Source organism: Microtus pennsylvanicus, chromosome 18, assembly GCF_037038515.1.
Source record: "Microtus pennsylvanicus isolate mMicPen1 chromosome 18, mMicPen1.hap1, whole genome shotgun sequence".
In the NCBI taxonomy this organism is placed as follows: domain Eukaryota; kingdom Metazoa; phylum Chordata; class Mammalia; order Rodentia; family Cricetidae; genus Microtus; species Microtus pennsylvanicus.
In genome coordinates this window covers 34,130,001-34,250,321 of record NC_134596.1, presented here as the reverse complement: position 1 = coordinate 34,250,321, position 120,321 = coordinate 34,130,001, and the positions used below count along the sequence as shown (strand labels likewise).

Here is a 120,321-nt window from a genome sequence, read left to right as displayed (position 1 = left end):
ACCGTGGCTAGCTTGGTGATCTTTGAAATTAAAAACAAATGGAGGGATAGCTGTTTAAACGAATTTAACATTTAAGATAATTGACGTTATTTGAAGGATTTTTTTTTAATAGCCTGTGGCATAGAGAGTGGAGTAAATTTATAACTTCACAGTTCAAAGAGGAAGAATGAAGTCCACCACACAGAAGCCAGAGAGCCACAGACTGGGCTGTGTGTCAGAGAGAATTTCTCAAAAAATTGGAACTCTCTGGTAGTGGCTGCCTTTCTGTCAAGCAAAGGGTAGATACAAAGCGTGTAAAGAAAATGTGGAGATGACCAACATTGTTGACTGAGGATTAACCCAGATGCTTTATTAACTCAAATATCTAAATTGTAAATTTTTTATGCTCAAATATATGTTGAACCAACATTAAAAAAAAAAAAGCAAAGGTTTTTTTTTTTTGTTTTGTTTTTTTTTTTTTTTTGTTCTGTCACAAATGCACTGTCCTCTAGGGGAAAAGTTGGCTGCATGTCCTTAGGCCGAGAGACTGATCTGCCATTAAGTCCTAAACTAGACATGCCTTATGAGCCACTGTTGGAACAAAGTGGCTTCTGTGTTAAAAATGGAAGCGGTATCATCATTTAGGCCAGAGGTATGTGGAATCATGGGAATTATCCATCTCGTTTGGCTTAAGAAACAGTGCCTCCTCTTCAGGATTTTGTACGTGTTCTAGCAGAGGAGGATCCTCCGTCCCAGAGTCCTCCAGTAGACCAGTGCTCCATGAGGAGGACAGGAGGCCCCTGGTAGAAATCCACCCCTAAGATCTGCTCGAGGAAGTCTCCAGTGACATCTGAGAGGTTTCCTTGATTCTGGGAAAAGTGAGGTTGAAAGGGCGAAGGCTAATTTGCTTCACGTGCAAACTAACAAAACAGGCCTTTAACTGGAAAATAAACTAAAAGCAGTTTTTTGCTGACTTAAAATGTATAAAATCCTGTTTGTAAAATAGCTTGCACCCTTTGCAGTCTGACAGGTGCCTCCTCCTTAGTCTTTGCAAAAGGAAACCATTGTATGTGAATCAGTACGGGGAGAAACATACTTGAATTTGGGTGGGACTTTCTCTGACTCCGTGTATAGGAAATCTGAAGATAAAGACTGGTTAGCAGTGCTTCTTTGGCTTCATCAGGTGTATGAGTTAATTTAATTGTTGTTTTTTTAACCTTTCCCACTGGTTTGAAGCAGAATGGCAGATGTTGAGCTGTGTTCCAACAAAGTTCCTGGTCAGTGGCGACTCTAGAGGGTGATGCAGGGAGAGGTACAGAAGTGGAACACTTCTAGGTTAGCTATGCGCAGCCCTGCAATAGTAAGGTTAGTGGAGGCTGTAGGCAAAGCTTGAACAGGAGTTTTCTCATTTATGAGCTGGACCTGTTAGAAATACTCTGAAGTTAGATCAGCGACACTAAAAATATGTTGCTCAGCAAACAGGACGAACTCAAATATTAGGGTTTTTGTTTGTTTTTGTTCTGTCTTGTCTTTCCTCTACCTAGATTAGACTTGACTTTGTAAGTAGGGACAGTGACATAGTGACCTTAGTCCCAGGTACTTGGGAAGCTGAGGTGGGAGCAAAGGCCACAAAGGGAGACTCCATCGCAAGATTTTAAGAAATGGTTTGGGGCAGTCTGTGACAAAGAATTCCATCTCTACAAGGAAATCTCTGATTCACTTTGTTTCTTTACATACATCTTGAGAGACATTCAGTCTCAACAGCCGATTCCAGGGTTGTAAATTCCTTATTATCAGGAAATCTCTCTTGGAACTGAAATACCTCACAGTGCAATGCAAACCTCCTCTTGATCCCAGCCGGTTGTTATCTTTAAGGGGTCACATTCGCTGTCTATTCCTGCCCTTTGTTTATTTTTGAAAACTAAGTCATAAAAGCCTGTTAAGGTGGTTATTGTCATCCCCTTGGCGAACATCAGGGTAGTTGTTGATCAACTCTTAGTTTCTTACTCGGATCAGATTTAGATAACTATGCCGTTGCTTAGCTCTTCAATTATCCCTGCAGTTCTCCCTTTACTAGTAATGTATAATGGATGACCAAGTGAGAGTAATTCTGGCTGTGCGGCTCTTCCTTCCATCTGTAGGTAAGACTGGAATCACAGCTGGGAAGTGGTGGCGCACACCTTTAATCCCAGCACTCGTGAGGCAGAGGCAGGTGGATCTCTGTGAGTTTGAGGCCAGCCTGGTCTACAGAGCGAGTTCCAGGACAGCTAGTGCTGTTACGCAGAGAAACCCTGTCTTGAAAAACAAAACAAACAAAAAATGGAATCACAAATCCCAGTTACGTGATCTGCTTTTAGAATTTAATTCCATATATGACTTGATGAATGTGTTACCAATACTCCAAAATGTCTTTCTTCCCCTTTCTATGTGTGTGCTACATTTTGAAAGAAATATTGGGGTACTAATCTCCCAAAAGAGCAAAAATTCATATACAGAGTAAGAAAAGAATCATTTGGTTAGAATAATTCATTAGGTGGTGAATGACACATAGCTTTTGTTTAAGATTACACAGTTATGCCTGGATCACATAATAATAATAAACTTGATTAAGCCCTCTGAAAAACAGCTGCTAAGCATACTGCTTCTGGAATGTAATCATTAGGAATAAATATTCTCATGTTCTATACAATTACAGAATGTTAATGGAACTTCCTTGTAGACTACTTGACAATGAATGTCAGTTGATTTACTAAATGAAGTTTTTTAAAGTAATTTTATCCTTTAAGGATTGCTTGGGATTTTCAGGTTCCCGATATAAAAGATTTCAAATGATTGGAATGCTGGTTTCTAACTTCTACTCACTGAAGTGTCCGTCTAGACATACCAGATGGTGAGAGCTCCCTTGATGGTGTGTAAACAAGACACACCAAACTGTCTTAACTAGTGCATGAGTAAAGTTGCTATTTTCAGAAAAGAAAAAATTCTGCTAAAAATTTCAATAAAGAACTAAGAATTTGAGAAAAGAATGCCCTGTATATTATTGCACACACTTTATTGCATGACTTTTAGCATAGGGATGAAATAAAATGCAAAATATTTAATTCTGGGGAATCTCAGCAGCTAGTTAAAATAGTTACAGGAGCTGCTTTGTAAAGGCTTAGAAAATCCTTGATTTTCTCCATTTTCTTATCTCTCCATTAAAACGCAGATATTTTACATATACAGTTTCAGCAAACAGGTTGACCAGTGAATTTTATGAACTTGATTCCTAATATATGGTTACTGGTTTTATGCATAGGATCTCAATAAACTCCATATATATAAATATATCACTATATAAATCCTAATAATCTACTTTAACATAAGCATAGTTCTTGGTTTTAAATGTCAATGAGCAGATATTAATAGTACAATATATATTTTGTGTCCATGTATTATTTTTACTTAACAAAAAGGCCATTAGAAATATAAGCCACTGGTAACCCAAGTACAGTTAGTTAAATACATTGTGTAGAAAGAAGGTTTTTAAAAAAAATTCAATCCAAGTTTCAAAAAGGGGACAAAGAGGAACCAGGAACCCAACAAAACATTTTAAAGTTTAATTTTATCTATTAAAAATTCACACACTTCACACACAGTGAAGTATAAAATTCAGTGTTCTCAGTGTGCTCACTATATGTACATTGTCACTACTGTCTAAGGTCAGAATGCGTCCTTTCTGAAAAGGTTCTGTATCCCATAGCAGCCAAACCTCCTCCTCCCCCAGCATCTGGCAACAGTCTATCTGCTTTCCTTCTCTATGGACTTGCCTTGCGTATAATGTAACCATACAATGTGTGGCCTCTTGTGCCTGACTTCTGTTAAGGATTTCAAGGCTCATCTGTGTTGTAGCATAAGTCAGTATATTCTTTTTATGGCTAAGTAGTATTCCATTGTATGTATGTTTGTATATGTGTGTGTATGTGCGTGTATGTATGTGTTTATTATTTTAATTGTGAATTAATCACATTTTGGACATTTAGATTGTTTCTACTTTCTGGTTAGTATAAGTAATTCTGCTAGAACATTTATGTAATTTTTGTACATGGTCATATTGTTTCTTACAGATCTCATGCATAATTAGACTAACAAATTAAGCCATTTGTATTTATTTAAATAGAACCTCTTAAAGCCCTGCTTGGGGGATGAAAGTTACAATCTTTGTTAAATTGGTCAACTGGATCCCTGAGAAATGCCTAGCTGTCAGGTATATTTGTAAGAATCTTTCTGTGAGGGTGTCATTTTGATATGGTTATCAATTTCATGAGGACTCCTTCAGACTTTGTAAAAATTACATTGTCATCACTGAGAATTTCAAAGTGCTCAGCTTTCCTTTAAAGACAGCTGCCAATCATACTGGAGAGGGCATTCATTAAACCTTGTAGGATCAATCAATGAAGGAGCATTTGAAATGTATGGTTTCTTATTAATCAACTATCTCAACATTTGGATTTTCCTTCTTGGAAAAAAGATGATCTAATCGCCAAACTTACTGACTGTTGTAGTTTAAGTTTTTATTATTAAGAAGTAATTCATAATGAGAGTAAAAGTGTAAAAGAATGTATTTTGTGCATAAAGGATGAATGTATTTAACAACATTTTTTTATTTGTAACGAATTTTTTAAAAGCTGAATGGAGATTGATTTCCCATGTACTTGTGCATAAATAAACATTTCCTGTTGCCCCCAGTTGGAGGGTTATATGCCATGTCAATATGTTAAAACCAAATCAGCTTCAAGTACAGCTGTGTCCTTCAGTATAACAGGGGATGTGGCCTGCATGTGGGCCTCCAGGTCCTCGGAGTATTGATTCTCTACTGAAGATCTGTGACAAGTCATTGAATGTTTCATGTCTTTTTCTCCTCTATGAAAGAGCCTATAATAAGCTTTACTTTTAAAGCTCCCCTAGGTTATAACACTAAATAAGACTACTCTTGTCATATTCAGGATATGAAAATCATCCATGTTAGTTACTGGTAGTGATGAGAAAGTTCTTTGTCCTATGATGCATTAGATTGGGTAATACACTAGTAACTAGGAGTATACACTGTATTCCTGTTTCAGTGTGACATTAGGGTAATAATGTTTTTCAACCTTTAATTTTTCAATGTCAAAGCATGGGTATCTTTTTACGTTTCCTTCCAGCTAAATACGTTACATAGTTCTGAAGAGAGATCACTTAAAATGTTTCCTAGACATTTGAAAATGGGAGTATAATAATAAGTATTAATTACTAGTGAGGTATCCATACATTCCTTTATATATTTACCATTTATTGAATATGTAGTATAAGGCGAGTAGGAATCTATCTTTTGGAGTCATCCTGCCCCATACCACGACTACAGCAAGAGTCAAAGATATGTACCCTTTCACAAACGTCCTTCCATCTCCAATACTTGGCTCTCACCTTCTGCCTGGTAACATTTGCATGACAGATGCATGACTTAGATTGAATGCAACAGCTGATTAGAAGCACCCACTTGCTCTACTGTAAAGAAAAACAAAAGCAACAGGTATATAGCTGCATTTTGAGATGGGTGATGATGGACGATCACTGTAATCAGAACAGAAGCTGGAACCTTCAAAGAGTCAGAATCTTGGGACAACAGTATAGTAAGAGAAATATCCAGGCATCTGCTGCCCCTCTGGTGGGTTAAGAGAGGTAAAAAAAAAATATTTCCAATGAACTGCCAGCAAGATTGCTTACAATACTGGCTACTGCAAAGTTTTGCAAACCTTGTAGGCTTGTATAACTAGATAAACCTGAAATCTACTTAGTAGCCTTGCTTTGGAAGAGGATTTCATATCATTGTTCCAGTAAAACTACCATGAGCTGTAGTGAGGAGTCTTCTTGAAAAGGAATATCAAAACCCCTGCATATACAATTTCTGGGATGTTGCACACACATGTTCTATGGTACTAGCTCAGTGCTTAGTCTCCCTGAGAACTACACTTGGCTCAGTGAAATGACTGTGATAAAATGCCATTGAGCACTTATACTGTAGGTGGAGGAGATGATGCAAAATACAGGGGAAGGGAAAGGTCAAAAGGGAGACTCTGTTGGGCAGCGGTGGTGCTCACCTTTGATCCCATCATTTGGGAGGGAGAGGCAAGCAGATCTCTGAGTTTCAGGATAGCCTGGTCTACTTAGTGAGTTCCAGGACAGCCAGGGCTATACAGAGAAACCCTGTTTTTTTGGGGGGGGGGGAGGAGGGAAGGAGGAAGGAAGGGAGGGGATCCTCTCTGGCTTCTTGTCTTACCAAACGATGACAGTTTCCCCTTTGCGCTCTTGACATCATGATGCTATCTACAATGCTGCCTTTATAAAAGCCCTAGTCGGTATTGGTGCTATCCCTGCACCTTCAGAAAGGCGAGCTCAAGAAAGATCTCGACTTTATCAAGGGAAAAGAAAAGGATAGCGAGATCAACACACTTACCCTCTGAGATGAGAAACCATGTAGATTCAGAACTGTCAGCCACTAGTGCTGGTCTCGTACCTCTTTTCATTCAGGGCGTGGGTGTCAGTAACAAGGAGAGGGAAGTTTTGCTTCTATGGATGCACACTCACAAGGGCATGTTAAGGTAGCTAAAACAATGTCCCGCCTCTGGGCTGCTGCCCTGTCTTGTACTACACGGTCCAGTGAGAAACTTTCCTTGGGAGTGGATGTGACATACTCAGCTCACATGTCTCCACACTTCAGCTCAAAGATTTTTTTTTTTAGTATAACAATAACAAAGGTTTACTTATTAGGGGATAAACCTACAGAAATAGTAGCAATCTGAAGTCCTCTGAATGTACTGGGAACTGGAACCAAATCTAGCAGCCAAGAGAGCTGCACACGCTTTTTGTCTGTATTTTTAACGCATAAGACCATGCCCAAAGTTGGCCAGTAACTTAAAAGCTATTGGCTGAAGAAGTTCTCACAGCACCTCCCCCTTTTGTCTAAATAAGAGTTCTAAGTCTAATATAAATCTATATACAATAAGAACAGATGTCAAGTATTGTCCAAGGAAAAAGAAGAGGCAAAAACTTATATAAAAATTAGAATTACAACCAGCATGAAGAGCTTCAAACAAGAAATGTTTCAATAGTTACCCTATCCTAAGGAGACTAAGTCTTATATTAAAAATGACTTGGCAAGGTCATGAGAGGAAAGTAACTATGACTATCTATAGTCTTTAACCCCATCAAAGACCTGAGAAGGGAAATAATTGCAGGACGTGCAATCAAGCAACTTCCAAAAGGTACAAGAAACGACAGAGACAACTGGCTATCTGGGCAATCACTCAAAGTCTCATTTGCAAAGTTGAGGCAATCAACTTTAGCTAAAGCAAAACAAAAGCAAAAAAACAAAACAAAAGCTCTTATCTCACAGACCATTTTTAGAGGCAAGAAAATTTTAAAAACATCTTACCCTGTCTTGGGAAGGTTTGGAAGTCTTTTTGCTTGTATCTTGCTTGTCCAGTCTGGATATCATGCATTTTGTCAGTAGTCGAGGCAGAAACAGTTCTTTGCCCAAAGACCAGTTTTGCCAAAGAGAAAACAATCAACATTGTCTCAGGAATAGATCAGTGCTGCCAGGAGCAATCGTGTCTCACGTGAACAGAATCCTAAAGGTTATTTAAATACCATATTCTATAATTCTTTGAAGTGTTTGAAAAACTAATTAAAAAAAGTAGAAATAGCTGGTCATAGTGGCACACCCTTTAATCTCAGCCCTAAAAAGCCAAAGGCAGATGGAGCTCTGAGTTTGAGGTCAGCATGGTTTACATAAGTGCGTCCCATATCAGCTCGGGCCCCATAGTCAGAGCCTGTTTCAAAAGAAGAAAAAAGTGGAAACAAAGAATCTAGAGAGAATTCACGGGCTTTGGCGTATGGTTAAATGTTAAACACCTGTATTGTCAGGATACTCAGGAGATTAAGCACATAGAAAACTTATAAATGATGGTGGGCGTGGTGGTACACACCTGTAATCCCTGTACTTTTTTTTTTTAAATACTTATTTATTATGTATACAATATTCTGTCTGTGTGTATGCCTGCAAGCCAGAAGAGGGCACCAGACCCCATTACAGATGGTTGTGAGCCACCATGTGGTTGCTGGGAATTGAACTCAGGACCTTTGGAAGAGCAGGCAATGCTCTTAACCTCTGAGCCATCTCTCCAGCCCGTAATCCCTGTACTTGAAAAATTAAAGACCATGAGTTTGAGGCCAGACTGGTCTACATAACAGACCCGTTTCAAGAAACAAAACAAAATAAAGTTAAACAGCAAACATATTTAAGGAAATAATAGCAGAAAATTCTCTATTCTTGAGAATGACTCAGGCACCCAAAATTAAGAGGCTTTTCTGTAAATGTAACTCCAAGTACAAACAGCCAGAAATGATCTTCCCCATAGCATGCTGTTACCAAACTTGTCAAATCACAGCTCGACATGTAAAATCTGCAAGAGAAAAGTCCCAGGTTACACTTAAGGGCAACTCCAACAGAGTCTACTTGATCCTTTAGCAGAAACTTCTACCAGACAAGAAGGCAACAGGATGATAGGAAACAAGTCCCAAAGAAAGTAACAGCCATCTAAAGTTGTCGTAGCCAGCAAAGCTACAGTGGTGGTTTGAAAGAAAATGGCCCCCATAAGGGAGTGGCACTATTAGCAGGTGTGGCTTTGTTGAAGGAAGTGTGTCACTGTGGGGGTGAGCTTTGAGGTCACCTGTGCTCACACCATGCTCAGTGTAACACATTCACTTCCTGTTGCCTGTAGATCAAGATGTAGAACCCCTAGCTTCTTCGCCAGCACCATGTCTGCCTGCATGTCCCACTGTGATAATGGACTAGACATCTGAAACTGTAAGCTAGCCCCAATTAAATGTTTTTCTTTAGAAGAGTTATCGTGGTCATGGTGTTTCTTCACAGCAATAGAAACCTTAAGCAAGACAGCTACCCCTCAAAAATTAAAGTGAAAGAAAGACCTTCAAAGTCAAGGGAATCTGAGGAAATTCATGACCACTCAACATATCAAAACTTAAAAAGGACATAACAAAACATTTACTAAGAAAGTACTTTATAGCAATGGGTACCTACATTAAAAAACAAGATTTCAAATAAAAAAGCCCAATGATGGGGTTGGGTATTTAGCTCAGCAAGCACAAGGCCCTGGGTTCTGTCCTCAGCTCTGAAATCAAAAAGAAAAGTCCAACAAGTCAAAGACTTAGAAAATCATAAATACGTTAACCCCAAACTTTGTACAATAAATAAAGTTCGAAAAAAAGTAGAATAAAGCTGGTTGCACCGGGTGCTTTTGTGGTCCCTGTTTCAGTTCCTGCCTTCACTTCCCTTGATGCACTGGGATGTGAAAGTGTAAGCAAAATAAACCTCTTCCCTCTCCAAGTTGCTTTTGATCATGGCCTTACCATGAGGACATACACACATAAAAGACCAATGGCTGAAATTGAATCCAGGCAATACAATTAGGTGCTACTGGATTGTATTCTTCTTCTCTTTTGCTTGTATATGTCAAAATGAAGAGTTTGGGAAGGAGACACAGTAAACTGTAGGAGGCATTATTTGGTTCAAGATAAAAAAGAAATAGACACAATGAATTCATAGCCCAAAGAGAAAGATTACTACTATGATTCTATGCATTGTTTTATAAAAGAAAACTGTGGAGTGAGAGGTACAGACCTAGAAAACTGAACAGATGTCAACGTGGCAAGCTGAGAGTTGTATCAACTACTTTTCTATTACTGTGATGCGTCATCAATGACAAAGACAACTTCAAGAAGGGTTTGCTTGGGCTTAGGGTTCCAAAGGGCTAACAGTCCATCACCCTCACAGGGAGGAGGCACGGCAGCAGGCAGGTGCGGGGAGCTAAAGCTTACATTGTGAAGTGCAAGGCCGAATTAGACAGCAAATCATGGCAGAGGTGTTTTAATCTCACAGGCTTCTCCCCGGAGACACATTTCCTCTAGGAAGGCCATACTTCCCCAAACAGCACTGCTAACTGGGGACCAAGTGTTCAAATGCCCAAAGCTATGGGAGACATCCCATTGAAACAACCACAAGAGTGATCTGAATATTACATACAAAACGAGGGAAAGAGAATAGCTGTCTGCTGCTGACATAGGGTGGATAAAGATATGGAATAGCTCCAGCATGGAATGGCAAAGGGAAGTGACTAGGAGATTGCAAGACTTGACAAGTCTTGACAGACAGCTGAGGCACTGACTCGCCTGGGAACTGCTCTTCTTTTTGGCTATTAACACTCTAAGTTTCTCTCCTGCCAAGAACATACCAGATGTGGACTGTTTGATTATATATATCAAAAAGGCACAGTTTCTAAACAATGGGTCGCAAACCCATTTAGGGTCATGCAATTTAATATTGGAAGTAAAAAAAATCCTTTGGTAGCAATAAAAGGTTTTTGGGAAACATATAACATGCACTCTGAGCTATGCATGTTACGACACGCAGTGCCAAAGTGTTGTATGTTGTGAACTGCAGTGTTTTCACTGCATATGGTTTTCTGCTCTTACAGTTTACTTGTGAAAAACAAAGAATAATATTTTCTACGATCATTCCTAGATATGTAAATGACAAATTCATGTATATTTAGACTCACAGAATGTCTGTAGAATGTTTGATTTTAAAAACTGTGAAGACTTGACTTTTTATTTTTTGAGAAGATTTACATGTGTTTGCTGTGCAACTCTGTGTATGCACGTGCACATGTGTAAGTTCCCATGCCTGTGGTGGGCACAAAGGCTAGCCAGGGGCTGTAGTTATGGGTGTTGCAAGAAACCTGGCTTGTTAAGTGGGTGATGAGATCTGAATTCTGATCCTCATAACTGTGCAGCAAGTGATACCAGCTACTGTCCCATCTCTCCAGTGCCTTGAGTGTCTTCAAGATTTGTAAAATGATTTTTAGCTTGGAGTAAGCATAAAATTTCCAGCCATCTCTGAATGATCCTAAAAATACTTCTGTCATTTTGTACTACCCATTTATGCAAAGCTTCACTCTCACCAGTGACAATTCTAAGGTCAGAATAGTAATCAACTGTGAAAACCATTTAAGATGCCCTTTGTATTGAAATACAAAGATTCAGTCAGGTTTTAGCCTTCATGTAAAAGAAACACGTCAATGCCACTGCACGTCCTGTATAGTATTGATGCTGCCTTAGTCAATGGAATAAAATGCATTGAGATTAGTGACCTTAACTAGCCGTGTGTTACAACCTCAGTCCAGGAGTTATGTTCTTACCTTAGCTAAAAGTTAATAAAAGATATTTTGGTTTGCAAAAGTTTTATTTCTAGATGTCTCTATTTTAACAAATACTTTTAAATACAAAATCAACAGATTAGTCAATAAAAGATAAAGTGCTCAGTTATCTAAATCATAGTATTCTGGAGAAAACAGCTGCGGAAAGGAAAGCTTGAAAGGTCCAACAGCACTCAGTGCAGTCCATTCTCCATTAATGATTTTCCGTTAAGTGTTCAAAATACAAGGGTTGTTTTCTGTGTCAGGGAAAGCAAAAATTTTCAAGCAGATTTGCCTCTGTTTAAAATCTCTGGGAATTGGGTTCAAATGACTTTATATGAAAATAATTTTGGTGACCAAGCTCTTTTTGTTTCAGACACTAAAAGTGGCAATGTTTGAAGAAGACAACATTTGACTTCTGAAAAAACATCCCCAAATGGACTTTTCCTGTTTTCAGCCTATTTATAATTGTGCGTAGTTAGGACACTTCTGTTTTTGCAACCGTTGCTGTAAACATATTCTTTACTTTTAATTTTAAACATGCTGGTTTTATGTGCAACTTTTATCAGTTTCTTTCTTGGTAACTCTTTTTGGTCAGCAAGGCATTTTCTTAAACACATGGCTTTGAATCCAAGAGTATCTGAAAGAAATACTTTTTGGGTGGTAGGGGGGACCCATTCATCCACATCACTTTCAGGGCCCTCAGCAGTAGGGCAGTGGTTGATCTCCGGTTGTGTCAAACCAGATACAACAGGACTTTTAGATTTCTGGCTAGGTGTTTTTACATTCTTTGGGAAGGTTGAGGTGGCTTGCTGTTTGTCATTTTCAGGAGAAATTTTTGTTTTCTTATAGTTAGCATCAAGATTTGAATATAACGAAGGCAATATTCTGAAAGTTCCACGTAAGCCATGAATTCTCTGGTGGAAGCCTGCAACTGGAGTTGACTGTGAACATGGAACAAAGTCTTGGCTTTCTGAGAAGTCAGATTCTGAGTCTGACTGAGAACTTGCTCTTGGATACCTTGATGTTGATATGTTCTGCAAGGGTAGTTTTTGTGAAGGCTGGCTGCAGTTTTCACCTACAACACAGTTTTCAGAGCAAGATGCTTCCCAGGGTAACAAAACATCCTGTGACATTTTGGTAATTTCTGTTCCAATGTCCTTATTTTTAGCAACATCATCAAAAAGATCAGCAGAAGCATTGTAGCTACCTTCATGATCAGCAGAGAAACTTTGTGTTAAGTTACTACTGATAGGCCTGTGAGGTATTTCTTTTGCAGTAATTGTATTTCCTGGACTACTGCAAAGAGTCTCTAAAGGATATGTAAGTTTCCGGCATATTGTAAAATTGTCATCTTGGTTCTCTGACCATCTATAATACTGCTTATTTTCTAATTTCTGAAGATAAGAAACATCACCGTGTTTCTTAGAACACAAGCTTGCCAATTTCCCTTTTGTATCTGAACATGATTTTTCTCCACATCCATTACAACATTTGTTACTAAGATGAGAACAGTCACCTGTTGAGGTATTAGGTCTGAGTGAAATCTCATCCCTTTGTTGTAGGGTTCGCTTTTGGGTAACTGATGCTTCCATATCGTTTGGAGATGTAAAGAGAGCTGACAGGCAAGTATCCAGAAACCACTCGGAGATATCACTTCTATTACTGCCTGTAGAGACAGGCTCTGCTGTCTTGTTGGGTTTTGATTCTTTTTCAATTTGAGGACTTGGATTAGACTCACAGCTGGAAAAGAATATCTCTTTCCTAGAGCTTTCTTTCATCATTGCTTGTGATGATCTTAAGTATAAAGGAGGTGCATTCAAGGCTCCAGTGTTTCTCCTGGGCGCCACAGATAACCTGCTGTGGTCGGTGTGGAATTTATCAATGCCATTATCTAAAATCTGTTTTCTGTCCTTAGGGTCTGTCTCAGTGATAGCAATCTCATTTTCAACAACTTCCAGAAACTTGTTCAGGCTTTCAGAGAATGGTAGGTCATCCCAAGTCAAGGTCTGGGAAGCACTTGGTGTTTCTTTAGATCTCAGTGATGACAATGAAAATGCAGATCTCTCTTGAAGGATGGAGGTAGTATTTATGTCACGATGCTGGTAACATGGGATGCCTTCCTGGGAATACTCACTTTTAATTGCTGCTTCACTGTAGCACTCTGCATTGTCTTCTTCAGAGGAGTCTTGCATTTGTGGAGGGAGTAAACTATTAGAGTCAGAGAGCTTAGTTTCATGAAAACCGGGGCAAACTGGACTCAGATGATCAGCTTGTAAACCAAAGTCTCCGCCCAACTTTCCTGTTGTATTATTCTTGTCCGTACAAGAAACACGGCTCTGAGAACTCTGAAGGGGATCATGCCAGTTCTTAGAAGCGGTTTTGGAAAAGGAGATGTACTGTCTGTTTTGGTTAGGAGTACCACTCACCGTGGTTTGTTCTGAAGCTGAAACGTCATCATTAGCTGTTACTTGCGAATCAGTAGAAGTCAGTTCAAGAGATGGCTGCCAGAATCTGAGAAAATCATCTCTGCCACAGGACTCCAGAAAGCAGGATGTTTTCCCAGAGCTACGCCTGCTGCTAAGATCACTGTCCGAGTGATCTAAAGAGAGCGAGTGACTGCCGCACTCCTGAGAGTCGCAGTGCTGTTTCTTGAAATTGGAACTGTGCAAAAGCTGATTTAAGTAGTCAATGACAGTAAAGCCTGTCACATGTGGACTGGGCAGAACCATCTGGGAAGCTACCAGCGTTCTGACTTCTCCTTTGTGCTGACAGCATGGCTGCAAGATGTTACTGGGGTCTGAATCATGTTCACATACATCTCCAAAATTCTATGAAAGAAGTAAATGCATTTAAATGAGAAGAAGATGGCTTCTCTTGGCACAAGGAGACAGGAATTTAAAGGCTAAATGAGAGTGATGCTAACTCCTTTAACTCCAAGCCCTGCACTGTTACTGAAAGAGCAGCACATACCAAAGACCCCTGGCTGGGACACAGACTCGGTCCAGCAGCTACTAGGGACGCTGGGGTTCTGGGTACGTTATTTAACTCCTCTGTGCCTCACTTTCTCACTTATGAAATAAAGGCTGTTGATTAACAATAACAAAATTGGATGATACTTAGAAAATAGTATCTATTCTATAAATGCTGGTATACTATTATATTTGTAAAAGAAGAACAGAAAAAAGAAAACTAAACTATGTAATATTTTAACAAAGTATAGTTTGTTAGTTCTTGGTTTCTCCGTCTTTGGGTTTTCCTTAGTGCCCATTTGGTAGTACTATATTCTCTTGACTACATTCCATTTAGAGTGTAATCAAATTTCCATTTGCTCTTTTTAATTTAGAATACTTTCTTACTACTCCTTCAGAGTTAGTACATTTTAACTCTTTCTACTACTATGTATTTAAGTATATGTATTTAATTTAAGAACATTCTTCTTAATCTATTCTTTTTGACTTAGGGCCTTATTATGTAGCCCTGGCTGGCCTGAAACTTGCCCTGTAGATCAGGGTGGCCTTGAATTTAAGAGATTCATCTGGCTCTGCCTCCCACTGCTGGGTTAAAGGTGTGTACCACCATACCAGACCTTAATATATTTTTTAATGTTTTTAAACAATACTTAGACATTTGTCTTTGAGACATGTCTCTTTTGATAGAAAACACAAAATTTTACTAAGTAATTTGTATAGAATTTGGAGTAAAAGAAAAGTAATCTTTCAGAACCAAAAATCTAATACCTTTTGCAATTCATAGTAAATTCCCCCTTTTAAAAACATTCAATTGGGCTTCTTTGGCTTTTGTAATAGGGAGTTGTAACCTATAATATTGAAATAGATCTCATGTAAGCTATTTCTATAGTTTCATATGCATCTATCAACTCTAATATCTATATAACTTGTTCTAAAAACAACAAGGAGAGTTACAACCTTTTCATTTCAATGGGGATCAGAGGACATTCCAAAAGGAAGTTGATTTCAATTACCGTCACTCCAAAGACAAAGCTTTGCCCAACGAAACAATTCTCCACCGCTGTGGTCAAGAGGCTTTGCCTCCCACCACTGTCCAGGGCTTCTGGGGTTTCACCAGAATCCTCAAGGTACCTTTGAGAGAAAGTGTTCACAGTGATGAGCTTTGAAATTTTACTTTGCAGTACAATCAGGAGACACAATTATTTTAAAATATGGTATGAACCTTGTTAGTCACGTTCAGAGAGAAAGAAGTATGACCTTGGCATGTTGGCCCTAGTAGGTTTCAAAAGTATAAAAAGAGAAAAAAACATTTAAAGCCATAGGAAAACCCAACCTATCTCGTGTGAATGAGAGGCCTGTGAAGTCTGGGGAAGGAGCGTAGGGGTAGACTAGCATGTGGAACGTCTGCCCTAAGTTCCGGCTATAGCACCGTGAGGGAAAAAAGTGCACGCTTACTTAATCTGCAGAGCTCAAAGGTACGCTAAGGGAAGCAGCAGTGGCAGCAACAGTCTTTCTGCTGTCCCTTTCCTTCAAATGAGTCTGCTCTAAGGTACAATGATACGAGCATTGATGACTAGGGAAAGAGGGGAGGGAAGACAGTGATAAGGAGAAAGTTCTTTACTTATATGGATTTTTAAAGTCTTAAGGCTGGGTCTTATTAGGTCAATATGGTAGACTGAATGTAATTGGCCACCATAAGCCCACAGGGAGTGGCACTATTAGGAGGTGTGGCTTTGTTGGAGGAAGTGTTGAAATCTCCTATGCTCAATCTATGCCCAGAGTCAGTTCACTCCCTGCTGTCTGTGGATGCAGATGTAAAACTCTCAGCTCCTTCTCCAGCACCGTGTCTGCCTGCACACTACTATGTACTGCCATGATGATAACGGACCAAACCTCTGAACTGTAAGCCACCCCAATTAAATGTTTTCTTTCATAAGAGTTGCCACAGTCATGGTGTCTCTTCATAGCAATAAACACTAAGACAGTCAAACTGGAGGGATAAATCTGCAAAGTGACTGAAAGAATTGACTAACTTGTATTAGAGTTTTATAATATTTTGTTTGTTTGTTTGGTTTTTCCAGACAGGGTTTCTTTGTAGCTGTGGAGTCTGTCCTGGAACTCACTTTGTACACAAGGCTGGCCTTGAACTCACAGAGATCCTCCTGCCTCTGCTTCCCAAGTGCTGGGATTAAAGGCATATGCACTACCACTGCCTGGCTACAGTTTTATAATATTTTACATAGTTAAATTTTCCCTTTCCAGATTATCTTTTAAGGAAACTGATGGCCTGAGATAAAGGGGTTCTTCTGAGTAAATGCAAACACCTTCAAAACATGTATTTTCGAATCCTACGGGCTTGCTAGAAGAGCAGTCAGGTAAAAGAATGCTTTAAAAACTCTCACCTCTTCAAACCAGTGGCAGTGAGTCCAAAAAAAGTGTCTAAGCAGCTCCCAAACACAGTAACGACACACAATCTGCTGGATTCCGCGACTTTTAAGGACAGTCTGTATCTGTAACTGGCACTTTCAGCTTCACCACAAGAGCCACACTTGGGACAAGTAAACCTAGAAAAGTTGGGGAGACAGCAAAGAGTTGTCCAAATTTAGGGTGATAGTTTGCATATCAATAGTGACTTTCATTCTTAAACTATTTACAATCAACAACTTTTTTTGTTTTCCTCTTTCCCAAGGCAGGGTCTTGTGTGACAAAACTGGCCCCAGACTGTTACACGTAGATCCTTGACCTCTCCCTCCAGGAAGAGAGGACTATAGTCATGCACATACATATGGCTAGGTTGATGAACTTTAGAGATTTTAGTACCACCAAACTGAAAGAAACATATACTAAACTGCGAAGAAACTGATGGGAAACAGTGTAACAAAAATAATAACCTTGAAATATTATACACCAAGAATTTACTTGTAAGCCAGGTGGTGGTGGCAGACACCTTTAATCCCAGCACTTGGGAAGCAGAGTTCGAGGCTGGCCTGGTCGACAAAGCAAGTTTCAGGATAGCCAGGGATACACTGAAAGACCCTGTCTTGAAGAATTAAATAAAATAAAATTTCTTTAAAGAAGTTACTTGTATCCCAGCACTTGGGAGGCAGAGACAGGCGGATCTCTGTGAGTTCGAGACCAGCCTGGTCTACCAAGGGAGTTCCAGGACAGGCTCCAAAGCTAAGGAGAAACCCTGTCTCAAAAAAACAAAAAACAAAACAAAACAAAAAAAAGAAGTTACTTGTATTCTTCTTAATGTCTTGAAATTTATTAGTTTCTAAAAGATTTATTTTTCAATATGTGTATGTGTCTGCATGTGTATATAGGCATACAGGTGACCTCTGAGTATAGAGGTATTGGATGTTCTGGGGCTAGAGTCATAATCTCTCCAACCTCTAAAAATTACTTTAATTCACCAGGATATGTTACGATCATTAGATTATTATTAGATTATAAAAACTAGATCAAAGGCACACAAGTTAACTTGTCAAGATAATAAGATAATATGTAATTGTAACCAAAGGGTACTTAAAAACTCTTGTTCTATACGGCTTGGGCTTGGGTTAGTTACTAGATGCCTGGAATTCTGAGGACTGGATCTGTAACCTCCAACGCACAGGAAAGACAAAACAAAATCAAGCAAACACCATGGCACAAATCTATCAAGCTAAAGTGTCAGTCTGCTTCTTTTTGCAGTGAGTATACTGTATTTTCCTCAGGAATCCTTGCTGTGTCTGTGCTGGGCAACTCCTCACCAGTGAGCTATAGGCCCAGGCGGTATTTTCCTGCTCTTGTCTGTAATCTTACAGCTGTGATCTTCATTTTTCTTGTTTTTCTAAACAACCCTTTAAAACATGGTAATGGGAGATACTAGGATCTTACTTTCCCATGCTGCTAATAATTTGGCTTAGAGAGTGGCAAAGCAGAAACAGAAATCAATGTTAGCTATCATTTGACTGTTGCCAACAAGCAACATGATTCAGTGAAATGATTCAACACATCATAAATACTATTAGCATAGGCTAATTATTATTGCTTTTTATGGGCAACATTGAAGATGAATCTGTAAGAATCCATTCATATAATCTCATTCAAATGTGCTAGTCTGTACTGTAAGATGGCCATAGAATAAAGAAAACTGACTCACTAGAATATAGCCCATTTTTATTAGTTCCAAGGTGTAATAAAGTGAACTGTTTCAAATAAACACAATAAATCTTTTAGGGTTTTAAAGTAATAATGTATTTATATATAGTGAGAATTACTAGCAAATCTTAAAATAATTAATACGCATCAATATTTTGTATCTATAAAAGTTTCTAAGACATGTGTTTACCTTCTGTACAAATGGAAAAACTAGTTTGGATTTTTGCAGAAGGTAGCAGTGAATTCTGACTCAAAGCTGAAACTTTGGCTTCCTATTCTGAAGTTCTTGATTTTCATTTTTATCATAACTATAAAAAATATGATGACAAATAGAACAGCACTGATAGCTTGACAACCCAGGCCTATTTGTTTTACTGCAAGGATATACTATATTATATGCATACTTTTATAAAACAAATACATCGAAGATATTTATTTATATAGTTCTTAATCTTTGAAATAAATGTTAATATGGTTAATATAGATTAGCACCTCTCACACTTAAACAGCATCCCAATCGCCTGAGGATCTTGTTAAAATTAAAATACTCATTTTGCAAGCCTGTGATGAGACTCCTAATTCTATACTTCTAATAAGCGCCCATGTGAAACTGACAGAAAAGCAAGGGCATAGAAAATATATTCCAGCCGGGCAGTGGTGGTGCACACCTTTAATCCCAGCACTTGGGAGGCAGAGGCAGGCGGATCTCTGTGAGTTCAGGCCAGCCTGGTCTACAAGAGCTAGTTCCAGGACAGGCAGCACCAAAGCCACAGAGAAATCTTGTCTCAAAAAAATAAAAAAATCCAAACAGAGACTCCTGACAAGCTGAGCTGCCTAGAAGACTCTCAGACCAACTGATCTACCTGGAAAGGATTCTCTCCAAATTGTTGAACTGCCTACAGGTTGTGCAGTGAGCCCCATGTTTCCGGTTATCACGAGAAGTCATCCATGCTGGGGTGGGCCTTGGTTATGCAGTTGTCTTTGAGTCATTTCTGCTCCTGTACCCAAATTCCTGCAAGTAACCCCAGTAAAACCATGGCTGTTCACCAGCTGGACTTTGATGGTGTCCCTATGTGGGGTAAGAAGACATTTGTTTGGGTATCTCCAGTAATAGTGCCTTATAACAAGCTATGATTCTCATTTTCAGTGAGGGAAAGGAATTTATGAGTGTTAAGAAAGAGCCTTAGACTAAAGCAATTATTTATTGGCCCTATTAAGTTACTCAGGAGACAATTTGCATGTTTGAGTTGGGTACATACTATATCTATTATATATAGCATAGACAGCCTATGTGGATAATAAATCTTACTTATAGTTTTTGGCACAATATATTTTACATATATTTTATGCTGAAAGTGCATTATACACTTCGTAGTTAAGTATAAAGAACTTAAGTGACTTAATGTCCTTAAATCCCCAGGAGTGCAGGGCCTGTTACTTGCTCAGGGAAACACACTGGAGATGTTTGATCCCACAGCCACTGGGTTCAGTCTTTTCTCAACTACTATGCCTTCAAATTCATCTGCATTAAATTTTGTGCAGCTCCACTTCTTTAAGATCTTCTGGTGGCCAGGGAACTTGAACTTGGTTACACACAGGGCCTCAATCACATGTTCCTTATTCTTCAGCTTGGTGTGGATGTACGTGAGGACCTGGGCAGTCACTGTGCCTAAGGCTTCCCAAAGGCACCCAACACACCGTTCTGGAGGCTAGACTGGGGAAAGCACTGAGATAAGAGACCTGACTAGGCACTGTAAAATTGTCTTCCAACGTCCTTAGGGAAGCTCACGGGAGCAACAGCTGCAGAAACTCCCAAGGTTGCTGCTGTTTACAGTCAATAAATGTTAGGTCCCTGAAAGGAACACTTTATATTGGTGAGATAAGAGTCTTTCACTGACACTACCTACTGCAGTTGTCTTTGCTAAGGATTTGCAGTAAAAACAGGACCTATAAAGGTTAGGTAGGGGACTCACCACAAATTTAGCTAAAGTAGTGGGGCACTGAAAAGGAAGAATTTCTGTTTTCTATGTTGGTTTATTTCCAGTAAGAAAAAAGGAGAGCAGAAGCGAAAACAGAAAAGGTCAAGCATCAGCACTGAGTTTTGTGGAATTGTTAGTTTAATATGAGTAGGTACATTGTTACTTTCTAGTGGATTCAATTTCCACAGGAAAGAACCGTGTGCTTTGGGGTTTTATGCATCTAGCTGGAGCTCTTTTCCTATGGAATTTTAAGACGGAATTTGAATATAAACTGCACTGTTAGTTCAGAGGTAATGAGGTAAGGTAGGAGGTAGACTCTAGTCATACTGTTCAGCCTTGAATGTTTGTTTCTGGTGTGTGATTTGGGGCAAGTCCTTCATTTTTCTAAGCTTCATTGTCTCCTAATTTGGGATCAACAGTAGCACCTACTTCTTAAAAATCTCTTGTATTAAAGGGATATAATATCTACAAAGCTCCTAGCATCATGCTTCGCACACAATAAACATTCATAAATGGTATATATTGGTAACACAAGTCTAAAGGCCTAACAGTGGTATTATTGTTCAACTCAAATTTTTGTGAAAGATTATCCTCAAGATAAACTCTTGGCCTGTTGAGTATGGTAATATAGGCCTGTGATCCTAGTCCTTGGGAAGCAGAGGCCAGAGGATCACAAGTTTAACGCTGGGCTAGATAGTGATACTCTATCTTACTTGGAAAAAAAATCACAAAGTTTTTAAAAAGCTTTATATGATTGATTATATATTATACAAATGTTCTAAGTATGTTATGTATAGCAACTTACCTGATCCACATAAAAATTCTAATGGTTTTTCTCTAGTTTTACCCCAAACTATTTAAGTGATTTGTGCAAGATCACACAGTTATGCCTTGAGAGTTGGGGAACAATACTGTGGCTAATGCTTATAATCTCCCTATTAGGAATGCTTAGACAGAAGAACTGCTACAAGGTACAAGAATGTGATATACAGTGAGTTCCAGGCCAACCGATTAAACTCAAGCATTCTGGTTCCACAGAATAGTGCTGTTAACCATTGTGATATACTGCAAGAGGACAAGTACACTTGGAAAAGCTCTTCAGTCAAAAAGGATTCCATTTTAGAAATCCTCATATGTACACACACACACACACACATGTATGGTACTAGACTTCTGAGCATTATCTCTGTAGTTATTCTACTTTACAAATAAGTAATTAGGACCACAGACGCTACATCTCCTGCCCCATGGCACACTCTCAGTAGATGTTAGCACCCTTCTGCAATTCTATGCAGCATGAACTCTAAATACTCCAGAATGGTTTTAAGAAAGGTTCCTGACTCCTCCTCATACCCCATTCAATTCTAACTTGACCTGAGACTAGTTAACATTATTAGCTCACTACTCTTATTTCCGTATCACTAGGCGTTACTAATATCTTTGTCTTATGTCTAGACACAACGTTGTGAAAGAATTTCAAATCCAACTTTTCGCTTCTATTCTACAATGATAGGTGGTATATCTGGGGTTCTCAAATATACTCGGTACCATGATTTTATCACGGTAATCAGATGTAGCCAAACAGCCTTATTGTCATACAAAAGACTATGAGAATTTGAGCACATCTAACCTGAAATTCTGAACTTCAGAGTACTTACAAAAGTTTCTGAGCATTGGCATGACTTAAAACACTGTAGACTTTGAAACCAAGGGTAGCAATACAGAACTGTGAATTCCAGAGTAGTTTGGGCTGCAGAGACTCACTCACTAATGAGCAAACACACATCCATTTTGGAGCACTTCTTTTTCAGGTTTAGGCCAGGGATATTCAACTAATTAAGTTTATGCAAATAGTCTTAAACCTCCAAAGTTGTGAAATCGGAAACACATCTGTGCCCAAGCATTTTATAAGTAAATAAGCACGGCACCAGCTACTAAGTTTATTTACTTATATCTACTTAAAAAATAACCTGAGGTGAGGACCATTAAAAAACAAATACTCTTAAACTTGCCCCAAAAACTAGATTAGTACTCAGTTCTGTTCTAAGATAGCAGAAGAACCAACCCTGAGAATTCCTGAGAGAATCTGATGCTCTGCACAGCGAACTCAGTCTTTAATTTTACCTCTGGGAGTCAAGGACTATCCGAGAGAAGCACCGCTGACATGATGGATATATAAAGCTTGAGTTCTGGAGGGCAAGCACTGAGGCAAGGAGGAATCTCCGTCTTCTATTCATGTGTCCGTTGTCCTAGAAAACAAGCATGGGGCTTAATGCAAATGTCAAATCACATGTGAATTATCCCTCTTCTGAAAACCAATCAGTCAATAATATCGTTTGTTTCATTATCAAAGTGAAGACAGCTAAGTGTCAGTGTACTGGGAGATTAAATCTGGGGCCACACACATGGTAATCAAGGAGCCTATTACTGTGCTACATCCCTAGCCCTATGATGATGTACTGAAAAACTGAACCACTACTTCAGAGTAAGTAGTCTATTCTAGTAATTCAGGAGAGACTTCACATAGCTCATTCATGTTTTTTTACTAAGTAAATTTATTCATCTATTTATTTTACATCCTGCCAGTTTCCTCTCCCTCCTCTCTTCCCAGTCCCTCCCCTCAACTCCCCTGTCCTCCCAATCCACTCCTCCTCATTTTCTGTTTAGGAAAGGGCAGGTCTCCCATGAGTACCAACAACATATGGCGTATCAAATTGCAGTAAGACTAAACACCTCCCCAAGTATTAAGGCTGGGCAAGGAAACGCAGTGAGAGGAATAGGGTCCACATTCGTTACAAAAGATATAGAAGTTTTTTAATGGGAAGGATATTCCATGAACCTTCTTTCTTCCTCCTCCCTGAGCTTTTGAGGGTTCTCCCTATTTTTGTCTAGGCCGGTCTTGAACTCATGGGCTAAAGTGATCCCGAGTAGCTTCAATTACTGGCTCAGAAGCTGAAAACTGCTTTAGTAGATTTCACTGAGCAGAGTTTCACAGTTTGGGGGTAGAAAAGGGACTTACAACTAGAAAATAAAAATGTTATAAGGTCTAAGAGATCAAAGTTTTAAAACAATTCTTGTTTATATAAGCATATCAAAGAAATAAAAGAGCAATAGTCTCTACTTTTATAATCTGACTTTGAATTCTTTCAATTGTACATTGGCTTACCATTTTCCCTCACTGATTAGCTTATGCTAATAAGGTAATAAAATAATTGTTTTCAAATAAAGAACTCTAGTGTTCAGAGAGTTAGATCAATTTGTAAAAATGTTTGACCCGTCTCGGAGACTGCCTCCAGTAAACTCTGACAGTGGAATTCAATTAGGCACAGCACTTGAAGAGCCTACAGAAGTGACTGTGAAGACTCACATGGATCCTGTGTCAGGATAACATTTCCATGAAAATAAGATTTTCCCACTGCTTTTTCCATGGAAGTCTCATTAAGTATATAAACTACACTTATGGGTAGACCCCATGCCCAGACAGCCAACACAAAGTAAAATCAATGATATTTTAGTACCCTATTTCTTTGTTAGGGCATTTTTTCTTATTGATCTTTTGCTTGTACATTATGGTTTCTGGATTTTTATGAGTTTTGTTTTTGTGGGTATGTGTTTTTCTTTTTTAAAATTCTTTTTACTTGATTGTTTCTTCTTTTATTTTCCCACCAATTTTCCCCTTTTATTGGAAATAATTTTTTTTCTCTCACATAATAAATCCTGATTTTGGTTTTTTCTCTACACCTTTCAGTACCTCCCCTCCCTCCCACTCCAACCCACCTCCTTCCTGTTTCCCATTAGAAAACAAACAGGCTTCTAAGGCATAATAATAAAATAAAACAAAACAGAGAAGGCAAAAGATTATTGTGGGCCTACCTTTAGTGGGTCTAACACAGAATTTTAGAGTCTACATGGACATTCAAATTATTCTTTATGCACTGTGGGTGGTACCATCTGTTTATAGGCAGGTCTGTTCTGTTTAAGAAGAGCAGCTGAATGTGAGCCTGGGAGCCAAATAGTAAGCAGGGGTCTGCCATGGTCTGTTTTAGTTCCTGCTTCTAGCTTCCTGCTTTCTGCTTTGGCCTCCTTCTGTGATGGACTATAAACTGTAAGACAAATAAACTGCTTCCTCCCCATCAAAACTTTATGAATTCTATTACAAAGGAATTGTAGATGGATTGGTTTGTAATTTAACTAAGATGCTGTGCTGTATCATGGGCACATATTTTTCCCCCTGAAGTACTAGGTTGGAACCCTGGACCTCATATGTACTAGGCAAGCACTTTATTACCAAGCTATACTTTCAGTGTCTTCTTGGGAGAGGGCCTCTAAGTTTCCCAAGGATGGAATTTGTGGCTCTCCTGACTCAGCCTCTGAGTAGGTGGGATGACAGATATGTGCCACCAGGCCTGTCTAGATAATACAACTTACCAATACAAGAAAAACAATACAAACATGACGTTCTAGAATTAATTTATAAATTATGCAAGTATGAATTGCACACATTTTAAGAAGGTTGGTTGCTGCTTTTTATTTAAGGGTTTATTGCCCTCTAGTGGATCAAATACATATATAAAAACAACAAAAAAACTCTAATTCACAAGTAAATTTAAGAATTAAAATGAACAAGTTCATTTTCTTTTTTATTTTTACTGTTGGTGCTTCTTCACCTGGCAAGCCCAAATGGTAAAAAGATACTTCATTCATTGAGTGAAGGACAATACTTTTGAAATTCCTCTCCAGCACCCACGAGTTTGTTATTTTTCTTTGTTTTCAGAACCCGTTTCCTTCATGATAAGTGTCTCCTATCTTATATCTCTACTACTTTGCATGGGTTATGGTGAATGCATGCTTGATGAAGTATCAGGACTGAGTAAGCATTAAAGTTAGGAAAACATTATAGACTGAGAACAACTTCCTATCTGGCTCATCATACATATATTCTTTCTATTATGTTGGGAAGGAAGGCGGTACAGTATCACATTTCTTTCAGCTTCATCAGTCAGAAAACCATGCTCCAATATATTTACTTACTGTAATATATTATACACTTGTTAAATGCCAAGTGTTGCTATATGTAGTGAGGGGCATCCAGACACAGTCCTTTCCTAGTTACTAGATTTATGTTCTAGTGTAAGAGATGACAGAAAATGATTGACAAGCTATATAAGTGAAATGTACATAATACCTTGAGAAAATTTAAAAAGAGACTGGTCAGGTCTTTGCTTGGGGGTGGGATAAGGAGAGAGACAGGATTAGGATAATGTAATTTTTGTTTAGAAAAAAGTATTTTCTGTCAGAGTGATGGTATTAAAAATTCATTAAAATTCTTTATACACCTAAAATATTTTCTAAATGTATAATTTTTGGGAGAATATTTTATTTTTCTTTATATGTATGTGTTTGTCTCTCTGTGTATTTGTGCACCATCTTCTGGAGCTGGTGCTACAGGTGGCTCTGAGCGGCTGGATGTGGGTGCTGAAAACTGATCCCAGGTCCTCTATAATAGCAGCAAGGTCTCTTAACAGCTAAGCCATCTCTTCCCTAAATGTATAGCTCTTATAATAAGTAAAACCATAATAAAAATACTAGGCAGGATACAGCAGTAAGACACAAGGAAACATCAGCTTCTCCTAATCTCATACATCTAAGAGTAGAAATAAAGAGATTGGGAGGGAGACAGGAGAAAGTCTAAGTGACATGGCATACTGAGGAGAACTAATTGTTCTCCTCCTTTGTTTTCCAGTGATTGCCTAGGTCAGTGACCAAGAGGGAAGGCACGGGCACAGTCTTAAAGCTATTTGGGGGAACTACACCACAACCAAGGTTACTTTCTTACATATCATGAAAAAGAATGGTTGGTAACAGGGAAGCTGGGAGTGGTAGTACACACTTTAAGCCTTTAAGCTTAGCACTCAAGGTGGAGGCAAGGGGTCTCTGTGAGTTCAAGGCCACCCTGGTCTACGGAGCTAGTTCCAGGACTGCCAGGGATGTACAGAACCTGTCTTGGAAAAAAAACCAAAACTTAAACTAAACAAAAAAAAAAAACCAGAGGGAGAGAGGGGGAGAGGGGGAGAGGGGGGAGAGAGAGAGAGAGAGAGAGAGAGAGAGAGAGAGAGAGAGAGAGAGAGAGAATAGTAACATGGAAGGGGAAGTGCTATAAACTGTAAACAGAAAGTTACTTAATGAAGGAGAATGAATCAATGTGCAGAGCATCCTCTTCACTCTACAGACTACAGACCATTCTGTCAATGGCAATGAGGTAGGACAGAAAGGGGAAATGTAGGGACATAGAAGGGAAAGAAGCCCCTCTAGTTTGTCTTTGTCACTGAGTCCTGAAACTGCAATGCAACTGATAAGCCAAAGTTGCGTGTATAAGTACATGTTCCGAAGACTTCACATTTGAGAAAACAGACTGCTGGACCCCAATTTCCAGTTTATTTTCTCATTACTAACTTGTCAGAAGGCAAGCCCATGAAAAACCTTACATAAAAACATTCACTTCAAGGATGGACCTGGAAGAAGCAGAAATATCCTAAGCATACAACTTCAAGGAAACCACATTTTCCAGACACACCAGGGTCAACAGACACAAGAGCTCAGAGACTGTGAGAGCCCACACAAGACCCGCACAGGCTCAACACAGACAAAAATCCCAGCATGGGAAAGGAAAGCGGACAGTCTCCGGAGGAGATCACTTTTCTTCAGTGGAGCGACAATGTGTATCTAAGCACACACCACGGCAAAGTCAATACTCAGAAGGAGATGGCCAATGCAAATGGAATGCTTTTTCTTTAAAAGAGAGAGAAGAGAGAGAAAGAGCATAAAGATAGGTAGGCAGAGAACTGGGGGAGAAGCTGGGGAAGGGGAAAGAATATGATCAAAATAAATGATACAAAATTCTTAAAAAATTAAATAAACATAAAAATGTTAGAAAAAGAAAAAAAAAGATGTGGCTCCTATCTTAAGGTTTTTAATTCAGTCGGGTTCACAATTTCTTTTGAATGCGTTCTTGTGTGCAAAGTCTTTACATCATTATGTGATCTACCCAGAGAATGTAAAAGACCAACTAAAAGTGAGGATGCTGTGCAGGAGCGATGGCTCATTCCTTATGAGCACTGGTCTTTCTTCCAGAGGACCTGGGTTTGATTCCCAGCACGTGCACGGCAGCTCACCACTGTCTGTTAATAACTAGAGTCAACAGACATTCATCACACTTTTCTGGCTGCTGTAGGAACCAGGAGTGCACACACAGCACAGGCACCGTGAAGATAGGACGCAGGTGGATCATGTCTGCATGTCCTGTCTTCTGACAGGTAGGTCACAGTCTCTCCAGTCCTCAGGACTGTTTCTCAGCACCATACACGTAACAAGCCATCTTTTTCAGACCTCTGAAAGGACACACTCACCCCTGTAGGAAGTCAACCCTCCATTCTAGGGATGAGGAAGAGGGGGTAGGCAGTCTTCCCTTTCTTTACTCCTTCCGCTTTTCATGTTGATTCAGGGTACTGCTCAGTGGTAGAGCAAACCTAAACACAAAAATACAAAAAAGACACAAGCCATTGCCACCCAAAACCTAGAAGAAAATCTTCCATGCCCTGTAAGATAACCCTAGACTTCTAATTTCCTGTTTTACAGCCCCAGAGGCCTCACTGTAGAAGGAGAAATTTGGATAGTTTTCTTAATACCTATAATTTCCTTCAAGGACATATACAAGATCTAACTTTTCAAAAGGTAGTCAGAAGGAGTTCAGAGCCAGCCTTGGGCATGAAATGCTGTTACCCCAACTCAAAACAAAAAAACCAAAACTAAACAAAAACCTTTGCAAACTAAGAAATAACAAATGAGTCAGAACAAGCCTGGGGTGTGGATGGGAATAAGCAAACGTCTGGAGGGTTGGGGAGAATCCAGTGACGTGGCATGAACGGACTGCGATGTTCCGGGTTTGCTCTCCCACACCGAGAGGTGTGTGTGTCGGTACAGATGGCAAGGTCTAGCGCTGAAGGTGGCGAGGCAGGCAAGGCCAAAGGGTTTCTAACCTAAGGAATTTGGACTTAAAACATCGGAGGAAACAGGAGCATTTCAAATAATTTAAACGGGGATGATCTTGGGCAAAATTTTCATCTATTTTCCTGGTCATTCGGGGAATGGATAAGCAGGGGAAACGGTTGGAAGCCGACTGTCACAGCTCGGCAACGGGGACAGCTTCGATTACGTTAAGGGCAGCTCTGGGGAGAGCAGGATTTCAGATGAGATACGAGAGACCAAGGAGTCTGGAAATCTTTCCATGTCTGCATGGCGCGCGTTACTCCGCTAAACATTATCTCTAGGCAATCAAAGCTATCAGAGGAGGAAACAAACAAACAAAAATCTGTGCCAGCAGGACTCTGCACGGCAGCCAGCTGACACAGTTTGAATCTCCCTGGAGAAAGTCGAGTCTTTTCCTGTCTGGGCTTCTGGGGCTCTACGGCAACTGTAAATGTTGCTAAACCTTCGCCAAGGAACACGAAAATGACTGACTTTCCCCTCCAACTCCGGTTCCGCCCTTTACGGTGACGGAGTCCTGAACAAATTCGTCCCTCAGGGACCTCTTTCTGCAGCTTCTCACCTGAGGGAAAGGATCGGGACGAGCCCAGGCAACCAGGAAGCGACGCCGGCCCCTCAGCCTCAGCCGCGCACCGACCGCCAGCACTCGAATCTCCCGCGTTCCCTTCCGCCGGAAGTACCGCCTGACGGAGCTCCCCGAGAGCCAATCAGAGCAGGGCACCGCGGTGGCGGGCCGCTTCTCCGGCGAGCGCCCCTTCTGGTCAGGCTGTGGGTGGAGACGGCTCTGGAAGGACGTTCTTCCCGGGCTGCTGGAGCTGGAGTTCCTCGGGCGAATGGCGGGGGAGGCCGGGAGGGCGCGAGGCGTGGGAAGGGGCGCCGGCGCCCCTCCGGCGGACGTGATGCCACGGGGTGGGCAGTAGGGGGCGCTGTCGGCGAGGGATCCGCCGTCGCGGTCGGCCGGGCGGGGCCTGCAGGGGGTGGGAGGGGAGACGTCGTCTGCTCGGAGGACCCGGCTGGCTCGGAAGGGATGGGTTGTGCGGGGGAAGCAGAGGATGGGGTGGCCCAAAGACTGAGTCTCCACATGGGGTGATCTGCAAACTTTCTTCCATTTCCTGCTGCCTGAGAGACCTAGGGCCGATCGAGGACTTGTTTCCTGATCGAAGTAGAAATGACAGGGTTGCTGTGCTGGTTGAGCGAGAGGTCACGTGTGTGTGTTGTCATGCCTAGTGAAGATTGTCAATAAGATTGTCAATACATATTCTCTCTCTCTCTCTCTCTCCCTCCCTCCCTCTCTCCTTCCTCCCTCCCTCCCTCCCTCTCCATTATGTAGGATTTGCGGGAACAGTGTGAAGGTGGCTATGTGACTATAAAGGCAGAAATATGGCGTGACCTAGAGAAGCGATAGGGTTCGGGGAGCCAGAGATGAGGACGGGCCAAAGCCCTGCGGGATAAAGGCCGACGTAGACGTCGACCACAGTGGAGGTGGGCGGGGAGGAGTGGGAAGGCGAGTGACAAGGGTAGCGGCGGCGAGGCCGGTGGGGTCAGGAGCTGCCTGGCTTTGGGTGTCCCGGAGGGAGGAGCTAGTCTGCAGCGGGCGGAGCTCCGAGCTGGGCCCGGCTTAGGCTGGGCGCTCTGGCCGGTAGCCCTCTTTCTCTAGCTGCTCAGCCTGAGGCTGCCAGCGTGAGCCATGGGCTGCCGGGCTCTCCTGCTCCTGCCTTTCCTATCACTTGGGGCCGCCACGACGATCCGGTCTGGGCTAAAGACCCTCAGCAGCCTGCACTTGCCAACCAACCCCACATCCGACCCTGCCGTAGCCAATAACTACTCAGTTCTTTACTTCCAACAGAAGGTAAGCGGAGGCTGGGAAGTAGGGGTTCCAAGTCCCAGGTACCAACCGCCCGTACCTTGCTTGGCTGATAAAACTGAATGGAGACCGCCGCCCACCTCCAAATTCAGACTCTAATGCTTAGGACTTACTTTGGTTTTAGTTCACAGTTTCTGGAGGGTAGCCCTAAGCCCGAATTTAAAATTTATCAATAAAAATGTTTCCATGTTCCCCAACAAAGACCAAAAGAAATTTCTTCCTCCAGTTGTGGAGGTCCGGGTTATATTAAAAAAAAAAAGTCACACTTCACAACCAGCTCTCAGAGGATTCCTTAATCTAAACTCTTTATTTTTCCTTGGCCAAAACCAAATTTTGGAGACTAACCTTGAGTCCAGGTCTTGGAGCTGGAATTCTATTGTGTGGCGACTAACCTTGACCTCTAGTTCTCTGAACACGAATTCTAAAGTACCTACTATATAATACCAGCACCGTGAAGCGCCAGCCTGCTTTCTTCACTAAACTGCTCCTCTCAGTTCCAATGTTACCTCTGGAGGTTGAAGGTCTGCAGCCACATCTGAGGAGCGTGCCAGGATCAGGTCTCTACTCTTTAGCTTGAGTCCACCGGTTCAAGCCAGGCTTCTCCAGTGCCTTTGTACTTGGCCCACCAGTCTCAGTGTTAAAGTACCTGTGTCCTCTGAAATGACAAGGAACCCTAGATATATTTCCAGGAGTCGCTGTAGGCTTGAATGTGCAAGGCGCTGGATTTAGAAAAAGAATCCAAGAGCCTGAGCTTGGCTTTAGAACTCTCAGCAAGCTCTGGCCTAACTTTGGGATCTGAACAGGTTACAGTTAGTTTCTTGACTTACTGAAGGTTCTAGTGATGGTGAAATGAAGGCGGATATCACTCCCCTAGCAGAGAAGCTGTCTGAAGTTGGCAGGTATCAATGCCTGGTGATAGACTGGAAGTTTGAATAGGAGCCTGGGGAAGAGGAACGGCATGGGGTTGTAGAACAGTTTAATTTTGAAGTTAAAAAAAAACCCTAGAAATTTGGGTTTATGAAAAAGAGAAACTATTGTAATTTTAGCAGAGGTAGCAGAGTCTTTCTGAGGCAGCTCCTTTAGTCTCCTGCAGTATAGTTCCTCATTTGTACGTTGAGAAGGTGGAGTCAAGAGCATTGCTTCTAATACTTTCCCTGAGAAACCCTTTCTGTGGAGCCTGCTGCTGTGGAGGCTAGTTGGGTCTCCCTGGAATGAAAGCTGTGTTAGGAACCCTGGAAACTCCTCTTTCCCTGCCCCCCATCCTTGAAGTGTTCTGCTTCTATCTGCTTTCTTTAGACTGGGATTTAAAAATAAACACATTTTTTTTTGTTCGTTATTGTAAAAAAACAAAATTGTACTCAAGGCCTTTCACTATCCCTAATCTTTGTACTGGAACTTTTTGAGTGTTTTGTTACATATATGTAGCTCTTTATAGCATCCAGTTCTTAGCAGAAAAGTTAGGGGGTGGGGTATAGAGCATGCGGTCTCTAAACTCTCTCTGGGAGTAATGCATGGGGGAACGGAAGGGTGGAGGGATAGAGTGATGCTAATTTGTTTTCCTTTGTCCTCTCTCTCTCTCTCTCTCTCTCTCTCTCTCTCTCTCTCTCTCTCTCTCTCTCTCTCGCATGTTAAGTTACACTAGTGAGTGCACATATGAATCGGGGAGGAGGAGGTCAGGTGTCATGCACCATCACTCCCTGCATTATTCCCCTGAGACAGGTTCTCTTATTGAACCTGGAAGTTTAGCAGGCTGTTAGTCCCAGTGATCCCCCTGTCTTCACCCCATCCCCTCTACTGTTTAATATAATTTAAGACCTTTAAAAGACATTTTCAGCAGTTGGCAAGTATGTTTGACTTTACTCAGTAACACTTCATCCTGTAGGCTTGAACAGAGTTTATACCGTCAGACGCTTTTACTGCCATGTCTGCTTTATGTGTTGCTGGGAATTAGACCCGGGGCCTTGAGCTTGTCAGTCAAGCACCACTGAGCTACATCTCCACCCCATTTATACTTTTTTGTATGTATAATTGTGTTACATGTACATGTTTGTGTGGGTGTGTGCATGTGGTGTATACACCTGTACATATGTGTGGATGTTTGCAGGAGTTTTCTTCCTCAATGCTCCCCATCTAACTTTGTGGGACAGGATTTCTCACTGAATTCAGGCTAGCTGGCCCATGAGCTCAAGAGATTTTCCTGTTTCTGCCTCCTAGGCTCTAGGATTATAGACAAAAGCCATGTTTTTTAGAGAGTGTGAATATGGGGGAGATTCAGAACTCAGGCTCTTTACTGATAGCTATCTGTCTAGCCCCCACTTAAACATACAAAATTTTTTTAAAAATTTATTTATTATGTGTAGTGTTCTGCCTGCATGTACACCTGCACACCAGGAGAGGGCACCAGATTTCACTATAGATGGTTGTGAGCCACTGTGTAGTTGCTGAGAATTGAACTCAGGACCTCTGGAAGAGCAGCCAGTGCTCTTAACCTCTGAGCCATCTCTCCAGCCATTTATAATTCTTAATTAAAGTCTTTTTTTTTTTTATTTTCGAGACAGGGTTTCTCTGTAGTTTTTGGTGCCTGTCCTGGAACTAGCTCTTGTAGACCAGGCTGGCCTCGAACTCACAGAGATCTGCCTGCCTCTGCCTCCCGAGTGCATGCGCCACCACTGCCCGGCTAAAAGTGTATTCTTAAAAGTAGAACAAGGCTCCAAGGCAGTATGTCATTCTAGGTGTAGGTGGCAAAAGATGTCTTAGCAAGCAAGGCAGATGTGTAAATAGGAGTAGACTCAAGGGTCACCTTGACCCCCAGCACAAAGAACAGCTTTTTTTCTGCCAGATTTCTTAATTCTGCCTGTGCCCAGAATGGCGTCTTTTGTTTTTATCACCTCAAATTTCTTATCTCTTATTTCTGCTCGAGTACTTTATCCACCTGGTTGCTCAGTCATTGGCCTAACTCAGGACTGTTGTGATTATGTCTCTTCTGGAGCCTGCTGGTCATCTGCACCCAGCTGTATTCCCCTTAACTGTCGGCCAGCATTTCTGTAAGTCTGTCTCTCGTTCCAGCGTGGGCCTCATGACCATTGGCTCCTGCAGGCCCTCCCCAGCTCCTTCCTTATTTGTGGGGTGAGCACATCAGTGGGCTGGGGTATTTTGACGTATGTACATCATTTCAGTTCTGCTTTCTGTTCCTGTTTGTGGTTCCCCTTCTCAACTTTTGCCCCAGATACCCATGTCCACTAAAATGAAGCTGTCGGGAGCTGCTTGCAAGAGGATATGGATAATTATCTTTTTCTCTTCTTTCCCCTCGTTTTTGGTTTCTGTTGCTGACCTTCCCTTGGACCTGGAGCACAGCTAGTGTTGTATGAATTGTTAGCTGTTGCTATGTTTGACGATGGAGTTTCTGGATGGAGTATTGGAGCTCATGGAGCTGGCCTCTTAGGGATGATGTGCTTGATCTACATGGTGGAGGGCAGGGAGCTGGGTGGAAGTTAAACATGGTAATAATTAGCAGCCCAACCTCTAGAGACAAACAGCTTTGGAATGAATTCTGGTTTTGCCCTGAGTAAACTGATGAGCTGCTCGGAGGTAGCCCCTGTTATATAGTTAGCAAGTGGTAATAACTGTACTGCACACCTCACGTGTTTGTTAGGAATGTGCTGATGTGTGCACACTCTAGCATGCAAAGTGCTTTTCTAGCAGTGCGAACCACTGGCCAGTCAGTAACAGCTAAGCAATAATTATTTTTATCTTTCTGTTGCTTAGTGCTTTAATTTACTTCTTTCCACCCAGAATAATATATTAACAATTCCTTATAGCTAAAATTGTTATTCTGGGAAATGTGAAGATCTCTTTGAGCCTTTTCTATTGCATTTTATTTGAAACTCTTGTTTATAAGCTTACAGGATTGTAGCAAAGGGATTAATGCTTTTCTTTCTTGAAGTAATTTTTCTCTCAGGTAGACATGTAAAAAGAATACCAAACTGTTATTTTTTTCTCTATGCTATTTTGAGTTTTGGCAAAATGTGAAGGGAAAATTTGGTAATGGACATTGTTAGAATGACCTTTTATTAATCAGACTACTAAAATGGTAATTCTTTCTAGTAGCTGAGTGCCTACTGTTTTATCAGCTAATATTAAAATGTGGATGAATGAGATGAATGTAATTTATGCCCTGGCAATGCTGACGCATGTGTGGGCACCCTGTAAATGGCGGTTCTGTTTCATGGTCTAAGTTAATGAGGACAACTCTTCCTCAAGAGGGCACCAGATCTCATTACAGATGGTTGTGAGCCACCATGTGGTTGCTGGGAATTGAACTCAGGACCTTTGGAAGAGCAGGCAGTGCTCTTGACCGCTGAGCCATCTTTCCAGCCCATGTTAAAATGCTACTAAATACAAATCAACTTTAGGGTTTTCACTGTTGGCACATTTTGTGCTCTATGGGGTTTAGACACAGAACACTTCAGTCTGTGTTCTGGAATCAGCCCTTCCACTAACTTGTGACCTGGTCTTGGCCAATTTCTTAACTCTCTCAACTATCCTTTACTAACCTTTGGAATGAGGTTGGCTGTGCCCATCGCTAATGCGCCTTGAATTCTGCCCACCGAGTGCCTCTAGCCTGTGATGCTCTGCATGAGGACAGCAGGGTGGCACAGGTTCTGGGTTTAGCCGTAATGTTCATTGCCCTTGGTGAGTTGCTCCTAGGCAGTATTTTCATCCTGACTTTGAAGGAGATATAAATACAACTACAAAGTAGATTTCAATTCAACATTTGTCATTTTTAGTACAGTATATTTGTGGCTTCTGTTTGCTTGGTTGTAGGCCAGTTGGAGAAGAAAGAGCATCAGTAAGGAAAAGTCCTTACAGTGTGTCTTATTTATCCTGGCTTCTAATGACTTGTACCGTGCTACCACGTGGTAGGTAGGTGTTTGCCCCCACCCCCTTTTGAGATGGAGTCCTGCTGCCAATTATATATTGACTTCGATTTTGAGATCCTCTTCCCTCAGACTCCCTGATGAGATCACAGGCAGATACTTGATTTACATGGTACAGATCATTAAGAAACTTTGAATTGAAAAAATTGACCACAAATTAAAGTGAAAAAAGCAGAAGAGTAAAATGAAATATAGAGCATGTGTCTAGAATATTGGTATTGTAGAAATCTGCTGGAACTTACTGAGAGCTTTATGTGTTTTAGGTAATATGGTGACTATTTAGTAAACATTCACTTATTTAATCCTAATAGCCATACTGTGAGTAGATGCTACTACTATCCTACTTGATAAGGAAGAGTACTGTGTTGTGTGTTGATTTTGATCTTTACTGTTTTGGCTTTTGAGGGGGGTCCACCACCCAACTCCCAAATAAATCACACATGGCAACTTATTCTTACTTAGTAATGACTGGCCTTAGCTTGGTTGTTTCTTTCTAGCTTTTGTAACTTAAATTATCCCAACTATCTTTTGTCTCTGGGCTTTTTCCTTTTCTTACTTCTGTATATCTTACTCCATGACTGGCTGAGAGGCTGGGTTGCTGGCCCCTGAGTCCTCCTCTCCTTGTTCTCGCATTGCTTCTCTTCCTCAGTTCTCCTTCTTGTTTATCCTCTCTGCCTGCCAGCCCCTCCTATCCTTGCTCCTGCCTCACTATTGGCTGTTCAGCTTTTTATTAGAGCATCAGGTGTTTTAGACAGGCAAAGAATCACAGCTTCACAGAGTTAAACAAATGCAGAATAAACAAAAGTCACACACCTGAAAATAATATTCCCCGACAGTATTGTGGGGTCTCTGCAAACCCCAGGGTTAGCCGAGTCATGATCCGCATGAGGCATGAAAGAAATCCGGTTCAACACTACTTAGATGGTGTTGGTTTAGAGTCTGACACTCGGCAGTTTATTTTAGTCATATTTAAATTAAGCACAGCAGAATTTTGGAAAAAAGTTTCTGATGATAATTAACAATCCCATGTATACAACAAAGTTTAGGACATGTTTACATTGAAACTCTTTGCAAACTCTTTGGCCTCTTCTATATAAAGATGGGTATTGTTGCTGGGTGGTGGTTGCATATGCCTTTAATCCCAGCTCTCGGGAGGTACAGGCCAACAGATCTCTGTGAGTTTGAGGCCAGCCTGATCTACAGAGTGAGTTCAAGGACAAGCTCCAAAGCTACACAGAGAAACCCGTCTCAAAAAAAAAGATGGGTAATGTTAACTCAGAAACAATGGTCAAGATAAAGGGTATAGGGAAAATGACTGAGATAAACCTTATAGTCTGTGGGTGAGTCAGGCTTGGCCTGGCCTCACAGGCAGAACAGAAGTCACCTAGGCTGTTGTAAAGTATAAGTTACATTTCCCATGCTGATGGGTTTTATTGACTGAGAAGAATGCCTCTAAAGATAAAGGTCTAGGGAGGAAGAGTCTGGGGCAGCCAGGTGTGACCTGGCCCTACAGATGGCACAGGTCACCAGGCTGACCGAGTCTTCCTTTCAACATGTGTTTTCATGATGACTGGAAAAGTATAAAAAGGGACCATGGAAAGTCAAGCACATGCTCCACAGAGAACTTAACACAGATTATTTCTTTTTCACAGTTTCTTGGCTTGGGCTGGTTAATCAATGGTCCTAAGCCACAGAGTAGAGAGACAAGAAGTTTTGGAGTGCCTTGAGGTAGAGATGGTACTCATGACTGCTGTACTTGGTCATTTACCCACCCACCAGCCCATGTGCTGAACATGGACCAGTGTCTTTCATAATCAGGGTAGGAAGGTAGAAAGGGGGACAGACTGCATGGGAACCTTGACTATTGTAAAGAATTGAGTCTTTACTGAGGATTAAGTGAGAAGCCTTTTGAGCATCCATAGTAGCAGAGTGACATATGTTTTAACAGATGTGATCTGGCTATTGTGTTAATGGACTATGGAGGAGAACTGGGTGGAGCAGAAAGAGTAGCTACTGAGAAAGGATTCAGATGTCAGTGTTGGATTAAATTAGTAGACTAGTAGCTGAAGTGTGAGAAGAGTTCAAGGTCAGGAATTTCTTTGAAGATACAGTAGAGAGGTACAGTTGAGGTATAGATGTGGGCTGGGAGGTAAGTAGAGGTTGATGGTTCCATGGTTTCTTGACCCGAAAGGATTGGAAGATGAAATTGTCACTTGCTAAGATGAGGAAAGCTTCGGGAGGAGTAAGTTTGGGCATGGGAGGAGATGAAGAACTTGTTCCTAGACTTGCTATTTGAGTCAGGAGTTTATTTGACAGGTGGAGCAGGAAACATTTGAGCCTCTTCATATGCAGATAAGCTGTAAAGTCACGGATGGAAAAGAACAACCGAGGAGGCAGCGAAGATGTTTTCTTGTAGATGCTCATCTTAGCTGGGCATGGTGAAGAGCGCTTGCAGTTCCTGTCAGTCAGGAAGCAGGGGCGGGAGGAGCACTTGGTGACCTGGCCAGCCTAGATCAGTGCGACAGGGCCGTAGAGCATGTCAAGGGCATGATTGCAGCCACTGGCCATGGTATTTCAGCTGTGTGAGCAGGGGAGTCAGGATGAGTGGCGTGAAGGACAATCGTGAGGTTGAAGGGTTTAGGGACTCATGGTAGAAATAGTAAGCTTCAATGAAAGAAGAAAGATGAATGCCTGACATTTCAGAGTACTCAAGATTGGAGTTATTGGGAATGACAAGATCTAGGATTTGAAGAAGAGGTAGTGATCAAGCAGAAGACAGAATTATTGGAAGATGGAAGAAAATGCAGCAAGATAAATGAAAAAAAAATTCAAAGGTGTTCCATGGAATGGTAGTAAACAAGGTACTCATGTGGAAGAGGGGAAAAGAACAGGTCACTGGTGATTGTATGAGAGGGCAGGCAAGGTTGGCTAGCTCCATGATGACATGTTAGTGCAGGAGCTGGGGAGGAAGAAGGAAGACTTAAAAACAAAGAGAAGGCCACCCCAACTCAGGGAGCAGTAATGGGATGATACCGAGAGCCACACCATCACTTGACAGGTCCCAGTGCGCTCGCAAGTTTGTCTATAACTGCACAGAGTGAAGGGTGGTTTAGCAGTGGTGGAATATCAGCAGTCGGTAAAATCTCATCTGTACTTTCTACTTCTCAATATCTTTCAAATTACAATGAATCATGTAATGATCGGTTTAAAAAGGTATAATAAAAATTTGCTTTGTTTTGACTGACAGTGCCTAGGCCTGGGCACTCTGAGGCCATCAGTACCATGGCTCTGACCTGGGTAGACGTAGTCTCTCTTGTTTCTCCTTTACTGTGCCTCCACGGTAGCTTCGCATCTGTTCTCTTTTACTTCCTGTCTTTTGTTTACAGCCAGGACAAGGATTAATAAAAGGAGGAAAAAAATGTCCTTTCCTACCTCATTTCTCTATGATTACAAGAGGCATAGAGGGGAAGAAACAGTAAGAAAGATTGCCAAGAGGAATTTGGGTGTATCTGAAAGGGAGTGAAAGCCACAGAAATCTGACCAGAGCTTGCATTTGCTCCAACCCTTTGAACTCTCCCATCTGTCTGCTTTTAGTCTGACTGCAGCAGCAAGATGCACACACTTACTCCCAGTTTCCCCCACGGTTCCATCCCCCCTCTTCCCCTGCGGCTGTTTTTAGGCCATTGTCAAACCCTTTCTAGGTGGTCCCTTACCTCAACTGTTCTGCCCCCAACTTAATTTTCTCCTCCTTGTGTCCATCCCCCCCAGCACAAATAATCCCAGCCATAAATAATAGATACCATTTAAGCTATTTCTGTGTGCCAGGCAGTGTTCCAAGCACTTCAGTCATTTTCAAAGTGGCCCTATCTTGGTCCCAATATCTCTAATTTATTCATGAGGAAATGTAACCACAGGGGTTAGCTATTTTAATCACTATTCCAGTCTGCCCCCCTGATATTTCTATGTGAAGTTTCTTGTAGGTTTGACTCTCTGCAGGCCGATTATTACAAAACATTTGAGGATATGTTTATATACATTAAACATGGCTTTGGACACAGCAGTTTGACTTCTCCTTAGGAAGAGAAGGCTCATTTTCTGCCTGGGCCATAAAAGTATAACAAGCTAAGAAGATTATAGCTGGGGGACTGGAGCAATGGCTCCGTGGTTACATACAGGCTGCTCTTTCAAAGGACCAAGATTCAATCCCTAGCACCCACATGACTGCTCACAACCATCTAACCTTGTTCCAGGGGTCTAATGTCCTCTTCTCTTCTCCAAAGGTACCTCACACAGGTGCACAGAACCCATGAGGGCAAAACACCTATCCACACAAAGTAATTAAAACGATTACACTTGGAATGGTTATCTTGAAACAAATATGTGGGAGGGGGTGGTGTGTTTATGTGTCTGTGTGCCTGTGTGTGAGGACAGTTTCTCTGAGGAAAGGATCTTGGACCTGAGCAGAAAGAAAACCTGAGAACCTGAGGTGTCAGTTATTTTGGACTCTTGTTTCTCTTGTAATCTTTTCACTTGTAATGTTAGTGTTGATTCCATCTGTCGTCTATTATTTTCATTTGTGTACCCCCACTGTTGTAACCCCATTGCTGTGGCACCCTAACTTGTGGAAAAGAAGACCAGTTGGTTGTCTCCGTAGATCCCTTTCTACTATTGTCCCCATGGGTCACGTTCATCATCTAAATCAAGTCACTCTTGCGCTCAGAATGTGCCAGGGTTGCCTATTAAGAACACTATCCTGAGCTTAGCTTGGTGACTCGTGCCTGTAATCCTAGCACTTGGAAGACCAAGACTGGAGGGTTGTCATGAGTTCAAGTCAGCTTGAACTACGGCGTGAGATGCTGTCTTAGGCCAAGGGAGGAATGGGGGGGGGGGGAACAGAATCTGGTTGCATTGATGGGTTTTCACTCTGTGCCTCCAGTTTCTAATCTGCTCTCCACACACGTTCATTCCTTTCCCGTCTCCGTTCCCAGCCCACATTGTTACCTCCCATTGTCTCTTGGTTAGCCCCTTCCTGCCCTTATCAGCCTCATCCACTCATCCGTTTCTAAAGCTCCCTCGCAGACACTACCACTGCCAGTCTGTAGCGTACGGCTGGGCAGCTCTTCATACTTTTCTGGTGGCAGGTGTCTTACCTTGCCTTATGTTAGGGCATTTGCTTTGTACCCTTCTGTTAGTGCCCCTGCCCCTTTGGTTTTGAGATAGATTCTCAGTGCATATAGCCTCAAACTGTGATCCACCTGTCTCTGCATCCACCGTGCCTAGTTTACAGGGTGTGCCTCTATACCTGACTACTATTCCTTTTGAAAAACTGGACCATGTTTTTTGACATCACCTGTGCTCTCCCATGGCACCGCACATTATTGCACTTAGCATATATTGTCTCCACAAGTCTTGTTAATCTGTATCTTGTGCTCTTCCTCTCGTCCACATTGATATACACTGAAGTAGGAAAGAGCCGTTTGTATGGAGATGGTGATAGCTACGTAAATTTATGTCTAGCTTTTGTTTCTTCTTGATGAACTAATTATCAGATAAAAAGGTCTGTTTGTTTTCACTGTGCTCCTCTTGACAGTCCTCAAGCTGTCCCTAGAAGTTTATTTTAGTCCTCCTTCCAGCTCACCTATAAGGAGATTCAGATGCTGACAATTAATTCGCTGCTTTTCTTCCTTTGGCATATAGATTGTAGCTGTTGATAGGGTGAAAATTAAAACATTAAGAAAAAGGTGGGCCAAGCAGCTATCTCAGTTTAGTGCTTGCTTTGGAAGCATGAGGACCTGAGCTTGATGCCTAGAAACTCATGTTTCAAAAAAAAAAATATGAGCATCCTGGTGTATGCTCGTCATTCCAGCACAGGGAGGCAGAGACAGGAGCATCCCTTGGGCTTCTCGACTGGCTGTTCGGGTAACTCCAGGCCAGTGAGAGACCTTGTCTCAAAATAAGGTAGATAGGTTTTGAGGAGTGACATCTGATGTTGTTCTCTGGCTTCTACACATGGATGGAAACACACATACGCACAATAAAACAAAAGAGAAAAATGCCTTCTTAAAGGTCATTGCTGGCAGGGGGTGTATCATTGGTGGAGTTTGTACTTAGCATGGTCATGGCATGTATGTGTGTACACATGTACACACATGTGTGTGCACACATACACATTTAAAAATACTTGTATGGTGGCTAATTGTCTCCCATTCAAGTGCACTAGAGAGCTAAAGGAAATATGATTTTGTTAAAGCACAAGGCTAATTTTGTAGAAATCTTCACTTGTCCTCACATGCACTCCTCACTCAAGTAGCTGTGCTACCACTGGTGAGAATGGGTCTCCAGCTAGTCCCGCCTCCGCCAAGCCCACGGTGTCATGCATCTTCCCACTCACATTTTATAGGCGGACATGTCAGGAAAACCCAGGATGTCAATGTCTGATTTCCTCGGGAGCTTCCTTTGAGCAGTGCTGCATTTAGGACGTGCTGTTTGGAGATGAGAAGAAAACTTTCCTTTGCTCCCTGAAGGTCTGCTGGAATAAATTAGAGCACAGATGAAATTGGAGGAAATATACACAAATCAGTGAACATGCACAGGGAGTATCACAGGAATATGACCTCTGATAATTCGGTATGATTCAGGTACTTACTCTGGAAAGGATGTGAGGTTGTTGACAACTCAGAGGGCTCCTAATCTGAAGACAGAAATTAACTAGCTTGTAAAATGTTTCTCTTTGGAATTAGAATGAGTCTAAAGGACAGGCATTATCTGGAGATGAAATTCATTTCCCAGTCTTCCTTTTGTTATAGATAGTGAGGTTTGAGATGGGGCTCTGGGGTCCCAGCAATGATGGAGATTCTGTCCCCGCAGAAGGTCTTTCATGTCCTCTGGTGCCTTCTAACTCCTTTCTCTTCCCACTCTGTTATGCAGCATTGTGGCTTTGAGAAAATGCTTTTAAAAGTTATTAAGTTTTAATAAGTGCCATTATTACTAATTCACATTCTTTTCCCCACCATGTGTGTTGTGTGTGTGTGTACATACACACTTTGATACAAGTGTCATTTAGGGAAGTATTCTATAGGAGTCCACAGATGATAAAAGGCGTGCTATATTGGTCTACACCCAGTAAGTCTGGCCAACTACACTGTGGTTTAATTACCCCATTTAAACAAAGCACTGCAGGCCAGACAATGACTCTGACTCATCAGATAGGAAAGTAAGGAAGTACTTGTTATTCTTAGTCGATTTTTATTTCTGTGTAGTTTGAGGCAGGGTCACGCTGCAGACACTGTCCTTTTAAACACTCGGAAATCTCTGCCATTTCCTGAGGCTGATGGCTTCTTCCTCTGAGGGAGCAGCTCAAGGGACACAGCAGGGAATAGCAGGGTGACAGCTCTCTTGTCCTTGGTGCTGATGGACTTCCTTTCTTTCCCTCGACCTTTGTCTTTTCCTGACAATGAGAAGTTCCTGCTAAGAGGGGACTTCTGTTTGCCCAAGCCTGTGCTCTAATTTCTAAGGCGTAACCACTTTTTATAAGGCAGGAGCCCATGGATACTAATTTGTACACAAGTGTTTCCGATCCTGAGTGCATCTGCCTCTATCTTACTTGTCTGAGGACCTGGAAATTCTGTAGCACCGAGACTCATCTTTCTGAACACACAGCTCACAAGTACAGGCAACTCTAGGTGAGGACATGCATTCCCTGGCTTGACTTGTACGTTCTGAGCCATCTTTCCCTGACCTTCTAAGAAGTCTTGACTCTCCACCTTTGCTCAGTTTTGGAGAACAGAAATAATAATGCAAGTGATTTTTAAGCTCTACCTAAAGACCTTGATGAAACTGGCTTTGGTTCTTCAGGTTGAACACCTTAAGACTAAATGCTTATATTCCCTAACATCCTCCCAGATACAGGTATCCCAGACTAGTAAAGATTGTAACAAGTACTAGTGTGTTTACAATCCTTTCTAAAAACCGCTCTGCTGTTTTTCCTGTCTCTCTTAGCCTCATCATTTGGGACTGCCTGATTTCATCATCTTCACAGCTATCCCCCAGATCTAGCCACCGTAGGCTTTCATGATGTCTTCCTGGTTTATACCCGCCTCTTCACGTCAGTGCCTTCCTTTCTGCAATGCTCGCCAGTCAACTTAGGACCTTGCTGCAAACTAGGCAAATGCTGTGCCACCGAGCCACTCCCCAGCCTCATTCATGCCACTTGTCTACATTTCTCGGGGTTACCTCCTGTTCCATGTAACTCCAGATTACATTATAATAGCTTTTTAGTCTCTCTGCTCTTCCACCCCCAGACTAGCTTTTCCCTTCTAGTCCAACCTTACTGGACCTCGCTTCAGTTTTAATTTTCCTCTAAGACTCTCTCCAACTGACCTGGCCAGGTAGGAGCTATCTTTCTCTACACCACCCTACAATTTACTGTCTGTGGTATACACCTGGCTGCTAAATGTGCTCTAATTTATGAGACTGTCTGAGCTGTAATTATTTCTTGGAATGTAATTTAACAGGTAGTTTTTCTTTATATAGAGTTATACTCACAGGGGCATAATGCACTTTGACTTTCTATTAAGATAAAAATAATTTGAAAACCTGTAGGTTGGTTGCTCAGTGGTATGCACTTTTGTTTAAAAGATGCCATGACCCAATAAATTGATTTTATAGTCCACTATTACCTTATAAAACATTGTCTAGCCGGGCGGTGGTGGCGCACGCCTTTAATCCCAGCACTTGGGAGGCAGAGGCAGGCGGATCTTTGTGAGTTCGAGACCAGCCTGGTCTACAAGAGCTAGTTCCAGGACAGGCTCCAAAACCACAGAGAAACCCTGTCTCGAAAACCAAAAACAAACAAACAAACAAAAAAAACCATTGTCTAGCTCATACAAAGATAAATGTTTCTCATAATGGCAAAATAAGGCTAGGAACGGGCCTACCCCAGGGTGAGCCTAAGATAAGAGCATAAGGTTGGATAGAAATGTGCGAGGATGGGAATTCAGAGGAGACACAATTCATGGTGAAAACAACTTCCTCTGCAGGAAGATGGTTCTGTTTGAGGAAAAGAGACTTTGGCATTTATCTCTTAGACAAACTCCACAGGGAAAATTAAGGGGGCATCAGGAGCAAAAAGAGCCCCTCACTCTAGAGTCTAAGTGAACTTTCTCACCAGCGGAGAGTCCAGAGTGTTGTTACAACTAAAAAAGTTTACTGTAAACCTTGCCTCCATAGTGACAGTATTTTTATAAAGAGATTTTTAAAAAGGATTCTAAGGTTTATTGTGGGGAGGTGGGGGCAAGGAAGGGAGGAGAGAATGGGATTTAGGGAGGCCTAGCCGGAGTTAAGATGTATGTAAAGCTGAAAACAATCCTGACACTTGCTAAGTTAATTTAAAACTTAATAAAAAAAGTTTGGCTGGAGATACCCTGGGCAAATGGCTAATGCTGCTCTTAGAAGCCACTTTCATTAAGTGAAAATCCCAGTGTTAGGAGTGGACTCCCTGTGAGTTGGTCAGGGTGGCCCCTTAAGCTTCCAAACCTTGTAAGCCAATGCCATGGTTGTTGGTTTCTCACCACAACTAGATTATAAGACCCTATAGCTGAAGAAGCCACTGGTTACAGGACACAGAGGAAACAAACTGGAACGAGATGGAGGCTTCCTTCCAGCCTGCTAGCCTTCGTGGTTTCAGAGGGGAGGACTGTCATCAGCAGACCTACTTAGTGTGCACCCTTTGTGCAGCTACTCGCTGGCCAGAGCCACTAGTCTAGTCTGCTGTAGGAGGAAGCAACCTTCTGTTGGTTCGTTCCAAAGGAGAGGCTCCACTTCTGGTTCTATAAACCCCGGGAAAGCCCTTGTCTAGGGAAGTCAGATTCCCCCGTGGGGAAGCTGCTGATGCTGGGTTGATGAATGGGCGTGATGTAACTGTCAAATTGCATCCTTAATAATTGTGTTTATGCTTATAGAGTAAAGCAGTAACTGCAGAGACTCATAACTCGTCAAAGGGCTGAGAATCAGTAACTGTTGAATGCTTAGGCATGAACAAGACATCTCTGTTGCCCTGTCCTAGCCTCAGGGAAAACTGCAGAAGAGGGGTAGAAAGAATGTAAGCCCAAGGAAGGATTATAGTTAGACTTCTGAACTCACAGAAACTGCAATTGTCTGCACAAGATGGGGTCCATGTCCCACCTCATGAAGCCCCACCCTCCCTCCCTGAGGATTCGTCAGTAGTAATGGCTTACAGAGAAGGAAGAAACATTTTCTTTAGTGGTGTAGTTGCTGGAAAGGTGCCCCTGTTCCTGTAACATGCAGCCCTAGTGAAAAACATTGGGTCATTAGGAAGAAAATGGGCAAAGCACTTGTCATGCAAATGTGAAGACTTTAGTTTGAATCCCCTCAGCTCACAAAAAGCCAGGGATGGCAGTGCCTCTGTAGTCCCAGGGCTTCTATGGCAGGATAGGAGTTGGAGACAGGAAAACCCTACAATCTTGTGGACCAGCTTAGCCAAGTCTACACAATGCTGAAAAAACAAAGAGGCCCTGTTTCAAGATGTAGTGTGAGGCTTACCGACCAGTCATCCTCTGACTTCCGTACATGAGCTGTGGCACGTGAGTGCCCTTCTCCAGAGGTGCGATGTGAAGGTAGAAGGGGTACTAACCGGGAAAGCGGAGAGGTTCACTGGGAGTGAGCACTGGACAGGAGGGGTAGCAGGTGAGCGTGGTAACAAATGCAGCACAGGCTATAAAAATCATATACGTAATGGCAAGACTCTCTTTGAACCCCCACACCCTTCTCAGGTATGTATCAGGTTTTTCCTAGGTGCCTTTCTCTTCTTATGACTGAATATAAACTTCAAATAAAACTTTTCTATGGCAAAGTCATAAATCCTGGTCTTGCCTGTGTAGAGGCAAAGTATCTGAAAAGACCTGTTCAGGATGCTGAGTGGTCCATTGGGCAGTGTCTCCTGCTCCGTACTCCCATGGGCCAATAGTTTACAGATCTTCCTTGCCAAAGCTTTCCTTTTGTTTTCAACAAGAGCAGGTGTATAACACACAGTTCCATCCTCTAGCCTTCCTCAGGCTCTTGATTTCTCTTTCTTGCTCTCCCTCGGTGTTCACGTGCTTGTTTACCTGCAGGGCTTATTGAAGTTTTTTGACTTGCATGTGGAGAGAGGAGAGCAGGATCTCATCTATTCTGAGGATGACTAAAAGTGGTCATTCCACAACGATGAGCTCCAATGATGAGGCATGGAGGAAAATCTCACTTGCAAATGATGGTGATTGCCATCTCATGGCGGGGTGCCAGCACTGTAGTTTTCAAGGGAGGGGATGCTTTATTAAGTATAAATGGCAGACTAATTATTGTACCTTAGTCAGCTTGCCTCAGAATGTGCCACTTTGTTTTTTCTCTCTTGGAGTTTGTACTAGCAGAGTTGTAAGGCATGCTTGCTTTGTTTTATTCGGGTGCTGAGGCTCAAACCCAGGGCTTTGATGCTAGGCTATCCTATCCCTTTTTTGACTGACCTCTGTGATGCTGTCAGAAGAAAGCTGTGGATTTGATGGCGTGCTCACCTTTCCTGTGATCTGCCGCCAGACACTAAGCACCGTGAACACAAGACCGTGTGCATCTTGTTCACCGCACATTTCTGCTGATTGCCCCATGGCGGTGACTCAAGAAACGCGTGTCCTGTCAGTGTGTTTAGCCAGTGACGGCCATTTGTTTGTACATCCTATTAACTCTGGGCAGTTGTCATCAAAGATGTTGGTGTAGTGCCAGCACACCTGAAAGTCATCAAAGGAAGCCACAGGGTCTCTTTTGAACTTGCTGTGATTGTTCTAGGTTTTGGTTTAGCTGAGGATGTCCTCTGCCCTTCCTTTATCTTTTATACAGTGCTCCAAACAATGCGTAGTCTGTAGAGTGTATTTTTAAGACGATGATAAGAAGTCCCTGGAGGTCATTTTATAGTGAATCAGTATTGAAAATTGGATGTCGGAGTTCCCCGGGAGGAAAGGAACTTAGGATTGCTTTCTTTAGTTGCTTCCTTTGGCGGATACTGCTCATGTGGGGACTTGGTAAAATTCATCCCCCCCCATATCCTTTAAAAAGTCATGCACTTTTCAGTGTAACAAAATAGTGTTTTCAGTACAATCATCTACAAGGAAAGCCTTGCATGTTTTCTAAATTTGTGTGTCACAAGTTTGGTTTGCAGAGGATTCTCCCAGCGCAAGGATGATTCATATTTTAGCATCATGAGAAAGTATTGTTCTTGCATGTTCTTCCTTAATGCATGCAGTTTCTCGGTTGAGGATAAAGGTCAGTGGTAGAGCAATTTCCTGGGAAGCATGGTGCTTGCTCCCCAGTCCCCATCTTGATTGTTAGTTGCCATACTGAAATAAAGTATATACGGTACTGGTCCCCTTCCTGCCGCATTCACTTTCCCTTCTGCTGTCATGTAAAATATCTTCACCTATCTATATAGATATTTGAATCTAGACTCTGCATTTCAGAGAAAACAGGCAATACTTGTTTTTTTTTGTCCACATCACCTTCTCTTGTTCTCCATTCTCTTTAAATCCCCCTCTTCCACTCAAATGATCCCCCCCACATATATATGAAAACTAGGTTGTGTGTATGACAAAAAGCAAGTAACATTTACATTTATCTGAGTCTGATATATCTCACTTAACCCAGTGGTTCTCAACCTTCCTAATCCTGTGACCCTTTAATACAGTTCCCCATGTTGTGGTGAACCCCAACCATAAAATTATTTTCATTGCTATTTCCTAACTGTAATTTTGCTACTGTTATGATCATAATATAAATAACAGATATTTCTGATTGTCTTAGGCAACCCCTGTGAAAGGGTTGGTCGACCCCCATAGAGGTTGTGGCCAATAGGTTGAGAGGTACTGACAGCCAAATGATCCCTATCATTCATTTCCCCAAATAATACAAATTATACTATTCATAGCACAGGCAATAAAAACCCGGAGATAGATATTGGGATTCAACCTGAAGATCAGAAAAGCAAAGCAGCCAAGACACTGGAGAGACCTTTTACCTCTACTAAATCTCCAGACTGAAAGGGTGAGATTCTGTTTCCATAAATCCTCAGACTCCACACTCTACAGTTTCTGTCTCTTCCCCTTTATATTCCTGTCTCCACCCAGCCATATCACTCCTGTCTCCACCTCCCTACTGCTGGGATTAAAGGCATGTGATCCCAAGTGCTGGGATCATCTTTGTGTGATCTCTGTTTCTCTTTTAGATAGTTCAATCTTGGGTAGCCCAAGGTGGCTTTGAACTCACAGAGATCTGTCTGCCTCTGTCTCCCGAGTCCTGGGATTAAAGATGTGTGCCACCACTCCCTGGCCTTAGTGGGTAACTAGTATGGCTGCTCTGCTTTCTGATCTTCAGGCAAGCTTTACTTATTAAAACACAAATAATATATCACTAAAGAATTTAATCTTGGCCACTATATTTGTAAGGGGATATTAAATAAACTGGAGTGTACATAGGGTTTTGATGAATTTAGAAACAGAGTTTTAATGAAGATTTGGGAAGTCAGTACAGGCCCACACCTTAAGTAGTAGATTATCAGAATGGATTGTAAATTGCATGAATCTTACCTCTATGCAAGATGTGTGGTTGGTTTTGGTATTAGAGGGGAGCGTCTTCATCCATTTTCATTACAGTAGATTCTGACCTCCATTTCTGGGATATGGCCTGGCACATAATTATAACAATGGTATCAGGAGAATATTTTGCATAATAAGTAACCTTTAGAACAAGTGATTATAAAGGAAGAACATTAGTATTATGTCATTTAATAATATTTAATAAATTTAATAAAACAGGATATTATAAACATAAGTACTTGTCTTGAGATATGGCATCATACACTATTTATGGGCTGTTTTTGAAATGCTTGTATGTTCTATGTTGTGTCTATTTGTCCTGGCAAGAAGTTTACTCTTCAAAATGGAATGTTCTTGCAATAAATGCAAGAATTCCTCTTCTACACACTCACTGATCATATCCATATCAGGCATCGTTAACAGACAAGTCTAGTTAAGTTCCTGTTTCTAGCAAGCAGATAGTGCCTGCATTTGTCTGTGATAGCGCAGACCTGCAGCTTGAGTATTTCCTGATGCATGGAGGTCAAGATTGATAGTGACTGTTTTGCCCATCCTCTATCATAGCCTCTCTGTAGAAAATCTCAACCTAGTGTATCTAGCCATTGGGCAAATGCAGTGAATCTGTCTGCACAAATTTGATCTTGAGAATCAAGCACTCCATTTCATTGTTTTGAGTCATGTTCTTGAAGTTGGATTGGCTCTCTTCTCACAGTAGTTACAGAGTCAAGGTACATAATGTATTCGTGTATTCCCTATGTATCCATGAACCGAGGGCTGGCTCTCTTCATAGAACTGCAGAGCCAAGGCACATAATGTATTCCATATGTATCCACGAACCTACTATATGCGGGATTCCAATCACTGATGACTGGCAAAGAAGAAAAAGTCCCTGTCTCAAGTTCTGTTCCAGCGATCTTATTTCACTCACTGCTTGTTTGAGAGACAATCTCAGATTTCAGCTGTTTCTCTTTGTGGAGAGATTTTTATCTAAATCTGACGTTCGCTTGAAGAATCTAATCTCATCTCCTACTTCTTCCCCTCACAAAACCATATCCTTCTTGCCACCAACAGCTTTTTACTTGGAGCGTGCTCTGTACAGCCCACAGAATTTATACATGTTGTTCTCTTTGCTTGCGTTCCTCGTCTATACCCAAGAGCATTCTGATCAGGCTTCAAGTTTCAGCATGCAGGTTACTCTTCTACACTCTGCGTCCCATGGTTCCTTGGGCAGCATAGTATCTCTGCCTCTGAATTCTCCCAACATTCCAGACACAGGACTCGACCTTGTTATGGTGTGCTTGTTAGCGCCTCCGTCACCTTTGCCAAGTTCTCAATAGGGTCTTACTAAGTTCTTTCCTTCAGGTCGTTGTTTAGTGAGCATTGATTGAACCATTTCCAAAAATAAATATTTTACATGAAAGAAAGATGTAATGCTGTATGATTTCATGAGATTTTGAAGAATTTTAAGGATTTATTTTTTGATTTTTATGTGTATGAGCGCAGTGCCTAAATGGGTGTATGTGTGCCATATATGTGCCTGGTGTCTGTGGATATCAGAAGATTATGTCACATATGCTAGAACTAGAGTTATGGTGGGGGGTTGTGGGCCAACATGTCAGTACTGGGAATTGAACTTGGGTCCTTTAAAAGAGCAGCAAATACTCTTAACCATTCAGCCATCTCTCCAGTCCTTAATTCTGAATTCTTAAAAATCTATTTATGAGTTTATTTTATTTACCATGGAAGCATGTCTCATTCTAATTCTGGAACTCCTTAATTCTCTTTTGAGTCACTTGCCCCTTGCAATGATAACCACTATCCTGACTTCCAATGTTTTGACCTCTGTCATTAAAGTGAGGGGAAACAGAGCCAACTATGGTGGCACGCCTTCTTATCCCAACACTGAGGAGGAGTGCTGAGTTCATAGGCCAGCCTGGGCTACGTAGTGAGTAACAGACCAGTGTAAGTCACAGAGCAAACAAACACGAGAAACAAAGTTAAAAGGGGACCAATTGCCAGATTTCAGTGATATGAATATGTGTTTAAGAAAGGCAAGAAAAATTTAGGCTGGGCATTATGGTGTCTGTAATCCTAGCAGTCAGGAGACTGGGACAAGATGTTCTCAAGCTTTTGACCAACCTGGGTTACAGAGTGAGAGAAACTTTGTCTTTAAAAATAGAAGAAGAAGCAACAGGAGGAGGAAGACCAGAGCGGAGGAGATGGAAAAGACTTGGCATACTTGCAACATGTAGTTCCTTACTTAAGAGAGGTCTAAGTTTCCATCTTGTCCTGTATGCATGATCCAGTTTAAACTTACTGGGCTCTCCTACATTACTGTGTGTCTAATCAGTACAGTGATATTTTCATCTGAGAGCTGTAGTGATACAAAGTTCCCTGAGGCCTGTGGGTTATCAATCATGTTGTGCTCCTCTAGACCACAGAATCTTTAAATGAAACCATTGCCCATTGTGTAATCACACACACACACACACACACGTACAGGCGCTCACGTGCGGAGGAATATCTGAAGCATTCTAAGAGTAGGAGGTCTCCACCTGTTTTAGCAGTAGAGCATAAAGTTTTTAATTTCATAACATTTTGGCAAATTGGAAAATGATTGGGCTTCTGGCCAAAGGAAAGTTACTGGGCTCTTCAGAGTTATTGGGGAGCGATTGAATCTGTAGTCCTACCAAATAGGAAAATACACTTTCCTCAACCATAAGTAGATGCTACTTACAACACTGTTAAATTTATAATAACGTCTCATATTTTCTCAGATATTGGATACCAGAATATAACATCTATGAAAAACTAAAAGTGAGTGTCATAGCTGCTCATAATCCCAGCAGTCAAGAGGCAGACACAGGGTACCATGAGTTTGAGACTAGCCTGGGATATGTAGTGAGACTTGTCTTTCTCAGACACACAAAAAAGTAAAAACATGGAAATAAAAAAATGGCCTTGCCAGTTAAAGAATAAATAAAAGGAAATTTCATAGTTTAATTTTTATTAGACAAAATTTTACTGCTAGCAAAGGAACCTCCTACTTAGAAACATGATGAGCTTCTGCTTTAGAACTGCATTGTGTTATTTATGAAGTACCGTTTTACAGAAAGGCATTGTGGTAGCTCTTGCCATTCCAAGTTGCCAAAATGCCGTGAAGGCAAAACAGTCTCTACTCTACTTCCTCTTGCCTTCCAAACTGACAGTTCAGTACAAGAAACTGAATCCCACCTGTGTTTTTAAGAACCACTCCTATGATGGATGACTATTTTTGTCTTCCTTTTACCTGCCTTTTTTGTCTTCCCATAATATTTTATTTATATAAAAAGAACATGTGAAGAAATAGAAGGAAGGGATTGCTATGTCTCTCCTGTTTATTATAGACAAAAGCATGTCAAGAATAGGTGTCATAGGGTTGGAGAGGTGGCTCAGTGGGTAAGAGTACTGACTGCCCTTCTAGAGGACCAGGGTTCAAATCTCAGCCACACATGGTTCCTCAGGACTCAATGATCTAAAAGTCCAGTCCCGGGAGTCGTCTGGCATCCCTGGTCACTGCACTCACATGGTATACAGGCATACATTCAGATAAATACTCATACACCTAAGATAAATCTCAATTTATTTAGAAAAAGAATAGGCTGTTGTTGCATTTGAAGAAGAGCTGAGGAAGTGACCCCCATCCATCCTTGTGATCTCTAGGATACAGGGTTTTGTAGTGTGTGTGCGAAGCATGAATTAAGTCTTTACCCCGACACCAAAACAAAGGGTGGAAGCAGGACCTCGGGGATTAGCAGAGAGGTGGAGGGAGGAATAATTCCTGTTTGTAAGATTCATCTTCCTCTTGCCATCGTCTCTCTGCTGTCATTGCCATCCAGGAAAACTGTTGCCCCTGAATTCAGCTACATTCATTTTCCAGTGCTTCCTGACTTCCTGCTGTAGAGACAGATAAATCTAGAGTGTTTAACCAGGTTTTGAAAGCATTGACATAATAAAGTGGAACTAAATAGAGAGTCGTATCCAACAATAATGTCATCCACAAGACATGGCATTGCTCTCCATTCTTGGTCTAGCTCTGGGATTGCCAGTGCTTGCAGTTCAGGACTGACCCCGGATACACAGGCTTCTCCAGGTACAGCCACAGGGCCTGCCTCTATTTCCTGGCCATTCTTAGGTTTGGCTCCTTCTTTGAGAACTTGTGCCCTTTCTATTTGAAGATGTCCTTCCCTTCAGGAGTCAAATGTGCTTGGGAACATTGTCACACCCCGTTTTAGAAGCTAACAGAATAATGCTACGATCTCTAGCCCACCCACAACACACACATCTAAGTGGAGAGAAAAGATCTTCATTTCCGTATTCTGGATTAGGGTTGCACAGAAGAGAGCCCTCCCTCAAGGCCTATTGACTCATTGGAAGCGAGTCTGGTTTTTCTTTTTTGTCATATTTATCTCTGAGGATATCTTCTAATATCTTTAACAAAATTTCTGCTAGCTACTATTGCATGTCTGAGTTCCTAAATAAAACCACCATATGGCGAGTTCCTAAAATGAAAGGCCATGGAGAAAGAGTTTGATTTTTTTTTTTAAAAAAATCAGTTGACCTAGTTTAGTTAAATATAGCACTGTAGCAGTGATTATCATCAAGGTCAGCAGACGAACCAACATTACTTGTACTTTTGGGATGTAACTTAGCAAATGGCTTCTGGTTGTATCCACAGATTTAGAGGAGGATTCTTGAGTGGCTCCTGGTGAGGCCTGAAGCTTGTTGTCAGCCCTGCCTATCACTAACTACATGTTATGAAAAAAAACACAAAGAACTTAGGAAGCAGTGTTTGTCAGAGCACGAAAAAAGAATTGTGTTATTTAGAAATTTTGTGACCTCTCTGAGGCTCGTCATCCTATAATAAGATTTTATGAAAATATCCACAGTTGATTAGAGATGGCCAGGTGATTGATAGCAGGAAACAGGTGCTCTGTGTCTTTTCCATCCTCACTGCTCCCAAATTGTCACCCAACTGTGCTTAGTAGATTTAATATATTTCTGGAAGGATGCTTTACTCTTGAGCAATTTAAAAATGCAAACATGCATTGTTGCCCCACAGATCTTATTTAGAGGAAGTCCTCATTCCCTCTTGCCTTCCCTGCTTACAGATCCTTTCCACACTTCCACACGGTGAGGAAGGAAGCATCTCTTGAATTTTTCTTTTTTACTGTATTTTAGAAAGAGCTGCCATGTGTGACCAGAGATGTGCTTCCTTTTTCAGGTCATGCCTGTGAGGCTTTCATGGCATACAACCTACTTTTGTTAAGGCAAGTTGTAGAAACAGTTCGAAGTTCCATCTCTGTTGACCCCGGGCACAGCATTTGAGCCCTTTGAGCTCAGCTTGCTTAGAGCAGGGCAGGTCCCATTGCTTCTGCAGCCCTTTCACGCTGTAATTTCTCAAGTCCCCACTACTGTAGGCCTTGGAAAGAGACCTGTGGGTCTCAGTTTGGACGGCAGAGGGCGCACTGTACCTTGTGCCTGTGACCACTGGGTACTAGAAATAGTCTCAAATCTGCAGCTGATGTTCCTGATGGTGGGAAGGAGCCAGGAGGACGCCAGAAAGTCATGTTGTGAAAAGCACATTTCATAGCATATTTCTTAATATATACTTAAGGGAAAAAAGGGAATTGTTGGGACTGTAAGAATAATTCTTGTAATTCGTTATCTCTTGCCCATCTTTAATATTCCCTCTTAGGATTAGTGTGCTTCAGACGTGGCACAACATCTTTAATATTGTCCCCTCAAGTCACGGAGGTATTCAGCCTCCACCATCCTAAAAACTCTAGTACAGCTCTTTCTTGTAGCTGTGTGTGAATGTTACTATCTTAATTCAGTGGTAGCTCACAATTTCAAAAGGCAAAAAAATAAAACCTTAAAGATATACCCAAAGTTCGGCGGTTGGTCGTGTTTTACTCTCTGACTCTTGTGGGGATCCACCACTGTTGGGGGACACCTTTCTGGGGTGGCTATTGCTGCAATCCTAGCCACAGCTGGTTCGCATGTTCCAGGGTAGGGGCCTTTTCTTTTCTAAAGCAGTCCTCTGGTGATCCATTGCCCTGTAAAATGCCCCACACTCAGATTTGCCCAATTGCCTTTAAGAGACTCCAGTTTCCTCTGCCACCCTCTGTATATTCTCTTTTGGAGTAAATCTGAAGTCAGGATTAAGATAAAATGGAAGCTTTTGACAAGAATGAATCATACATGATATGTATTTTATGTTGTCTGCATGAGAAGGCATAGATGCCCTGCCTGTCTGGCCACTCGTGATGTCAATATTGATCATTAGATTAAGGTGATGATAGATAGCCCCGGTGACAAGAATGTTGTTTCTGATACCGTTGTTACACATATGAAAATTAGTTTTCTGGTGTTTTTAAATGCCATTAATAACTTTTGCCTGAATCAGCAACTTTGCAGAACTATCATGTCTCTAACATAGTCATCTTTCTGCATTAATTTTTAATTAATAGCTCTTCTTCATCATCAGTTGGGACAGTTTGGTACCCTGAAGGACAATTCTATCAGAAAGGCAGTTTTACTATGGAATTTTTAACCACAAATTTTCAGTTTCAAAGTAAGGAAGTAATTTATGGTGGCCCGATGGATGCCTTAAATGTCAGCAAGTGAACTTTTTTCTTGTATAAAATTTTTTCTTTTCTTTCTTTTCTTTTGGTGGGGGGCTTCAAGATAGGGTTTCTCTGTGTAGCTTTGGAGCCTGTCCTGGAACTTGCTTTGTAGATCAGGCTGGTTTTGAACTCCCAGAGAGCCGTCTGCCTCTGCCTCCAGAGTGCTGGTGTTTTAAAGGGGTGTGCCACCGCTGCCCAGCTTAAAATTGTTTTCTTATATGCTGTCTTAGTTAGGGTTTCTATTGCTGCGATGAGACACCAGGACCAAAGAGCAAGTTGGGGAGGAAGGGCTTATTAGGCTTATACTTCTGCATTGCTGTTCATCACTGAAGGAAGTCAGGATAGGAACTCAAACAGGGCAGGATCCTGGAAGCAGGAGCTGATGCAGAGGCCATGGAAGGGAGCTACTTACTGGTTTGCTTCCCCTGTCTTGCTCAGTCTGCCCTCTTGCAGAACCCAGGATCACCAGCCCAGAGATGGCACCACCCACAATGGGATGCCCCCCTCATTGATCACTAAATGTGAAAATTTACAGTTGAATCCCAAGGAAGCATTTCCTCAGCTGAGCTCCTTCTCCTTCCCCTGAAGACTCTAGCTTGCAGCCAGTTGACACATGAAAACACCCAGCACATATACTATTGATTTTCATGAATTGAATGTTTCAATCAATTACAACCTTTATTCTTTTGTGGTCAATTTGTTTTATGATAAGCTTATTAGAATGTGAGCCAATAATAAATGGCTCCTTGTCTCTGGCTCCTTCATCTATCAATTCAACTCCATTGTTGGTAAGCATGTCTTTGAGCCACTGTGCAGTAGGATGCATAGACCTGCCTTGTAATTTCTCTGTCCCGGATGTCCATCAGTCGCTTTGGTAACAAGCCTTAGTTCCTTTATTGGCTCCTTTTCTTAGAAGCTGTATTACACATCAAATCCCAACATTTAGAATATCTGTTAGTATTGGTATCTTCAGTTCACAGATCTTTTCGGTGGTTTAATTAGTCCTTGACTTTTATATTAAAAGTTTGAATAACAAAAATTCAGATAGTAAGGCATTTCGAAAACTAATATGATGTGTTGACGATTTGAAAAGTATTGAGACATTGATTATGTCCTCACCATACTAAAAAGGTAAATATGAAAAGTGACACTTATATTCACAGTTTATCCACTCTAAAATATATATATATATATTTCAGATTATGTTGTAGCACTATATATAGTATAACAGTATATACAGTTTTAATTTTTCCATTGATATTAATCAGATAAAGCAAATAATTAAAAATTTATAATTTTGACATTATGTTTTTAAGTAACTACTTGATTTTGTAATTATATCTTTTCTTTTAACTGAAAATCTTGACCACCATGACAAATACTGTTTTATCTTAGTACATAAGCACAGTAATTTCAAAATGACTTAGTATTAATAAGAGCAAGTGAACTTTGGATTTTCTTTTGTTTTTTTTTGTATAGGTTGATTTCAGTGGAAGGATGAGTCGCCTGCATGTTAATTCGAATTACTTTTCCTTGACATCTGTCTTGCCTGCTTTGTTTCCATTATAGGTCGACCACTTTGGATTCTCCGACATGAGAACTTTTAAACAGCGGTACCTAATAGCTGATCAACACTGGCGGACAAACGGCGGGTCAATACTGTTGTACACCGGGAATGAAGGGGACATCACCTGGTTTTGCAATAATACGGTATGTACACACGAGTGAGATTCTTCTGCTGAAACGTAGCTTCTGGGGAAAACGGTTAGCAGAAGAGATGACCAAGAGAGTGGGCAAGGTGGCTCAGCTGGCAAAGGCTCAGGACCTGACTTCGTCCCTGAGACCCCATGATGGAAGGGGAAGACCAATGCCTGCACGTTCTTCTCTGATGTCCTCCGCTGTGATATGGCATGTGCCCTCCTCAAAATAAGTAAATAAATGTAATACAAAATAAATTCCATTGTAATAGAAAGATGGACAATGTCAGGGAGACAGGGTCATCAGCTAGGAATTCAGAGCCAACCTGTGCTGCCATAGAGTTCAAGGCTAGACTGACAGACAGATAGACAAAACCACTGTTTTGGGGAAATTTAATTATAAGGCTAGCAGGTATGGGAACATTATTGTATATAGTAGGATCATGGCATATAGAAGGTAAATGTAAGGGTAGGAATTTTTGTTTGTTTAACTAATATTGTATTTTTAAAGTGAAGAACTGTGCTGTATTTATAGTAGATGTTCAATAAAGACTTATCAATTAGTGAGTAAGACTGAAACAAACCCCATGTAAATAAGGAAATGTTGTTGGTTGTTCTTTCACTCTTTTGACTTTTTGAGGGGCCCACTACCCAGCTCCCAAATAAATCATACACAGAGGCTTAGTCTTAGTTATAAATGCCCGGCCTTTGCTTGGTTTGTTTCTGGCCAGCTTGTCTTATCTTAAATTATCCCATCTACCTTTGCCTCTGGGCTTTTATCTTTCTCTATTTTGGTATATCTTTCTTTGTTTCTTTCTCCATGGCTTGCTGTGTAGCCGGGTGGCTGGTCCCTTCTTCTTGTTCTCTCGCTGTCCTTCCTCATTTCTCTTTCCATTTATCCTCTCTGCCTGCCAGCCCTGCCCAACCTTGCTCCTGCCTTGCTATAGATGTTCAGCTCTTTATTAGGACCATCAGGTGTTTTAGACAGGCAGGGTAACACAGCTTCACAGAGTTAAACAAATGCAGCGTAAACAAAAGTCACACTCCTGAAAATAATATTTCCCAACAAGGAAAACATATATAAGTTTGACTCTCTCATGTAGGGAGGGCAGAAGCAAAGTAACCTCATTTTCCTTTAGTTTCATTTAGTAGAGTTTGCTCTACTTTTTTTTAAAGATCTATCTATATCTATCTATCATCTATCTATCTATCTATCTATCTATCTATCTATCTATCTATCTATCTATCTATCTATCTATCTATCTATCTATCTATTCATGTATTCAGTGTTCTGCCTGCATGTATCCCTGCAGGCCAGAAGAGGGCACCAAATCTCCTTACAGATGGTTGTGAGCACATGCGGATGCTGGGAATTGAACCTTTGGAAGAGCAGGCAAATCTCTTAACCATTGAGCCAACTCTCCAGCTCCGTCCCTCTACTGGGTTTTAATTTGCTTTTACCTATTCTTCTCTGCCAAACCCACAGGCAACTTCCCCTGCCCAGTTCCTCTGTGTTTTAATACAGGCAGAGAGATGTTCAGTCTTCAGACTCCAGTGCTCCTCAGGCTCCATAACCCCGCTGAGCGCTTGCTCGGTATCCGTGTCCTCAGACAAGTGGAAAGGAAGAGCCATGTAGGAGAGGAACAGTCCTGGATAAGCATCAGAAGCAGATCCTAGACCTCCCCAGTCCTTGACATCTTCCTACAGACTAAAGCATTTCAATTCACATTCGCTTCTGGACACTGAGTTTTGGAGAAGCAGTAAAGACTTGAAGCAGGTTGACGAGGTTTCAGTTCTGACTGGCACTTTGCTGTCTCACTTGAGCAAGTAGCTCCGGCTTCACCTCTCTTGCTCAGTGGTTATAGTAAGAATGCCCAGCTCCTAGAGCTGTGAAGACTAAATAATAAATAAGATTAAGGAGCTCGCTGGTACAGATTGTTGACGCATGACGCAGACCTCTCTTGAAAGGTAAAAATAGTCCTGAAATAGGTACAAACAAATAATCGCTGATTGCACCAGGCATCGGTTCAGTTAGGCTGCTTCCTGCCAAAGCCCGAGGTCAGTTCCACAGAGGTCTGTTTCCACCCTTCAGACATTCGCAGCCTGGTGGTGTAAGACGGACTTGTGGGTTCCTGTTGCAGCAGGTGGAGGGGTTCTTGCAGCCCTCTGTGTTGAGGAGAGATGGACAGCTCTGCTGGGCTGGGGCATGCAGAGGGGGGTGTGCCTGAGCTGGGTGTGCCTGAGCTGGGTGTGCCTGAGCTGGGTGTGCCTGAGCTGGGTGTGCCTGAGCTGGGCGTGCAGTGGAGGGTGTGCCTGAGCTGGGTGTGCCTGTGCTGGGTGTGCCTGAGCTGGGTGTGCCTGAGGTGGGTGTGGCAGGAGTGAGCAGCTCTGCAAAAGAGAAGCGGGGTCTTGAAAATCACAGGTATCAGGCCAACATATCCATTATCATCACAGATAGCTCTTCTAATCCCTTAGAGAATGCTCAAAACAACCAAAGCCATTTTGAGATTCCTATACCTTGTTAGGAAATAGTAAATTATTAAACTCCAACAGCAGCATCAGGAATGACATGGCTTTAATCCACGCTAAACATCTAATCAGTTGATGCTGTCTGCCTGGGATGCTCTCTTAGGAAGGATCCAGAGGGCACCATCCAGTCAAAGGGAAAGAGGCAACAAATGATGAGAAGCCATGAGTGTGGGGACATAAGCGAGTCCAGTGCCCCCGGGTGACCGCTCCACATGACAGCCTGCATTTCATCTTGGCTCTGCCGCCTGTGTGAACACTGAGCCTTGCGTCTCAGTGTCCGTGTCTGTAAAACCACATTGCCTGATCCCTGTTTATTGCGCTAATTAGGTGAATATTACACATAGTGGTTAGAACAGTGTCGGACACATTGGAAGCCAGAGTTATTAACAGCTGATGTTAGCTAGTTTCCTAACATATATGACTAAAATCCCCAGCGAGTTTAATATGCCTATTTTTCTGCTAATTCCTTTATGTTGTCTGTGTATGTCTTTGGGGGGCAGCTTAGGTATCTTTACCTCCTTCCTAGAATATTGACATAGTGTGGTTCCAAGACTGACATACAGTATTGACTCAGGGTCAGAGGGTCAGGATAAGGAGACGTGAAGCGACTAGTACATGAATAATCTGGTCTGATTTCCTCCACTCTAGTACAATCTGATGCAACTATTGTGGATTTTTCTGTGGAACACCCGTAAACTGCACAGTTTTTCTGGGCCCTTTCTGATCTGATTTAACATCTATTTCACATGGCTTGCAAAGGTCCGCGGCACTGGCTCATGGCCTTGTTTTCCTTGTAAATTTGTGGCTCTTCCAGGGGTTCATGTGGGAAGTGGCTGAGGAACTGAAAGCGATGCTGGTTTTTGCTGAACATCGGTACTATGGGGAATCCCTGCCCTTCGGTGAGGACTCTTTCAAGGTACGTACACATTTTTCTGTGAAAGTCAAAGCTTTGGGGCACCCTTTTGGTAGTGATTTGTTTAAGTTTGGAGCATGTTTGCTCACCGAGTGTGAGATCACTTTAACTTGAACTTCCTGGAAACTCAATAATTGTCCTTTACCTTTCCTTGATATGGACAATTTAGGTGAAATGAAAGTTTTTCTTTCTCTCTTCCTTTTTGTGCTGAGGATCAAACCCAAGGCAGTGTGCAGAGCAAACACTCCCACCAAGCTCTGTTCTTAGTCCTCCTCCAGAGCCTTTAAAGCCATGGTGTAATTTCTGTCATATTTTATTCTAAAAAGCTCAGAATTATTCTATGTAGCTGACCGCTTCGCCTGCATTTGTCTGCGCACCATGTGGGAGTGCGGTGCCTGAGAAGCTCAGAAGAGGGCACTGCATCCCCTGGAACTGCACTTCTGCATGGTCGCGAGCGGGCAGTGTTAGTGCAGGGAGCCAAACCCAGGTCCTCTGCTAGAGCAATAGGTGCTCTTAACTGCTGAGCTATCTCTCCAGCTCCCTGCCAGTTTTTTCTTGTTTGTTTGTTTTGCCTTGTCTGTGGTTTTGGGGACCTGAGCAGGCCTACCATGTAATGGCTCTACCATCAAGGTGCATCTCCAGCCCCAGTTAAAGTTCAGTCGTCCAGGCCGGTTTCAGCTAGGTCAGTCTTACGCTTTTGCTACACACAGTGCAGGGAATTTTCTTTATTTTAAAATTGTCAGTAAACAATTCTGTTCCATAAAGTAGGTGCTAAGTTTCTGTTCCTGTCTCAGGAATAAAAGATATGAAAATAGATGAAAAGTATTTTTCAGTAACATGTAGTCAGTATATAAATGAGTTCTATGAGGTCATGCTACCCCTGGTGTTCCTATTAGCTCTTTCTTTCTAATGAGAACTCTTGGCCTTTGGCAGGCTGCAAACTTAATGAACCAGGATACTTTCCCCTCCAGTGAATGACTTTATTTTACCCTTGTCCTTCTAACTATAGTAATTTCTCACTTCCACTATTACTAATAATAGGAATATTAGGAAACTCAGTTTTGTAAAATTAGCATCCTATTAACCAAGGACCTTCTGTACTGGTGACGGTTTTTTAAAATTGCATTAAAATATTGCGGCACACCATGTCCGTCTGTGCTCTATGCGCCACTGTACAGTTCGTGAACCGGGCAAGGGGCTGGATATTGAAACACACAAAGACTCACAGACAGAGACATGAGTCATCCTTGAAACAGGAATGCCCCAAGAATGCCTTTATTGTGTCCAGGGGTAGCTTATATAGGGATAGCCACGTCCCAGCCAAACGCACCAGAGACCACTCTCCTGCCATCAGGAACTCCCGAGGGTCTCGTGCTCATAGCAGCTGTAGGCACTCAGATCGGGGAAAACAAGTTGTTTACAAGAAATTCAGGATCTGGGGGTTCACAGCTCCCAATAAAATATGACAATGTTGTCTAAATGTTTGCATGGTACCTGATGTCTTTGATCTCATTTGATAGGGAGAAACCATCCTGGTGTAAATTGTCATCTAAAATAATTTGGGAATCGCCACATTTTAGGCTGTTTGGAAAGGAGCGTTTAACATTTTGTATTTATAGTTGACTGAGTTTGCGTGGTGGTAAGTGAAGTGAGTAGAAAATGAGCTCACAATGCACACGTGCTCTAAGTCAGTGGCAGAGTGCTGTGTTGTAACGTGCTGCGCTGGATGACCAATTTTGTTCTTTAGTATTTTACAGACACGTGTGGCTAGGGGACTGAGCAGGCCCCCGAAACACGGGGACACAGTAGAGTCGTGGTGCCCGTAGCTAGCTACAATCACGACTCTATCAGCAGTGGAACCGTACCTGTTCTTGGTGTACCTTTTTCCTTTTTCTGTGCTCATGAAAGTTGTTAATAGCATAAGAGATGTTATACCTACCATATGAGAATTGAAAACAGCTGCATTCAACTATATATAGTACCATATAAAATGGAAGTGAAGTATAACAGAGAGAGGAGGTGAAGGGTCAACATACATTTTGGATGAGGGTTCAGGTTAATGGAGTAGGTGAAGTATGCCCGAGATAAGGAATGCCGGGACTGGGACACAGTAATATTGCTAATGGGCTGAAAGTGTCAGGTAGTGAGAACTAGAATGAAGGCCAAATAGATAAATCCAACAAAGCTATACAGCCGTATCCGTTATCTAGTGCCAGATAAATGAAGCGTCCTGACCGAAAAGAGTAGTAAGTTTATGATTTGCGCTTGATCGTTTAGAGATAGGGTCTAGTGATATAATGCAGGCTGGTCTTGAACTCATACTCCTCTTGCTCTGTCTCTTATTTCAATACAAGTATGAGCAAACACACCAGAATGGCAGAAAACACTCATTACTGTGAGGAAGAGCTTAGTTGGGAGGTTCTGCTTCAGGGTCTCTCTAGGCTAAATGTCAGACAAAGTGGTGGCCACCTGAAGGCTTGTATCCACTCATAGCACGTCATCAGAGGAGTGCTGACCTGCTGTGGACACCGGCAAGAGGCCGATGACCCTCACCACCTGCACTGTCCAGTGTGCCTGTGTGAGACTGTTGTGAAGTAGTTGGTAGCTTCTCTCAACACTGCAAACCAAGGTGGACGCTGAAGTGACTTCTAATGACCTGCTAAGTCATTAGACTCATCACATCGGCCATATTTTGTTCACTAGAACCAAGTCATTAAGTGTAGCCCAAGTCCAAAGGAGTAGATTAGGTTATATCTTTACAAAAACGGCATGTGAAAAGTTTATAGATGCATTTAAATAATGCCCGTTAGCCTTCCGAGTTCGGCACTTCTTCATCTCGCAGAGGAAAATGGAACTGCGCAGAGAGCTAAGTCATCATGAAACTTGCGGAGTGGGTTTTTGTTTACTTGGGGATCATTGTCTCCCAGGGACACTTTGTTTCCCTTCCAGCTTTATAGCTGTCTGTAATCAGCAGCTGAGCTAGTTCCCGCTGGTGCTGTGGTGAATATATCGTCTTTCTGGTAAAGAGGAGAGAGTTTATTTTGACTCAGGATCCTCTTCTCAGTTGTCCGCAGGATTTAGTTTATATTGGAATATATATATCTTAGATAGTTTAAATATGTCAAGACTTGAAATAAAATTATAACAGCCACATATTAAGTTTAGTTTTGTATTCCATGACATTTATTGCTAAATGTTTCATTTCTACAACCTCAACGAGGCCTTGAGCAAATAACATCTTTGAGGGCTATTTGATGAACAAGCTTGTGAATTGTGCTGTGATTGAAATGGTGACGTTTGCAGGGTAGGGCCAAGCCAGGGCTGCCTTGCCAGGGAGGTGATAGGGTAGCACTTAAGCTCCTTCAGGAGTCACATAGGGTGGGTTCACTTCCCCCATGGCCAGTGGTCCTGCTGAAGGTGCTCTCTGAGGTGAAACTGGGTGAAGGGGCTGGAGAAGGGGAGGGACACATGTCTGTCAGTGTCCCGAGTATTCTCCACTGTCTGGATGGCTGTGGTGATTTCCATGCACAAGAGCTCGGACCTGGGGCCCGGGCTTTCCTCGGTTACGCTGCCGGCTCACACCTGCTCTCTGCCCTGTGTCTGACAGACTGGAGCTCTGAAGTCCTTTCGTCCATCCTCCCTGGCTTCTGATAGATCTTTGGGTTTAGCAGTTGTTTCAGTTCTTTTTGTGGTCGTTGTGTTTGTTTGTAAACCAAACAACCAGGCTCTGTCTGGGTAGAACTGGTGGACTCCAGGCAAGAAGGACAATTAAATTTTAGGGTTGAAGACTTGGCAGCAATTTTTAACAGTTTCAGACACAGCATAGTGACAACTCTTATTGCAATTTTATTTCACTCAGAAACAAAAGTATCCTTCAAACCTCATAAGATTACTGACATCCATCCCTGAGACATAAGCTGAGGGCTCAAGAAACCTCCCTTTCCAGACCCTGTGGGTGCCCATATCCTTATTCTAAACCATCACTGTTTGGCTGCTGGAGACAAGAGGACCACCATCCAGTTAGGAAAATGGAGACGTTTTGGGCTTGACCAATGCCTCTGTATGGTTCACAGATACGGTTCCTGTTGCCCAGGAACATCCTTAGGAGGGTTCCTTTTATGAACCTTCCTCAAATGTATTATCTTGTTTACAAATAAGGAGTTCTGTAACTTAAAAATAGCTATGTATCATATTTACAGTTTACATTTCTCAACAGAATCAGAGCTGTGGTCAAAGAATCCAACTGGCTAAATGTTCAAGTAGGCCATAGTGAGGTCTCTGCTCTTTAAGGATATCGTCTTAAATGTTTAAATGTGTGTTAGGTCTTGCTTTCTGTTTTGCATTTGAAAAAAAAAACTTTTAAAAGTAACAGAATTACATTCGATTAGAAAATATGTCATGTTCTTTCACAGACTTAGTTACTTCTCGTGGGTTGCTTTGATGTGGATGATGTAGGATTCTAGCTCAATTGTCTGGAAATCTATTTCAAGGAATGAAAACTGTTCTGAATCTACATTGGGCCTCGGCTGCCAATATGTACTCCTTTATTCCTGGTCTCTTTGTCTTTGTTCTTAAAATGAATAAATACACACATATACAGGATTCCCAACACTTGAATTTCCTGACGTCAGAACAAGCCCTGGCTGATTTTGCAGAGTTAATCAGACACTTGAGAAGAACAATCCCAGGAGCTGGAAATCAACCTGTCATTGCCATCGGGGGCTCTTATGGTGGCATGCTCGCAGCCTGGTTCAGAATGAAATATCCTCACTCAGTAGTTGGGTAAGTGCATTTATGCTGGACACAGTTAACAATCTAGAAACAATTAGAGGATTGTAAAGCTCCATGCTGTGTGGTGTATGGACATTTTTGGTTTCGTTCTCATTAGCAATAGTATTATGGATTTGGTTCCTAGCACCTGTGTCAGGTGGCTCGCCTGTAACTCAAGTTCCAGCTGACCTAACCTCCTCTCTCGTCTCCAGGGACTTGCACACATGTGGCACAAACACATGTGTACACACATTTGAAAAGGCAAAATCAATAACCAAGAATGAGTAGACAAATTAATTTCTCTCTTTCTCCTCTCATTTCCTCTATCATTAAGAGCTCTTGCAGCTTCTGCCCCTATCTGGCAGTTTGAGGATTTGGTTCCCTGTGGTATATTTATGAAGATTGTAACTGAAGATTTTAGGAAAAGTGGTCCACACTGTGCAGAGAGCATCCGCAGATCCTGGGGTGCCATTAACCGACTCTCCAGTACAGGTACGCTTTCATTAAGAGAGTGAATTTGCAGTTTGTCTGTTTTTCTTTACCCTTTAACAATCCATGTGGCCACTGGGTGGCGGTGCAGGCCTTTTAATCCCAACACTCGGGAGGCAGAGGCAGGCAGATCTCTGTAAGTTCGAAGCCAGCCTGGCCTACAGAGCGAGTTCCAGGACAGCCAGGGCTATACCAAGAAATCTTTTCTCAGACACGCACCCTGACCCCAGGAAAAAACCAAAAATCTAACACTGTGACTTTTTAAAATTTTTTTTGAAGATTTATTTATTATATACACAGTGTCTGATGTATGTTTACAGGCCAGAAGAAGGCACCAGATCTCATTATAGATGGTTGTGAGCTACAATGTGGTTGCTGGGAATTGAACTCAGGACCTCTGAAAGAACAGTCAGTGTTCTTAACCTCTGAGCCATCTCTCCAGCCCCCACTGTGACTTTTTTCTTTAATTGTAGTCATGTGTCTTTGTTGTATTGTCTGTCTGTCTGTGTGTGTATGATGTATTAAATGTTTGTGTATTGTTTTGTATGTGCCTGTTAGTATGTGATCACTGCTGTATCTGTTCAGTGGGCATGCATGTGTGTGCATGTGGAGGTCAGAGGTCACTTTTGGTGCCTTTCTTCAAGTCCTTTCCCTGCCTTTTTTTTTTCTTATTGAGACATAGTCTCTCACTGAATCTGAAGCTCATTCATAGGATAGGCTGGCTGGCCAGTGAGCTTCAGGGATCTGCTTATATTTGCCCCTCCCAACCTAACCAGGAGTTACAAGCACACACTACCACTTCTGGGGTTTTATATGGGTTATAGGAGTTCAAACTCAGGTCTTATATGTTTGCATAGCTGGGACCTTACCTACTGAGGAGTCTTCCTCATCTAATACTGCCACACGTTAACACACACACACACACACACACACACACACACACACACTCTACCTATAGAGAATCATACCAATCAAAATATAAATAAATAATATTTTAAAAGCAAACGCTTGGTGTCAGTAATATCAGCCTATTGCTGTCCTCAGTCCTTCCTCACACCTACACAGTCAATCTCATCTTGAACCATAGGCTGATGTTCTTATTCTGGTATCTTAGTCATGGGAGTTCCATAGTGTGTGGGATTTTGTGTGTTTCTTGTTTGCTGTCTTGTGCTCAATAGTCTAATTCAGTGGTTCTCAATCTGTGGGTTGCAGCCCTTTTGGTGGTCATATATCAGATGTCTTGCATATCAGATATATGTATTACAATTCATAACAGTAGCAAAATTACAGTTATAAAGTAGCAACAAAATAATTTTATGGTTAGGGATCACCATAATATGAGGAACTGTATTAAAAGGTCTCAGCATCAGGAAGGTTGAAACCACTGTTCTAATAATTAAAGTGTATCTATTTGCTTAATTTTATTGTAGTTTATGCATTTTTTAGTATTCTTATTTATTTCAGTAGTATCTTAAACCAGGAAATAATATTAATTTTGGTAAATTTTATGAGTGTATCTAATTGTCCTAAAATATTTTGTTGAAGATTGGAAAATTTCTTGGAGAAGTCATGTAGAAACTGTGTTTTCTGTAATACCAAGTAGAGAATACATGATTGGTTGATCTACAGATTAGCAATGCCCTTCTATCTTCAGGTGGTGGTCTCCAATGGCTCACAAAAGCCCTTCACCTCTGTAGCCCCTTGTCTTTTGAGGACATCTCATATTTAAAAGAATGGATCTCGGAGACCTGGTTGAACCTGGCCATGGTGGACTACCCTTATGAAGCCAACTTTCTACAGCCCTTGCCTGCTTGGCCTATCAAGGTAATGGGAAAGTGTCTTCTATTTTTTTATATAAAATATTTTTCTCTTTTTTTTTGATGTGCAGGCGTTGACTTTCAACATCAGGAAAAATTCCAATTACTAAGAGACTCTGTGAAATTAGTGCTTGTGGGCAGGAATCCTGGGTTCCACAGCTTTCTGATTATTTGATCTTACACATGTCAGCTTTCTGTCTTCTGACCCCAGTTTTCTCACTCGAGAACTGGAGATAAATCTCATCAGTCACAGCATTATAGGAATAAGAAATAAGACCAATAGTTGGGGTGCTAATGGAATAACTCCTGTGTGTCAAATTCTGGGCTGTACTTTGATATATAATGTGTCCGTCTTTGTGATATATGTTTCATGCCTAGATCTGCGTAATACATTAGCTGAGCTGAACAAGTGGCAGCTTTTGTCACTGTTCTGAGTCAGTGGACCATTAAAGGCATCCTAAATGCCACACTTACCGTAAAGGATGATCCACATGCCAAACAGCAGCGTGCAAGAGAATCTCCTGGCTTGCTGGTGGCGAGGGAGTGGCCTGGAGCTGCTGCTTACCTCTCTGTGATCCTAGACAAGGGGCTTCTTCCCCAGGGCTCCCTGTCTTCCTCTGTGCAATAGCACGAAAGTAAATGTACGGAGTTCTGCTGCAGACCCTGCAAATTGTTAGATTTGGGGACACCCAGGAGTAGTAAATTATGATAATTTTATGTTCTTTTTCCAGTGTGAAAACATACCACACTCATTTTTCGATCTTTCACAATGCTAAATTTCTTTTCATAGTAAAAGTATTTATTACATATGCTCAACTTAGACATTCTTTTGTTAAGAATGTCTTTCTTAATTTTAAAACAAAGCCTGGCTGAATTCATGGTTAAGGTTTGAGGAAATAATTGATGGTATTTCCATGGTGTACAGTATTGGAAATGAAACTAGAATTAGTCATGTGAGCACCGGGTTTCAAAAGTACCAACTCCCCACCTCCCACCTTCAGTACAGATCCACCCTGGGACCGTTCACGTGCTGAACTATACGGCTGATCCTCTTTCTACTTCCTGTTTTGAGACATGGCCTGGTCTTGAAGTCACTCTGTTGTCCAGGCAGGCCTCCCAGCACTGGATGACAAACCTGTGTCACCACAGGTTCACATGGACTTTTAAAAGTCTCTTCATTAAAACCTTGTAATTGATAGGAAACATCTATTTCCTCTGTATATTTCATATACAGTGTTTCCAACAAAAACCAGGTAAAATAAATATCATTTTTGGTGTCAGCTCAATTGTCACTTTTTAAGTATTTATGGCCATTTGTCTTCCTTTCTACCTCTCTTTCTCTCTCCTTCTTTCTCTTTTCTTTTCTTCCCCTTTATATATTTCTTTGCTTTAGTATAAATGAAAGAGTTTTGTTTTATTTTACCAGCTTAGTTTGAAAGTTTTAAATCCACAGAACACAGGCAAAAATAGTTCCATAAAAGTTGATATGCCTTCATCAGGACTAAGCAACTATTAACGTTTCCAGTATTTTTATTCTATTTTTTATTTTTGAGCCTATAATATATCATTTCCCTCTTTTCCTCTCTTCCCTTCAACTTCTCCCATGTATTGCCTTCTTTGCTCTCTCTCAAATTCGTGGCCTCCTTTTCTTCACTTGCTGTGTGTGTGTTCCCAAATATATAAACATGATGTTTTCAGGGCTGACCTTTTTATTTTGGACAACCAACCGGCATGCTTTCCCTGGAAGACTATTTTTCTTGCTCTCAGTATTTGCTTTTCCATCCTTCCTTGTGACATATAAATACACACACACACACACACACACATTTGCATCTCTTCTTTTGAAGTATGTTGGTATGTTGGTCTCACAGCTTGTGACTAAGTAGCTGACAAGAAGCAACTCAAGTAAGGAGGACTGTATTTCCACTCAGATAGGGAGGACTGTATTTCCACTCAAGTAAGGAGGACTGTATTTCCACTCAGATAGGGAGGACTGTATTTCCACTCAAGTAAGGAGGACTGTATTTCCACTCAAGTAAGGAGGACTGTATTTCCACTCAGGTAGGGAGGACTGTATCTCCACTCAAGTAAGGAGGACTGTATTTCCACTCAGGTAGGGAGGACTGTATCTCCACTCAGGTAGGGAGGACTGTATTTCCACTCAGGTAGGGAGGACTGTATCTCCACTCAAGTAAGGAGGACTGTATTTCCACTCAGGTAGGGAGGACTGTATTTCCACTCAGGTAGGGAGGACTGTATTTCAGCTTACATTCGAGAGGATGCAGTCCGTCATGGGGGCACACCAGCAGCGCAGTTGAAGATGGTCACACTGCGTCTTCACCAGGAAGCTCTCATTCTCTTTTTTTATTCAGCATAGACCCCAGCCTCTGGGATGGTGCTAATCATAGTTAGGATAGATCCTTCTTCAGTGAAACCTTTCTGGATGTCATTGGCATATGTAATAGCCTCCGTCTTTCACCTCCAGTTTGGTTACCTTATTTTTTTTATTTTTTTATTTTTTTTGCTTAGTTTGGTTAGGTGTCCTGTCAATCTGGTTTATATTTTTTTTCCCCTAAGAATCAACCCCTTGATTGATTCTATGAGTTTTTCTTTTAGTCTCCATTTCATTAATTTCTGCCCTGGTCTTTATTATTTCTTGCTATTTGCTACTTTTGGATTTGCAATCTTCTCATTTTTTCTGATACCTTAAGGTATGTCATCAAATTATTTACCTGGAGATATTTCTGATTTTAAAATATAAGCACTCATAACTAGTACCATTTAGAACAGCCTTAGTTGTATCCTGAAGTTTCTGGTTAAGTTGTGATTTCTTTTTCATTTGATTCTAGAATTTTAAAAAATTTCCTCTCCAATTTCTTTCAGTCCCATTAGTCATCCATAAGTGTAATGTTCTCTCTGTGTGTATTTGTGTGGTTTGTAGTTTTACTGTGCTATGATCTGGAAATATATAAGAATCTTTATATAAAAATATATAAGAATTTTTAATATTCCATAAGATAGAATTTGAAGCCTAGAAGATGGTACTTTAGGAGAAGATTTCATGGGTGGTAAGAACACTGTATTTGTTAGATGGAATAGTCCATAAATTTATGTCAAGTTTATCTAGTCTGTGGTGTAATTGAACTCTGAGACTTCCCTAGTACTTTTTAGTTTGGACAACCTATCTAAAGACAAGGGGGAAGGAGAGGTCTAAAGAGATGGCTCTCTGGTTAAGAATGTGTACTGTTACATCAACCATTCAAGATGGAGAAATAGACTTTGTTACTAATTACCATAAAACTGAAAATGGCATGACTATTGTAGAATGGGGTGTAAAGTTAAAAATTATTTAGGGTGAGTGCATGAATAGCAAATGAGTGAGATGAAGAGGAAATATCTCAATTTTGTCATAAAACATTGATAAACATCTTAACATGTTGCCGAACAATTTCTACCTTCGAAGAATAACTAATTTTTTATTCATATCTGACTCTTCCTTAGGTAGTGTGCCAGTACTTGAAAAATCCTAATGTATCAGATACAGTGCTACTGCAGAATATTTTCCAAGCTCTGAATATATATTATAATTATTCAGGCCAAGCGCAATGCCTGAATATTTCACAAACAACCACCAGCAGTCTAGGCTCCTTGGGCTGGAGCTATCAGGTGAGCATCATAATTTCCCTGAGCTCAATTGGCTCTTCACTATTGCACTGCCATATAAACCAGTCATTGTGCTACCCAACTTGCGTCCAAGCCTGGCCACTGTGAAGTTGTAACGACTCTCTCCCTCCTTCTTCAATTTTTCCTCCCTTTCTTCCTATATTTAATCATCAGTAAATATATAATGCATGGCTATCATTGATCATAATCTCTTATGTTTCAAAATGAATAATTGTGATTTTTTTACTGTAAAATATAGCCTGATGAGAAAGATAAAATAACACAATAATAGACCTTGACAAGTCCTGAAAAGGAGGCACTGTAAGGCTGTATGAAGGAAGGGAAGTCTAACTTGACTCTGAGTCTCCATTCTGTGACCTGCACAGTAAGACTGCCAGGGTTGTCTCGAGGGCTAAATATGATTAAAGACATGAAGGAAGGGTTTTTGCAAAGAAACAAAGAAAGAAATGAAGGAAAAAAAGGAAGAAAGACAGAAAGGCAGAAATGAAGGAAGGAAGGAACGAAGGAAGGAAGAAAAAAACAGTGCTAACTTCTTTGACATCTCAACCATGTCTTTCTAGAGAAATAAGGGGTTGTGTGACAGGGAAGTTGAGGGTGGGTTGAAGCTGAAGCTGGATTGCAGGTTCAGACCCTAGCTCTACGACATAGAAGCTGAATAAATTTGCATAATTTGTCTCTTTTCACCTCACATTCCCTTTGTTTCCTTTCCGGCTTTGCTTTTTCAGTCCTGCACAGAAATGGTCATGCCCTTTTGTGCTAATGGTGTTGATGACATGTTTGAAACGTATCAGTGGGACTTGGAGAAGTTTTCCCATGATTGTTTTAGCCAGTGGGGTGTGAAACCACGGCCTCATTGGATAACTACCTTGTATGGCGGCAAAAACATCAGTTCACATTCGAACATCATTTTCAGGTGAGCTTGTTGGTTGGTGGAGACACTTGCAGAATGGCCGAGAACATTTATGTAAGAAAGTGCTCGGTAATAAAGTAACAATAAAGTGTTGCCATTCTCCTTTGCTATGGAGCACCAGACACAGGGTGGGCACTCAGTAAGTATGGTTGGGTAGCTGAGACAGTCATAAAAAGTAGCTGCTATAGTCCTACCGTGGCAGTTCTTTTCACTGTTTTCTTAGGTTTTCTAAAACCCATGGATTATTTCTCCAATGGTGATTCTCAGTTATTTAAGTATAAATTCAGAAGAGACCCCATGAAGAACTGTTTAACTAACATCATTTCCCAGGCAAATTAATTATGGCCAGTGATTATGTGAGGATTTTACCCAGGTATCTAGAGTCCCTTGGGAAAAGAGTCTCTATCCTGAGATTTCCCAGAGGCTGGGGTAGCTTTCATTGATCTGAACTGAGAAATTCAAGTCTGCATGCAGAGGAGGTCTCTGGGCAACTCCAAACACTGTTGCTAAGTGACCAGGTGCTGCAGATGACCTTTCGAAGCAGATGCAGTTTGCTCTTCACCTGGCTGCAGCGACTTTTTGTTTTGCAAATGCTGGAGCATTTCCTGACTGGTTGTGCGTATTAATTGGAAAATGAAAAAAAGAAATTTGTATACTTAAGAGAATCCATCTTATGTGTGGTTTATGTACATTTATACTGTAGAGTATATGGATTCTATTGGGCATAGGAGTTTTCCTATTTGCTTTGTAATAAAACAAACAAAAGTATATATTTAGAGTAATTTTTTCCCTAGAATTCTACATTAAGTAGCAATTAAAATACTGCTTTTTTTCTTAAAGGAGAAATACATAATAATAGGGCAGGGAATTTAAAATTGTATTTCAAATGCAGATATATTCAATATACCTGAATATTTATTTATACATTTGCCTAGAAAGAGTTGGTTGATGGGAATTAGAGATGGTTCAGTGTGGAAAATGTTTCCTGTACAAGCCAGAGGACCTGAATTCAGATCCTCAGCACCATGTAAAAGCTGGCGTAGTGGTACATGCCTGTACCTTAGTTGTTGTGGGGTAGGTTGGTATAGCACAGATCTCTAGTTAGCCAGTCTAGGCAAGATAGTGAGCTTCAGGTTTAGCCTGAGAGCCTGTCTCAAGAGTAAAGAGAGAGACAGAAGATGACACCGAACACTGATTCTGGCCTCTGCACACACACAGGCTCCTGCTCCCCCCACCACATTCTTACATACATGCACCTACCACAACACACATATGCACATGTTCATTGAATTAATACTTTGATTGATTTTCTGAGAAATACTTCACATCTATTTTTTATTATTATTTTATCCGTTGGTGATATTAATGCTTCTCATCCTTGTATAACACTATAGTAATTATAGCGATTTGGTGTTTGTTAGTGTTTTGTACTTTGTGCTATATGTAGTATACACATATGCCACACGTGTTATTTAGTTTGGGACAATTGATCTTGTAAAAAAAAATTTCTTTTCTATGGTACAGTGAGAACTGAGGTTCTCCTAGGTTCTTACTGAAATTATGCAGGTAGTAAGGATGTAAGACTCGTATTTGCAGACTTAGTTCATTGTTCTTCTCACTGCTACTCACAGCTAACGGCATGCAAGTGCATGGATGCATGTGCACACACAAGGACGTAAGGGGAGGGGGTGAGTATGGAAGAAATGAAAAATACGCGAAAATTTCTATTATAAAAACTTATGCTTACACACACACAAACACACACACACACACAAAAGAGAATTTCCCTATGATTGGGCAACAATCATAACAAAGTCTAACTAATAAAAAGTCCAGTGGCAGGAATTAGTTGATTATTTTGGAGTTGCAGGTGATGTTCTAAAGAGCCCCCAAACCAGCAGGCTATTGCCATTGCCCTTGGTTACCCTGAAGAACTCGGTAGTCAGACACCACGTACTTGAGTCATAGAACACGGCAAAGTCAAGCAGAATTCATAACGCTGGACGGTGTTATACGAGCTGCAGGAGGAAGAAAGCAATCGTCAGTCATACAGCTACGAACCCTGTGAGCTGCAGTAACGACTGGGTAGGCGAAGACATGCCCAGTGGTGCAGTGGTGGCACAAACATCATGGGAGCTACCAGCCACTTTCCCATTGGATTTAAAGCCAGCTCCACAAGGTGAAACCCATGCCTAGCACCTTTATCAGCTAAGAACATGTATTAGACACATCATAGACCCTAAGGAAGGACCGCCTGCTGCTGTGCTGCTAAGTGGACATCGTATCAAACCAGCTTCTGATGACTTGATATGTCCTTATACCCACAGACTAACGTATCCCTCAACTCTTATCTAAGTATATTCCTTTTAATAGGAAAACATCTTATGCTCTCATATTTGGAAGGATAGCACTCATTTGGTTCTTTGAGACAAGGCTTCATGTAGTCCAGACTGACGTTGAACTCCTCATGTAGCTAAGGAAGACATTGAACTCCTGACTCTCCTTCTTCCACCTTTCCATCGCTGGGTTTGCTGACATATGCAGCCATTCCCGGTAGTAACATTTTCACGGTAGTATATTAAACGAATCTCTTTGAATCCCTCCACCAGCTTACCCCATTGCTGTCCTTAGTAGCTACTAAAAGCCAGACAGAAAAACACCCACTGGGATCTACGTACACAGGTGACAACCACAGTGTGGAAGTTTAGGAGTCGTGTTCATATTTCTCTAGAAACATGGCACCTCTGAAGTCTGCACAGTGAAGGTCAGGGAGGACAGGCAAGGAGAGGGTGGGTATTTATGAGCTGATAACCTTTATTAGGACCACAGGGGGCAAAGTGATAGTCTCAGAAAATTTTCCAAATGGTTTATTTAAGTGACCTAACAAGACATGAAAAGATGATCAGTATCAGCTGGGCCTGTGCGTGAAGACCAAGACCATGGCGAAGACTGACTTGTAGCCTAGTGGTCAAGCTCCCCTCTAATCCCACCTCCATCCACAGTGACAATCCAAATCCTGGGTTGCTAACGGGACTATTAAATGGTGAAGCTACTTTGGGAAACTTTTTGGCAGTTCATGAGGAAGTTAAGTGGTATCACATATCTCGGAAATTCCATTCCTAGATATACGCAGGGGAAATTAAGATGCGCATGTCCACGAAGCCTGAAGAGTGATAGCGTTCACATGTGCAATGCTCGTGAGGTCCGAAAGGTGGAGACAATATAAAGGCATATTGATTTTCTCCTTCCCCTCATTTGCAGCAACGGTGACTTAGACCCGTGGTCAGGAGGTGGAGTAACCAAAGACATCACAGATACCCTGGTGGCGATCAATATCCCCGGAGGGGCCCATCACTTAGATCTTCGAGCCAGCACCGCCTTCGATCCTTCCACTGTGCTGTTATCGCGCTCATTGGAAGTTAAACACATGAAGAAATGGATCGCAGATTTTTATCAAAATGCCAGACGGCAGTCCTGAGCAACTTTAAGAAAAATAACTTTTTGTTTTCTTCTTTTATGTTCGCTCCACCCACATTCCCTCTCACTGTGGTTTCCTGTATATAATTGGTTTCTCTCCCTTGTCGTATCTGTTGGGCCAAGGCTGAGACGGAAGAGAGTGACGGGGTGCGCACAGCCATCCCACGCAGGTGACTGCTCCGTCCTCATTTCTTTGTGTCACTCCCCAGGAAGAACGTCATCATGGCGGCTCTCCTGCCATCAGAACTGGCATGGTTCCTGACTGTCTTTCAGCAGAGGGAGAGCCACTTTTCTCACAAGCGGGGACGTGTCCTTGGTTTTGAGGTGGTCGTCTCTCTGGCCCATTGTGAGCCCCCATTCCTGGCACCAAAGGAAAGGCAGAAGCTGGGCTAGAAATGCTGCCGGTGCAGCTGGTGGGCTGTGTGGTGCCAATCCAGGAAACGGGGCGGCTTCCTGTGAGCTCCATGGCGGCCTTTGAACTGCGCTGCAATAAAGACCGTGGCAGACCTACCTGTGTGTTGCTCCATCTCCTCCGCTTTTGGGAAGGCAGTGTGCCTGAGTCGGCTGCCTTTGCAAAGTCCTTTCTTTTTCTCTTCCCCTCCTTGGCAGCTTTCCTTAGTTCTGGATATTTGCCACCGTGGTACTGCCAGGAAGAAATCTGGCTTCTCCTGCTCCATTGCTCTTTGTTTTGTGGTGACCAGCTAAATTCTGTCAGTTTAGGAAATGTGCTGTTTTTTACTTTAAAACTGCACAAATTCTGTTAAAAATCCTTTAAAAATTGGCAAATCAGCTATTGAGAAAATAGAATGTACTGTTTATTTCATGAAGGAATTTCACGTTCTAGTCATTGTTACTACTATCATGAAAGCCTTAAGCGTCAGGACACCGAGCAGCAGGTGTGTGGGGACTTTCCCGAGTGGCTTCCAGGCGACAGGCAGAGTAATGTACGCAGGTGGCCTATGTGACGCTAACAAATGACGGACCCTTCCCGTTTCCAGGGGAGTGGAACTTCCAAGCAGTTCTGAGGCTTTTCTTCCAAAGGATTTTTCTAGGATAGAAAATAAGGCTGGGTCCAGACCTTTCAGGGACACAGAGACTGACAGTCTCGTCTCTGCTGAAGAGCTTCTCTCCCCAGTTTCTTATTATTTTCTCAGTCATGTTCTTACCATTTCTTGATTTTTAAAAAATATTCTCAGACCTTCAAGAAGGTCTTATTTTATTATTCCATTTTTATTTTTGAGATTATAATACAATCACAAAATTCCTCTTTTGCTTTTCTTCCCTCCAAGCCCTCCTATATACCCTCCCTGCTCTCTTTTAAGCTCAAGCTCTCTTTTAATTGATTGTTACTGTATACATGTATATACATGTATGTATACACATATATATTCCTAACTGCCGACTGCACAGTCTGTGTCATGTTACTGTATGAATGGCTTCGGGATTGGCCGTTTTGTATGAGTAACCAGCTGATGTGTTTTTCCCTCCATCTCTCCACTTTCCTTAGTTTTCTGTAGTTCTTTGCATAGGATGAGGCCTTATGGGATTTTCCCATCCAATTTGGTGTCGTCATTGCTTAGCTCACGCTTAGGATTGGACAAGGTCTAGTGGAGGATATTATTACTTTTATTTTGGGATTTTAGGTGGTTTTCCACAAAATCTTTTTACTAATTTGCAAGCTTTAAGATACTTTGGCATTTGAAATTGAAGTTTTTGAAGAAATACATTGCAAAAGAATTTATGCAAGTGTAATTTTGTTTTACTTCTGTATCTTTTATGTATATAACAACAGTCTTAACCTATATTGACCTTATTTAAATGTTCTTAAGTTTATTTTAAATTGAAAGAGAATCAGAATATAAAATAAGCCCTATTAAATCTTTATCCTAGGGTGGCAGATCTGCTTGTAACCCCTGGTAACTAAGAACCTCAGGCAGGAAGATAACTTCTGCCCAGGAATTTAAAACCATTATGAACAACAAAGCGAGACCCCACTGTAGAAACAAACAAACAAAAATATTTAAATTGTCCTTATGTTTGATAATGCGATTACTTTAACACATACGAAATGGGAATTGTACAAAATAGAGTGCCTTATTTGTCTAAAATTGGAGTGACTTTTTTTTGTCTTTTGTTACCTTAATTACCTAGATTCAGTTGGAATAAATACATTTAGAGAACTTCTTAGGAGTGTCTGTGGAGCCGAGAGGTTACAGCCCTGGCCACAGAGCGAGTGAGCAGCAGTTGTATAATTCCGGTGTGAGCTGTTCTGCCCTTCCTTGTTTCCCTGCAGCACCCACTCCTTACCCTCCCGCCCCAGCCTCTGCAGCACTCTCTGCTTTTGTCCATTGACCGTCACACTGAGGGAGTTCCCAGTCTTCCCAGTGCCCAGGAATGGCTATGTAGCCGCTGGCCATTTGCAAAGTCATTTCTACCTTGGTCTTTCTTCTCTCTCCTCCCGCTCCCCTTTCCCTCTCTCGGAATAAGGGAAACATGAGAATATAAATTTCTTTTGTTTGTCCTGGTGCTTGATGAAATATGCACCCTCTCTGGGTGGCGTAAGCGGTTTAGGTACCTTCTATAAAAGGAATCTCTTAAGGACAAAACTAATGTGATTATCCGAGTGTGAGAGGCGCAGTCAAGGCTTAAAGGAAATCTGTTAGAATAGCTGAATGTATCTGCTTAATCCCCTCTCCAATGTGGCTGAACAATGCTCCTGAAGCTATTGGTCCTTCTGTCTCCTAGTAAATGCCTGTCTCCAGAGGAAGGGGCTGTTGGCAGCTTTTGGTAGCCCTGTGTTTCACCTTCTCAGCTGCACAGCAACACAGGAGAGGTCTGGAGAGGCCCGCAGCATCGATGGACCTGTCTCTTTTGGGTACCGTGAGCAGAGCACATGGTCCAGGGCCGGCCTTTTCCTAGGCTTCCCTGGAAGTGAGGACTGTGGTCACCAGGAGGAAGGGCATTTGGAGAGCACCATTCTCAGTAGCAGGTGACAGAGCATTTGCAGACATTTAAATTCTCACACCTGAGTTGGGAGAAAGGCTGAGCCACTTACTCCCTGTCAGGGCAGATGAGGAGGGGGAGCATGAGGGGGAAAAGTGAGAGGGAGGTGAACTAGGCAAACTGTCTGAGAGGGGTCACAGTTAAATGTCAGCTCTCTCATTCAGAAGCTAGAGGTAAAACCTGTCCCAGGAGGTGATTTTGAGAATGAAAATGGGGAATTGACGATGGAGGTATAGTGGTTCATCTGTGTCATTTACGTGTGACATCTATGCTTTTTATTTCATTGCAAATTGCAAATTCTTTTTCTAGAATTGTGCTCCCTTTCTACATGTGTAATTTAACGCAGCAATGCTTTTTCTGGGTGCTCAAACACTGCACAGAATACACAGATCTGGGAAATAGGCTGGAATAACTGAAGTTTAACAGGCTCACAGTCTTGTCAGGAGGAGGCAGGGAGGTCGTGATGGAAGAGATAGAGGTTATAAATAGGTTCAACAGCATGGATGTCCATTTACCAAAGATGACCTGGCTATAGATGCTGCTGAGTACCAGATCTGTCAACAGAGAGAGCAATACTGAACCCCCAACAAGGCACCCAAGACTGCCTTAACTCTGTTATGGTGTTCCAGGCAGCATTGTTTCTGACTAAGGAATTGACTTCATAGCCAAAGAAGTGTGGCAGCGGTCTCATGCGCATGGGACCTACCCATCTCACCTTATTCCTTATAGCTCTGAAGCAATGGCTTGATAGAACAGTGGAATGGTTTCATAATGACGGTTACAGTGCCAATTGGATGCCAGTAATCTAGAGGACTAGGGAAGATTCTCCAGAAGGCAGTGTATTCTTGGGATTGGAACCCAACATAATGTACCATTTCCCCCATCACCAGGACTCTGTGTCCATAAACCAAGGGGTGGAAATTGGAATGAAGAGGTAAAAATAATCGCCAGTTAGCTAAATTTTGTTTCGTGTTGCTACGACCTTATGTTTTCATGGCTTAGAAACATTGTTTATGGAGCAGGGAGTGTTTCTACCAGGAGGCACAACCAAAATTCCGTTGACCTGAAAACTAAAGTCACCCACCCCACAGATAACCGTGAACTCCCGGGGCTCTGAATCAACACGCTAACAAAGGAGTTACCAAGGCCAGCTGGCCTGGGTCTGGAAAAGCCTGGGATAAAACCGGACTCTCTGAACATAGCGGACAATGAGGACTACTGACAACTCAAGAACAATGGCAATGGGTTTCTGATCCTACTGCACGCACTGGCTTTGTGGGAGCCTAGGCAGGTTGGATGCTCAACTTACTAGACCTGGATGGAGGTGGGGGTTCCCCGGACTTCCCACAGGACAGGGAACCCTGATTGCTTTTCGGGCTGGGGGGAAAGACTTAATTGGGGGAGGGGGAGGGAAATGGGAGGCGGTGGCGGGGAAGAGACAGAAATCTTTAATAAATAAATAAATTAAAAAAAAAACAAAGGAGTGTTTACAGTGTTAGCAAGAGCGGTTGGTTCAGCCTGTAAAGAGAAACTCAGACTGCCTCCCCACCAAAGGAGGTGAGGAAGGTACGTCTGTGGTCCAGGAGATCTTCTGTTTCATCTCTTGGTGTTACGATGTCCTGTGATTAAGGTCAGTGGGAAATCACAGCAGTCCAATCCAGGCAACGTGATAATTATTCCAGATTCTTGACAAGTGAAGATTTGAGATGCTTGCTGAGGGTGGCAGGGTAGAAGAGAAGGACACCTTGACCATTTTCTGTCAAATTGGCGTAGACAGAATCTGAGGGATGTTCTTCTTCTGTTACAGGAACGGCTGTTCCTTCTGGGGAGTGCAACCCTGGACCAGGTACTGTGCTAGAGGAAGAGGCCAGAAGTGGGGAGAACTGTCTTAGAGGGGAGGGCCTGAGGGATTGAGGGCTGTCAAAATGAGGAAAAGGCAGAGAAGCAGGCACCATTAGGAAGGAAGGAGGGGGAACTGTTGGAAGAGGGATCTGCCATCTTTGGTGCACGGAAGACCCAGTTACTTCAGAAAGGATGGGTTGTGCCTGCAAGGAGGCAGAGGACCATGGAACCGGTTAGGCGGGCATAACGGGAGGTGTAGAGCCTGAACAGCCTGCAGGAGGGCGGAGCCATCTGTCTAGCTCCAGTCTTTACTTCCCGCGAGCCACAAAGCTGAGGCCCTTTCACTTTTTTTTAACCTGCTTTCTCTTTTGTGAGTAGAAATGACGGTCATGCGTGGTGCACACGGTTGTTACCGGTGGTTGAGTGAGCGGAGGTTACATAATGCTACCACGTCCAGTGATGATCGCCAGTGAATTGCCTTGGAGTCTTTATTGGTGCCCTTATGTAGGATTTGCTGAGAACAGAGCTGTTGCAATGGGGCTGCTGCGGTGCTAGCAGCTTGGCAGGGACAATGAGGCAATCCTAAAGCCTGACCTGACGGAGCAGTAGGCTTCCGGAAGCCTGAGATAACGGTGGTGCGAGCTTCGTAAGGGCTGACTCAGAATACCGCCAAAGGGAAGGGGGGCTGGAAGGAGGACAGATGGGCCAGAGGGAACCGAGCTGCCTGGTTTTGGGTTTCTCAAGGGAGCCTGCAGCCTGGAGCTTGTGGGCTGGGCAGGCGCGCGCTTCTGCCGGTGGCCTTCTCTCCCTGCCACCCGCCCTGCCGGCCAGCCTGAGCCATGGGCGGCCTGGCTTTCCTGCTCCTGCCTTTCCTGGCACCTGTGACCACCGCAGCCGTCAATCCAGCCCTGAGTGCCCTCGCCAACCTAAACTTGCAAATCTTCCCCACATTCGAACCTAATGAGGTCAATAACTACTCAGTGTTTTACTTCGAACAGAAGGTAATAGGGGTTGGGAACTCAAGGTCCCAGATCCCAGCTATTAGATCGTCTATCCTCGGAGGTTAGACACCAGTACACACCCCGAAACCCAGACTTCTTAATGCCTAGGACCTGTTCAGTCTTTCGCTCACAGTTTACAGAAACCAGGCATTCAAATTTCTCCTTCCATGACCACTTACTTAATATTGCCCCTCCCCCACCAACGGAAATGTATTCTCTTCCGGTTCTGGAGGTCAGGCCCCCAACACTTTAGATTTTTGCTTATCTGTAGCTGACTGGCTACCACTAACCCTGCGAGCGCCCTGCCAAGGGCCTCGACCGGAACTCCCCTTACTTTCTCCAAATTCAAACCGCTGAGGGTCAGCTCTGGCCCCTAGCTTAGCATGGCAATCACCCTTTGTCCTGTGGCAGCCCCTAAATATGAATTCCAATGCCTTTACCTTTGAGTTAATGCAGAATATTAATCAAATCTGGAGTGCCAGCCTGTCGTCTTTGTATCAGGCCACAGTTGGCCTTCTGGGCATTTAGTAAGTGTTGAACAGGGCCGGTTTCCTTCTAAGGCTGAACACGTACAGCCTGGGCTCATAGCGGGGGTTGCAGGTCTGTGACCAGATCTGACGTGGGTGAGTTCCGGGTTTTACAAAAAGCTTTCTGGAAGCTTCGTACTTGTCTTCAGGCATGGAGCATCGTCCCACAAGTCTGGATGGAAGAGGACCTCAGGACCTGTGACAAGGAGTCCTAGCGAGTTAGCATTTCTAGGAGTGAGAACAGAGAAAGGCATGCACGAGGAAGACAGTGGGGTTAGAAAGTGCCAGACTCTGCTTGTGAAGAGGCAGGTCAAGAATCCTACTCTGCTAACGCTGTAACCTTGGACAAAACAACTCACAGTTCCTGAGCCTCCTTCCCTCCGTGCTGTGGTGGTCAATGTTGGTTAAATAAGAGCTGATGTGTTTCTTAGCAGAGGAAGTTTAGATATCTTAAATAGGCATTTACCAATGAATGGTTACAGACCTGTGTTAAGTTTGGGTTGGAATAAAGGCATGCCATGGCTTTCCAGAATGATTTATGGGAAATGATTGGGGGCAGGGAAGAAGGTTTGTTTGAAACCGGGTTTCTCTGTGTAACTCTGGAGCCTGTCCTGGAACTCTCTCTGCGACCCAGGCTGGCCTTGAACCCACAGAGATCCGCCTGCCTCTGCCTCCCAAGTGCTGGGATTAAAGGTGATCGCACCACCAGCCGCTGGGAAATGATTTTTAATCAAATACTTTGGACTGGTGAAGGAGAGGAAATATTCTAATCTTAGCAGAGGTACCAAGAAACGGAAGTCCTCTCCTGGGACAACTGCTTCAATCCTTTAGACAGCATAGTTTCTGACTTTGTAAAACCCCAGTGTGTTTTATACATTGCTGAGGAAATGGAGGACTTTTGGGTGGAGCCAGCCCCAAGGGACCACAGCTGGGTAAAGTGGTGAGGGTTTTAGGGGACGCAGAGCCCCTTCTCCCTCTGACCTCTTCTCAGCAGGAGCATTCTGTGTTTATTTGTTTTACGGGCGTGGGGTTCTCTGTTCGTTTGGCATCCTATTGCTAAAAGTCAAACTGAGAGAAGACTGTTGGAATAGATACAGACCAAAGTCCCCTTGAGAATCATAAAAAGAAGCTGTAAGAAGAGAACGGAAAGGGAAATCCGTTTCTGCTGATGTTTCTTCACCATAGCTTCCTTGGCCGCCCTTCACTCTTTAGAAATGTATTTAATACTCTTATCAGTTTCCATTTTGGGTGGTTTTGCAAAATCTGTTTGGCTCGACTCAGCAATTTTTACCTACAGGTTTGGATTTAGTTTATATTTCAGGTCATAGGTTCCATATGTCTATTTATTATCACAGAGGAAATTTTCTTAAACTAGCTGACCGAAGTTTGCCACATGTTTAAGAAAAGCTCCTATCCATGTATTTATTGCATCCCCACAGTAGCGGTCTATTTATGGTCTCCATATTTTTAAACAGAACTGCTATGGGGTTAAAAGTTAACTCTATGTTAATCTTTTTAATAGAAATATATTTATGTTATCTCTTTACTATTCCACCCCTTTGGGGCAGCTCCGGTGATTAAACTCAGGCATTGTGCAGGCTAGGAAAGTGTGTTAGCTAGCTCCAATTGTCTGATTGTCTTGGCTTCCCCACAAAGGTGGGCAAGTGTGTGCTCAAACTTTAGGTTAGCCCTTTCTGCCTCCCAGTCCTGGCTCCACTTGGGTGCTGAAATTAAAGGCACCCTAACTGCTTTTCTTAACTATTTTATGCCATCTAATATCATTATTCTATAATTATAATATTATATAATTATCATTATAGTTAGAGTTTGGTTTCTGTCTAAGGTTTCTTTGCCTGTCATTACATCTGTCCAGGGAACAGAACATGTAGAGGAGGGAATATTAGAAGGTCAAGTTTAGCCTTAGCTACAAAATGAGTTTAAGGACAGCTTGAACATAATATATCATTAGATATATATCTCAATAAAATGAAGGCCACATGTGACCTAATAAATGCTATAGCTCACCTTATACTAAGCTAGAAACAAACAAAAAAAAACAAAAATAATCTTGTAAAATCCGGGGAAGAGCCAAGGGTACTCACTTTTTCCTTTTATATAATACTGAAATTCTTAGACACAGCAACATGGCAAGAAATACAAAGGCTATAGGCAAGAATTTATCTCCTGTTTGTCATCTATCCAAAGGTATCTATAAGATCTTTATACTTAAAAGACCCTGAAAACTCTACAAGAAAACTTTTTTCTTTTGTTTTTTTTTAAAAAATATTTATTTATTTATTTATTATGTATACAATAGTCTGTCTGTGTGTATGCTTGCAGGCCAGAAGAGGGCACCAGACCCCATTACAGATGGTTGTGAGCCACCATGTGGTTGCTGGGAATTGAACTCAGAACCTTTGGAAGAGCAGGCAATGCTCTTAACCTCTGAGCCATCTCTCCAGCCCTTCTTTTGGTTTTTTGATACAGGGTTTTTCTGTAGTTTTGGAGCCTGTTCTGGGCTTGGCGCTGCAGACTAGGCTGGCCTTGAACTCACAGGGATCTATCTGCTTCTGCCGTGTTGGGATTAAAGGCATGCACCACTGCCGCCCAGTTGAAACCCCTTAATCTAATAAACACGTCCAGCAAAATAGCAGACACAAATCAAAACATCAAAAAAAAAAAAAAAACAGTAGCTTTTCTCTATACTAATAATGTAGAAAAAAAAAGCCAGAAAAACATTCCATTACAATAGACTCAAAACACAGGACCAAAGCTAAGAAAGGAGCTGTATTATTTTTATAATATAAATTTAGACAGATTGAAGAAAAAAATGAAGAAGCTAGAAGATGCAAAAACCTTCCATGCTCATGGGTCACCAGAATTAACACTGTGTAAAGGTCTACGTTTCAGGTTTGTGTGGCGAGCACCTTTATCAAATAAGCATCTTCCAGTCCTCACACTTATTTTTGTAATAATTATAAGATAGTATTTACTTTGTAACTGAGCACTCTGAATTTTGTACATGTAAATTACACTTACACAACACACTCATGCCATGGTACACACCGTTATATTTCAAATATGAATAACGTCATCATTTCACATTTATGCCAAATAGTTTTATTTAGGAATAACTTTGAGACAGTGGAAAGTGCTAACTGTGTTATTCTTGACACATGTCTATAACGGATGTGGCATGCGTGAGCCACTGCCCTGTATTCATCTTTTTTTTTCTACTTGGGGAAGACTTTGAACATCCCCTACCTACATTCTGCTTTTTTTTGAGACAAGGTTTCTCTGTAGCTTTGGGTCTTGTCCCAGAACTAGCTCTTGTAGACCAGGCTGACCTCGAACTCACAGAGATCCTCCTGCCTCTGGCTCCCTAGTGCTAGGATTAAAGGTGTGCGCCACCACCGCCCGGTTTACATTCTGCTTTTATACATCTATCTGCCCCTTGAGTCAGGTCCAGCATTTGTATTTGTTAAAAGCCTGGTCAGCAATCTCACTTTTATGATTTTAAGGACAATTATTCTATTTTAGTATAACATTTTATTCATTCTTTGAGGGTTTCATATATCCAGACAATGCATTTGGTTATAACCACCACCACCTCCTCCCAGCTCCTTCTAGATCCCACTCTGTCCCCTCCCCCACGTTGCCGTCATCTTTTAAATTCCTCTCTTTACAATTCGTGGTGTCTATTGAACACTGCCCATGTATATGTCTTGCTGTGGGGTCATCCGGTGGAGGGTGTGAAAGCCACTAGGAACAACCCCCCAGAGAAAACTGATGCTCTCTGAGCAACTGTTAACAGTTATCATCAACTGTTAGCAGCCATGGTTGGTGGTGGGGCTCAGATGCCCCTTCCTTCTCCATGCTGGGATGTTGACTGGTCTGTCATGGGGGAGGTTTTGTGCAGGCAACCACAGCTCCTGTAAGTTCATTAGCATACGGTCCTGTCCTGTCCAGGAGATGTTGGACATGTCCCCAATCCCTGCTTTTACAATCTTTCCACCCCACCCTGTCTTTTGTAGCTTTCCCTAAGTGTCTTGGTCTTTGCTGTGGAGACAAATTAGACACTGACAGTCTGTGTGTGTTTATGCATATGCTTGCCAATTGTTTCAGACTTAGTTCATGTCAATATGTTAATATTCCATCAAGAGCCTCCTTCCTACAGACTCTGGCTAAGCCTCTGCATCCATATATTACCAATGTAGTTACTACAAGACCCCTTAGTCATCACATAGTTTAAACTGATTTTTATTGAGCTCTACATTTTTCTCTGCTCCCCTCCCTGCGTCTCCCCTCCCCCTTCAACCCTCTCCCAAGGTTCCCATGCTCCCAATTTACTCAGGAGATCTTGTTTTATTTCTACTTCCCATATAGATTAGATCTATGTATGTCTCTTTTAGGGTCCTCATTGTTGTCTAGATTCTCTGGGATTGTGATTTGTAGGCTGGTTTTCTTTAAGGTTCCCATACTCCCAATTTACTCAGGAGATCTTGTTTTATTTCTACTTCCCATATAGATTAGATCTATGTATGTCTCTCTTAGGGTCCTCATTGTTGTCTAGGTTCTCTGTATTGTGATTTGTAGGCTGGTTTTCTTTGCTTTATGTTTAAAAACCACTTATGAGTGAGTACATGTGATAATTGTCTTTCTGGGTCTGGGTTACCTCATTCAAAATGATGTTTTCTAGCTCCATCCATTTGCCTGCAAAATTCAAGATGTTGGTTTTTTTTTCTGCTCTGTAGTACTCCATTGTGTAAATGTACCACATTTTCCTTATCCATTCTTTGGTGGAGGGGCATTTAGGTTGTTTCCAGGTTCTGGCTATGACAAACAAAGCTGCTATGAACATAGTTGAGCACATGCCCTTGTGACGCGATTGATCATCCTTTGAATATATACCTAAAAGTGGTATTGAGGTCTTGAGGAAAGTTGTTTCCTAATTTTCTGAGAAATCTCCAGTTGTGACATTTTTATCATGCATATGAGAAAACAACCCCAAAGACACAAAGCAAGTCCATTCAAATCCAAATAGCTAATACACAGTAGAGTGGACAGTTAGGATCAGGTTGGTATTTTAATTCTTCTCTCTTTCCACTATATCTCAGAATACATGTGGTCTTGAAAATCAAAAATTTAAAAGGTAATAGCATTAAATTTTAGCTAAGTATCACAGGAACTGATCCTCCCTTCAAATATGTTGGAGCCATGATACAAGTGCACCTTATGGGCGTTTTCCATAGGGGTCCACGTGCAATAGAAAGTGTGCTATATTTGTCTACACCCAGTGAGTCTGGCCAACTACATTAATAACCCCATTTAAACAAAGAACTGCAGGCCAGACAATGACTCTGACTCATCAGATAGGAGAGTAAGGACTTGTTATTCTTGGTCGATTTTTATTTCTGTGTAGTTTGAGGCAGGGTCACGCTGCAGACACTGTCCTTTTAAACACTCGGAAACCTCTGCCCCTTCCTGAGGCTGGTGGCTTCTTCCTCTGAGGGACACAGCAGGGAAAAGCAGGGTGACAGCTCTCTTGTCCTTGGTGCTGATGGACTTCCTTTCTCCCCTCCCTCCCCGAACAACTGACTTTAGATGATACCAAGCTGTGCAGATGGATGATAGAGACTAGGATCATTTTTGTTTGCTTATGTATATGGTCTAGCTCTAAAATACGGCTGCTCTTTAAAAAGAAAAGAATTCAAGCTCATGAGTACTTTTCTGGGAGTGTGTGTGTGTGTGTGTGTGTAAATATAATGTATATGTACAGAATTCAGTTTCAGTGTGCTCAGGTAGTTACTTGCCAAGTGGTACGGAAGCCTTTCAATATCTGAAGACCTTGATGAAGAATGGTTTTGGTTCCCCCAGGTAGTCAGCACTTTAAAGGCAGGATATTGCTTATGTTTCTTCATGTTCCTCTAACAGTGACGTCCTGGTTTGTGCGCAGAAGCCCAGAGACTGGAGGGATGTGTTATTGCAAAAATGTGAGGTGAGAGGGGCAGGTTGCAGGAGGTGAAGAAGAGGAGGGTGGACAGGCGCCATCCACTTAGAGAACTGGCTTTCCCTGCAGCCTCTTAGTTCGCAATTGGCAGACCATGTTTCCTTTTAGCTGTTCTTACCCACGTTCATCACATGTGTTTCTTGTACAAAAATAATTATTCTTGCCCTGTTATCACCTCCTTTGACCTGCCAGCCTTCTGTCCTGGCTAGTTTTATGACAACGTGGCACAAGCTAAAGTCATCAGAGAGGAAGGAGCCCAATTGAGAAAATGTCTCCATAAGATCCAGTTTATTGGCAGGCAAGCGTGTTTTTCTTAATTAGTGATTGATGGGGGAGGGGTCCAGTCCATTGTGGGCAGGAACATCCTGGGCTGGTGTTCTAGGATGCGTGTTTTAAGCCAACTGAAGAAGTCAGAAGGGGCAAGCCAGTAAGCACTCTGCCACTGCCTCTGCATCAGTTCCTGCTTCTAGGTTCCTGTCAGATTTGAGTTCCTGCCAGTGGTGTCCCTCCATGTGACTCAGGATATGTAAGCCAAATAAATCCTTTCCTCCCAAAGTTGCTTTTCATCGTGAAGTTTCATCATAGCAGTAGCAACCATGGCTAAGACATCTTCCTTGAGAAACAAAGAGGTTAAATTTAACCAGACACACAAAATAGGTACTCAAAACTGGGAGGGTGAGAAAGGCCTTACGCTTGGGAAGAAAGCCGTTGGGAGAATGGATCAGTATTAATTGCAGCCATTTATATGTTTATGCTACTCTTCTACTTTTTCAAGGTCGAATTGCTCCTCAATAATCTCAGGTTCTGTTTACATAACCCAATGCTGACCTGCCTCTAAGGGAAAGGTCACAGAGAATCTCTGGTGGTAACACAGACCTCACTGGATACAATGTTTTCCAGCTCTGTCTGTTTACCTGGAGGTTTTATTTTTCTTTATAGCTGACTACAGTCCTGTTATCTAGGTAGCACATTTTCATCATCCGCTCATCAGATCATGGGCATGTAGGCTGTTCCCGTGCCCTAGATACTGTGAATAGAGCAGATGAAGACAGAGATGGATATGATGTCTCTGTTAGAGGAAACTGAGTCCTTTGGGTATATTCCCGGGAGTGGTGAGGCTGGGTCGTGTGCTAGGTCTGTTTCTAGTTGTTTGAGGAACTGCCACACTGATCATGGTGTTGGCTGCACCAGTTTGTTTTCCCACCATACACAAGAGACCTAAAAAATTCCACCAGGAAATTCGTAGAGCTGGTCAACGCTTTTGGCAAAGTGGCAGGATAAAAAAGTCAGTAGCCTTCCTCTATCCTAAAGACAGTCAGACAGGAAAAACACAAACAAACAAAACCGGAGAAACAATCCCATTCACAGCAGCCTAAAAAAGTAACCCTAAAATACTTAGTCAACGAATTTAATAAAGACTTCTGCGATGAAAAATTTTAAATACTGAATAATAAAATTAAAGAAGACACCACAAACCGAAGAGAACTCCCATGCATGGGGATTGGTAGGGTTAAAAATGTCAAACTGGTCTTCCTACCACAAGCAATCTATAGATTCAATATAATCTCCATCAAAATTGCAATATAATTCTTCCTGCGAATTGAAGAAACAATCTTAAAATTCATGCGGAAGCAGGGAAAGACCAGAATCTACAGATTTTACACTTATATTGGATTCCTTGTATTTCAGACTTGATAATAGTTTCTCTGATAGGCGATGTGTGTTATGTCAGTAACCACAGAGCAAGACTGCAGGCGAACAGCTCTGACTGGAGCAAAGCTTGACATGGGAGCCCAAGAATGAACAAATGCTTCACACGGAAAGTGACATTGAATACCCGGATCAATGGGCAGCCTTCAGCATGAACAGCTGAACTTTCTTTGGCTTCCTTCGAGAAAGATCTGTTTGCCCGCAGCCATTCTGTAACCATGCTTTCCACACTAGGCCTGCCCCTGGAACACGGTCAGAGTGGAACTCATTTGGGGAGTTTGTTTCTTTGTTGTCTGTTTCCTGTGTTCTGTCACTATACCGCAAGTCCTGCTAAGGCAATGACCACATGTATGCAGCTTGCTTACTGTTGCACCTTTACCACTGATCCCACAGCGGCTACTCAAGAAGCATGTGCCCAGTGAGTTCATGTGACCACTGGCTGTCATTTCTGTGTATGCATCCTATTAGCTCCAGGCAGTTGTTATCCAGGATGTCAATGTGGTGCCAAAGGCACCTAAAAACAACCCAAGGAAGCCGCTTGGCTGCATTGTTGAACTTACTGCTATTGTTCTGGGCGTTTCAGTGTCGGCTGAGGATGTCCTCCCCTTACTGACATACGGCGCTCCAAACAATGCGTGCTCTGTAGCTTTTCAGACCATGATGAGCGATGCCTGGGGACTATTTTACAGGGAATCAGTAAGGAAAAGTTGATGCTGGAGTTCCCAAGGGGGCAGCTCAGGCCTTACTTTCTTTGGTTGCTTCCTTTTCTGGAGCCTGTTCACGTGGAGACTCTGTAAGGTTTGCTTTCTACAGGGGTGTCTTAAAATTGTTCTTCAAAGCCGGGTGATGGTGGCGCATGCCTTAAATCCCAGCACTCGGGAGGCAGAGGCAGGCGGATCTCTGTGAGTTCGAGACCAGCCTGGTCTACAGAGCTAGTTCCAGGACAGGCTCCAAAGCCACAGAGAAACCCTGTCTCGAAACGCCCCCCCCAAAAAAAATTGTTCTTCAATGTGAAAAAACCAGTATGCGGTGTTGTATAAAAATATTGATGTGTCTCTGTGTGTGCTTGTGTGAGAAGGGACACGTTCATGGAGGCTGGAGGGCAACGTGTGCATGCAGGAGCCCATGGAGGCCACAAAGAGGTGTTGGATATCCTGAAACTGGAATTACAGGTGGTTCTGACCTACCGTATGGGTCTGGGAACAGAATCAGGCTTCTCTGCAAGAGCGCTCAGTGCCCTTAACTACTGAGGCATCTCTTTAGCACCAAATTCAAACAACTTCCAAGACCATTGTTCAGTGGTTCTCAAATTATGATTTATAGAAGATCCTCTTTGGGTAGGGAAGATTTACATTGTAACATTCTGATGTATGGTAAATGTATACTAATTGGCTTGTATCTACTACTATTTAAAAACAGTGTTGAAGTAGCATCATACAATGGGCTGTGTTATGCGTTTCCAGACCTATTTATCACCTGCCCACAGCCTTCCTATGCTCTCTGTTTCACATCCCCTTCCCACATAGCCTTCCGGCTTTCATTTCACATATATTTTCATATTCCATTATCCACTCTTTTAATTCTCCCAACCCCTAAGATATGTTTTGCCTCTTTTATGGTCTCTTTTCGACTTTCATATCCCATACAGAAACACACACACTTACTTGCAATAAACACACACACATAAATGCACATACATTTTGATTGATTTTTGTACAGAGTAAGCAATGGGGGTCTAGTTTCATCTTTTAACACATAGCTGTCTATTTTTCCCAGCAGCCATTGTGGAAAGGAGTGTCCTTTCCCCAGAGCGTGTTGTTCTAGCCTTTGTAAGACATCAGGCATTCACAACTGTGTGAGTTAATTTCTGGGGCCTTCTTTTCTAGTTCATCTATCTGTGTGCCAGTACCATGTCATGTTTAGTGTGGCTGCAGTGTGATTTGAGATCAGTTATTGTGATCAGGTATTATTCTTTGCGTTTGGGATTGGCTAGCCAGGGTGTTTGGTGCTTCCATATGAATTTTAGGATTCCATTAGGAGCGTGACTGTATGAAGGAAGAGGAAGGCTTTTCTGAAGATGAGGTAACTGAATCAGAAAAATAAAAGCCCCCAAAACCCTTAAATTTCATGAAAGACTTAGATGCCTTTCCCAAGGTTCCCGAGAGTTAAGTGGAGATGTCAGCCAGCAGGGGAACAGTTTTTCTAATAGCATTCACTAATATGGCTTTATTAATAAGAATGGAATCCACAGTGTACCAAAATACCACAAATATAAAGCAGACACGGGTTTTTCTAGCACGTTGAGAATCAACACGGACTTTGAAGTTGCCAGGAAGCGTCAGTATGTCAGAGCAGACATACTGGATTTAGTGGAGGCTGTGGTTGCCCCTGCAGATGGTCTAGCCTACGAACTAGCAGTGTCTGACCTTTCTCCTCGGCAGAGAGGGTGGCAGAGGATGCTGCAGCTGATTCAGAGTGGGCCGCAAGAAGAACATCCCCTTCGAGGTGTGGTTCTCAGACATGCTTTAAAGTGCAGCAGCGACCCTGCCGCCAAGGGAAGATGACTGCATGGCCTTGAAGATGGCCGTGCAAACAACCACTGACGTCTTTTAGAAAATAAAACACATCAGCACCTCCTTAGTGGGGAAAGCTATTTGCCTGAAACATAAAACCTTTTCTAATAAGAAAATGCTGTGCAATATATTCAAAGGAAAGAAAATATGAGAACCCAGAAGCAGGCTTTTTAAAAAAGAAAATGAAAAAAAGCAGACAAGGGAAAAACCAAACCGAATTTTCCTGTCTATGTCGTGTTTGTTGCAAATGTGTGAGAAGAAATTGTGCAGCTACTGGAAAGTCATCCAGCAGAGGGCCCCTGAAGACAGCGCCCTCCCATCTCCCAGCCAATGGGCAGTGTGGAGAGCAGGGCCCAGAGGACGGAAGTGAAGTCGTGTTTAAAGGAAAGGACATTGATGGACGCAAATGTGTGCGTCCTTTTGTTTTTTAAAAGATGTCAGGGTAAAATGTGTAAAACACATGGAAAACTAGTTTAAAAACTGTAATCAGATCACATGGTTAATAGGGGAACAGGGGCTGGCCCTGTGTTACAGCCATGTTAACTTAGCTGTATGGACAACACCCTGTTGTCCAGTACTGGGCTCTGACGCAGGGGACTCCTTTCCTTTGAGCTCCCCTCAACTCCAGTTTCCTGACAGTTAACAGTCGGTTCTTGGAAGACGAAGGTGAAGTTTCCCAAGGGCAGGAATATAAGTGCCATGATATGTGACAGGTGTCATTCCCAGCTTGTGCATGGGGCACTGCAGGGAGAAGAAGGCACAGTCCAAAACCACACCCTTGATAGAATTCCCAGCACCACAATAAAGAAGTAAAGAATTTCCTATTGCGTGTTACAAACAATGCTGTAGTGACCTTTTAAAGTTTGTAGACCTTTACACTCTATGGAAAATTATTAGCAATATTGACGATAATGTGTAATTCAGTAGCTAATACTAGGGTGCTCTGCAAAGCAACTGTAGAGTTAATTATACAAGGACACAAGGGATCTGTTGCTCCGTGTCTTTGCCTACCGTTACCACCTGCAGATTATACAAACCCTGACACATGTGAAACGGTCACTCACAGTGATTTATTTAGCAAGATTGAAGGCTGTGTTTCTTTTTTCTTTTTTTTTTAAATCAACAAGTTATCGGTTTCAATTGGAAAAGAGGTGTTGAGAATGGATCAGGGTGAAAAAGCAAAACCCACGTTTGTGGACATTGCGTGTTTACACTCGGTCACGAGGCCATCCCGCACCGTGTGGCGCAGCTGCACTGGTGGGCAGCCTCTTTGCAGGTGCAGTCCCTGGGCCCATGTCACACAGCCCCCAGGCAGCAGGTGCAGCCACTCTGCAGCCTTTGCACTAGCAGGAGCCTGCAAGAGAGCGGTTGAAGTCATGATGAGGTGGAGTCCCAGGACAGATTCTGACAGTTGACATAGTAGTATAAGGTGTGAATATAGTCAAAGCGCTGCATGAAATCCACCTGTCTTGGTTTAGTTTCTTCGCCGTGATCAAGACCATGACAAAAGGAAACTTGAGATGATTTACTATTCCAGGCTGCTGTCCATTGAGGGAGCGAAGGCAGCAACCTGGAGGCAGGAGCTGAAGCAGAAGCCTTGGAGGAGTGATGCGTACTAACTTGCTCAGCCTGTTTTCTTGTATCACCCAGGACCAACTGACGAGGGGTGCCATTGCCCAGAGTGTACTGGGCTCTCCTACATCAGTCATCAATCGAGAAAATGCTCCATCAGATTGACTTTAGGCAAATCCGTTGGGCAGATTCTCGATTGGTGATGGATTTCCCCTTTCCAGATTGTGTCAAGTTCTCTCTCCCTCCCTCCCTCCCCCCTCTCTTTCTCTATATAGGATACCATCACTTTGTACAATATATGTATACTAATAAAGACGTAATAAAATATTCTGGAAAAATTATTCATAAAACTAAAGCAAATCAAATAAATGTCTTTCTCACTTTACAGCTTATGCAACAGTGCCCTCTGGTGGTACAAAAGTTGCTGCCTTTTACTCATCGCTTCTCGTTGGAGTCTAAGGGGGTCAAAGCTTCTTGAAGTCATGGAAATTCATTTGCTAGTCTGAGTTATTTACCAAACTGAGACGCCAGAATCTTTCTGATGACACTGTTAGCTGTTACAAGCACACCAGTTTTGGTTGCCTCCGTGCTTTAGGTGCCCCGAGGTTAGGCAGCTCCACTTAGCAGAGAAGAGAACAATTTGCCTTCAGGGAATTTTGTCAGCTTTTCTTCAGGGCCCCAGTCGTCCGCCATAAGGAAGCTGTGTGCACTTCAATAGCTTGAGTTATTGGACAGTGTTCATTTTCCTACCCAGCAGACCGTGTTTTCTCAAATGCTACTGAATTCTCAGTCTCTAGCATTAGCGCAACTGCTAAAGTTACAGCATCTTTATGAACATATGAGGAATTTAATAGCAACAAGGATCACATCCTTAGAATGGAGGAGCCAGTCATTTTGAACTGTATCCAAGTTTCTTAATACAATATCTGTCTTTTATGGTCACCACGGTAGCTCCTTTCAATCTTGCCTCTCAAGATATCTATTCAATACATAGAAGGAGGAAGTGCCACGTTTTTTTTTTTCAGTGATGGACTCCTCTACAAGATTTATATTCTTCCTTCTGCGTTTTGTCAGTTTCTCTTTTAACCAGCGTTTCTGTGTGTCTCCTCAAGATTAGGACTGAGGAAGAGAGTGTTTTTCTGTATCCCGATTAGTTAGGGCAAAAGGACGTGTGAAAAATAAGGTACAGACAGATGATTTCAGTGGGAGGGTAACAGAAACGCCCCCCTTCTTTTTCAAAGTGGAGGGTACGCAGCTTATCTGAGAGGTTATGCTTACCACGCACAAGGCCCCGGCTCCAGTCCTCAGAACTCAATCAAACACAGCCACAAAAGCAAGCAGCGGGTATTAGACCTCTGAAGTCTCTGGGGAAGAGAAGGGAAGGGCAGGGCTCTCCTCTCCGACAGTCTTGTTATTTCCCAGGTGATCACGTGGAATAGCACGTGGATATTCCCAGGTGATATTGTTTTCTCCGTAAATATTTGATCCCTGAAGCTCCCACATCCATTTTGTCCGGGAGAACAGCGGCAAAGCATTGAGACAAGTTCTTAAAAAGGCTTAAAGTGGAAATAAATAAGTCATGTGGTATTGCCCAGGGATCCCGTTCTAGCACCGGGGACACCAAAGCGCCGGCTCTGACCGGAGGTGGCCAGGCCAGGCTGGAGCTCAGTGCTCTGTCTTATCCTGGCTGCCTCAAATTGTCACCCAACGGTGTTTAATAAATTTAGTGTTATTTCTGCATGTATACTTGATTCTTGAGCAAATGCAAACGAATCTTTGCCACATAGATTTTACTTAGAGGGAGTCCTCATTCCCTCTTGCCCTTTCTGCACTCAGATCCTTTCCACATTTCCACACGGTGAGGCAGGAAGCATCTCTTGAATTCTTCTTTTTTACTGTATTTTAGAAAGAGCTGCCGTGTGTGACCAGAGATGTGCTTCCTTTTTCAGGTCATGCCTGTGAGGCTTTCACGGCATACAACCTACTTTTGTTAAGGCAAGTTGTAGAAACAGTTCGAAGTTCCATCTCTCTTGACCCCGGGCACAGCATTTGAGCTCTTTGAGCTCAGCTTGCTTAGAGCAGGGCAGGTCCCATTGCTTCTGCAGCCCTTTCACGCTGTGATTTCTCAAGTGCCCACTGCAGGCCTTGGAAAGAGACCTGTGGGTCTCAGTCTGGACGGCAGAGGGCGCACTGTACCGTGTGCCTGTGACCACTGGGTACTGGAAGCAGCCTCATAGCTGCTGCTGATGGAGGGAAGGAGCCAGGAGGACGCCGGAAAGTCATGTTGTGAAAAGTCTCTTAGGAAAGAGACTTATTGAGGAAAGACCTCACTAAGAAGTTTTTGCTTCTTTTATTGAGTCTTGTTTTGATGGGGGATAGTACTGGGCATGAATCCTTCCACTTAGAATGTCTATTGGTGGGACAGTGGATGATACATGGTGTTCCTTGACTCCGCTTTCTTCCTCACAGAATTCAGTTCTTTCTTCTCTGCCTACCTAAGTTCTGGCCTATCAGGCCAAGTCAGTTCTTTATTTATTAACCAATACAAGCAACACATAAAAAGAAGGACCTCCTACACCATCTTCATTTTGAAAATTACGGTGATTTATTCAAAACTGCTAAGAGTATAGATCCTAAGTGCTTTCACTAGAAGAAGTAGTAAGTATATAAAGCTTATGCAATTAGTTCAATTTGACATTCCACAACATACACACATTTCAAAATATGTTGCACACTGTATTACTGCAAAAATAATTACCATAATTGTTACTACTGATAAAACCAAATGAAGTTTCAAGTTTTTTTTTTTTGATTATTTAATGATCCAGGTTGATGTTCTTCAGTTCCTGTTTCTGCTAGCCTGATGACTTTCTTTGACATATGTCTCGTCTGTCTTGTTTCCAATGTAGGTTGATCACTTTGGGTTTTACAACACAAAATCTTTCAAGCAGCGGTACCTGATTGCCGACAGGTACTGGAAGACGTACGATGGCGTAATCCTTTTTTACACTGGCAACGAAGGGGACATTACCTGGTTCGCAAATCACACGGTATGTGGCCTGTGGACATCGTCAGGTGGCTCCAACAATTTGCCTTTTACTCTGATGAACTGGAGATGTTTTCTGAGATCCATCACGAGATTTATTTTTCCCTTTGTGGCACTGGGACTTGAACCCAGGGCCTTGCACATTCAGAGTAAGGGTCCGACCACTGGGCTGTGGCCCCAGGCCTGTTTTCATTTGTAATTTTGAGGCATGGCATGACAAACACACCCAGGCTGGCTTTGAACTCACTGTAATCTAGGCAGTATGTGAATTTGCAATCCTTCTACCTCAGCCCCATAAGTAGCTGGGATTACAAGCCTGTACTGCAAGGTCTCGGTTATTATTATTGTTCCTACTTATGAAGCTATTAAGAAGAAAGAGAAACTCACTAATAATTCAAAAAATAGCAAATTTGCACAAATGAGCAAGTTTACAAGGAATAAATATATTCAAGAGGCCTCCATATTCCACTTAAATTATAAATGAGAAAGACAAAATTCTATTTTCAGAAAACAGGTTTTTTTAAGTTAAAAATCTTGATTTATTGCATATAGAGGCTTTGGGTTTTTTTTTGGTGCTTTATTTTTATTTATTTTTTTAAATTTTATTTATTTTTTTCTTTTGGTGCTGGACTTAAGACAAAGTCTCTCTACATGGCCCTGACTGTTCTAAAAATTATTTAGACCAGGCTGGCCTAGAGCTCACAGAGATCCGCCTGCCTCTGTCTCCTGAGTGCTGGGATTAAAGGCATGTGCCACTGCGCTCGGCACATATCTTGTGTTTTGATTATGGCCTCTGCTAGGTAAATAGAAGAGTGGGATTTTTCATACATTTATTCAGCCTTGTGCATGTGGAGGATGGTATTATATTAAGCATGGAGTCGGTGTCTAATAAATACTTGTAAAAAAGACGAACAAAAAGAAAGCAAAAGCGTAAACGAGTGTAAGAAGATACAAATTTCACTGCCAGGTGGGGAGGGGCAGAGGTAAAATTGCGGTGTATTTTAGTTAGTCTTCTTCCTGTTCTCTGATATTCACACGCATTAACACAGTAAGATCCTTAGCTTGCTTCCGTACCCGTGTTTCTGGTCACCTTTCACTAGGCTTAAATCTGTTAGTAAAACCTAAATTAGAGCACATGAAAACATGACATCCCCCTTGTTAGCACATCAGGACTGGGAGCAGAAAATGTCAATTTTCCGCAAAAATGCAGGCTGAATTATGATAGAGAATATCGTATTATCCAGAATGGGAGTGTCTGCCACGGCGCCGGGCTTTCGGGAAGCCACAGAAAATGCTTGCTCGGTCAGGTGAAATAAAGATGTGAATTCTCCTACAGCTTCTGAGTTCCTCATTTGTGATCCCACCCCCATAGAACTGTTAAGAGTCTAACTATGTAGAAAGCAGAAGAAAGGAGATCCCGGACATGGGTCAATGGCAAGCAGGATCAAGACTCACTTCCCGGCAGGCTCCTGCTGTTACTCCGTGAGAAATCAGAACTGCCTCCTCTCTTTTCTCTTCTTTAGATGTGACTTCCCTTTTGTGCCAGGGCCACAGGGCAAGTTCTCCTGTCCAGGGCCCATTCTTTAATCTAGGCGGAGAGCTGGTTCTGCCTCCAGCCGACCCCACTGCGGTACAGGCTCCTCAGTGGGAGTTAAGGCTCGCAGGGCATCTCTGCCGCTAGAAGGAAGGATGAAAAGACACTCAGGGTAGGAGCAGGTCCAGACAGTCGACCAGAAAGAGATCCTGAAAGGGCAGAGCCTCACCCTTCTGAGTTCAAGAGAGCTCCCTTCACAAACTAAAACCTCACGCTTGCGTGTTCACCTCTGTGTACAGATTTCCTGAGAGATTGCACAGTAGAGACAATGTTAGCTAGATGCAGAAGTTTCAGTTCTTGCTTTATAACTTGGTTGTTTGAATTTGGGTAAGCTTTTAACTCTACAGTTCAGTCTTCCCGTCTGTTAAATGGGTATAATAAAATATCTCCTAGTATTGTTTGGAAGACTAAATAAAATTAAGGAACCTGTAGAAATCCAGTGTTATGTTGTAGGATATTTGTATACTGTGACGAAGTATTGCTGTGATTGGTTTAATAAAGAGATGAACGGCCAGTAGCTAGGCAGGAGGTATAGGAGGGGCTTCTGGGCAGACAGATGAGGTAGGAGGAGATCATCAACTATGAAATATGAAATGCCGATGAGCCACTGAGGGAGTCAGGCATACAGAATGAAAGCCACATGGTGAAACGTAGATTAATAAAACCAGATGAATAAGCTTTCACAATTAATAAGAAGTCTCCATGAGTATGAGCAAGGAGGTCAAGTCCATGAGGGGTTCATCCACTGAGACAGTTTGCCTGAGCTAATGGGAGCTCACCAGCTCCAACTGTACTAGGAGTGAACAAACATGGGATCAAACTTGTTCCTCTGAATGGGGTTGACAGTTGGGGCAGACTGAGGGGCCACTGACAGTGGCACTGGGATTTGTCTCTACTGCATGTACTGGCTTTTTGGGATCCTATTTTCTTTGGATGTATACCTTGCTCAACTTAGATGTAGTAAGGGGGGGGCTTGGACTTTCCACAGGGCAGGGTGCCTTGCCCTCTTATAGGACTGGAGGGGGGTGGGTTGGGAGGATGTGTGGAGGGAGTGGGAGGAGGGGAGGGAGTGGGAATTTGGATTGGTATTTTTTTTTAATATTTATTTATTTATTATGTATGTATGTATGCAATATTCTTTCTGTACGTTTGCCTGAAGGCCAGAAGAGGGCACCAGACCTCATTACAGATGGCTGTGAGCCACCATGTGGTTGCCGGGAATTGAACTCAGGACCTTTGGAAGAACAGGCAATGCTCTTAACCACCGAGCCATCTCTCCAGCCCCCTGGATTGGTATTTTTTTAAAGTTAAAAAAAAAGAAGTCTCCGTGTTGTTATTTGGACTGACGGAAGAAAAGACAGTCTGTCTGCAGTGTTAATACATGTAACACGTTAGTTAGCCCTCTTTTGAAAATTAAAAATGCCCTTGAAATGTATGCAAGCAAATGATCGCTGATTGCACCAGGCATCGGTTCAGTTAAGCTGCTTCCTGCCAAAGCCCGAGGTCAGTTCCACAGAGGTCTGTTTCCACCCTTCAGACATTCGCAGCCTGGTGGTGTAAGACGGACTTGTGAGTTCCTGTTGCAGCAGGTGGAGGGGTTCTTGCAGCACTCTGTGTTGAGGAGAGATGGACAGCTCTGCTGGGCTGGGGCATGCAGAGGGGGGTGTGCCTGAGCTGGGTGTGCCTGAGCTGGGTGTGCCTGAGCTGGGTGTGCCTGAGCTAGGTGTGCCTGAGCTGGGTGTGGCTGGAGTGAGCAGCTCTGCAGAAGAGAAGCGGGGTCTTGAAAACCACAGGTATCAGGCCAACATATCCATTATCATCACAGATAGCTCTTCTAATTCCTGAGAGATTGCTCCAAACAACCAAAGCCATTTTGAGATTCCTATACTTTGTTAAAGAGTACTACTAACCTATTCAACTCCAGCAGCAGCGTCAGGAATGACATGGCTTTAATCCACGCTAAACATCTAATCAGTTGATGCTGTCTGCCTGGCACGCTCTCTTAGGAAGGATCCAGAGGGCACCATCCAGTCAAAGGGAAAGAGGCAGCAAATGATGAGTGAGAAGCCATCAGTGTGGGGACGTAAGCAAGTCCAGTGGCCCTGGGTGACCGCTCCACATGACAGCCTGCATTTCATCTTGGCTCTACCGCCTGCGTGAACACTGAGCCTGCGTCTCAGTGTCCGTGTCTGTAAAACCACACTGCCTGGTCTCTGTTTATTGCGCTAATTAGGTGAATTATTACACGTAGTTGGTTAGAACAGTGTCGGACACCTTGGAAGCCAGAGTTATTAACAGCTGATGTTAGCTAGTTTCCTAATGGTGTGGGAATCAGAAGAGGAGGTGACATTTGTAGTGCAAAGACAACTAAAACCTAGTTTTTGCTTTTTATTTCTTCGTTTGAGACAGGTTCATCATTGCCAGCTCAGGCTGATCTGGAAGTTACGATGTTATATAGGTTGGCTTCGTGCTAATGGCTGGGGGACCCTCTGTCTGTTTCTTTACTGCTGGCCTGCCACACTTGGCTGCAGAACCCATTTTCATTTCACTCTAAGATAGTGTGGTGTGATGTTCAAATGCACAACAAGGATCACGTATAGGTGGAACACAACACAAATTGCACAATTTTTTTCAGAGAACTCTTTCTGGTGTGGTTTAATATCTATTTTGTATGGTCTGCAAAAGTTCAACGTGATATTTTTTCCACCTCAGTTTTACTCCTGGATTTGTGATCTCTTCCCAGGGATTCATGTGGGATGTGGCTGAGAGGCTGAAAGCTTTGCTTGTGTTTGCTGAACATCGGTACTATGGGGAGTCCCTGCCTTTCGGTGAGGACTCTTTCAGGGTACGTACACATTATTTTTAAGGTTGTCCTTTTTGGGGGGTGGATAGGGCAGGGTCTCATATATCCAACTGTGTCCTACCTTCACATTTCATGTGTTAAGATACGGGTGTGCAACGGACAGTGTGTCTGGTTGTATGTGGGCCTGTGTAGTGGTCTTTTGTTTGTGTTTTAACAAATAAAGCTTGCCTGAAGACCCAAGTGCAGAGTTAAGCCACTAGAGGCTTGGTGGTGATGGTACACATCCTTAATCCCAGTACTCAGGGGACAGATGGATCTCTGTTAGTGCATACCCTGGGCTACAGGAAATTGATCCAAAAAGAGTACAGAGCTCATGCAAAGGTGATCCCAGCACTTGAGATCACAGGCCTTTCATCCCAGCACTAGGGAGGTGGAGACAGGAGTGATATGGCTGGGTGAAGACATGAGCTCAATACAGTCTGGGGAGCAGTCAGTCTGAGGACAGGATCAGCCCTTTGGTCTGAACATTGGTAGAAGTAAGAGCTCTTTAGTGACTGGCCACTCTGCTTCTCTGATCCTTCAGCTTTTGCCCTCTGATAGCTGACTCTGAGTTTTTATTATTAAGACCAATTAGAATTCGTGCTACCTTCTGGGATTGAACCTAGGGTTTCATACTAGACAGGTAGCCATCTTTCCAACACAACTCATCCCCAGCACTACTCATGTTTTTCCTAGTTTTCTTTCTCTTCCTCTTTACTGTTTTTGAGACAGAGTGGCATTACCAGCTCTAGTTAGCCTTGAACTCATGATTATAAATTATGTTGCACAAACTCAAATCACTTTTCACGAGTTGTTGAAATCTTGACACCTTGGCTTTCACTGGGCTTCTGGACTCAACTTCCTAGAAACTGTTTGGAGAAAAGCTTACACGATTCAAGTTCTGTTCCGGATGTAAGCTTCGCCTATGTGGCGACTGTGTCCACATTTACATCTGTGTTCATCCTTCCAACCCTCAGGATTCCAAGCATTTGAATTTCCTGACATCAGAACAAGCTCTGGCTGATTTTGCAGAGTTAATCAGACACTTGAGAAAAACTGTCCCAGGCGCCGATGGTCAACCCTTCATCGCCATCGGAGGCTCTTACGGCGGTGTGCTTGCAGCCTGGTTCAGGATGAAATATCCTCATTTAGTAGTTGGGTAAGTGCATTTATACTGGACTGGAAAACTTGTATTTTTTTCTTTTCCTTCGAGACAGGGTTTCTCTGTGTAACAGCCCTGGCTGTCTTGGAACTCACTCTGTAGACCAGGCTGGCCTCGAACTCACAGAGATCCGCCTGTCTTTGCCTCCTGAGTGCTTGGGATTAAAGTCATCATGCTTGGTTCTGGCTTCACCAGCGCTTTTAATGATCAAGACAAGAGATTCATTCTGAGTAAATTGTTCCATGCTGTAGTATAGATGTTTCTGGATCCTCCCATTAACAGGTATGCTATCTTTCCAACCATCTTGTTAAGGCTCAGTTTCCATTCTAATTTATTTTTTCAAATTATTTCAAAATTATAAATAATGTATATAGTATTATGGAATATTTATATTTGAATTTTGCATTAGTTCTTATTAGTTATTGAATCTTTTATACAATGCCTTTCATCCTTTTCACCCTTTTCTTCCAACTCCTTCCTGATTCATCCCCTCTTTCCTGACTTACACAACTTTGTGTTTTCTCCTCTTCCTCCCCCTCTTCTTCCCTCCTCCTTCTCTGAACCCATCAAGTCCTATTTGTACTACCTCTTGGATATGGAGGGTGGTTGACTTTCGTTGGCCACACTGTTAAAGATACCCGACTCTCCCTCTCCTAGCAACTGCCCATTGCCAGTTCTGCAGGGACTCACATCACCTCCCCTCTCCAGGCGGGGTTTTGTCTGGCTTGAGCTTGTTGTTGGAAAACTTACTTGAGTCCCGTGTTGTTTCTTCTCTCATTTCCCTGATAATTCAGAGCTCTTGCAGCTTCTGCTCCTATCTGGCAGTTTCAAGACTTGATTCCCTGTGGTGTGTTTATGAAGATAGTAACTGAGGATTTTAGGAAAAGTGGAGAAAAATGTTCGGAGAGCATCCTCAGGTCTTGGGGCGCCATTAACCGACTCTCAAATACGGGTAAGCTTTACCTAAAAGAATGTGTTTTCATAGAGCTTTATTTGTTCAATGCTTCCACTTAATTGCACGTACGTACACACACACACACACACACACACACACACACACACACACACACACGGATTTTCTGCCTGCATGTATATCTGTGTACTATGTGTGTGCCTGATGTCCACTGAAGTCAGAAGATGGCATCTGATCGCCTGGTACTAGAGTTACAAATTGTCGTGAGGCACCACGTAGGTGCTGGGAATTGAAACTTGATCCTCTGAAAGAGCAGCCTGTGCTCTTAATCGCCAAGCCATTTTCTCAGCTCCCACTTCTTAAGAAACACGCATTTTGCTAAAGCACAATATAAACCCTAAAAAGAAGAGAAATCAAAATTTCTGGGCCAATGAATGTCCTGATGCAATGATCACCCACACCAACAGAGAGCATTATCAGACTCTCAGAAAGCCATGGCATGCTTAGTCGTATCAGCAAGCTTGCATGGTCCGTCACTATCCTCTTGCCTCCATCTCCTGTTGATTTTCCTTGTTCTTCAATTCTTCAGTAATTGGAATCGTACAGTGCATATGTGTGGGGCTTTGGGCCTGGTATCTTCTGTTCAATACTCTACGTTAGCTGCATCCATTTGCTTTATGTGGTTGCTTATTCATTCACATTGTTCTATGGTATTCCTGCTTACTTCAAATTAAATAAATATTAAGTTTTTCAAATTAAAATGGGAAGTAATAAAGCATACTAATTTTGGCAAGTCCCATGATGAAGTTAAATTTGTCTGCCATGGACTTATCAGATTGTATTAAAGCATTTTGTTGAATCGTGCAATGATTCTTGGTGAAGTGGCACAGAAAATTGTATTTTCTGTAATGCAACACGAAGAACGAGAGATCTCTAAAGACTTACGTTGACTAGGATTTTGCAGTTTTCGGCAATGTCATTCTGTCTCCAGGCAGTGGTCTACCATGGCTCACCAGAAACTTACACCTGTGTGCTTCCCTAAACTCTGGGGACATCCAACGCCTGAAAGACTGGATGGCTGAGACCTGGGTGAACCTGGCCATGGTGAACTACCCGTACCCAGCCAGCTTTTTAAAGCCTTTGCCTTCTTGGCCTATCAAGGTAACGGGACAATGCCCTGCCCTCGTTTATAAATGACGGTGTGGCTTTCATCAGAAGAAGAAATACTGGTGATGGGGGTCTGTGGAGCATGCAGTTTGGGGCTGATTTTCTGATTGTGTTACCTTGGATGTTTTAGGTAACTTTTCTTATCCTTGGCTTCCTCTTCTGAGAATTGGAGATAAAATGCATCGATTATCGTATAAGATTAGTGGTTGCTGTTAATGTAATAATTACCAAATCCAAGGCTGTACTTTGTATATATAGTTTATATAATTTTGCGATATATGTTTTATGCCTAAATGTATGCACTACATGGTAGAAACTTGATAAGTGACCTATTTATTGAAGTGCTAACATAGTCAGTGAGCTGCGAAGCCTTCTAAACGCTACACACCGTGAAGGGTGATCGCTATGCTGAGCCACAGAGTGGGAATAGCACTACCGGGAGGGCATGGCCCCAGGAACGGACATCCTGGACAAGGCCCTCTTCCTCCTTGAGTTGCTATGCCTTTGCTTGTCAGCCTCAGAAGAACAAGGTATCAGTTACAAATGCTTTCAGTAAGATCCAAACAATACGGACCTGAGAAGTGTAAAGACACCGATTTATAGGTTCTGCATATGCACAAACACTGTCTTAGGGTTTCTGTTGCTGTGAAGAGACACCATGACCATGGCAACTCCTATAAAGGAAAATATTTAATTGGGGTGGCTCGCTTACAGTTCAGAGGTTTAGTCCTTTATTATCACAGCGGGACATGGCGGCATGCAGGCAGGCGTGGTGCAGTAGAAGGAGCTGAGAGTTCTAGATCTTGATCTGATGGCAACAGGAAGTAAATTGAGACACTGGGCATGGCTCAGGCTTGTATGAGACCTCAAAGCCCGCCCCTACAGTGACACACTTTCTCCAAGAAGGCCACACCCACTCCAACAAAGCCACACCTCCTATTAGCACCACTTCCTATGAGCTTATGGGGGCCAATTACATTCAAGCAACCACAAACAATTAAATAAACTTAAATTCTTTTCTATTTTAAAGACTCTTTTGCTGCCACATCATTTATATGTATATGTTCTTTAAGTAATCTCTTGTTAAGAACAAGAGTTTTAAAAAGCAAAAGACAGTTGTGTTTTTACAATACTTTTACCTCCACAACTAGAATGAGAGCGGGAAAAGAAAATTTAATTAGTTATGTGCGAGCCAACGTTCAACAGCTCTTCAAGTGTCCCACTGCACTGATGAAACTATACCTCACTTAAAAATTTATAATTAAAATAAAGTAAGTCTACTTGCTCTCAGAGTTATTTCTCTTTATGTATAGAGTGGACATCTTCTACAGAACAGACTGGAAACTAACATGCATTGAATTAAGGTGGATGTTGATAAGGCAAAGTTGTTATTATTAAAATATTACTATTTTGAGACAGATTATTATGATTTTGAGGCAAAGCTCACCTTGTAACTTAGGGTGGTCTAGAACTGTCCATGTAGCACAGTCTGGCCTCAAACTCACCCCCTCTTGCCTGCATTTCTAAGTGCTGGGATTATAGGGGTGCACCCCTACACCTGAATACAAAGTTACTAAAAACAGCTGCTGTCTCTTTGCTAAGAAAACCTGGATTTGAGCATCAAGCTTACCTCTTTGTATTCTATTGTTCTACAATGTAATAACTACATATATATCATTCCTCTTGAAGAACAAATGAATTGTTAGATACTGTGCCAAGCAGGGATTGGCAGACTCCATATACAAAGAACTCTATTTTAGGTGTTACTAAAAACAGCTGTCTCTCTTTCCTAAGAAAACCTGGATTTAAGCATCAAGCTTACCTAGTGTATTCTACTGTTCTACAATGTAATAACTACACATATATCACCATTCCTCTTGAAGAACAAATGAATTGTTAGATACTGTGCCAAACAGGGATTGGCAGACTCCATTTTATAAAGAGCTCTATTTTAGGTGTGGTGGGGCCTCAAGAGTTTCTGTCAGTTTTGCAACTGAAGCGGGAAAGCAGCCGTGGGTAATCTGTGAGTGAGAACGGCCAATCACGCTTTGTTGGGAAGTGCAGCTGGCCTGTAGGTTAGTTTGCTGACTCATCATCTTAAGAGACCCCTAGGGAGAGCTTCTTCGTGTTACCAGCTTTCATTAGGACTTGGGTTAGAGAGCAGCAGTATACCTGGGCTCTCAAGGTTCCTTCTACGGAGCTTTATTGTTTAGTCTTAAGAGGAACCCACTGTTCCTCCATCCTCTTTAAGGAATCAGCTGCAACCGGTGGAGTATCTTTCAGAAGTCTTTTCTGTTTTCCAGTTCAGCACAGCCCCCTTTAAGCACTGTGTGTATATGATTCGGAAGTTTATTTTGTAGAATAACTTCTTTTTACCTATAGTTGCCTCTTACTTTTTAAAAACCGAAACCAATTCTTGTCATTCTCTTTAATAATTTCTTGCCAAAATAATTCTATTTTTTTCTTTATTTTTGATTCTATTAAGGGGTTTGCTTTTGTGAAACGGTTTTTGTGGAACAGAATCCAGGGTTCATACACGATACGCAAGCACTCTACCACTGAGCTAAACTTCTAGCCTGATACTGGCAAATTCTTGATAGCTTATGGAATATATTTATGATTCTGTTTCTTGTCTGGATGCCCTCCCACACCCCTCCAAAAAAAAAAAACTTAAAAAAACAAACCCCAAACCCACTTCTTTTGCAGTTGGTTCGAGAGCCTCCCATTGCCTGTTTCTTCTCTTTCCACAGTTAGCTGCACATTTAATTTTCACGGATCCCTTTTTTCCATTTTCGCTGCCCCTCGCTCCTAAACCGAGCTTCAGATCGCTTTCTGTTCTCCGCTTATTCCGTTTCTCCTTTCTTGACCCTGTCTGTGCTCTCAACCCCCTCTAATCCCTGAACACTACCCAGCTGGGGACTGCTCTTTCACTTGGACGGTTCCATTTAACCAGAACCCCTCCTCCTTCGGATGCACTTCCTCCTCTTTAAAGGGCTGACAAACAGACCCTTTTTTAAGTCCCTAACTCAGACTTAGCGTCGTGAGATAACGGTTGGGTTGCGAGAGAGAGCAGGCTGTTTCCCATGCTGTCTGCGCCACGTACATCTCTGGAGTATCCTCGGGCAGCGACTAAATGCTGTTTTCCACGTCAATTCAGCGCTCATTCTCCCTAATTTGTCTCTGCACATTGTCCCTATTTGCTTTTGTTTACTGGTAACAGAAGCTGCCACAGTCATGCAGAAATAATCACGGACTTGGCTGGCAGAACACAGGGAGGAAGAGAAAAAGGAAATAGAAAACCCTCTGTCATTTGACGGTTCGGGTTACATTACAAACCACTACGCCTCTTCTTGGCTTTAAAAGCGCTTTTTTAAAGGAGGCTGAAGTTCGTTAAATTCTGTAGTCTTTCTTTTAGCTAATAACCTAGTGAACGTTTTAGCATCTTTGAGCCCAGTCTTCTGAGCACGCGGGCATAGCGAAATAGTAAGACATAAAAGGGAAAATCTCTTCCGTTTGTCTCGGTGTTTGATAATGTATGCACCCTCTCTGGGTGGTTTAAGCGGTTTCGATGCATTCTCTGAAAGGAGAGCTTTTACTGACAAAACCAATGTGATTATCTGAGGCAGTGTGGGAGGGGAGGGGAAGGGGTGGGGGTGGGGGGGTGGGGTGGAGTTGAAATCTCAGAGAAAGAAAATCTCGCCTAAAAGCTGAATGTATCCATTTAATCCTTCTTCTAATGGAGGGATCATACTTTGGAGAGAAGACTGATTTTTTTTAAGCTCATCATTCCCCCTTTTTATGAATTGTATCTTTGCCCCCGCCCGCTATTTCTTTTATTCTAATGCTTAGCCTCCTAGGTACTGGCACCGAGGGCTTTTAAGCAAACCATTATCCTTGCTTTCTTGCCTCTGTGTTGGCAAGAAGCGCAGACCACATTGGAGTGCAGATCTGACCACTCCAGCATTGCATGAATGTTCTACTTTCTCCTCTTTCATTTGCGTGGCAAAGGTTAGCTTTGTAGCCCAGGCTAGCCTGGAACTTGTGATCCTCCAGTTTTGGCCTCCCTGGTGCTGAGGCCTGTCTTCCACACTACCCCCCCCCACCTTTAAAAACTAGAATTATTAAAGTAGGCATCCAATGTTCTTAAGAAATTCTTTCTTAGATTTATTTTTTTTTGCCTGAATGTGAGTAGGCACACCGTGTGCATACCTGATACCCAGGGAGTTCAGAGGAGACCATCAGATCTTCAGGAATAGGACTTACTACCATATGGGTGCTGGGGACCCAACCCAGGTCCTCTGCAAGAGCAACCTGTGCTGGGCCACCTCTCCTGTCTCGTAACATTTTTATTTTATTTTTGTCTTGTAATTTTTTTAAAAAGAACTGTCCCTTGAGTGTTTACATTTACTAGGAAACAGAAAATAAATTGTCTATTTGATTCAAGGGGCTGGCACTGAGTCTCCTGTTAATCTGCTATTTTAATTTCTTTTAAACTAGTGTAAATATATTTAAATTTATCCTGTAACAAAATGACTCTAAGTTTTTATAAAAATCAAATAAACTAAAAACATATAAAGATAAAAAAACCCAAACAATTAAAGACATGGGTTTATGAAGATAAATGTGGAAGCTGGACCTTGGAGCACAGGCTTGTAATCCTAGCTACTTGGGAGGCTAAAGCAAGAAGATTGCAAGTTTGAAGGCATTTTGAGCAACTTGGTGAACTCTCTGTCTCTCTCACACGCACACACACACAAATACACACACACAATCAAACACACGCACACATGCACATACCTTCCCACTTAAACAGACACAGAGACACACATGCACACACACACACACACACACACACACACTCCAAACAAAGCTCACAACACACAAACGAATAGCCCGATGCAGGGGATATTTGTGTGCTGAGACTTGGAGAGAAGCTTTGTCGTGCTGCCGTGGGCATTCTTCCTCCCGTCTAATTAAATCACAGCCCCTCAGTAAACAACTAACAGTGGAAGCGCTTGCCCTGACCAGTTGGCTAATATTTGCAAACTATCAGCGTTGAGTTGAAGTATTCCATGAGGTTGTGCCAAAGTCGATAATGTTTGACTCATAAGTGTGACAGTTCCCTATGGTTTCCCTTTGACTTAATATTTACGTGCTTTATGCGGATTACACAACTGATTAAAAAGCGTGCGACCGTCTCCCTCTGGATCCCTGTACTCTTGAGCAGTCATGAATTAGTGAGAGTGGTCCCTGTTGAAGCTTTGACATTCTAAGTAACATATGAGGAGACTATAGGGTTTTCACTTGCATATTAAAGGCAGCTAGAGTTCGATACCAGCCTGGTCTACAAGAGCTATTTCCAGGACAGGCTCCAAAACCACAGAGAAACCCTGTCTCGAAAAACCAAAAAAAAAAAAAAAAAAAAAAAAAAAAAAAAAAAATTAAAGGCAGCTAGACGGGAGCTAGTAAAGGCGTTACAATGTTTCTCTTTTTTGAACTAGTAATTCCAGTAAGAAGTTACTTTGAAAAAAAAAAGAGTAACAATGTTTCAAATGAATAGCCTTAAGGCTTTCTCTGTTGCTCAACTCCCAAGTCTCACTGCTCCTCTACGGATTGTTTTACATAGGTGGGTGTCCTTCTGACCGGTTGGTGGTCAGAACTGGACCCTGTCCTCCCAGGAGGATCTGCCTTCAGAAGGGCAGTGGACCCAGGACTGGCCCTAATCAGGTCATGGAATTTCCATCAGCAGAGGCCACGGCTGTGTCCGAGATGTTCTAGGGCTGCAGAAAACCATGTATTGTTATCTGGTGCCAGCCCCCAGCCACGCTTGTGTCTTTTAAGAGACAATAACTGCTCTTTGCAGAGATGCTATTCATGGGGACTCCTTTTCTTTCCTCAACAGAGGCCCAGTGTTCCTGCTCTAAGGGCGGGGGGAGGCTAATGCCAGCATATGAGTCAGCCCCACTGGCTACTGTGCCTCCCAAGGGTTTTAGGTGTTTGTACATCATCAGCCCCTCTTTTCTCCTGCCTAGCTTGCATCATCCACTGGCCGTGTCTGCCACACTGCTCGAACAGAACGTTTTCCTCTGAATCTACTCTGTAGTTCTGTGCTGGCCTTGGAAAGAGCTCAGTTGGCTGAGGGTGTCAGATTCAGCAGGGAGGGAGTAGGGCTCGGTAGTTGGTGATGGGTAGCCCAGTACAGCCCGTGATTGACTCTTAGCATCCGTACCATTTTATGTATTTCTAACTGCTGTCTGTCTTAGGATTGCTTTCTGAGAAAAGTGGTATTGTTAAATGCTAGGTAACTGTTGATGTTCCATGAATAATTAAAGAGTTTTTAGAATAGTAAATCACTGTTTTGACTTTTAACTTTCTGCAGCTGGCATTGTCTATGGCTTCAGGCAGAACAAGTTTCTACTTCCAATTTTGCTCAGATTTGTTTCCTTAAGTACCTCTTGAACGTGGGCACAGAGTATACTTATGACCTCATGGTTACCTGGGTATCTTTTCCTTTAAATATTCACATTTATTTTTTATTTATGTGCATGCATATGTATGTGTGTGCATGCATGCGTGTGTGTGCATGTGTGTGTGCGTGTGTGTGTGGTGTGTCTGCAGGTGTACTTACTATGCTTTGCATCTGGAAGCCAACTTGTGAGAGTCGATTCTCTTTTGTTTTTACCACATGGGTCCTTCATTTTAAACTCAGGTTCTCAGGTTTTACAGTAAGTAGCTTTGGCCATTGATCTATCATACCAGACCTCATAGTTGTTTTTGTTTTTGTTTTTGCTTTTTTTTTAAAGTCTGGATCTCACTGAATAGATGTAGCCCAGGCTGGCCTCAAATTCGCAGAGCTCCATCTGCCTATGCCTCTGCCTCCTGAGGGCAGGGATTAAAGATGTGTGCCCTTACACCCAGCTCTCATAGTTATTTTTAAAGGCGTATTTAGCTATTTGGATATCATATTTTGTGATTTTTCTCACATTTAGAATTTCTAAAGCTTGCTATTAGAGTCTGTGCACAGCCACCTTCCTTTGGGAAAAGCCCTTTTTTAAATCTTAGAGGCTCTGAGAAATCTCGCAGACAAGAAAGCTATTCACCTGTGGGGAGAGAGAGGCCTCGGTGGGTAAAACACTTGCCTGTGCAAGCATCAAGATGGGCACTCAGATCTCCAAAACCCACATGAAAAGTCGGGTGGATGTTATGGCCTGCAGGTCACCCCAGCACTCAGAGGAGACAATGGACCTCTGGAGCAAGCCGGTTACCAAGACTGGCCACATTAGTGTTGTCTGGGTTCAATTGAGAAGCTTTGCCTCAAGGAATTAGATCAACGGGGTCTTAGAGAGACTCTTGATGCCAGCCTTGAGCCTCACATGTACCTACAAACATATGTGCATGCCCCTACATAGATGTGTGCCTCACGCATGTGAATACATACACACACACCATGAAAGAAGAGAGAGCAGTCCATATTTGCTAATACATGCCTTCTTGAAGTTACATGAAGTACCAATTAATAGTCCATAGAAGAATTGCTATGGATGGGCTGAGGCAATGGCTTGTTTGGTGAAGTGAATCGTGTTTTTGTGTTATTATGCTGTAATTTTTTTATTAGTATCTGACTCTTCCTTTGTTTATCTCTTCAAAATGACAGGTCGTGTGCCAGTATCTGACAAACCCGTACATGTCAGATTCCCTGCTGATTCAGAACATCTACCAAGCTCTGAATGTATATTACAATTACTCAGGCCAGTCCAAATGCAACAATATTTCTGAAACAACAATTGGAAACTTGGGGTCCCGAGTTTGGGGCTACCAGGTAAGCATGCGTGGTTCCTGAGACATCTTTCTTCCCGCTGCTACCTATAGTTGTGCTGCAATAGTGACCAGAGGAGAGTTTATCAGCTAACCTGTGTTCACATCTCGACTGCATTCTTTATCTGCACTGTTAAGACTAATGATGATGATGGTGATGGTGGTGGTGTTGATGATGGTGATGATGATGGTGATGGTGATGATGGTGGTGATGATGATGGTGGTGGTGATGGTGGTGATGGTGGTGATGATGATGATGATAATGATGATGATGGTGATAATGATGATGGTGGTGATGATGATGATGACGATGATGGTGATGATGATGGTGATGATGATGGTGGTGATGATGATGATGATGATGACGATGATGGTGATGATGATGGTGATGATGATGATGGTGATGATGATGGTGATGATGATGGTGATGATGATGATGATGGTGATGATGATGGTGGTGATGATGGTGATGATGATGATGATGATGATGGTGATGATGATGATGGTGATGGTGATGATGATGGTGATGATGATGGTGATGATGATGATGGTGATGATGATGGTGATGATGGTGGTGGTGATGATGATGGTGATGATGATGGTGATGATGATGGTGGTGATGATGATGGTGATGATGATGATGGTGGTGGTGATGATGGTGGTGATGATGATGATGGTGGTGATGATGATGGTGGTGATGATGGTGGTGATGATGATGGTGATGATGATGGTGATGATGATGGTGGTGGTGGTGATGATGGTGGTGATGATGGTGATGATGATGGTGATAATGATGATGGTGATGATGATGGTGGTGATGATGGTGATGATGGTGATAATGATGATGGTGATGATGATGGTGATGGTGATGATGATGATGATGGTGATGATGATGGTGGTGGTGATGATGGTGATGATGATGGTGATGATGATGATGGTGATGATGATGGTGATGATGATGGTGATGATGATGGTGGTGGTGATGATGGTGATGATGATGGTGATGATGGTGATGATGATGGTGATGATGATGATGGTGATGATGATGGTGATGATGGTGGTGATGATGATGATGGTGGTGTAGGGATAAGTCCCGCCCCTTAGGGGGCGTGTTCGCCTCGGGCTAATGTCTGCCTATAAATTTGGCGAGCGTGCTCCGAGCTGTCTCTTCTACTTTCCTGGTCTCCGCGGGAATGGTGGTTCTGTAAGTCTATTTCTACATTAAAACTATATATATTTTTACAAACTGTCTGCATTCGTTTACGCCGCTACATTTTGGCGTCCAACGTCGGGCTATTTTGCCCCTGACTCAAGCGGGTAGCCCGCTAGCTAACACAGCACCCTCCTGGGTGCTGTTTTTCAGTTCGTGACTCCGGCCCCAGTGCCGAGTCCGAGACATACTCGGCCACACAGGCCCATTCTGCCTGCCTTGGCTAAGTTTTACAGCGGAACCCCACTGCCTGAATTAGCGGAAGCTCAAGTACCTGCGGTTTTGCAACAAAAGCTGCCACAGGGGCAGATTTGGTCTGACACAAAGTGACTTGGCAGGGCAGTGGTGGCGCACGCTTTTGATACCAGCACTTGGGAGGCAAGGGCAGGCGGATCTCTGTGAGTTTGAGGCCGGCCAGGCAGTGGTAGCACACGCCTTTAATCCCAGCACTTGGCAAGCAGAGGCAGACGGATCTCTGTGAGTTTGAGGCCTGCCAGGCAGTGGTAGCACACGCCTTTAATCCCAGCACTTGGGAAGCAGAGGCAGACGGATCTCTGTGAGTTTGAGGCCTGCCAGGCTGTGGTAGTGCACGCCTTTAATCCCAGCACTTGGGAGGCAGAGACAGGCGGATCTCTGTGAGTTCGAGGCCAGCCTGGTCTACAAGAGCTAGTTCTAGGACAGGCTCCAAAAACACAGAGACCAACAACTGGCAAGAACCGATCATTGCAGGTAAAAAATTTTTTCTTTCATAAATAAAATGTCTGAACACATTACTGTTCAAGAATTTAACAGTTTTTTTAATTGTACCATGTGGGAGATTTTACAAGAGGTGTCTATCACGCCACCTCTATGGATCCTTCTGGGATTCATAGTTTTCATTGGCACCAAATGGTTTGATAATAGAAATATGATAAAGTCTTTACGAGACGAATCCAGGATTCTTAAGGCAGAGATAGAACGCTTAAAAACAATTGAGAATGATAACAATCTTCTCAAGAATCAGTTTGAAGTTCTCCGGACTGATAACAATCTTCTCAAGAATCAGTTTGAAGTTCTCCAGACTGATAACAATCTTCTCAAGAATCAGTTTGAAGTTCTCCAGACTGATAACAATCTTCTCAAGAATCAGTTTGAAGTTCTCCAGACTGATAACAATCTTCTCAAGAATCAGTTTGGAGTTCTCCAGACTGATAACAATCTTCTCGAGAATCGGTTTGAAGTTCTCCAGGCTGATAACAATCTTCTCAAGAATCAGTTTGAGGTTCTCCAGGCTGATGTTAAGGAGAAATTCATTACTATGGAAGAGGGAACAGCTGATCTGGATCGTAAGGTTCAGTCCCTCTCTGTAGGAACTGAAACATTAGTGGCTGATGTTAAGGAGAAATTCATTACTATGGAAGAGGGAACAGCTGATCTGGATCATAAAGTTCAGTCCCTCTCTGTAGGAACTGAAACATTAGTGGCTGATATTAAGGAGAAATTCATTACTATGGAAGAGGGAACAGCTGATTTGGACAATAAGATTCAGTCCCTTTCTGTAGGAAATGAAACATTAACTGAGAGAATCAAAACTGCTGAATGTGACAATTGGATTTTGTCTAAAGCTTATGACAGATTGATGGAAAGATTGTCAATACAAGAAGGCACGGTTTATGCCATAAAAATTATGTCCAAAGATGATATGTTATCTCTAACAGACAAACTTCATACTTTAGAATCCTCAATGAAGGCTTTGGAACATAATTCTGGACAGGAGATTCAGACATTGCAGAAGGCAATAGTGAATAGAATTGAAAAGATTGAGGAATTTCTAAATTCTGATGAAGAAGAGCAAAGGGTAGAAGGGCAAATTTTAACTACATCTGTGGGTAAATCTCTCCGGGACAATTTCCACAAAGCTCTACCAACAGCTCTACCTGCCTTTCCAGTAATAACAACAGAGAAGGTGGTTGGTTCCAGAAACCCTAGGGTCATCAAGGAGGATACATGGGAGCCTGTCCGTATGAATGACCTCAAGGAAATTAAACAGGCTGTCATGACTTTTGGGATGCAAGCCTCTTTTGTTAAAGAGATGCTAAGATCTTGGGCCACGACAAACAGAGCAACCCCCTTGGACTGGCTCCAGCTGAGCTCTGCAGTACTTGAGAGTGGACCACAATTGAAATGGCAATGCTTATTCAGGCAAGAGGCTAAACTCTTAGAACAGCAAGAAAAAGCAAAGGGAATTGACATTTCCCTAGATAAAATTCTAGGTGAAGGGCTCTTTTCCGACCCTCAGGAACAAGCTAATTTGGATGAAAACACACTCTCCATGTGTACTACAGCAGCCTTAAGGGCTTGGGACAGGGTACAAGACCCAGGACAGAGAATAGAATCATTTGTTAGAGTTAAACAGGGTCAGAGAGAACCCTTTAGTGAGTTTTTACAAAGATTAACTAAGGCTGTACAAATAGGGATATCTGACCCAGAAGCAAGACGTATAATGATTGAGTCTTTGGCTTATGAAAATGCAAATGTGGAATGCAAAAGGATTTTGGGGCCTTTAAAGCTCAGATCAGCGCCTTTGGAAGAATGGGTCTTGCATACACTCAATGTTGATACATTTGATTATGGCACTGAAGCATGGGTAGAAGAAGCAATTTCCAATGGTAAAAGGAGACACCAGAATACCAAATGTTTTAACTGTGGCAAAATGGGTCATATGAAAAGGAATTGTAGACAACGGATTTTCAGAAATAATAATAATAATAATGCATCTTTCAGAAATAATAATAATAATGCATCTTCTAGAAATAACAGAAATAGGAGGACTCAGCCTTCAGGTTTATGTAGAAGATGTGGAAAAGGCAGACATTGGACGAATGAATGCAGGTCTACAAGAGATAGACAAGGCAACCTGATACAGTTGGGAAACGTAGGAGGGGGGGGCCTCACAGGCCCCCATGGCAAACATGGTTCAGTCATATCCAGTTTCTGCAGAGAATGTGCCTCATCAGGACAATTAGGAAGCCCCATGCCTACTGTTACAAGCAATAATGATCAGAAAGATAAGTTACGTGTGTTTTGGCAAACTTCTATAAATGATCAAAGACCTAAACTAAGAGTGTGTGTAAATGGCATTTTTATTACTGGCCTGCTGGACACAGGTGCTGATGTAAGTATCATTACCCCAGAATCTTGGCATTCATATTGGCCTCTTCAGAATGTAAATGTTCAGCTCCTGGGAATTGGAACCCTATCTCGAGTAAGGCAGAGCACGAGATGGGTTGAATGTATAGGGCCAGAGGGACAAATAGGAAAATTAAAGCCATATGTAGCCAATATCGCAATGAATTTATGGGGTCGTGACCTATTACAACAATGGAATACCGAAATTAACATTCCTGCTACTTCTAGAGCCTATAGTTCTGAGAATAATATTAAAAGATATTACAAACGGAGAAAACCGGCCATTCGGGCTGTACAAGAACAAGCAATTGATGTCCCTTCAGAGATACCAACAGCCTTGCCTCTAAAATGGTTGACTGAGAAACCAATATGGACAAAGCAATGGCCTTTAGCTGAGGAAAAGTTACAGGCTTTAGAACAGCTGGTACAAGAACAATTAGATGCTGGACATATAGAAGAATCTACCAGCCCTTGGAATTCTCCTGTATTTGTGGTTAAGAAAAAAATCAGGTAAATGGAGAATGGTGACAGATCTCAGGGCCATCAACAAGGTTATTCAACCTATGGGCCCTCTGCAATCTGGAATTCCTTTGCCCTCTTTATTACCAAAAGGATGGCCTCTCATAGTTATTGATTTAAAGGATTGTTTTTTCACTATACCTTTGCAAAAAGAAGATAGAGAAAAATTTGCCTTCACAGTGCCTACTTATAACAATTCTCAACCTTCGAGGAGGTACCACTGGACCGTTCTCCCCCAGGGTATGTTAAATAGCCCCTCCCTGTGCCAATATTTTGTGAACCAACCATTGCAAATAATACGCAAGAAATTTCCCAAATCTATAGTATACCATTACATGGACGACATCTTGTTATCTGATTCAAACATGGATACCTTGAACAGACTGTTTGAAGAAATAAAGATACTTTTACCTAAATGGGGATTGCAAATCGCTCCTGAAAAGATTCAGAAGGGAGATTCTGTTAATTATTTAGGTTATAAAATAGGTTTGCAAAAAATTAAGACACAAAAAGCACAAATTAGGAGAGATCGCCTACGGACTCTTAATGACTTTCAAAGACTGTTAGGAGACATTTCCAGTCTACGACCAGCTATTGGAATAACACCTGATCTAATAATTCATTTGAACAAAACCTTGGATGGTGATAAAGATTTAAACAGTCCCAGAGAATTAACAACTGAAGCAGAAAAGGAACTGACAATGATTGAGGAAAAATTACAACAGGCACATGTGGACAGGGTGAATCCAGAGCTCGATTGTATTCTTGTCATACTACCATCAAAAATTTCTCCTACAGGAATTTTAATGTAGAGAGATGATATTATTTTGGAATGGATCTTTTTACCACATAAACCAAGTAAGAAACTGAAAACTTATGTGGAAAAAGTCTCTGAGTTAATTATAAAAGGCAAGCTGAGACTTCGTCAACTAGCAGGCATAGACCCAGCAGAAATTATAGTGCCCTTCACTGCTGATGAACTAAAGAAATTATGGGAAGATAATGAACCATGGCAAAGAGCTTGTGCTAATTTTTTGGGAGACATTAATAACAACTATCCAAAAAGCAAGCGGCTTAACTTTATAAAGAGAACTTCTTGGATTCTTCCTCGAATCGTCCGTGATGCTCCAATAACTGGAGCCCGTACATTCTATACTGATGCCAATAAATCAGGGAAGGCAGGTTACAAATCAGAAGACTTGGATAAGGTGGAACAAAGTCCGTATAATTCTGTCCAGAAGGCAGAATTATATGCCATTCTTATGGTGCTAAGGGATTTTAAAGAACCTATTAATATAGTTACAGATTCACAATATGCAGAAAGAGTTATTTTACATATTGAAACTGCTGAATTTATACCTGATGATACTGAACTAACCTCATTGTTTCTCCAGGTTCAAGATTTGATCAGGAACAGGCTTTGCCCTATGTACATAACACACATCCGATCCCATACGGGTCTGCCAGGTCCTCTAGCACAAGGTAATGCAGAAATTGATCAATTACTGATTGGTAGTGTGCTACAAGCCTCTGAATTTCATAAAAAACATCATGTTAATAGCAAAGGTTTGAAGAAAGAGTTTTCAATTACATGGCAACAAGCTAAGGAGATTGTAAAGAAATGCCCTACTTGCTCTTTCTATAACCAAACGCCACTGCCTGCAGGGGCTAATCCAAAGGGCACCCAAAGGAATGAAATCTGGCAGATGGATGTGTTCCACTTTGCAGAATTTGGCAAATTAAAATATGTTCATCACACCATTGACACTTATTCAGGCTTTCAGTGGGCAACTGCTTTAAGTTCAGAAAAAGCTGATTCAGTAATCACTCATTTATTAGAAGTCATGGCTATCATGGGTATACCTACATAAATAAAAACGGACAATGGTCCTGCTTATGTTTCTAGGAAAATGAAACGGTTTTTTGATTATTACAATATCAAGCATGTTACAGGTATACCATACAATTCTACAGGTCAAGCAGTCATAGAAAGATCAAATCGAACTATAAAAGATATGTTGAACAAACAGAAAGGGGTGGAAACCACCCCCAGAAATAGGCTACATAATGCTTTGTTAACCTTGAATTTTCTCAACGCTAATGAGAAAGGAACAACGGCTGCAGAAAGACATTGGATAATGGAAAAGTCTACTGAACTAAATCAACCAGTTTATTTCAAGGATGTGCTGACCTCACAATGGAAGCCAGGATATGTGCTACGTTGGGGAAGGGGTTTTGCTCTTATCTCCACAGGTGAGGAAAAATTGTGGATACCATCAAAATTAATAAAGGTTCGGTTTGAAGAAGAGAAGCCACTTGGAAAAGATAAATAACAATTCTTTCATAAGGATGGCGAACATACTGATGGTAAGAAATACAGATAGGTTGGAGGCAGGGTTCTTTTCTTATCTCCACAGGAAAATACTCATCTTCAAAGAAATTGAGGGACCCTGAATATTTAATTACTGATGGATGGACACATTTTGTAAGTATTAATTTTTATTTATATATCTTATTAAACATTTCTTTATAAATATATAGAGCTGGTTTTGAAGTTGGACTCTGGCTCAGTCCCTCTCCAATTCCAAGCCTGTTAGTAAGAGAAAAACCCAGAGTTTCTGGAGTTTCTGTCTCATGTCAAGAGCCATGATATGGGACAGAAAGAAATATGAGTTTAGAAAACATCCTTGCTTTTCTTCATATCTATCATACTTTTCATTGAATATATATATCATGCCTTTTATTGAGTATATATATATATGTATGTATATATATGTCTATATGATTAATGTTTAAGTTTTTCACAATGAACAATGAGTTTTTCCCGAAGTGACATTTGAAGTTTCCAGGA

At 42.2% G+C, this 120,321-nt stretch overlaps 3 protein-coding genes across 4 annotated transcripts in view; 2 read left to right on the top strand and 1 right to left on the bottom strand.

The window, feature by feature from the left end:
• Positions 1–11,305: 11,305 nt before the first annotated feature.
• Ddias (DNA damage induced apoptosis suppressor) lies at positions 11,306–29,067 on the bottom strand. Its single transcript, XM_075952321.1, has 6 exons — positions 28,973–29,067; positions 27,774–27,893; positions 22,492–22,616; positions 16,648–16,809; positions 15,259–15,376; positions 11,306–14,104 (listed from the first exon to the last, which is right to left on the bottom strand). Exons 3-6 carry the CDS (start codon positions 22,602–22,604, stop codon positions 11,732–11,734), a joined length of 2,766 nt encoding a protein of 921 aa, XP_075808436.1. The 5' UTR covers positions 22,605–22,616; positions 27,774–27,893; positions 28,973–29,067; the 3' UTR covers positions 11,306–11,731.
• Positions 29,068–29,395: 328 nt separating this feature from the next.
• Positions 29,396–76,585, top strand: LOC142837301 (lysosomal Pro-X carboxypeptidase-like). 2 transcript variants are annotated; one of them, XM_075952323.1, is made up of 10 exons: positions 29,396–29,496; positions 29,741–30,259; positions 57,080–57,220; positions 60,551–60,652; positions 65,250–65,431; positions 65,754–65,911; positions 67,563–67,732; positions 71,227–71,391; positions 72,135–72,322; positions 75,581–76,585. In XM_075952323.1, the coding sequence occupies exons 2-10, from the start codon at positions 30,098–30,100 to the stop codon at positions 75,795–75,797; spliced, it is 1,485 nt and encodes a 494-aa protein (XP_075808438.1). In that variant the 5' UTR covers positions 29,396–29,496; positions 29,741–30,097; the 3' UTR covers positions 75,798–76,585. The 2 variants fall into 2 exon arrangements, with proteins under 2 accessions (XP_075808438.1, XP_075808437.1); XM_075952322.1 differs by lacking the exon at positions 29,396–29,496 and having other exon boundaries at positions 29,607–30,259.
• A 20,358-nt stretch (positions 76,586–96,943) lies between these two features.
• Positions 96,944–120,321, top strand: part of LOC142837465 (lysosomal Pro-X carboxypeptidase-like) — a 31,108-nt gene continuing 7,730 nt past the window's right edge. The window contains exons 1-6 of the mRNA XM_075952548.1: positions 96,944–97,084; positions 101,418–101,519; positions 102,494–102,675; positions 103,473–103,630; positions 104,583–104,752; positions 112,413–112,577. Of these exons, the coding sequence (XP_075808663.1) occupies positions 101,424–101,519; positions 102,494–102,675; positions 103,473–103,630; positions 104,583–104,752; positions 112,413–112,577 (771 nt within the window). The 5' untranslated portion in view covers positions 96,944–97,084; positions 101,418–101,423. The remainder of the gene's footprint in view (positions 97,085–101,417; positions 101,520–102,493; positions 102,676–103,472; positions 103,631–104,582; positions 104,753–112,412; positions 112,578–120,321) is intronic.

Coding starts and splice junctions, on each gene's coding strand:
- Ddias (XM_075952321.1), bottom strand. CDS start 22,604: ATGAATAGAAGACGGAGATTCCTCCTTGCCTCAGTGCTTGCCCTCCAG. Junction 16,810..22,491: donor ATAGTCCTTGACTCCCAGAG/GTAAAATTAAAG, acceptor CAACTTTTCTAG/GTTTACTTGTCCCAAGTGTG. Junction 15,377..16,647: donor ACTGCCACTGGTTTGAAGAG/GTGAGAGTTTTT, acceptor TTTCTCTCAAAG/GTACCTTGAGGATTCTGGTG.
- LOC142837301 (XM_075952323.1), top strand. CDS start 30,098: ATGGGCTGCCGGGCTCTCCTGCTCCTGCCTTTCCTATCACTTGGGGCC. Junction 65,912..67,562: donor TAACCGACTCTCCAGTACAG/GTACGCTTTCAT, acceptor TTCTATCTTCAG/GTGGTGGTCTCCAATGGCTC. Junction 67,733..71,226: donor TGCCTGCTTGGCCTATCAAG/GTAATGGGAAAG, acceptor ACTCTTCCTTAG/GTAGTGTGCCAGTACTTGAA.